This window comes from Mytilus trossulus, chromosome 14 (genome assembly GCF_036588685.1).
Source record: "Mytilus trossulus isolate FHL-02 chromosome 14, PNRI_Mtr1.1.1.hap1, whole genome shotgun sequence".
Classification (NCBI taxonomy): Eukaryota; Metazoa; Mollusca; class Bivalvia; order Mytilida; family Mytilidae; genus Mytilus; species Mytilus trossulus.
Genome location: NC_086386.1, coordinates 11,179,755 through 11,301,650, shown reverse-complemented (window position 1 = coordinate 11,301,650; position 121,896 = coordinate 11,179,755). Strand labels below are relative to the sequence as shown.

The 121,896-nt window shown below is 32.1% G+C and overlaps 5 protein-coding genes across 6 annotated transcripts; 4 read left to right on the top strand and 1 right to left on the bottom strand.

Moving 5' to 3' along the window:
• Positions 1–4,497: 4,497 nt before the first annotated feature.
• On the bottom strand, positions 4,498–58,422 carry LOC134697473 (vascular endothelial growth factor receptor 1-like). Its single transcript, XM_063559754.1, has 26 exons — positions 58,116–58,422; positions 46,386–46,558; positions 44,160–44,340; positions 43,180–43,473; positions 41,238–41,377; positions 40,204–40,230; positions 38,248–38,271; positions 33,795–33,981; positions 33,425–33,587; positions 32,770–32,891; positions 29,169–29,504; positions 28,659–28,842; positions 28,008–28,150; positions 27,297–27,495; positions 24,678–24,778; positions 23,677–23,810; positions 23,088–23,217; positions 22,026–22,130; positions 21,365–21,484; positions 20,181–20,461; positions 19,805–19,927; positions 19,247–19,317; positions 17,982–18,022; positions 17,435–17,534; positions 16,509–16,614; positions 4,498–11,412 (listed from the first exon to the last, which is right to left on the bottom strand). Exons 1-26 carry the CDS (start codon positions 58,189–58,191, stop codon positions 10,813–10,815), a joined length of 4,161 nt encoding a protein of 1,386 aa, XP_063415824.1. The 5' UTR covers positions 58,192–58,422; the 3' UTR covers positions 4,498–10,812.
• A 195-nt stretch (positions 58,423–58,617) lies between these two features.
• LOC134695885 (proteasome maturation protein-like) lies at positions 58,618–69,600 on the top strand. Of its 2 annotated transcripts, none has more exons than XM_063557354.1 (6): positions 58,618–58,756; positions 65,133–65,224; positions 65,757–65,817; positions 66,454–66,555; positions 67,231–67,324; positions 69,467–69,600. In XM_063557354.1, the coding sequence occupies exons 1-6, from the start codon at positions 58,745–58,747 to the stop codon at positions 69,532–69,534; spliced, it is 429 nt and encodes a 142-aa protein (XP_063413424.1). In that variant the 5' UTR covers positions 58,618–58,744; the 3' UTR covers positions 69,535–69,600. The 2 variants fall into 2 exon arrangements, with proteins under 2 accessions (XP_063413424.1, XP_063413425.1); XM_063557355.1 differs by lacking the exon at positions 58,618–58,756 and adding an exon at positions 63,160–63,197.
• Positions 69,601–82,154: 12,554 nt separating this feature from the next.
• On the top strand, positions 82,155–91,352 carry LOC134695884 (uncharacterized). The gene is made up of 6 exons (XM_063557353.1): positions 82,155–82,781; positions 83,822–83,968; positions 84,497–84,629; positions 86,795–86,974; positions 87,778–87,975; positions 90,386–91,352. Exons 1-5 carry the CDS (start codon positions 82,216–82,218, stop codon positions 87,973–87,975), a joined length of 1,224 nt encoding a protein of 407 aa, XP_063413423.1. The 5' UTR covers positions 82,155–82,215; the 3' UTR covers positions 90,386–91,352.
• A 6,788-nt stretch (positions 91,353–98,140) lies between these two features.
• On the top strand, positions 98,141–99,007 carry LOC134697472 (toll-like receptor 4). Its single transcript, XM_063559753.1, has one exon. It carries the CDS (start codon positions 98,141–98,143, stop codon positions 99,005–99,007), a length of 867 nt encoding a protein of 288 aa, XP_063415823.1.
• A 13,728-nt stretch (positions 99,008–112,735) lies between these two features.
• LOC134697471 (toll-like receptor 4) lies at positions 112,736–114,985 on the top strand. Its single transcript, XM_063559751.1, has 2 exons — positions 112,736–113,927; positions 114,582–114,985. Exons 1-2 carry the CDS (start codon positions 112,736–112,738, stop codon positions 114,983–114,985), a joined length of 1,596 nt encoding a protein of 531 aa, XP_063415821.1.
• The last annotated feature ends 6,911 nt before the right edge of the window (positions 114,986–121,896 follow it).

Sequence of the window (121,896 nt, the reverse complement as noted above, 5' to 3'; positions counted from 1 at the left end):
TTGAATTGCTAGTTCATGATAGCTTATAAGATCATGGTGGCCGTGGACTGTTTTCTGCTGTCTGGTTGAATTGCTAGTACATGATAGCTTATAAGATCATGGTGGCCGTGGTCTGTTTTCTGCTGTCTGGTTGAATTGCTAGTTCATGATAGCTTATAAGATCATGGTGGTCGTGGACTGTTTTCTGCTGTCTGGTTGAATTGCTAGTTCATGATAGCTTATAAGATCATGGTGGCCGTGGTCTGTTTTCTGCTATCTGGTTGAATTGCTAGTACATGATAGCTTATAAGATCATGGTGGCCGTGGTCTGTTTTCTGTTGTCTGGTTGAGTTGCTAGTACATGATAGCTTATAAGATCATGGTGGCCGTGGACTGTTTTCTGCTGTCTGGTTGAGTTGCTAGTACATGATAGCTTATAAGATCATGGTGGCCGTCGACTGTTTTCTGTTGTCTGGTTGAGTTGCTAGTACATGATAGCTTATAAGATCATGGTGGCCGTGGACTGTTTTCTGCTGTCTGGTTGAATTGCTAGTTCATGATAGCTTATAAGATCATGGTGACCGTGGACTGTTTTCTGCTGTCTGGTTGAATTGCTAGTTCATGATAGCTTATAAGATCATGGTGGTCGTCGACTGTTTTCTGCTGTCTGGTTGAGTTGCTAGTACATGATAGCTTATAAGATCATGGTGGCCGTGGACTGTTTTCTGCTGTCTGGTTGAATTGCTAGTTCATGATAGCTTATAAGATCATGGTGACCGTGGACTGTTTTCTGCTGTCTGGTTGAATTGCTAGTTCATGATAGCTTATAAGATCATGGTGGCCGTGGACTGTTTTCTGCTGTCTGGTTGAATTGCTAGTTCATGATAGCTTATAAGATCATGGTGGCCGTGGACTGTTTTCTGCTGTTTGGTTGAATTGCTAGTACATGATAGCTTATAAGATCATGGTGACCGTGGTCTGTTTTCTGCTGTCTGGTTGAATCGCTAGTACATGATAGCTTATGAGATCATGGTGGTCGTGGACTGTTTTCTGCTGTCTGGTTGAATCGCTAGTACATGATAGCTTATAAGATCATGGTAGCTGTGGACTGTTTTCTGCTGTCTGGTTGAGTTGCTAGTACATGATAGCTTATAAGATCATGGTGGCCGTGGTCTGTTTTCTGCTGTCTGGTTGAGTTGCTAGTACATGATAGCTTATAAGATCATGGTGGCCGTGGTCTGTTTTCTGCTGTCTGGTTGAGTTGCTAGTACATGATAGCTTATAAGATCATGGTGGCCGTGGACTGTTTTCTGCTGTCTGGTTGAGTTGCTAGTACATGATAGCTTATAAGATCATGGTGGCCGTGGTCTGTTTTCTGCTGTCTGGTTGAATTGCTAGTACATGATAGCTTATAAGATCATGGTAGCTGTGGACTGTTTTCTGCTATCTTGAAGAATTGCTAGTACATGATAGCTTATAAGATCATGGTGGCCGTAGACTGTTTTCTGCTATCTGGTTGAATTGCTAGTACATGATAGCTTATAAGATTATGGTGGCCGTGGACTGTTTTCTGCTATCTTGAAGAATTGCTAGTACATGATAGCTTATAAGATCATGGTAGCCGTGGACTGTTTTCTGCTGTCTGGTTGAATTGCTGGTACATGATAGCTTATAAGATCATGGTGGCCGTGGACCGTTTTCTGCTATCTTGAAGAATTGCTAGTACGTGATAGCTTATAAGATCATGGTAGCCGTGGACTGTTTTCTGCTATCTTGAAGAATTGCTTGTACATGATAGCTTATAAGATCATGGTAGCCGTGGACTGTTTTCTGCTGTCTGGTTACTTTGCTAGTACATGATAGCTTATAAGATCATTGTGGCCGTGGACTGTTTTCTGACATCTTGAAGAATTGCTAGTACATGATAGCTTATAAGATCAAGGTGGCCGTAGACTGTTTTGTGTTGTCTGGTTGAATTGTTAGTACATGATAGCTTATAAGATCATGGTGGCCGTCGACTGTTTTCTGCTGTTTGGTTGAGTTGTTAGTACATGATAGCTTATAAGATCAAGGTGGCCGTGGACTGTTCTCTGCTGTCTGGTTGAATTGCTGTCTCTTTTCGTTTCCTTATTCTATCAAGACAATTATTGCGTAACTTTTGTACATCAATGATTGATGAATTGATTGATTGGTGATAAATGGTAAATGCCATGGCCACTTTCAACAATATTGGCTAATTTGTTTTTTATTGGTGGAGAAAGCTGAAAACCACCTAAATTCGGAAGGAAAATTGGCAACCCTTGTCAGTTAAAAAAGGGGCGAGCTTTGACAGGCTAGTGGTAAGTTAGTTGATACAACGCAAAGGCAAAAATTCATATGACGCGGAAAAGACAAATGAATCGACAGAAAACAACATAGAAACAAAAGACTAAGCATCGAAACGCTATGATTTCAGGTGTTCTGAAAGATGTTGCAATCCAGGTAAAAAAAGACGGGGGTGATGTTATGAAAATTGGAATATATCTGTGGTCGTCTGTAACACATATATTCCTTATTGGTCAACAAACTTGAGATGGACTCAGAAACTGTGTCAAAATATTCTGCAATACATGCGTATTTTCAATATATTGAATACAAGATCCTCTCGTGGTGATTAAGACCAAACTATTGATCAAACAAATTCTACAACGAACGTTTGCGAACTCATTTACAGAAGAATAACATAAGTTAAGCCAAACACGGACAAGGAATTAGATTTCTACAGGAGAAAAAAACTTATTGGAAATGATTCGATGTTTTATAACAGCAGGTTCAGAATTAATTTCTCTTTTTTTTTCTGATATCTTCTTTGATAGTGCTCTTATTTTCAAGGACCTAGATCATATTTTACAACAAAAGCTTGGTGATACTTGAAATAAGAGACAATATAAAAAAAGAGTAGTTATCTAGAAGTTCTTGACTAAACTACAGACTCCTGACTATGAACAGATGCATAAAAGTGCTGCGGGTCGAACGATGCAATAAGCACCAACCTTCACCCTAACCTAAAACCTAAGTTCAACATATCAACATATAAAGACGCACTATAAAATGTTAATTAAAATTTAAAAAACAATCAAAAAAGCATGTAAACAAAAACAAGCATACGAATAATGTTTGATCTGACACAAAATAAATTCAATATAAAACGAATGTGTCTTTATAAAAGACAATATAGGTAGTTATAAAAAAGTCTGCTTGTTTTGATACATTAACGTTGCTGTGCGTGTCTTCGTCTATATACTGCACTCAATCCCTTCTTCGGTGGTTGTCGTTTGCTAATGTGGTTTTTATAAGTGTTTCTTGGGTTTTTTTCATAGATTAGACCGTTGGTTTTCCATTTTGAATAGTTTCATTTTGGTGCCCTTTACATGTTGCTGTTCTCTGTGAGTCAAGACTCCGAATTGAAGGCCATACTTACACCTATAATTTTTCATTTTTTATATATTGTCCCTTATATGGAGAGTTGGTCTCATTGGCACTCTTATCAAGACTATGAATCAACAAATAAAGGTCATCACTCAAGAAATTTTACGATCGCCATCATGAGCTGATTGGTCATTATGACAAAACTGTGTTAGAAATCATATCAGATATTCTTCTTCAGTCATAATAACCTTCCATCATTACCGAATAGAACAAAGAAATAACACGACGGGTGCCGTATACGGTGCAGGAAATGCTTTCCCTTCCGGAGCACCTGATTTCCCACCTGGTTTTTAGTGGAGTTCGTGTTGTTTCTTATTGGTTATTTATTACTGATGATGTAAATGTCTTTTGGTTTTATGAGTCTTTGTTTACTCCTTGGTTATGATTGTTATTGTTTTATCACATCCTTCTTATTTGTTTAATGTGATTAGGATTATTATTTGTTTTTAGAACTCAAGTCGGTAAGACTTTACAGATATGTCTATGTTAAACTGTACATATATTATCATGATATCCTTGGTGGTAGATTGCTGCTCACAAGAAAACATTTAAATTAAGAGTTCGAAATGCAGAAGTTGAAATCATATAGCTTAGCAAATTATATTTATAATCCCATTTCCTTTCCACGAATGTGTAGACTTGTTACCAGGTTTGTTTCAACATGGACAACATGACAGGTGCCACATGTGGAACAGGATCTGCTTACCCTTCCAGAGCACCCGAGATAGCACCTAGTTTTTGGTGGGTTTTGTGTGGCTTAGTCTTAGTTTTTATGTTGCATTTTATGTACTTTAGTTTGTCTATATGTCTTTATCTTTTTTAGCCATGATGTTGTCAGTTTATTTTCGATTTTGGAGTTTGAATGTCCCTTTAGTGTTTTTCCTCCCTCTTTTACTAATGAAAACTACAGAAATTGGTTTCCACAAATAATAATGCATATAATAACAAAGTAAAATAATACACTCTATTTTTGTATCAATGTTTTATTAATTTTATCTTTATAAATATTTTATATAAATCATACCATAAAAATCATACTTAACAGTATAAATACAATCAGACACATAAAATTTTATGTCCCTAATACAATAACTCATTATGGTAGTTACAAAACAAATAATATTGTTGAAAAGTTAGCGTCATATTGTTCAGTTGAGAATATTTGTACAATGATAAAATAAAAATATAGGTACTTCTTATGCTAAAATTTGAGTGACAATCGAATGATCTGTCATTCACAGATGGAATTATACACAGAAAACAAAATGGTGGTATTATTTTGTCACAAGTGTACAGATATTGACATATAAAGGGGTCATGTCTGTTCTTGTCACTATCACGCTTTATATTAATTAACTTCTTGAAAATAGTTTGTAGCAGTCAGCACTTCTTAGTTGACATAAATTAACAGTGATATGGTCATAATTATAAATTAATAAAACTATTTTTTTAAAATACTAAGGCTTTTCTACCTCAGGAATGGATAACCTTAACTGCATTTGGCAACATTTTGGGGAATTTTTAGTCATCAATGCTCCTCCTAAAAGTGTCACTGATGAGTCATTTGTATCCTAAAAGGCATGTCTTGCCTGAATACGAAATTTCAATCCTGGTATCTGTTATGAGTATATTTGCCTAACATCTACTTAACTTGCATAGATTTTCAACATACAATTCCATCAATTTTATTTGTCATTTTAAGATGCCCCTTTAATCAGTAAACTGAACATTATAAATGATGCCACTATATCTAAAAACATAATAAATATCTTAAATAAGCACTAAAATTTAAAGCTTGTTAAAAATAAAAGTCTGTCAACATGTAAAATGTAACTATTGGACCATTCTCATAAGAAAAGGTAAAAAGGCGCCATTAACACATAAAATATGTCATTTTTAAATAATAAACAATTAACAAAAAATAAAATACCAAAGCAAAAAGTTTTTTTCTTGACAATGCATATAAAGCAGGGAACAGAATGTCCTTTGATCTTCCTGTCCATATTGGAAAGGCTTGGTGCTTTTATTAAATCAGTTTGCAATATGATTTCACCTCTTCAAGCCAGTGTTCCTTGACAACTTTTCAAACAGACAGTCAATCATTAGAAATTGGAGTTTACAAAAGAATGTTTTTATTACAATGCACATGCTTTCTACTAACAAACTTTCACTTCACAGTGGCAGATTCAGAAATTTTCATAAGTTGGGGCCCACTGACTGACCAAAGAGGGGGCCAGCTCCAGTCATGCTTCCGTGATTCCCAATATAAGCAACCAAATTTTTTACCCAAAAGGGGGGCCGGGCCCCCTGCCCCCCTATATCCGCCTCTGCTTCAGCAATGAGCTACAACATTAAACAATTGATTGGTTTGAAGAGATGATCATTGTACTTAATTGGTTTACCAAAAGGACCAAGCCTTTCAAATATACATAGAATATGAAAACTTTTTTTGGAAGCAATTTCTTGATGAAAAAAAATACATGATCACAGAGCCATCTCGTTTATTCATATATAAAGTAAAAATCAAATAAAGTTGTTAAAATTTAAAAAAAAAATGTCATTACCTAGAAAATAGTTCCAGATTTGTGTATAGAGAAACAAATTGTACTACAAAGGTCATGTCTTATACTAAGAACATTAAATAATTATGCCATTATGAAGGATATGTTTATATAAATGTTGTATATATATAGGTTACTATGTTTGGGCAGTGCTTAGTGCTACAATGTACAGGTCTACTGACATAACACAAAATACTTATAAAATACTTAATGCTTTTAATCATTTACAAAAACAGTTATGTTACAATTTACAGGTCTACTGACATTACATAAAAAACTTATAATGCAACAAAATCATTTACAAAAACAGTTATGTCGCAAATTAAAAAGTATCATGAACTTCATGTATAAAATCAACATATTATAAATACAAAAATGAAACATAATTATTAATCAGATGTTAATATACAAATAACAAAAGGCACATACTATGAACGTGTATTACAGGTCAGTATAAACCAATCTACCATGCATGAAATAGTAAAACTCAAACAGTTCACCATCAATTAGTAAACTAAGTAATCATACATCTTTTGTATAAAAAACTCAGCAGAAAAAATGAATGTTTGTAAAACCATTTTTTAAGAATAATGCCATGAAAATATAATGTATGGCAAAATTGGCCATAACTAAAAGTCTTTAGGTTTGGAAGTATCAAGTAAATTTGAATCAAACTTTAACATTGTCATGATTTTTGTCTTTTTAAGTCTTTAAAAAAGATTAAAAAAAATATATTTAAACACTCAATTCATATGTACAGTGAATTTATTTTTCTTCTGGTAAGGATATGAGTTTGTTTAAATGTAATTGTTTCTTGTTTTTTTATATATATAAGACCGTTTGTTTTCCCATTAGAATGGTTTTAAACTAGTAACTTTAGGGCCCTTTATAGATTATTTATCACACTTCCCTATAGACTGATGTCCCATTCCCTCGTGTCGAACAAGCATGAGCTTTATTAATAATTGTATTGTAAAAATAGTAGGTTATCATGTCAGGAGATTCATTACAGCAAGCAATCTTGTAAGAAAAAACCCCAAAATTAAAACATTAATTTGCTCTTAAAACAAAAGAATTAAAACAATATACTAGCAAAGTGACCACTGTCACACATGAATAAAATATTTGGTAAATAGCATGAGGTTAACATGGTTTACAAATTATTTCAAAACAAACCTTACATTCATGAGCATTGTCTTTACTTTATCTACTCTAAACATGACCAGCACACTTCTATTTCTGATATAAATAGAATTTTAATGAACAAAGTCAAATGTTTTAAAACATAAGTCTTATAGTTTGTGACAACTGAAATTGTCTTAAACCAGTAGAAATTTCATATGCCTCAGCAACCTATTTTAAGTTGCTACTCTAACTAACTTAGAACATGTTTGTTTTGCTAGTTTGAAGACCAGTTGAATGCATATGTGTCCTTCAATCTGTGTCATTAAAATTCAAGCACTGGGTCCTTAGGAAAATGGAATGTGTTTTATAATCAAAGTGATGGATATCACTCATGGAAAGATTAGAACAGTAGTTTGAATTATTTCATATTAAGGTAAAGGGGGGGGAATGAACATTTATAGAGCACTATTCCTGAAAATTGCATTTACAGCAGGTCTTTAGAAGGAAACTTGCTTTTCCAGTATGAGGATAAAATGAGCTCAAATTAAATAATATGAGTCTCTAAATTTGCACAAATGCAGTTTATATCTAATCGAAATTATGTTGCCAGTTCAGAACATGTTTAAAAAAAACAAAAAAATGCAAAAATTCTTCCAGTAAATGTTATCATCTATCCTTGTAAGACATAAATTTAGCTAAAAGCTTTAAAGTGCCAACAAATATAATCTAAAAGTGTTGTTTTGGGACATTTTTTAAGTTGATACAGAGGTTATATGGCATTGAAAATTAAAAGTTTTAATGTGCCTTTTGATCACATTTTTAAGTATTTTTCAACACAGGGCATTTTCAATTTTATTTTTCAACATAAACCAATTAAAAAACTTATTTTATTGAAATGTGGATTCTTTCTTGATTGCAAAAATATACATTTACTTCAAATAAAAATTCAAATGACTAAAATAGACATAATGATTGATGGGAAACAAACTAATAAACAATGGTTTGTTATAATTAAAAGTTTATAAATTTAAAAACTGTTTCAAGCCAATTCCTGATAAAAAGGTGAACTAATCTAACTTGTTATAGGACATACTTGAATACCTTTTATATATTCATATTTATATTCATATTTCATTTTTTTAAGATCTTGTTAATCCATTTTAATCATTTATCTTTCAGATATAATTTACAGAATCACTTTATGTAATGTAGATCAAAAGTAATTGGCAATAAATAAATCTATCATCCTTATAAATATCAAACATCTAATATACACATTTGTGTATTCAATTATGAGGTCAAATACTTGTGTATTAAGAATTAGATGCATATTGGAGTGGTCTGTATAATTATGTAAGACTGAGATTGATAGGTAATGTGGTCAATTTGATTGGCAGTTTAGGAGGTGGGGCATTGTAATTAAAGGTCCAACTTGTCTCTGATTGTTTAGTGATAATGACAGTTGTCAATCATACTAGTGGAATCAATACCCACTCACCTAATCAAAATGTTTTTAAAAAAGCCTGCACATCAACACACCTTAATTACATACATTCTTGAATGATCTGCTCCAATAATATACCCAGTGTTTTTCAGTTTATTTGTGTATTATGTGCACATTCAAGAGAACCATAGGGAACTATATTTTAGTGTGAATACATTTAGTAACAGTAGCTAACCTGTCCTGTTGTTAGGGAGGGTGGTGCCTAAGTAAAGATTTAGAACAAGTTCTAATCTTTCCAAAAAGTACAATGAGAAGTGATCAGACACATTTCAAACATTTTGAATGAAATACACAGAATTCCAATTGCTTCATATCAAAAGATGTCTGAAGTCAGAAGTTATAAAACATTTTTCTGTATCTACTGTATATAGGTTATGAACAATAATGATTTGCTTTAGGAAATGCAATCTGAGAACTGTAACAAATTCTAATATTATAAAGTGACTAGGGATATATAGAAATACTTTAGGTTTTTGTTTGATTTTCATCAACTGACTAGACATTAAATCAAAAGATCCTCTAACTACAAATGTATGCATTATTTTATGTGGATAGTGGGATTTCCTATAGAGAAAACACAAGCTAATGTGCAAGACCCTCAAGGGTTATAATAGCCATTAAACACCCTGTACATGCTGTAGGAGAAGCTATTACAAGATTCATTTTTCTCTCTTGCTCTCACTCTCTTTCTCTCTATCTTTTCTCTTCATTATTTGTGTACCTTTATTTATACAATGTTATATAGATCAATATGTCTGAACAACCAGTTACTATTAATAATGCCTTGTACACATAACAACTGGCAAGAATGGACAACATTAGAAGCCTTAGGGTATAGAAATAACAATTTATCAATGAATTTGGTTAATTTGATTAAAAATGGTAGTAAAATAATTCAGCAGATCCCATTTTGGTTCTCTTCTGGTCGCACATCCTGCTGTCAGCATAAAATGAATATCATATAATCATGATAATGTGCCTTTGAAACGACTTATCTAACACTGCAATCTGCTTTCCTACTTTCATTATGTAATGAGATGAGGTTTAAGATATAAAGACAATTATAGCAAGGGTGGTCAGCATTTGCATCATTTTAAACACAATATGGTTAAAGGTGCTTACAGTGTTGAGCATTTTGTATCAACATTTAACAAATAAACAAAAAAACATGGTAACAAACAAACAAGTACAAAATATTCTTTAAACTAACAATTCTAATTAAGAAGCACTTTGTATCTCTCTTCCTCCTGCACTTAGGGTAACCACCATGTATACTGTACAATTTGAATGGTTACACAAATCTAAAATACATTTTACCTACATATACACTAACCATGAACACATAAACTTTATCATATCAAATGGTCCTCAAATATTATTATGGCACATCTTTAATAATTTTCCTAAGAATCCAATCACTTAACAAACACTGTATATAAAACCCTGACCCATTATTACTGACTTTTTTCGTGTAAAATAAAACTAAGAGATATCCTAATGTTTTACTGAAACAAGTCTTAAATGATAGTATCAAAATATGTTTCAATAAATAATTGACCCATAATCCAAATATAGTTAAAGTAACTTTCCTTGCACTGATGAACAAATATATGCCATGAAATATATACAAATGTCACATAGTTTATTGCACAAATTTGTTTTAAATTAACTTTAAATTCAGAAATTATTGAGAGGTTTTTATTATTTCTATGTATAGAAGTGGTGACAGTCAAAATATTAAGAACTCTCATTCTGATCTCTGATACATACATTTTCCAGAATTCATACTAACAAATCTTGCCTTTATTCTTTTCTTAAAAAAATAGCAATAGTAAATGCAATAATTTATGAATTTACAGTTACTTGTCTTTGGATAATTTTTATGATTTATACTTATTCTTCATCAATGTCAATATACATCTATATTATGTTAATACTATTGAGATTTATAAAGGTATAAATTCAGGTCAAATACTTATTAACACGACTTAATTCACAAAAACTGGGTTAATGGCATTACTGACTTATCAACAGACCCTGATTTATCTCCCCTTATTTACATATTATCTCCCCTTACTGCACTATCTTCTACAACTGTGGAATATGTGAGTGGTGGTTGATCTTCAGCAAGGCCCTGATTTATCTCCCTTTATTTACACAGATTCTATCCCTTTATTACACCAGAGTTTCACTATCTTCTACAACAGTGGAATATGTGGGTGGTGGTTGATCTTCAGCATGGCGATAGTCTGTAGAGAAATTATTTGATTTGTTCTTTTTGTTCCCATTTTTTTTAACGAACCCACCATCGGGCCCTGACTTCGGTATCAAATATCCATCATCTCCAGTATCAGGGGGTGAGGTTCCAGGTACACATGTACTAGAATGTCCACTATCTGTGTCATCGTTTCTATGAACGTCTGCTGAAGTATTGATATTTAGAGGAGATTGCTCACGTTTATTTGCTTTACGTAATATAACATTGTCACTATCATCCCCTCCTGTCAATGGTTCAAGTTCAAGGTCACTAGATTTCTCCTTACGCCATTGTTTTTGGTTGAGATATCGACTTCTGTCTTTATCATCCTCTTCTTCCACAAACTTAATTTGATCAGTGGGAGGGGGTGGAGCTTGCTCCATTTTAGTATAGTCTGAGGTTTCCCCATTCATTTTCAGATAGCCATCATATCCACACGCTCCTTTTTTTGTATCATCTTCTGCCTTGTCTGAATCCAGCATTTTGAAGTAATTGGATGAATTCAAATCCAAGTAATACTGAAAATATAAATTAAGATAGATATAAGAAGATGTGGTGTGAGTGCCATAAGGTTTAAACTTCAAAATATTATTATATCTATCTTTAATACTGTGGATTCATTATTATTCATTGGATACCAATTATCATGGATTTTGTGGGTACATTTAAAAAAGAAGATGTGGCATGATTGCCAATGAGACAACTATCCACAAGACTAGAATGACACAGATATTAACAACAATAGGTCACCGTTTTACATGCATATGGAAACTACTTATTTAAATGTACAACAAATTGCAAATTTGATGTATGATTAAATGCAGACTATTTGAAAACCAAGAAAGCAGATATCTAAGAAAATGTTAGTTTTCCTAAATCCCCGAGAATTGAACCCATGAAAAAACTCAATCCATAGCAGCTGTTTAAAATCAAAACAAAAAATCAGAAGAAAGATGTAAATAGGAGAGATGTCTAGAAAGCCATGAGAAAACCAATCAGAAAATTGATGATTTATTTCCCTTTAATGTAAGTGACAGTTTTACTATAAATAAATGTAATTGAGATAAAATATGGGAAATATGCACGTTAGAGATCTGAAAAATAAATGATGGAAATAAAGAAATCAAAAACTTTTGAAACGATATCAAAACAGAATACTTATAATTAAAATCTTCCCTGCTCCCTAGAACTTAAAATAGAGAAATGCATAATTATTTCAAATACAAAGTTAAAGAAGACTTATGAATAAGACTATAATGCCTCGTTCACACATACATTTAATTTGAATTGAATTTGAATCGAATGGGAATCAAATTAGTTAGTTGCGTTCAAACACTCTTCTTTTTTTAAATTTGAATTGGCTTAATCGCAATATCAAATTTGCATTTGAAATGCGTTTTTGTTAATACAAATTAAAGTAAACGTCATTCGTACAATAAAGGAATTTGTGGTGCATTGTAATTCGAAATTAGAATTTACATTTGAATGTAAAATGTTTCGAATGCAATTCTAATTAGTTAATGCCAATCATATTCAAATGAAGTGTGAATGCAGCATTATAAACAACGTTTTTGGAGGATTCTTGATTTGATCAAGATATGATTTACTTTTGCAAGCTTACTTCTGTTCTCATTTCTACTGAACAGTGCTAGGGGTAAATGAGTGGGCATGACTTCCAATGGATAAGCTAAAGTAAGATCAAACAGGTTTTGATGCATGTTGAAAGGGTTATTCTTAGCTTAGAAGTTTTCCCTTTCAAATCAGATGAGCCATGTATGCAGCTGTGGTAATCTTCATAACAATACTTTTTTTGATAATTGTTGGTCCACCCTTTTGTTATGCATAAATTACCCTGCCTTAAAGTTGTTCCATCATTGAAACATCATACAAAAAAGTCAACAAAGTCAATGTTTTTACTATAATAAGCATAAGATGTAAATGGTCTAGGAGAATTTGCTGTTGCGTCAACTTGATCAAAAAAAAAATTTGAATACTTGGTCAACTTGATACTGCTTTCAGCAGACAAGAAAAGATAAGTTAGAGACTGGGATGCAACTTCTTCACAAGTCGCTCAAGAGTAAGAGCCAGAAATATGTCAAATAATTTCTTTTAAAATGTGTAAGAAACTTATCAGTTATGCTTTTAAAGTTTACATTGACAGGCATAGGCAAAATAATAAGCATAAAATTTAAATATTTAGCCACAAAAGCATGAAAGCATAATAAGCACACACTCTACCAGATAACTAATTGATAATAATCATATTTAATTCTTTATATGTAAATTACTAATTATTGCATTAAGTACAACTTTTCAGCTTAATTAGGCATAATAAAAGAATAACTGTTGACTTTATTATACTGCATATGTAGAAACAGAAGCATAAAATGTACAACTTAAAATAAACCTATACTTCATCAGCTACAAAACTAAATTAATGATTTCAAATGAAATATGCAAGGAAAGATGAAAAGATGAAAATTATGTGATCCTGAAATTTCTTACCACTGGTGAGTATGGTGATGGGAAATCAAACTATACTATTATTTTGTTTAGTTTTGCATTTTTAAGACAAATTTTCTGCTCCATTTTCCTATTTCAAATTTCTGTTGAACACTACTGTGAAAGTACTTTTATTCGTGGGGTTCCAATTTTCGTGGTTTTCGTGGATGACTCTATCCACGAATTTAAGTGTCCAACGAAATGAAACAACCATTGTCCAAATCAAGACAAGAAAGATCCGCATGTAGGTTTGACTACTGGTATGATCGAAAGAATGTATTGAATAACGCCAAATAGCAGTCACAGAACTACACCTGCGTGCAAGATTATACTCATGAAATCTTGAATAATCTAAACTGTACAACTTTTGATCTTTTAATTCTCATAAAATATATTTTTGACGATGAAAGTCAGATTTCCGGTATTGGTATGCTAGTATGATAAAGTGTTCATTTTATATCCTCATAGTTTTCGTACACATGGGAAATAATAATTTCATGCTGGGCTTGATTATGATTAAAATCATTTGACAATTTAAGATATGTTTATAACATTTGTTAATGTTGCTGGTTTTTTTAGGTGACATGTTTATGGCCTAATTAACACTTTGATGGTATTTAATCTGTTGATCACTTTATCTTGGGTTAATTAGTGTTGTCACTAGGATTTACACGGGTCAATGTTTACTTTGCAATCTCCTTAAATCCAGACTATTTGTAACCTTCGTGTCTAAAGGCTTTAATTTTTTCAATTTTTTTTTAAGAAAACTAAAATCCACGAATTTAAAAACCCACGAACATGTAAATATTGCTCAAACCACGAAAATTGATACCCACGAATTAAAGTACTTTCACAGTATTTACCAACATCATTGTGAGTAAAGCTCATGACATTGCATCACTGCATATATGAAGTAGGAGTTTTTTGCTTTCCAACATTAACTGACCCTGGTAGATAGATGTTAGACATAAATTTATCTTATTTTATTACTATTTATCCCATTCCATACCCATAGTATCAAAAAAAATAATCAACCTGTGGTTGCCAATGAACCTTTATCAGCTCAATAACTGAATCAAAATGCTCTGAAAGGGTAGAAATTGCCAACTTTGAGGAATGAGGTATGCGCTTAAAGAGAGTTTTGGTTATCAAAAATGAAAAATTATTTGATAATCATTAACGGAACAGATGATTGTTACTGTTGGATTTCAAATTTATCAATTAAATCATCAAGGCTGGGACTATAAGTATAAAAATCGATAATTTTACTATCTTAATTGGATAAATCTAATAATCCATTGGTACCAATGTTAGAAAACAATGTATACACCTGACCAAGATAGATAATTAGTAATATATTTGTTAATTCAGAAAAACCTTATCAAAATACCACAAATGTTGCTGCTTAACATGAAAATGATAGCAAGATGTATAATGATATATGTCGTGAGAATGAAAGATGTATAATGATATATGTCGTGAGAATGAAAGTTGTATAATGATATATGTAGTGAGAATGAAAGATGTATAATGATATATGTAGTGAGAATGAAAGATGTATCATGATATATGTAGTGAGAATGAAAGATGTATAATGATATATGTCATGAGAATGAAAGATGTATAATGATATATGTAGTGAGAATGAAAGATGTATAATGATATATGTAGTGAGAATGAAAGATGTATAATGATATATGTAGTGAGAATGAAAGATGTATAATGATATATGTCGTGAGAATGAAAGTTGTATAATGATATATGTCATGAGAATGAAAGATGTATAATGATATATGACGTGAGAATGAAAGATGTATAATGATATATGTCATGAGAATGAAAGATGTATAATGATATATGACGTGAGAATGAAAGATGTATAATGATATATGTCATGAGAATGAAAGATGTATAATGATATATGTCGTGAGAATGAAAGATGTTTAATGATATATGTCATGAGAATGAAAGATGTATAATAATATATGTCGTGAGAATGAAAGATGTATAATGATATATGTCATGAGAATGAAAGATGTATAATGATATATGTCATGAGAATGAAAGATAAAATAATAGACTGAGTGATAATGAAATGAAGGATAGAAATATGAACCATTGACTATGTGAAAAGGTAGGGCTGTAATTAAATCCTGTATTTTCTTTCATAAAAAAGATTGATAATTTCTCAAAATTTTAGTGTTTCAACAATAATTACATAAATATACCATTCTAATGCTTTAACATAAGCACTCCATAGAAAATACCAGATTTTGTATTACAGCCATTAATATGCAGTATAATAAATCTTATATAGACCAACTACCATGTAACACTCTTAACTCACCGAGCCCCTCTGTTAGGAAAAGAAATAATTTACAATATTTATTTGTTTTACAAAATTGACTTCATGTTACAAAAATATTCCTTTATTCTCATACCAGAATAAGACTTACATGTATTTTCCTTATATTTTCATCATTTTAAAGAAATAGATAAAATCAAAATATATGCCTGTCCTAATCAACAAGTTATGATAAGTTGGATGAGAATGCAAGAACCCTTGACAAAATTGGGTCACCTATTTTAAAACTGCAGAAACATAGTAGATTTAAGCAATTAACTAAAAGTAATTTTCTAGTTTTTATTCCTGCTTCATTTATATTTATAAAAAACAAATTGTATAAAATTGAGTATGGAAACGGGGAATTTGTCAAAGAGACATGCATATTTTAAATGTAGTTTGATTAAATTACAAATCCTATGTCCACACTTAGCTTACATCAACCAGACAGTGCTATGTTCTATTTTCTGTTTTAGAGACACTTTGGATCCTTCTTTTTTGTCAGATTATTTCACTTTCTTTTGTCAGATCATTTCGCTTTATCAAAAACTCATTTGCTGACGAAATAACTACTATATTAGAAAGTAGATGATAATTTTAACAGAAAAGTGTATGCAAATGGTGGACACGCCAGTGTATTGTAATTAGATTGACACTTAATGATAACAATTATATGAAGCACATTGTTCAAAATATCAAAATGTTATCACACTTTATTTCTGAAAATTGTAAAAGTGTTGACTTTGTGATTATATGAATAAAGTATACCTGTTTAACATTAGCCTCTAAGAAATCTCCCATTAGACAGGCTAACTGTGTAAACGTTGGTCTCTCATCTGGTTCTGTTCGCCATGTTGCTTTCATCACTTTATACCTACATACCAATAATAATGATGGAGACTTCAATTGGAAAGAAATTATTTAGTAAACAGTTGCGGATCCAGAAATTTTCATAAGTGGGGGCCCACTGTCTGACTTAAGAGGGGGCCCGCTCCAGTCACGCTTCAGTGATTCCCTATATAAGCAACCAAATGTTTTCCCAAAAGGGGGGCCCAGCCCTCTGCCCCCCCTAAATCCGCCTCTGGTAAAGTTGGCAAATCAAATATTAAAGAAAGAAGAAATGGCTCAATCAGAAACTATAGATGTATAGTATTACTTTGAGCCTCTCTCTAGCAACCATGTTTTCAAACTGATAAGAACCTATCATGTCTATGTATTTAAAGATTCATCTATTCATCAATCCTGCCAAACACATTTCACTTTTGCCTAGTGGTTATATAAAAGATAAAATAATGTTATTTTCAATATTTCATGGGATTAATAAGCTATAAATGTTGTTATGTTTGCACCAATCAACATTAAATGAGGACATTTTAATGAATGCCTTTCAAATATGAATCCTGCTCAGAGTCAAAGCATTTCCCCTGGTAGTTTTAGAGAAATATTTTCAAAATTGACCAAAAAGAATCAATATTAAATCCTGTAGGAAAATTTTCAATCAGGAATCTAAAAATGTATTATTATCTTATCAAATATGTGAGAAGCTTTAGAATAATAGTGCTAGTTTCACATTTAAATCATTGTTAAGGCCTTTTGTAGCTGACTAATAAGTATGTGTTTTGCTCATTGTTAAAGCTTGTACCATGACCTATGTTTTTTAACTTCTTTTTTTTTTTGAGAGAGAGAGAACTTACATTTCATCTGATGAATGATCTGGTTTCTCCATAAAGTAACCATCCTTCAGCAGGTTGATAAATTTTTCGTTGATTTCAATGCCTGGGTAAGGTGTACCACCTATCAAATAATATAATAATTGCAATTTACATGATCAGATTCTGAATAAATATGATGTTTACTAAAGATTGAACAAGTCTTTTTTCAACATTACTTTTAGGTGTTTTATGACTGGTGGACAAACTTCTTAAAGATTGTCCTTTTTCTACATTCCTTTCAGCTTTTCAATGACTGGAGGACAAACATCTTAATTTCAGGGAAATATAATTTAAAGCTTAATTCTGATTTCATAATGATTTTTTTTCATCAAGTCCATTTCGTTTTTTTATATCGGCTCTTTTCAGATTCCAAAATCTAATCACGAATTTACATTCAACAGATATTGTTTCTCTTTATGAAAGTTGTGTATTTTTTAAATAAATAGAAGGAAACTCTCATATATGAAGCAGAACAGAAGAATTGAACAATTAACATTTCCCATGTGATTAACATGTGATCAGGACTTACCTAAAGAAAACATTTCCCATAAAAACACACCATATGACCATCTGAAAGAAAATTAAAAATCAAATATATGATCAAGTAATATGAAAATGACATGATGCTTTGAAACTAAGATAAAAATCTAAAATTCATTTGTAAACAAGAGTGCACACACTGAAATGTCTCGCCTTCTTTACTAATCATTGATATTATGTTGATAGTCCTAAGTATAAAGCTTTATTACAACTGTCACATAAACTTAACAGTAACCAAGATGGCTAAACATAGACCAATGAACCATGAAAATGAGGTCAAGGTCAAATGAACCATGCCAGGGAGACATGTACAGCTAACAATGCTTCTATACATTAAATATAGTTGACCTATTACTTATAGTTTAAGAAAAATAGACCAAACACAAAAACTTAACTATAACCACTGAACCATGAAAATGAGGTCAAGGTCAAATGGCATCTGCCCGCTAGACATGTACACCTTACAATCATTCCATACAACAAATATAGTAGACCTATTGCATTAAGTGTAAGAAAAACAGACCAAAACACAAAAACTTAACTATAACCACTGAACCATGAAAATGAGGTCAGGTTAGATGACACCTGCCAGTTGGACATGTACACCTTACTGTCCTTCCATACACCAAATATACTAGCCCTATTGCTTATAGTATCTGAGATATGGACTTGACCACCAAAACTTAACCTTGTTCACTGATCTATAAAATGAGGTCGAGGTCAAGTGAAAACTGTCTGACGGGCATGAGGACCTTGCAAGGTACGCATATACCAAATATAGTTATCCTTTTACTTATAATAAGAGAGAATTCCACATTACAAAAACTCTGAACTTTTTTTTCAAGTAGTCACTGAACCATGAAAATGAGGTCAAGGACATTGGACATGTGACTGACTGAAACTTCATAACATGAGGCATCTATATACAAAGTATGAAGCATCCAGGTCTTCCAGCTTCTAAAATATTAAACTTTTAAGAAGTGATCTAACGCCGGCCCCGGATCACTATCCCTATGTCGAGCTTTCTGCAACAAAAGTTGCAAGCTCGACAAAAATCAAATTTTGGTTGCTTTCTTATCAAATACATGTATATATCATTATTATTTTACTTAAAATATTACGTACACCAAGAAACCAATTAATGACAAATACAGTGCAAAGATTAAATTATTTTCCCACTGAATTAATTTCATATCTATACACAGATAGTTAGCTTATATATTAATCTATTTATAACTTTGACAGATTACTTACACATCACTTTGTGTGGTGTAGACTTGATGTGTAAGAGATTCTATTGCCATCCACTTCACTGGTACTGGACCCTAAAATGTGTACAAAATTGTTGCCGTAAACACATTGGAGATTTCTACTGTTTTTAGAAAACACTCAAACATTATTTTACAAGAGCAATTTTCTGAGAGATAAAGGATTCATTTTGATATCAAACACAGTCTTGTTCTAAATATCATTTGAATACAATTCAGATTGTAACATTTCTTGAAATTCAGAACATTGTTTAAAAAGGATTTAAGGATGTCAAAATTTCTCTTTAAGCCATATGAAAATATAAGGGGATCATTGGATTCATGTCCACAGTCAAAATCACTATGCTTGAGTGAAGCATGATAAAACAAAAAAAATGTATGAATTTGCAGCGTAACAACATAATCATATTTTTGTTTATGCCTTTTTTGCTGTAAATATTAATTTATACAATGTACTGAAAAAGAAACAAAAGAACAAAGAATAAATAAAATAAAGATAAAGTGCATATTTTTTGGTGATTAATAATCTGCCTTTTAAACTTACATCTCCCTTTTTATGATACTCAGGATTTGTGTAACAATCTTTAGCAAGACCAAAATCACAGATCTTCACAACATTATCTTGTGCTAACAGGACATTTCTAGCTGCTAAATCTCTGTGAATATACTGAAATAAAGAAAAAACAAGCAATGATTGATCTGCATATCGGTAATTTTGGTTTTAATGTAATAAAAAAAGTCAGAAATTTTGTTAAATAATTTTTGCCCAATGGAAGATAATTTTTCTTTAAATCTATTTAAAAACTTATTGTTTTTCTTTTAATCTTATAATTTTGATTCAAGGCTATCTAATTGTTAAAGCTTAATTTCATAAATGGCAATATATGTTTGATAAGATCTTTCACATAAATTATCTGTACCTTTTTAGAAGCCAAGTATTCCATTCCTCTAGCGACTTGGAAAGCCCAACAAATGAGATTTTTGGTGGTGAGAAGTGGACCATCTGTATCAGCCGAGTCCTCTAAAGGAGCTTTATTAACATAATATGGTGTTTTAGCAGAATCTCTAGCTGCCTCACGCCTCTTCATCTCAGCGGGATCAATATAATCTTCCATGGTGTCCTTAAATGTCTCTTTATATTTAATGAGGTAGTTACGCAGATTTCCAAAATGACAGTATTCAACAATCACCATTAATTCACCTAAAAATTGAGAAATGAAGAAGGTTCAACATTTTTATTTATGTCACTCAAGAATTCGAGCAAACTTGCTGGTGAGACAAAAATAACAAAAAAATATTTCTAAATATGGTCAGATCATATGTTTTTAGTATGTCATATGAATTTGTACAATGAATGCTTTTTCAACTGAAATTGTTAATAACAATGCATTCTTAATATCAGGAAAACCCATGAGACAAGGATATGTATTTTTGTTTGGTGTAAATAGTGATAACTAATAGATAACAAGACTCACAGAAACGTTACCTATTTTGCTTACCTGACATTTTTTAATATAAAATTGGTCCAATACAACAAAAATATACGAATTTTTTCAGTTGGTAATGAAATCTTATCTTACTTAGATATAGGAAGATGTGGTGTGAGTGCCAATGAGACTCATCCACTCTCCATCCAAATAACAATTTAAAAATAAATAAACCATTATAGGTCAACAACAAGCTATAAAGGGCCCCAAAATTACTAGTGTAAAACCATTACTGACCACTTTTGCTCAACAGAGTATAGAGTCAGTATATATTTATCCAATTTAATTTTAAGATCTGATAAAATGCTAAAACAGATTTACATTGTGATTTAGAGGCAACACTTACCGTAAAGGCTAAGAACTATATAACACTAGTTAACTAATTCGTAGAATAATGTTTGCTGATCATTTTTGCTTTTATTTGCTGTTAAAAGTTTTATTCTAATTTCTTTTATAATTGTGATGACGTAAGTCAAAAACACTGGATTTAATAAAAATTATTCTTTAACTCTAACGATGCCTTGGTGATCAATAAGTTCATCAATAGCAGTGATCTGCCTGTCAACAACACAATGACATAAAAAACAACAGTGATACATGTTATGTATTATACTTACCATATCTTATTTCCTTGGTCACGGCACCCAATAAATTAACAATATTGAGATGTTGACCGAGATGAATTAATATCTTTAGCTCTGATAGTAAAGCCATCATCTGCTCTTTATCTGTGCAATCTAACAACATAAAAAGAAGCAAAAATGTTAGTCATACATTTATTGAATACCAAACACTGTGTTTTTTTTTTTGTTTTTTTTTTTTTTATCTTAATCTTATATAATATAAACTTCCTATTTTATTAATTTAATAGGCAAATCATTCCAAAGTTTAGTTAATATCTTGCAACTAGGGACTTTGATTCACATGAAAGAATTTCCCTGCAATGCTGAGTTTAATTTTATTTTACTCAAATATAATGTTTAGGTGTTCCCTTTGAATGTTTCTTTGTTATCCTACAGTTAATAGGAATAGGTATAAAAGTCATTTTCTAAAAGTACCAAAATAATGCAAAACTTTTTGATTTTTAGAATTGTACCGGACTAATAAATGACTGAAATTAAAATTGGAACATAAATACTGTTTAAAGGTAGAAAAATATTCATTTTGCATGGTTCTCTATGAATGGAATACATTTCCTAATGCCACTATATCTTGAATATGACCAGTGTAAAAGAATAATCTAGAAATGAATAATGTTTTACACTTCCAATGACTTACCTTTAACCATTTTCACAGCTACTGTAGAGACATCTTCAGAATCCTGTATACCAATAGCTTCTGCTTTGATGACACGACCAAAGGCACCCTGACCTAATACCATACCTAAAACAATGCAAAGCAAGCTTTTCTTATTGTGGGCTAGTACTTCAAATGATAAACTAACAAACGACTCCTTACTTATAAACTTGGTTCTTAACCATGCTAACACTGTTTGATTTACTTTAGTTTCATAATACAATTCAATTATTATCATCAGCACTTAAATTTTTAAATTAAAATTTGTAATTTTCTTGCTGTTAATATGTGAAAATAATGTTTGAGAGCATTTGATGTCACTGCTATTTTTTCTTTTTTTTAAAAGTCCTATTATTCAAGTCTTAGGTATTTTTTGCTGTGTTGTATTTTCATATTCTCACCGTTTGGTTTTATTTTTTATGTAATAATTTCTGTGGAGTCAATTGTTTTTGTATATTCTTCGATAATGTGTTGGTTCTTTTACTTCTTTTTTCGTGTTAGCTTTACTTGTGTAAGCCATAAAATAGAAACAAACAAAGAAAGCTATTTTCTAAGTAACAAAGAGCATAACTCTAGTAAGTAATTGACCTACCACCAAAATTCAAATCCTGTCTGCAAGGATTTATCTTAAAATCAACAAAGATCTTATCATTGTGTATGAGCTTCCAAAAATTCGGATGAGGAAAACTGAAGTAAGAGTGTGGAAACAAAAATGGGACAAAGGAATGGACAGAAAGGCAGATAGTCAACTGTAACACTTAATTTCCTCTTTGCCTAGCTAGGAGGGGGGCATACATATATAGTTCTACTGTTGGCTGTATATCCCTTGTTTTGCATGTTAGCAAATAAACAGACTGCTTATATAGCTGCTTATGCAGAATGGGCTTGCTCATTGTTGATGGCTGCACAGTGACCCATAGTTGTTAATTTCTGTGTCATTTTGTCTCTTGTGGAGAAACTTGTCTCATTGATAATCATACCACATCTTCTACTATATATGCATTAGATTGTGAAATAGCAATTTGAAAGATTCTGAAAGTTTACCTTGTCTGAGCCTCTTTTTTGGGAACTCCCATTTTGGATCATAGGGTAAACAGGATGTTTGTTCATCAATAGGAATATCAGGGTTATAATCTCCACTTGGATGTATCAATGTTTTCTCTAGTTCTTTATGCTAAAAAAACAAAAGCAATAAAATACAATTAGAATATAGAAAATGTCCTTTTTATTTGTTATCCTACTACAAATATTTTGCCTTATGAATTAAAAAATAACACTAAATCAAGACACTTTTACATTATGACTGCTTCACAGTAATTAATTAATAAAAGAAATGTGTACAGATAAGAATTTCACACAATCATTACTATATTCACACCTCAATTCAAAGCTGCTTGAGATCATATTACTTCAGTATGTTAAAAGGAAAAGTCAGTTACTTAATAAATATAGATTCTATCATTGCATGGATTTGCATGAAAAGGTTATCTGTCAATTATAACAGGTCCTCAGATCTTACAGGAATGACAAACATTTCTAACAGAGCAAAGTGGCAGAACTGATTTCAATGAGTCTGGGGTACAAAATTAAAATCCTGGTATCTATGCATTCTTTATTCTAACTCATGACTCACCAGTGCTGCTGCTTTACGTCTGTACAGTATACACATCAATATGACTATGATTACTATTATTATTGTTGCTACGACAACCACTCCCACAATTATTTCCGTTTCGTGTCTTTTTTGAAGTCCTTTATTCAGCTCACCTACAATAAATGACAATCAGTATTCTAGGATCATCTCTTGGTCATCAAGATATTCTGAACAAGGTTAAAATAACATGACTGTGTTATCATTGTTATCTGCCATAAAATTACATAATTTGAAATCAGGTTAAAAGGTATCTTGTCTTGTCTATTGTTTTGTTATGCCTGCTATATAAAGTAAGGGAGGCATTCAAAATAGAATATTACAAATTTAAGACATGTTTTAAAAGTGTTTTTTGGGGCCAATTAAAATATTCTAGTGACAAACAAAAAAATCTTTTTGAACAATGTTTCAATTAGGGGTAGCACAGCCCCCTAATCTATATTCAAATTGTGACCTGGTTCAATTAAGGCACTTGAATTACTACAAAAAGACCTAAATGCTCTAAAAAATTTACATATATAGACAGATAGTAACTTATGTAGATTGAGTTTAAGTCATTCCAATTGATATTTAATAGTGTGTCTTTCTATACTGTGATGTTATACTACTGTTTAAGAAAAGGGAGAAGGTTGGCACCATTAAAACATTTAATCCTGCTGCAATTGTTTGCACCTGTCCTTGCCTTGCACAAAAGTCAGAAATCTGATGTTCAGTGATTGTCTTCTGTTTATGTGGTTCATATTAAGTGTTTTATCATTTTTTATATAGATTAGACTGTTGGTTTTCCCATTTGAATGGTTTTACACTAGTAAATTGTAGGGTCCTTTATAGCTTACTCTTCTGTGTGAGCCTAGGCTCCAAGTTGAAGGCCGTACCTTGACCTATATATAATGGTTCACTTTTATATTGGCACTCATACCACATTTTCCTATATCTATTAAGCCTTTGTCATTTTTCATTTTGTCCTTAACATAGTAACATACCAACAGATAAAGTCCAGTTACTGTATGCCACGCCCCCTCGGTTTGTTGCTTCACATGTATAAACACCTCTGTGGATCTTAGAAGTTTCATTAATGTGCAAACTGAAATAACAAACATAATTATATACATGTATTAGAAAATTACCACAATTTCAACATTACAACAGTACAAACTGAAATAACAAACATAATAATATACATGTATTAGAAAATTACCACAATTTCAACATTACAACAGTACAAACTGAAATAACAAACATAATAAGATACATGTATTAGAAAATTACCACAGTTGCAACATTTCAACAATACAAACTGAATTATTCAGTAAATTAACAACAGGATGGAAGCCATCACAGTGGGCCCTTCAAATTATGTAAAATAAAAGAACCACATATGCACGCATGAACTTGATGTTCAGTGGTTGTCGTTTGTTTCTTGTTTTTTTTATATAGATTAGACTTGGTTTTCTGGTTTGAATGGTTTTACACTAGTAATTTTGGGGCCCTTAATAGCTTGCTGTTTGGTGTGAGCCAATGCTCCAGATTTAAGGTCGTACTTTGACATATAATGGTTTAATTTTTAAAATTGTTACTTGGATGGAGAGTTGTCTTGTTGGCACTCATACCACATTTTTTTTATATCTATAAGTAGAACTAAGATGTTCACCAAGACTTTGTCTGTACAGTTTTCTTTCTTTTACAAGACACAACTTCTAGTAGTAATAAGTAATCATGCAACTTTTCATAACCAAATTAAATTTAACATGGAGTGTGAAAGTTAATAAGTAGAAATGTCGAAACTTACCACATGTAATTTTAAAGTTGAAGTTGTTCGTGTGTATCAATAAAACATATAAATTAATCCAGCTTCAACGGTTTTCATCAATAAGGTTAAAGGTCAACGATCATAAAGTTTTATCTTTAGAAACAAAACCGGACAAAACTGTACACTTTCCGTAATCATGAAACAATATAGTTTGTAAAATGTATGTAATAACCATGAACTGTAAAACTAACAAACTATGATTTTATATATGAATTCACTGAACAAATTCCCTGGTTATCCAGTGACTTATTCACAGGGATACTCGGCCAACTGCTGTAGGTCGAGTAATTTGTTACAACAGCAAAGAAAAGTGCAATAAAGACATTATTTTATTAAAAAAAAAAAAAAAAAAAAATAAGTAGAAATGTTACTGTTATCAAAATATGGAAAAAATGGAGAAAAACAAATAATTTTGCTTCAGATTTAATCTCTAAATTAGATATCAAACTTCTGCCATTCTTAATATTATATGATGGTTTGACAAAGTTATTGATGTTAAAAATAGCTATAACCTACAAAGTGTAAAGTGTGTCAACTGACAAACTGAGTTCTTATATTTGTAACGTGAAGAATCGAAGGAAAATAAAAAAAAAAAATTGTTGAGAAAACTGTCTGTTTCTGTGTATAAAATTTCATAAAATTCTGTGCATGAAGGTTTGATTAATTCGATTATGTCTGAGAAAAATATTAACAACCTAAGTCAAGAACATGTAACTTTAGGTAAAGAGTTACAAATGTGCAGTTCATTAACAGATTTGATAACAAATTAATTATTTATATGTGCTTCCATAGAATCCAATTAATGATTGTAAGTTTATGTAGAAGACTTACATATGTATTCCTCTACAAAATAACTACAAGAAAATATGATTTTAAGCAAGCATTCATCATTCTCAAAGGAGTAGGGGAAATAAGGCCCTTATTTGGCCCAGAAATAAGTGCAAATTTTAAACTTATCATACATATTCTTAAATTACTGAAAACTTGTCTAAAGTATAAGGTACTAAAAAAAACAAAACAAATTTGATATCGATAAAGTTACCATGGCAACAAATCATAATCTAATTTGCATATTTTGTTAAATTTCGTGATTTTCCTTGTTTATTCATTAAATTTGAAGTATATTTTAGACTGCAAAAGTATGTGCGCACCCAAGAAACAACTTTATATTTGGTGAGATAATGACAATAGTTATAATAAAGCTTGAGTTAAATTATTTTGTTGTTTCTCCCCAGCGCAGGATGTTTCCACAACGGAAATAAAGTCAGAAAACTGCATAAATTCTGTATTTTTCATTGTGTTTGTGAAAACAGTACATATTATGACGTAATTGTGACGTCATCAGATACAAATCTTAATGTTTTTCATTTATATTTCTTGACCCTATGCAGTTCTAAACATTATGTGTGAATTTGAAATAGTTATCAAACATTTCATTTTCTTAGGCCAAAACTAGGGCTAAATGCCCCTACTCCTTTGTCATCCATAAAATGTATTCTTACATAATCAATACGGTTAAATATCTCATCATTGTGATGTTTATACTGTCAAATGTATTGTAACATAATATACATTATAACATTTCTATCTGGCAGCTGCCAACTTTTAAAGTTCAAAATTTAATTGGCATACTTAAAAAAAACAAAAAAAAACTAGGGGAGCATGAAAGCTAGCAGATTATTTTAACACTAATTGTCAAACAAGTTATGCGACAAAATAAAAACAATAAAAAACTAAAATGAAACATATAAAACTTTAACCCGTCCTAAAACATAATCTAACTTGTACAAACCTCTTATTGTTGTGTGTGAAGTAGATCCCTAACGTATTGTTGTCATCGTCTATTAACTTGTTGTCTTTAAACCATCGGTAGGTTGGTTTGGGTACCCCTACCATTTCACAATCGGCCACTTTGTAAGATATGCCTTCATTGATACTGATTCTTGTATCTTGTTCATGTGATCCTCCAGCTAAATGTGGTTTTATGATCCCTGTTGAAGAAAAATATAGAAATTGTTGATTTTACTTTTCCTATTTCTCCATAGTAAATTTCCACAAATAAGACAACAGGATTTATTCAAAGTGTTTAGAATATGATTGTCTGTTTGAATAGTTTCTTTAAAGATTTCCAATCACCTTACATTTATTATTACTCATTAGTGACTACTTTACACAAGTTCAACTGTTTACTGTAAACTCACAATAGTTATGTGCATTTATTATTGTGTTTTTCTACGAAAGTACAAATATGCCAGTTTAATTATTGTTTTATCGAAAAATTTGCAAATAGATTTATGGTTCATGCAGTTATCAAAATGTCAGTTCTTGTTATTATGATACTCATTCAGTCACCATTTTGGAATAATTAAAAATTTTACAATAATTTCTAAATTTACAGTATTATACCTGTCTAATCCAAAACACCAGTAATTAAGAATGTCTTACTCATAGTGTCCATCCAATTCTACTTTTAAAAATATAAAATGCAAATAGAATACAATACCTCTAACTGTAATCTTTTTTTCTGTTCTATCTGGTTCTATACTACTACTGCTATTGGGTTTCATACCCAGACAAACATAGGAACCAGTATCTGATAGTTGGACTGAATGAATAACCAGCTGAACAGTCAGGGAAAATGCAGATCTGAAATCAAAAGAAAAATCATCATTAATCTAAAATTTAGCTTAAGTCTTTAAGGTTTTGTGTATGTCTGTAATAACAAAACATCGAGAAACACACCATAGGCCAGCAACACTCACACTGATTTCAGTTTGGGACAAAAATCAGCTGTTTTAAATTAAATTTCATTAATACTCCCTCTCCGTAATTTTTCCCATGGCCACTCAGCACCTTCCCTTTAGAAATTCAAATTTTGCAACTTTAACAAAAAAATAAAATAGAATAGTGAAAACATAATTTAGGAGTAATACTTTATGAGGTAAATATTACTTCTGTTTACCTCCCTATAATATAATTATCACTTTGGTTTACCTCCCTATAATATAATTATCACTTCTGTTTACCTCCCTATAATATAATTATCACTTCTGTTTATCTCCCTGTAATATAATTATCCCTTCTATTTACCTCCCTATAATATAATTATCACTTCTGTTTACCTCCCTATAATATAATTATCCCTTCTATTTACCTCCCTATAGTTACGGTGGTCCTGTTCCCATTTTCTATTGGTTGCAGTGTATCTGATCCATCCTCCCGGTACAATACATTAACTATATTATACTCCCACAAGGTGGCGTAGCAGGTAATTGTAATTTTGTCTTCCTCTATTGGTGTGACGTAGGACACATGTAAGAATAAACCTTCCTCCATTTCTATAATATACATTATGGTAATTAACATCTGTTCACCTGTACAATGTTTGATCATACAAAATATATAATATTTTATCAACCACTCACTTAACATGGTAAAGAAGTGATGATGCCACAAAATGCATGAATAATGTTCACTACAACAAAAGTTTTTGACAGAAATGGAATGAAAAGAAAAACATGCATACAGAGTTTCAAGTTGTTGTGACCCAAACTAGTGCTTACTGCATTAAACTGAGCTTTACCTTACTTAATAGAGGGATAGACTGACAGATGCACAGACTAGAAAACAAAATAGTTTGCCATATACATTTGTATACTCTTACCACTTATCTTGACTATTTCGTTTGCAGATGTTGTATTGCCAACTTCATTTTTAGCTTTGCACCTAAACACTCCAGTCTGAGAAGCATACAACATTAATTGGAAACCACTCCCTTCCTGAGCCTCGTACTCCACCTTCAGATTGGAATCAGACAGTTTTTTCCATTGTTGTCTGCTATTGTCATTACACAGATTGATGCCACATGGTGAGAATTCCATCCATATATCACCAAAGTCTACTGGTGGTACTGATTCTGTGTTACATGTTATGGTATAGAGTTTGTTGAGTATGTAGTAATCTCCTAGCTTAGTGGACTTTATCTGTACTAAAGGTTTATCTGTCAATAAATACATATTGTAATAAATAGATTTAGTTTTACTACAATTGGCTTACTGCTGCTGGTGGTACTGTGAATTCATTATTATTCATTCAATACTAATTTCTTGGGTTTTGTGGGTGCAAGTGAACCACAGATACAAATGTTCAACGACAAAATTTCTAAAGGTTTTGTATGCAGAGATTGACAAAACCATGCAGTGATCTGGAAGGATTTTTTCTCAATGGGCCCAGGGCCCCCCAAAATTAAATTCAATGGGCCATTTAAAAAAATGATGGGCCATGTTGTCAAATGAGTGGGCCATATGAATTGACTACAGTAAAAAAAAAAAGGTGTATAAATCAGCCAAGAGGTGGTATTACTTGCCTTTATGATTCTAATTTTAAAATATATTGGTTATTGTTTCTTGTGATTTTATTAATTTCAATTTCAATGAATATACAATATTTTGTTCCAAACCGGACAATATTTAAGATAATCTTTGTTTACAATGTTAAAACTGATACTATTGCCTTGTTCATGTTTATGATTTTTTACATTAAATTTGGGTCTTCGTCAATACCATACTTATTTCAGATGATCCGTATTAGAGGACATTTCTGACATTTCCTCGGCTCTGCACTTCTTGTATTATTATTACTTCATCATGATGACAAGAATAACAGTAGAGAGTATCATTCATTGATAGAACAACAATTCGCTGAAGGCATGTTTACAAAATGTCAAAACGAGCCAAAGAACAAAAATTGACAAGGACAACATTACGCGCCTTTTATGGAGACAAAAACTATACTCCTAAAAAGGCTTTGTCATTGGGGCTTTCAAGCTAAAATATAGCTAACTTAAAAGATAAGAGACAAAACTCGTCTGTACAAGCCAAATTTCAAATTTAAAGTTGTTTATAAAAAAATATATCATGAATGATCAGGTATGAATGATGGTTAATTACGTTTTTTGGGTAATCAGTCATACCACATGGTTCTATCATAACCATAGGAAAACACCTGAGACGCCCCAAAAATATATAGGTGCTCCTATCATTGGAGGAACATCACACAGTTGTGTACACATACATGGCGGCACAGAACACAATGACGATCTGAAATCCAAAACGTTTCCAAATGAAGTGAAAAATATTGTGCGCCACGTGGGCGCTTACATTGGTCACTCTATGCGCCATTCCTGGTCGATATGCGCTACAGGCACAGGGCCCACATCCTTCCTGATCACTGGCCATGAAATCAAATACTGTAAATTCAGAAATTAATGCGAGGTTTTCATTATTGCGAAAAATGCGACTGAGTTGTGAATGCAATAATTTAAAATCGCGTTTTGAAATATTTGATATGAATTTCACAGGATTTTTCTCAAAATCGTAAAAATTAAAATCGCATTTAAGTCTAAAATGACAAAATCGCAATAATAAATGCACGCAATAATTTCTGAATTTTCAGTACCCATGAAAATGCAAGATTTACTCAATCCATGGAAATTAATACCCACGAAAATAAATGAATTCACAGAATACTATCACAAGGCCATAGTTTTCTATGACAGTTGATGTCTTACACTAAATCCATTGGATGTTGGATATGTACTGATTGATATCTTAGACATAGATACATAATTTTTTTGTTTGTATTGGTTTTGAAATAGCTGTCAGTAACTGCAGGACTCTCACTATGTACTATGTGTATTTAGTGTTGTTTTTTGTGCTTTGTATTGATTTGATGAGCTATGCCTGTTTCAACTGGTTAAGTTTGTTCTGATGTACACTGTACTGTTACAACACTGTCACAAGTTAGTGGGAGGGTTTGGAGCCAGCAAACACGTCCCATCTGGCACATTCTGCATGTGCCTGTCCCAAGTCAGGAACCTGTATTTCAATAGTTGTCATTTGTAGCTGCAGATAATATTTGTTTCTGTGAAAATAAGTTGATCTACACTTCTTATAATAAAAAATACATGTAGATATAAAATAAGAAGACCTGTCATGGTTGCCAATAAGACAACTTTCCACCGGAGACAAAAGGACATACATTTAAGCAAACACAGGTCACCAAATAAACAATACTTACTGCTACAATGATCATCACCCATACCTCATAGTAAGATATTTTATTTTTGTTTTTCATCTAAATTGTTGCTGGATGATTTTCAACATTGTTTAATTGTGAGCTAAGCTTTTATACATTAACTTAACACAGATACATGTATTATCTCTGTAACCTAATCAATTTTCATCAAGCTGGAATCCACATTCATGAGAACTGCTTTGGTCACTCTCTTTGCAAGGGACCCAAGAGGTTTAAACTGTGCAGCTAAAATCAAAGATGGTCTCAAGAGAACTATAAATGTGTCCTTTTGTCTCTGGTGGAGAGTTGTCTCATTGGCAATTATACCACATCTTATTTTCTTATTCAAATGATCATTTACATTGAACTGTCAGTTCAATATCTTTAGATGTTACAAGGATATTTTGAGATGGTCCCTGGTGAACTTACATTTAAGAAAGAACTCTTTATCTTCAGTTGATACAAGGGTACTTTGAGATTGTCCATAAAGTTCATCAGATCACTTACATTTAACAGTTATTTCTACATCTTCATATGACACAGGGATGTTGTGAGATGGTCCCTAGACAACTACAATTTAACTATCAGTTCTATATCTTTAGATGATATGAGTTTTTTTTTTTAAATGGTACCTACAGAACTACTAACTATCACTTACTTTTAACAATAAGTTATCTTTAGATGATATAAGGGCATTTTGAGATGGTCCCTAGAGTACATATGATCACTTACATTTAACAATGAGTTCTATATCTTTAGATGATACAATGGTATTTTGAGATGGTCCCTAGAGTTCATCAGATCACTTACATTTAACAGTTATTTCTACATCTTCATATGACACAGGGATGTTGTGAGATGGTCCCTAGATAACTACAATTTAACTATCAGTTCTATATCTTTAGATGATATGAGTTTTTTTTTTAAATGGTACCTAGAGAACTACTAACTATCACTTACTTTTAACAATAATATATCTTTAGATGATATAAGGGCATTTTGAGATGGTCCCTAGAGTACATATGATCACTTACATTTAACAATGAGTTCTATATCTTTAGATGATACAATGGTATTTTGAGATGGTCCCTAGAGTACATATGATCACTTACATTTAACAACCAGTTCAATCTCTTTAGATGATACAAGTGTATTTTGAGATGGTCCCTAGAGTACATATGATCACTTACATTTAACAATGAGTTCTATATCTTTAGATGAACTGAGGGTATTTTGAGCTGTAACTGTGTATGTACCAGACATCTGTTTTGTTACTTTCCTTACAGTATAAGCTGTTGCTCTCAAGGTAGTTCTGGAAATGTGTGAATATGATTTATTAGTACTACATAGATATACAGTGTCATTATTTTTAAAATTCAGAAAGAGAAAATCATACTAGACACTGTAAAGAGCCTGTATCACTCATCAGTAAAACTAAGAATAATGTTGACTCTATCTGAATACCAGTATTTTGAAATATACCATCTTATCTTGTAGGGGATCATAACCATTGCCTGTTGGTTGTTAATATTGAAATTGGTCCTCATATAAACTGCCAAGGATAACCTTCAGCCAGGTGAGATTATAACAAGAATATGTGTGTGTCCAGTGAACCACAAAATCTGGGTCAAAGCTCTATATTTGCATAGAAGTATTTCATCAATAGGTTAAATCATAATTAAATTGTCAACTAAGGTTTAAAGTTGATGTGAAAAAAACTACAGTTATATATCCTAACTTTTAACCTTGACAGAATAATGACTGAACAGACAGATAGACAATAGATAGGAACACACTGTAGTTCTGCATGAAAACAACTATACATTATATATTGATTTGACATACGTAACATCCACATCTCCTTCCAAAGTCTGAAGCTGTCTACCCTCATGCCACCATGTTATATTAGGGTCAGGATATCCACTATATTCTGCTCTCAAGGTCACCTGTTGACCTTCAACTCCATACACTTTTAATGAGGTAGGTACTAATGAAATGAAATCTGCAGCTGTGAAAGAAAAAGAGTGTTTAAATAACTTATAAATAGGATTCAGATACATATCATTTTAAAATCAGAATTTTTGTTTTTTTATCAGTGTGAATAATGTGACTGGGCAAGTATCCCAATAATATGAACATTTTTCTAATTTCAGCTTCAAGGAAATTTGAAAATGTGATAAGAGAATTTTATGGGAAAAAAGTTAAAAACACCTACCAATAACATTTATAATAGTGCTAACATTATTAGATTTCCCATCATGTGTCAGAACTTTACACATGTATACACCTTCGTCACTCTTCTTAGCTTTTATCACTGTTAGGTTGCTGTACAGAACATCAAAGTCATAAGTTCCTGAGGAAACTTCTCGCAATGGATCTGTATAATGTACTCGATCTGATCTCTGAAATATGGAATCAAACATTTATAAAACTTACAAACAGCTTTGTTCCAAGAAATTGTTCAATTCAAACTACTAAGAATTCCTTTATTTTCTTAGGTATCAATTTTCATGGATAGATTTTTGGTCAATTTTTTTTTTAGATATTAGAGCAACCTTGTGTAAAAAATTGTATTTTGATGAACATTTAAATTACTGGGTCACCTTAGCCACAAAGTCCATTGGTGTCCTATGAATAATAAATCCAGTTTGGGAAAACAAAACATTTTCTCAGGGTCTGTCTCTATGACATAATCAACAACATGAAGACAAACATGTTAGCCCTGAATAAGAATGGACTAGAAAGAATTTAAATAAATGTATACCAGACTTAAAAATGTTGCTATATGCTGGAATGACTTGGACTGTTTTCTCAGGTTTGTTGTACATGTATTTAGTTTAACATTGATTAATAATAAAAATGTTATATGTTTGTCTGTTATCTGCTCTTTGGTCAGGTTGCTGTCTCTTTGACATATATTTCCAATTTCTATAAAATAACTGTTTTGTTTGGCCTTAACTAGTGTCAACTATAATATTAAGATCATGTAACCGACTTCAAACATCTTAATGGGATGTTATCTGAACAGGAAATCGGTCGTTAACAAACCCCCAACTACTAATCATACAGACTAGGTTTCCTCCCCTGATTAATGTGAATATTTTTAATCTTTCTTATCAAATTTTACATCAACATTTGCAGTTGATCATTAATTGAGTTTTTCAAAAGTCATATTGTATCTATTGTCTACTCATACAAATTGGTCAAGTCTTAAGGGAAATGCCAACGACTAGCTTGATGGACATTTCCAATTAATAAAAGAATATGGAGAATTTTTTCTGATAATCCATACATGTTAAAAATGATATCACTAATGTTATTGAAGAACTGGCAAAATCCCAAGATAGCAATGATGTCTAAATATCTTTTATAATTTCAATATCATTTGATCATTCTTTATAACCATGGTAAAACACACACCTTATAAAAAATACAATTAATTATCCTTACATAACAGGTTCATTACACAGATAAAAGTGAGAAATCTGAGTGTTAAGATAATCAAAGATTATCTCTGCTTTCAGTAAATAGTTGTCTACAAAAATATCTCAGAGTAAACAATTTCAGGTTGTTTGTCTCCTCTTCTAACTATTGATTTGCAGACTTTATGTCTTTATTTGTGCTTCTTCTAATTTGTGTATGAGTTAACAAGCAATGTCGTTATATTATACATAAAGAATATATTGAACTGAACATAATGAAAGTTTACCTGATTAGTCAAATAACTACTATAGAAAATTGGTAAAACTAAACAAATAAGTGAAACAACTAAGTCTCAAATATTTGACTGCATGATCACCTATCTGAGAAGAATGCCTCTTCAACAATGAAGAACATGTCATGATCATTAGCTCACAGAGGATACCCTGAGCTATAAGTGATCGGACTGATAGAAATGGAACTTTTCAGTCCTCATCGCAGACAAGCTTGAGCCTTGAAAACTTTAGTAAACCCGAGGTTGATGAATGATCTTGGATAGGATTTTTATTCATCATTTCTTTAGTTCATTTTTAACTTTCATAGATTCAAGGGGGATTTCTATCAACATGATCAATGGAATAGATGTCATTTATCTATTGTTGAGAAAAAATATATACCCTCCTCAAGTTTGCTTTTGCTGATGAGTTGCTGTCTCATTGAAACAAACCCTGCTTTCTGTTTTTACATGGTTTAATGAGAGCATTTAAGCATTGAATATTCAACTTGATTTTCATTTGTGATCGTTGATGGATGCAAATATACATCTAACATGTCTAAGTATAGTTTAACAGACAATATTCAATCAGTTTTTTTCTACTCATATTTCTGTCCAAATTAAATTATAACGATAGACTGAATCTGTATAACTGACTTATGAGAAGAATAATAAAGTAACATTGATTTATATCTGATGCAGTGCAGCTCTAAAAATAAGTATACCACAGATGATTGTTGCTACATGTTATAATGATTGTATTCAAACAAAGCTGATCATTAGGCAGAGTAAACTTGATATTTCCTATTTATTTATATTTTAAGCATTTCATAAATGCATGACATATACATATATACTTTTATTGAAGCTCATTATACTTTTCTGCCAATTTTGCCATGTGTTTTTTTGTTTTTTTTGTTAACAATAATTGCATCATTTGTTTCCTTCACTATGATTGGTTCATTCTAGTTTCAAGTCCAAGTTTCAAGAACTAATTTATAACGGTGTGTCATTATAAAATAGAATCATACAGAAATTTAACTAAGTTTTCTTGGTGAAAAAAACCAACTCTGATACAGTGACAATACACCTTCATTGAATCAGCATTGTGATCCGCTCTAAACCTAGAGAGTTCTAATTCACTAGACAAATCATTAACAAAGCTTTAAATTAATCATAATAAAAACATAAATAAGTCAAATAATTATTACTATGAGATACAAGTTCCATCCCTACACTAAGCTTCTAGTTGTATGTGATGAAGCATGCCTTATAGATGACATGTTATGAATGTTAAGTGTTAAATGATGATGACGAGGGTAAATTAGGTCTTAATTGATGGCTAAATAATAATATAATGGTGACAACTGTTATTGATGATCAGGACTGCTGAAACTTAACACTGATTAAACTATTATTTGTAAATAAAATGTCCTAATTACTCTTGTTGTTAACAATATTTTCAACTGTTAGTCTGTTTCTATCACACGGACAGTACACCAATGCCTTTATCATATATAATTCTCAAATTTGCTCATATGCACAGAATTTGAGATAAAATTGACAAAAAATTAAGAAATAATTCATGGGGGCTTGAATATATCGTTATTTTACCACGGGTTTGCCCTTTATGACAAATATTTTACCCTGAGCAATAGCATGGGGTAAATTATTGGCATAAAGGGACAACCCGTGGTAAAATCTAGATATATTCAAGCCCCCATGAATTATTTTGATTCTAATAGGACAAATACGGCAATTTTTTTGGATCGATGCGCTCTAGGTGGAGGCCATTATTTGCCGTTCCCATAAATTAACACACTTTTAGATTGGCGTATAAGAAGGGAGCAAACAGAATAAGTGACATGCTCAAACTATTCACAAAACTCATTTAGATAGATTTGGATGAATTTTAATGATAACTTACTTATATGTCTTCTATGTATATGAAAAAATGGGCTTATACCACATTTAAGCATCGTTTATTTACGTTTCCTTGTTGTGATGATTTTCGGTATCAAAAGCGTGTATTTTCCCTTAAAATGCGTAAATTATATTGTCATCATTCTATGACGTCGGGTACTTCATTCATAAAAAAAAATGACGTGGGAGTACAATCAGAACAGCCAATCTAATATATACATATTTTACCACGGGTGTGTACTCAAAGCGTTTGAAGGACGTCATGTTAGAATGTACAATAGACACCATGCCCTGCTCATATTCTATTAACTTTCCATGATTGTTGAGTTCTAAATTTTAAGTCAACTAGTAGACTGACTGGCATAAAAAAAAGTTAAAGATCTCTTATTCTTTTAGTGTAAAAGTAAAACTTTGTGTAAAAAATACTGTTTATCCTAGCTGTGCATATAAACAAACCTCTAATTAATATCAGGATAAATCTATTGTATCTTAAGATGATGGATAACAAGTTGGGCCACCCAAGTAACTGTAAGATCAGAAATGTTTTGTTGTTTTCATAATTGCCAAAAATTGCAACTGAAAATGTTTTGCCAAATTTTTTTTTTTAAAAATGAGGAAATTTTGAAATCATTTTTTATATGCAATAATTAATCTAGCATTTTTGTTCATGGTTCATCAATTGCTACAACAAAAGCACAAACAAAAATATCTTAATTAACCAAAAAATTTAATACAGTTTTAATATCAGTTAATGACTAAACTACTACACACACATTCAGTCTTCAAAGGATGATTGTTCTCAACTCCTTGGAAATACCATTAGATTTATAAAACAAAAAAAATAACAATTTTTTTTTTTATTAACAAATACACTACAAAAAATACTCTTTCTTCTAGCAACTTACTACCTACATTGGATTTGTAACCAAGCAGGAACTAAAAATGGAATAGATGTTAAAAATGTCATGCCATTATAACTTGGCAAACTTTAGTCTGACATGCTTGATGTGATGTTAGTGCAATGATAAGAACAACATGCAGTGACTCTTACCCCACTATCCACTGGTCTCTCAAGCTAGAAACAGGGGAGATAATAATATCAATGCAACAGTATTCATATGTATAAGGCGGTCTGGGGAAATAACTACTCACAGAATATTTCATATACCTGCTTTACCTTTTACAATATTCAAAATATAAGCCTGCTTGACTGTATGAAAACTGATTCCAATACATTTTTTGACACCTGTGGCAAGATTTAAGTCCTGTATATAATGTGAAAGTACAAATACTTTTGTTCCTAATTTTTATTACTTTTAGTTGGATGGAAATCTGTTCATTTCGTGGTATTTTAAAATAAAACAATATGAAAGTTTAATATCTTGTAAAAAAAGGTGAGAATTTTATTAATATATTTTTAATACCATGATAAAGTCTGGACATTTTAGTAAATATTCTAAAACACTCTTTAAACTTAACGTTATACATGTAAGATATAACTATAAATATTAAAATAGTTATGATAGTTGATATATTTGATCAAAAATGGATTTTTTATAAAGTTTTTGGCAAAATTAAATCTGAACAATTTTTTGTCCTAAGTCATAAGATAAAATAAGATATTTCACTCAAAGTCTCAAACCGTCATCCATTTAAAGGTAAAACTGTTGCTCTTATTTTAATCTTAATTGAAAAATCTCAAAATGAGACTCAATTGCATTTTTTCTGAAATAGAAGAAAGGAGTAGGTCTGGTAAGGACCGATTTTGGCCTCAAATTTCAGGTTCATCTGACAAAAGATTTTGACCACTTTTTAAACACTTAAGTGTCTATTTCATTGGAATCAATTAGTTTATGTGAAGGATTTGAACTGTTTTAGTCATTAAAAACGATCCAATACAAGCTCAAATATGAAAAATCAACCAAATATACCGAAATATGTCACTTTTCTGATGGTTTTTGTCAAAAATGAAAGTGGCCGCATCCGTGTTCATCCTTAACCTTTATATATGTTATGAATTATCATAAAATACAACATCCATTCCAATATTAAGTATGAACACGAATGTGGCCACTTTCGTTTTACACGAAAACCGTCTAAAATTTAACTAAAATGCTAGAATTTTGAAGAATTCAATAATTTAGCATGACTTTAAGGTGCCAGTACCCGATATATGTTCATTGTATAGTCAAAAATAGCCCATATTTATGTAACAGAAGCACTCTACTGTTAAAAAAATGACTAAAAGTTTACATTTTATCAATTTTATAAAACTGCTACATTTTGAGGCCAAAAAGGGCTCTTACCAGACCTACTCCTTTGAAGATTTGTAGTCTTTGTAAATATCTAATTAAAGTTGCAGTTTATTTCATTGTTTCAGTTGCCCACACTACATCCTTTGTTAGGTGGCATCTTGTTAGAAAACTCAAATTAAACAGAGATTTTACTTTAAATTTAATTTTAAGATATCTTAAATTTGATGAAACGAAATAATTTTGCAACATTTAAAAGTAATTCCTCAAGAATTCTTCTTTCTGAATAAGAAATCAAGACAATTTTCCTGCCAAAAATAATCTTAATAAATATATATATCTTTATATTTAACACAATTTTGATGTTTTGTTTGTTATGGTTTGATAAATGGTGTTATTTTGATTTCTGTAGCAAACAGAATAAATAAAAATAGCCTACAAAATTAGTTGAACAGACAAATTGTTAAACAAACAAAAAGTCACAAAACAAAAACATTTTGATAGCAAATAATCAACAAAGTTGCAACATAAATTAACAATAATATGTTTTATCCAAAATATCAAAAGAATTATCAAAATAGTTGGAGTTACCAATAATCTAGGGCACCTAACGTGAAAAAAACCCCAACAAAAACAAAAAGAGTTAAAGCAAACTAAACAAACACAATTCCCTTCTACAATTGATATAAGCAGAAGAGAAAAATTTGCATATCAACAATAAAATGGTGTTCATCCAATCAAGCAGTTTTACATACCTCTAATTCAATAGAATTACTGGAGTTCTACAAGAAATTTATACATCAGTAAAACGTTAAATAAAGCATGCACCAACACCTTCGGAAAAGGGAGATAACTCATGCTTCAGAATTATATGAAAGGGAGATAACTTGACATATCATTGGTAAAAGGTCAATTTGATCAACTGTAATGAAGGAGAATGATATTAGTTTCTTTAAACAGGTGAAACTTTAAATTTGAAATGGAACTAAGCAGGACATGCTAGTGATAAAGTGATCAAACACAAATCAGAAGGAAATATATACTGGTAAGTTCTGTGTCCAACAATCTGACTGACTATCACCCAATCTCTGCAACCTTGCAACAAAACTCAAATTAAAATACCTTTAAATAAATATTAGCTTCTCTTGTTAAACTTGGTATATGTTTTTTTTTTATCCAAAGTAATAATTTGTCACAATTATACTCAAGATATAAAATTGAAAATATTGAAACAAATGGGATAGGGATAAGTAAATATGTAATTCCCTGGAGGGTTTTTGAAAAAAATCTTCTTATGTGTTAATTATGAGGATTATATAAAACTTTATGAAAACAACCAGTTATACCTAAAGCTAATTTACCCAAGGGCTGGTACCCCTAAAGCTGATTTACTCAAGGGCTGGTACCCCTAAAGCTGATTTACCCAAGGTTTGGTACCATTAAAGCTGATTTACCCAAGGTCTGATACCACTAAAGCTGATTTACCCAAGGTCTGGTACCACTAAAGCTGATTAACCCAAGGTATGGTTTCCCTAAAGCTGATTTACCCAAGGTGTGGTACCCCTAAAGCTGATTTACCCAAGGTCTGGTACCCCTAAAGCTGATTTACCCAAGGTATGGTATCCCTAAAGCTGATTTACCCAAGGTATGGTATCCCTAAAGCTGGGGAAACCTACTAAGTTTAAAGTGACTTAATTATTCCTAAAAATTGTCAAACTTTATGATAACAGTGAGGAGTAAAATATTTCTAAACACGTCATTGATTGTAAGATGAGGGTTATGTCCTTACCTCATTAGATGAATATGACCAGTTCATGAATACGGCAGCTCCTCGGTCAATATATGTCCTGCACTGGATTTCAAATTCTTCGCCTATCTTTACTGTAGTTTTAGGTGCGAGTAAGGCTGGCTGGGGTGCTGATGTTTGTCCTAAGAGTTGTTAATAATAAGAGCTTAATATTTGCAGAAAGTCCTTAAATTTAATCACCTAAAGTCTACACTCTTTAAAAAATGAGCTTTACAATAAAAAACACTTTTAATTTATAAGTTGGTGTGTCTGATAGCACAAGTTGAATTGAACATTTCATTGCAGAAGGAAACATAAAGCTTTTTCAATATAATATAAACATAATAAAGTGACAACAATTACATAATACCAGACCTCCAGATTAGAATTCACAAATTAAGGTTATTACCCCTCCATTTTTTATTTTATTGCGTGAATTAGTTTTTTAATTGCATTATTAATTCCAGTTCACCCCTCAAGCAATATAAAATTGGGTTTTTCACCACCAAGCTCCTTAATGTAATGGTTTTTTTATTTACATGATATTGAATGTGTGTGTTCACTCATCAACTAAAATGAAATATAAACTATCATACTCTTGAAAATGTTGAACTAAAAATAAACAATGTTTTTGTCTAATTTTATTTACAAAAATCTGGATTTACTTGTCCCTTTTTAGAACTTTTGGTTTCCGATGCGGACTTCATATAAGTAATTTAAGGCATGCAAACACGCCTGGACTTCCATTGCACTTCCCTGTGCGTTCAAGCAACGATTCCTGACAGCACAAGTTGAGTCTTGTTATCATCATAATTTTCTCAAAAAAACCTCAAACATGCTTCTATTCAATAATTTTATTGGAAATTTACTTTTGTTTTAATTCAATGCTAATTGAGTGTTATACTTAATACCGAGAAGTACGGAAAAAATTATGACGCCATGGCTAATGCTAATTGGATAAAAGACAGAGAAGATAGAAATGTTTTCATCACCAAGTGTACCTTTAAGCAACGGATTGTAACAAAGGACCCTTTCAACGCTCTATTTTTAAAAGGAAAGGACATTTCAGATTTTCAATATTACATAAATAGATTTACGCGACAACTATGTAATAGATAAGGGTAAACAACGCTCACGATCGTGTAAAGAACTCATGGTTTCGACAAATTATTGGGGTTTCCTTTGCATGAATTGGGTTTAAGAACACAGCAATGGGCACTTGCATTGGGTTTTCAATTATTTTTATTGCGTGATCATGCAAATACTCAGCTTATCTAGAGCTCTGTTATACAGAACAACAACAAAATAAAGTCATAGCCTTGCACAGTCCTTCAACTTTTTTTCAATTAAAATTTGTGATTGAATTTAGCTTCTATGTAGCATTCAGAAATTTATACAATTTTTTTGGCTTAGTGTTTTACCTAGCTAGCAAAAGAAACACCAATTTCAACCAATGAGATGTGGTAGATTAGAAAATTTAATATTTTTTATTCATTGTAAATATTAATCAAAGAGCTTGAAAGCTCTGAGGGAAAATGTGATCATTTGTTTCCATTGATTCCAAGTATTCTTTCCCAAAAATTATTTAATTGCACATGTATTTGTTATTCTTGGAAATTCAATTGCAATCAAATATAGTGTCAAATATTTGTATGTATCAGACTAAAAAAATAAACAAATCTGTTCTTTTTATGATTTTATGGGTCATATGACTTTCTTATTGTTTGTTTTATACCAGGGTGTCACTGATGAGTCTTATGAGGCTAAATTACACACACAAAATAACAATCTGGTACCTTTGATTTTTTTTATTCCAGCTATTGCTGCTGTTAGTGTCATCCTAGGATAAAGGATCATCAATTAATGTCAAGAAGACAGAACAATGATGATGCCCAAATGTCATTTACAAAATATAATATCAGGTAAATTTATTCTTATTACTTACTAAGATACCTTAGAACCATAATTAGTGAGTCTTTGTTCCCATCTTTGGATGTTGCTTCACATTCAAATTGTCCATCAAAGAACTGGTTGGGGTAGAGCAGTATAAAACCAAGTCTTGGGTCATAAGACACAGCTGTACTGTCACCGACCTCAACCTCATTATTTCCAGCAGTATTTATCAGTTTGACAGTCGTGGATGGATCTGTTACCCGACAAGGTAAATATGCCTTTCTATAATGGTATATAGCCAAAAACAGAAATGGTGTCCATGTTGGTGCAAATAAATTATTTGGATCTACAATGTACAAGCAAGATATAATGAGTCAATATGTACAATTGGTATCAGTACAAGTATTGCCGTTTTATTCCCCTTACATTATGATCATATGAGTTTACTGGAATCATTGTTGAAAAATTCTACAAGTAAATGCCAGTATCGATTAGTTGAAATTTGAATGCAGAAGACCATCAAATTTTTTTCTAAGTTAAGGGTTAACATAATAACAGCTATATGATTAATTGCAACTGCAGTCTAATGTTGTGGATGTATAAATACCCTGCTACGTCTGGTCTCAGTTTTTGTTGGATTTCTGCTTTTTAACGATATGACGATTTACACCTTTTCCAACTGAATTTTATAATTTGGTCTTATGTTTTGTTGTTACACCACTGTCCCACATTAGGAGAGGGTTTGCTTGTTCCATTTAATTCAAGTTGAAAACTTCAAACTACTTACAACTTCAGAGTAAAATAAATTTCCTGAGTCACCAAGTACTTTAATATTTAAGAAATCTAAAGGCATTCTCTATAACATCCATTGGTATCGATCAAAGCCTTATTCACTGAACTACATTTTTATTTGATGGTACCCTATCATTCAGAAGTGATCTTTATTACAAAATAAGGGAAAAGTTTAAATCAGTAGTGAACATTTTCCGTTTCATTTACTCTAAATTCATAATTTTCTCTGTATATATTTACCACTAATATAGATGTAAACTTTTGTCCCAAGATTTTCATTATCTACATAGAAACATTCATATTGTCCTGTGTACGTGAAATCTGGATTGAATACATGATAAAAAGCTCCAAAGTTCCTGACAGTTTGGTTTTCACTAAGTTCAACCTTTGTTATATTCAAGGATACAAAGTTAGGTTCCTCCTACAAAAAACAAATAAATTTAATTCATTATTACAGCAGTGGTTTTTATAGCTGTAATATAAAACAAAGCCTTTATATTTTGTTTAAGATACTGTGTGTCTAACTCAAAGCAAACTGCACACTTTCAGAATGCTCTGAGCTATCTTGTGGCTTGCATGTTGCAAGCAAGCATCATTTTTATTATTGCAAGATGCTAGCTGCATGCAGCTACTAAGGTGATTGCTGCACTTTCTGTAAGCAACTAGCATGCATGCAAGGTTAACATTATATCCATTACAAGCTTGTGGCAAAAACAAACCTTTTAATGTTTGATTTGCAAGATGCCTGTACGTGCCAACCCGGTAGATGATGATGATTTGTTTTGCATGTATGCATAAGCAAACTGCAAGCAACTCAATGGTTGCAGGAAGGTATCATAGGGATAACATAACATATCGACTTGTCAAAATAACTGATAAAATTGAGAATGGAAATGGGGAATGTGTCAAAGCGACAACAACCCAACAAAAGAATAGAAAACTGCCAAGGTCATCAATAGATCACACAGGGAGAGTCTGAGGCAGGATTTAGCTGGCTTGAAAACAAAATGTGTACTAGTTCAGGGAAAATGGATGTCATAAAAATTAAATAACCTAATTTTATACAGCCTACTATAATGAGTCTTTGTTGAAAACCTAAGCACAGAGTCAAAAAAAAATTGTTTTAATATTTCATTAAAAGGAACAAATTATTCTCTGTCCTGCTTGGACAAGAGAAAATTATGCATTGGATTTGATTACTTCACTTCTGTTTTTGAAATGTATTTGTAAATAGTTGCAATGTTTAAACATTCATACAAGAAAACAAACAGCCTGATCAGAACAATACATCCCGAAACTAACAAGCCTCCAAGGGAATATTAGAAATATGTAAAATTATAATTGCTGAAAAAAAACTTGGTCTATGACAAAAGCTCTATCATAACATTGTTTTTTTCTTCTTTTAATATTGAAGGTTGTACTTGTAATTGTTTACATCTACTTCCCTGAAAGCAGATCTTTGTCTTGTTTGTATTCATACTTTATCTTGTTATTTTTATGATGATAATTACAGTTAAGAGTATGATCAAATAGATAGTTGTAATTTTAACATAAAAACATACTTTTGAAAATTACACAAGGCACTCAACATGCTCAATCAATTTTTGTTTCAACTTGATTTTACACTTACTGCTTAAGACATAACAGAAAGTAAAGAGAATAAGTTGCATCTAAAAGAATGGTGGCAATTAGTCTGTTACTTTCTATTCTCCTGAGAGACTTTAATAGAAGTAGCAAATTTTGCAGTATTTTAACCCTTGCAAAAATTATTACAGATCGATTTAAAGCATTGACACAATAAAAACCCAAAAACTAGCACTTTTAATTGAATTTTTTGTACATGTACATGTATGTAACATTTTGCTCAATAAATAATCAAAAATGTGTGTGCAATTTTCAACAATGATAATAATAAATTTTATACATGCAAACTTTACAGTACAAATGTATGTTATGTGTACCGGTAAACTTATTCTGTGTAGTAAAACTAATTAATTTAATCGGTTTCCAATCAGTTCCAAACTACTTAAAGTCATTTCCTGTCTTAGTTGACATCATTTTACACAAGCTTGAACTTTTCGTATTAATTGCTGTTTATGGATTAAAAAATGTACTTTGTCATCTGATGAGGGCTAGTCTTTTTGAACTTTGAATTTTAGAAATACTTACCTTTTTAATCTCTCTGGCAAAACTTTAAAGAATTATCACGATTAGTGGTCTGCAATACTCAATGCTCTTCAACTTCGTAATTTATTTGTTTTTTTGTTGTTTTTTAACCTTTTTTTTAGATTTGAGCATCACTGATGAGTCTTTTGTAGACAAAGCGTGCATCTGGCACAAACACACAAAAATTTAATCCTGGTATAGATCTATATATGATGAATTTATTTTCTATCTGAACGTCACATGAAACTGATAAAAATTGTGGTCTTTTTTCATTTAAATGTTAATATGCAAAATACTTACATTTTTCTTATTTCTACGTAAAACTCTTAGTCTTGGAGGATATGCACCATGACATTCTATCGTAAAACTTTGTCCTGTGGGTATCACATAATCTCCTGATTTGGTCCCATTATAACTGGTGGTGCCATCTGTAGGTCGTACTTTAACATACGGTAAAGGGTTGTCTATTGCAGCTATAAAATAGAGCAACATTAAAAATATCAAATAACTAAGTTTCTGTCAAAGGGTTATATATCAATTAATGAAATGAGATGTATGCTTCAATGAGGCAGTATCTCAACCACATACACATGTATATAAGAAAATTGAGAGATTACCATACAGTCTTCAAACTGGTTTTCACACACTATGTCAAGCACTAATTTATTGTCAAGATTTATAATAAACAATCATTGATCTCCCATGACCTTTTCTGAGCACGAAAATGATCAATAATTTACTTTTTCTGTAAACGTTATAACTGGTTCACTAAGACAGTTTCGGTTGAAAAGGCTGCTTGACAACAACTCATAGCTGAGAGTTGAACAACCAACAAGAAAAAGAGTAACTGCAAAAATACTGATGTGACAAAAATATACACCAACATGGCATGGTCAACCATACAATTTGAAAAAGTTTTAAATTCTTTCCAACATTACTTATCATGGTTTCACATACTATATAGCTATAGGCATGTCAGGTGGCTAAAACAATACATTAGCACTTGTAGTAAACCAAAAACAGCTCATGATGTTATTTGACAATAACCCTACAATGGCTAACTTGCTTCCATTCTATCCTGATCTAATAAACTTATCTCTCTAATTTTTCTGATCAGGTATAGAAAGATTTATATGCTATTAGTCTCTCAGATAAATCCTTGATGATTCCTTACTTCAAACAAAGTAGTAAAACATATGGTTATTTAGATAGTTAAATTATGATGATCTTGTCAGATTCATTAAAGTGATGATTTACTTCACAGCAGCTGGCACTTTCAAGACATTATAATAATAGATAACAGTAGGAAAGTAATTGTCCTAACAACATTTGCTGCCTAATGGATACAATCAGGTGCTGGAATTTCGTCCATCAAATTATTTAATTAAACAAAAATGTATTTTTTTGATATGATGAAATTGACTACGCTGGACTGCTTCATTTGATATTAAGGAAAACTTGAATTTTAGCATGTTGAAACTGTTTGTATAAACACAGAAAGTAAGCTACCCCATAACTAATAATGAATCCAGGTAGTATGGCAGATAGATCTATAGATGTCATTGCTTATTGTGTTGGTGGGTTGTTGTCTCATTGACAGAACACATCTCTTTTTTTCTCAGACAAAACAATAATAGTCATTACTCCTGCCGGCTCTAACCAATTATAACTGCTTTTTGACCTTTTAATAGGTTTTAATAAGTTGATACTGGTATATATAGAAGATGCTTTATTTCCATAAAATGGGCTCACAAGGAGCATAATATAATATCATTGTAATATAATATTCTTTTACAAATATAATAAACAACACAAGTTACAAACACAAATAAGAAACAACAGTTATCACATATTAGTATATATATAAAACCTTTGTCTCAGGCACACCTCTGGAAAGTAACAAAAAAGAATACTGCGAGTAGTCTAAATATATCTAGCTGAACTGCAAGAGGCACCTAGGGACGGTGCTATATGGCATGGAGGGTGCATATTAAAATGTGTTTCGGGGCATTAATGATATGGTAAGATATTGTAAGAAGTTGCACATAAATGGTATGTCATCCTCGTGCCTGGTGCAGAGGAGTCAGTACTATTTAAAGTGACACAACTGCAAGAGGCACCAAGGGACAATGCTAATTGACATGCCAAAGTGCACAAATTACAAAAAAGATAAAATATTACCAGTTTAATAAAAAAAATAATAATATCGCAAACAAGAAGGTAATAGAACTTGTACGATGTGTCCTGTACCCCACCATGCCAACCTTGTGCCTAGTGCAGAAAGCCTGATTAAATATTTATCTTTAAAGTTATATTTTATCTTCATCAATTAACTCACAGATATCAAGATTCTCTACATTAAGAAGCCATATCAGTTTTTGACTAGGAATCAAATGCTTAAAGTTTGGGCATAGTAAGTCAATAGTGGAATTCAAATAATTTCTCTTATCTTGTGATGATGTACATGAGAATAAAAAATGTTTTTCATCATCAATTTCATTTGAGGTGCACCTGAGACATATTCTGTCTTGTCGGAGAGTACCCTGATAGCGACCTTGTTCAATTCTTAGTCTGTGAGAAGAAATATATATATATATAGGTAGATGAATAATGGATGCCTGATTAAACTAATTCTTAATAAAAAACACTTTCTAAGAGATCTTGTATATATTCATTAGAGGAATAACAGGAACAAATATTTCCTCAATCATAATACAAAAACGGCTGAATTACATGTTTAATAATTTGAAAAAAATATCTGCATGTTAACGTTGTATTCGAATGTATTTTAACCAAATCTATAAAATTACCGGTATTTTAAATTAGCTATACCTTTCTGATGGATAAAAGAACATTTTAAGAATACAACAGATATTTGTTACTACTCAAAACTACATTTATTACAATTCTGCCAGTCATCAAAGAGATAGATTTCAAGTCTAAAGACAATTACACATGTTACATGTACATTAAAGTGAAGACAAGTGCAATCACAGTTTTTTTGTCAGACATAAAAAACAGGTACAGCCTTCAATATTGTGATTCGTTGTACCTGTGTGTAGATCTAGAGGAAGTGTTTAACATCTCCATTATTTGCATGTACATGTATTGTATTATTGATATCAAATACTATAACTGCATTGACCTTCTCATTTATCAGATCATATAAGGATTGAAGATCATTGAAGTTGGTGGGGGAGGGGTGTATAAGATGAGCATCAGTGTAACAGTTTCTACCACTTTATCCCACTTTGTATCACTTAATTTAGATAATTACTTTACATGTATATTTATTAGTAACTGCGACTTCTCTTATATTGGTGCTTTGAGTCTTTTTGTTTTTATGCAGTTTTTTGTTTTTGTTTGGGTGCTTTAATTTGTACCAATCTATTGATTTAAGCCTTTTCAACTGATTTTTAAAGTCCATGTATTTGTTATGCTGTTAAATGTATACCACTGTTTTTTGTTGGTGGGACAGTGGATTTGTAAAACATGTTTAACCCTGCCACATTTTTTATATACATTTGTACCTTTCTGTGTTCTGGAGCTTCATGTAATTTAGTGGTTGTCGACTCATTGGTTCATATCTTTTGTCAACTTATAGATTTTAAATAAAAATGTTTTTTTATTTTATTGAAATAATTTTTTTTGTACTTGAATGGTCTAGACAATTTCTCAAGTACTTTGAGCACAATTAGTATAAAACCTGCCAATTCAAAGTCATGATTCTTATAACATTAGAATAAAACATACATGTAAATGGATCCCTTTATAAATGAGCTTTAAGGGCAATTAATGCAGATTAAGTATCAACTTAAGAACTTTCAATTTCAGTATCATTTACATTAGTAATCTGATATTACTTTATATACTTTTTGTAGATTAATTACATACTACATATGTACATTGTACTACATGTATATATGTAATGTTTTATGTAGATTATAAATTTGACCAAGAAAATCTATCATCTACCTACTTCTTCCAAAAAAAGGTTTCATGTTGAAAATGAAGGAAAAATCTATATGATATTCCTGGGGTCATATGCATTAAGGTATAAGCTATATAAACCAGATTCACTTGTACTTTAAGTTAATTTGCCTAAAAAAAGTGCACTTCTTTAAACTTGATAATAAAGAAAACCCAACCTTAATGAGTATCATACAAAAATATCACACATTATACATAAATGATGATGATACATACAAAGTATATAAAAAACAAACTGAACTGATTAAGAACAGGGTGAATCAATACATTTTTTCAGAAAGAGCAACCATTATATCATGTATATCCAGGATATCATTTCCAAATGTATATGTCTTAAACCTAACATTGAAATATGATACAGTTTGTTTTGGATCAATTTTATAAACTCAACATTTAATCATTTCAGGAGCACTGACTGATGTGGTTTTTTTTTTCAATTGAAGTATTTTGAAATTATCTTTTTTAGAAATTAATCATGTTACATTATTACCAGCATGATCATCAGTAACTGGTTTCAACAACAGCCTGACTAGAAACTTGTGTTTTATGATCTCTCTTTAAATATAGGTCATATGTGCTTCTGCCAGAAAAATTTATACTGCTGGGTAAAAATGGCACAATGAAAATCGTTGTACAAGCTATATCGATAGGGAAATGACAATTCTGCATTTATATCTACAATGGTTCTAATGTAAGTAAATCGCAAAAGGTCATGAATGTCAATGAAGCAAATGATCATGAAGGGTAATTATAACAACCCATGAGTGTTTATATGTGGATAAATGAAAACATTATGTTATTCATAGAATATGTTACATCTTCAGACAAATATCCTTGGTATTTTAATTACAAAATAGTTAACTGTATCTATGGAAACTTAAAAAAAAACACATCTGAAAATAGTTTGTAGGTTTACAGGATCATGCCTGTGTAATCAGTGGAAGATTCAACATCAGACATAATAAGCTGATACTTAATTTGCTAAAATGGTAAAATAAAAAATTAACAAGGGTGAGCTCAGCTACTCAAAATCTTTATTTTCCAGGTGGTTTGATTTTTTTTGTGTTCAGATATATGCATGAAGGCTAAATCTAAACATCAGATACTTGGGGTGAAGGGTGTGGGGTGTGGGGGTATTATGTGTTACCATATAATTTTCATTGTGGGTTAGGATAACTGATTTCTTTCTGATGAATGTTTAATTATGCAAACAAAAACATGAAAAACAGTTGTTTAAAGATTTTCAAAAGTCTCTTTAGAATACGTCAATCTCTTATACTGTAATTTTAATTTGGTACAAATGAAATGCTATATTTTGGCCAGTCAAAATATGGTTTGTGGCACAAATGAAAGATTTGTTTGTGCGCAATGGGCACAAAAAGCAAAACACTGAATAATTAAAATGATTTAATTCTACATCTGGATGTACTTTTCATGTGACAATGTGTAAACAGGATATTAATGCATTCTCTGAAAATCTAACTTTTATAAGAAATAAAATAAGGATGAGACTTTACAATGGGGATTTATTTAAACTGTGTTTAAAAGTTATCACAAGTTACTAATAATGTGGTTTTAAAGTATATCTAAAAAGTTTTTGTTTAGCCATGAGAAACCTTTTGGGATGATCACTAATGTTTATAAAAAATATGTTTTTTTCTCAGGTGTGCACTTTTAGAACACCTCCCCACCATTTTACAGTAAGCTAGCTGTTGTTAAAAAATATTTTTATGTTGCATAACAACATCTTCATTGGCCTGTTTCTGGTTTCCATCAAATATTTATATTTATACATAAACTGATACCTTACAAATCTACACATGTTACTGATTTGAAGTAAACATCATTCACCTATTTATATGCAAACTTTATTTTGTTATTATCTTGTATAAAAACACAGAATTAACCACTGTAAACTATACAGATATACCTCTTAGAATTACATATTAAAACAAATCAAAGATATCTTGTGTTGATGATGACTTGTAAAATACAAATAAGTTTACTTAACGGACTGGAGTGCATGCTTCTCTTATTGTTGTTTAAGCAGCAAGTGGACAACTCAATTGCTCTGAATTTCTCAGAGAAGGGGGCTGGGGCCAGCCCCCGCCTTTTGAAGGAAAAATTTGGTTGATTATATAGAGAATCACTGAAACAAGACTGCAAAAAAAATTCATACATGTTATAATTTGTATGTACAATGTACAAAATTATGGACCCCCAAGACATTAAAAATGTTACCATTTGAAATAGTCTCTAAAATTACAATACATGTACTTAAATTTATAAACATTTGAGTTTGAAAAATCAGACATGTGAATGAATTGTGAATAATAAATTGTCCATGTGATAATTAAGACTGTGATTGATGTGTACCTGTATGTTACTACAATGTAACTAGACCATGTGGATTTATATTTGTCACATTCATCATGTTTATCATTGAGAAATACAATTGCTATGTGTAATGTCACTATTGTAAATGTAACTAATCCAATGTTATGCAAATCAATCAAATATCGCTGTGTATTCTGAAGAATAAATTTCAAAAAAATAAATTTAACACACATAACTTCAGAAATTTATAAATCAGATATTAAACTCTTTAAACATGCTAAAAGGTGAAATCAAAGCTGAAATGTGGTTAATGTATTTTATCATCCATATGTAAATAAATACTACATGTACTTGTTAAATAGACAGTACATTGTATCTTAGTCTTCACAGCTTATGATGAAAATAAGATGGAAATAAAATGTACTGCATAATGGATAGAACTAAAATTCAGTCACAATAAAATATTTAATGGTGATCATGAAGAATATCATATTCAAGATAAAACTTTTAAGAAGTTGTTAGAAACAAAAAATGTGTCCATAGTACATGGATGCCTACTCACACTATCATTTTCTATGTTTGGTGGACTGTGAAATTTGGGTAATAAACTGTTATCACAGAGATATGTCTCGCCTTTTTGCAATTTTGGTTATGAAAATGTTGAAATCAAAATAGCAATACCTTAACATCTTACACAAGTTATGCAAATATTCAAAGTCAATGAACCATGACTGAGTTACATGGTTAAACAATCTCCATGTAAATCAGATGTGTCAATGCAAATACAACTGCATACCACATACCATTGACTTATTATTATAAAAATCACAAAGTAATACATGTAAAGTAAGCAAACCATTCAAAGTCAATAGACCATGACTGAGGGGGGGCGAAGCCAAAAAATCTCCATGGCAATGAGATGTGGCAATAGATATACATCTGCATACCAATTATCATTGACGTACATTTTTTTTACCACAAGTGGATCTCCATAAACTGACCTAATCACAAACTAATACATGTAAAGTAAGCAAACCAAGTCAATAGACCATGACTGAGGGGGCGGAGCCAAATAATCTCAATGGCAATGAGATGTGGCAATGGTAATACATCTGCATACCAATTATCATTGACATACCACTAGTGGTTCCCCATAAAACTGAGCTAATCACAAACTAATACATTGTTGACGCAGTCGCCGTCGCCGACGCTGGAAACAGCATACCTATGTCTCGCTTTTTGACTCCTTCAAGGCAAGACAAAAACTCTAATTTGGAATTAAAATTAAAAAGATCATATCATAAGGCACATGTGTACTAGGTTTCAAGTTGATTGGACTTCAATTCATCAAAAACTATCTTGACCAAAAACTTTAACCTGAACAGACGGACGGAAGGACAGACTGACGAACAGACCAGAATACATAATGCCCTCTACTATCGTAGGTGGGGCATAAAAAGAAATTTCAAGAGTTGAGACACAGGAACATGCTATCACTTTATACATGATATAGCTAGAACTACCTTCAAAATGTGTTTAAACAGGATAAATCAATCAGAATTTTGTTTGGTATAGAGCAAAACCTTACATGCTAACTCACAGTGAAATCAGAAAGCACAAAAGTGCATGTACAAAATGTATGTTTGAATACTTTGCTCAAGCAACGCACATTTATATGTTCTACATTTAAGTTTGGAAAACATACATTTATTTTTCTGTTGTGAACTTTATAACACAATTAATATAATTTATTGGTTAAATTGTAACTCCTTAATTTTAACTCATTGTAACTAGGACATGTAGGACATTTAAATCTATCAAGTTAGTAGTATGATTGTCCTGTTTTTGCTTTGAAAAATAAATTCATAGTGATTTTAAGGTCAAAAGTAAAGTTGAGTATTTTATTGTTCCCTATTGATATAAGATAAGATAAGATAAGATATTTTTATTTCCAATTATGGGCCCCAAAGGGCATAAACATTACAACATCAATAATTTTTTTAAATGACCATTGATTATAGAGAAATCTCCAGATCACTTCAATCAACAACTTTTAACTATCACAATATATGTCAATATGTAGGTATTGGGTTTTATAATATTGACTTTTTTCTGATGATTAATACATAGATTGTTAATATCTATTTTTAGAATGGTCATCTTGTTTGTCATGTATAAAGATTACTCAATCTGAGTTGCAATGTGTAATAATACTGCAAGAGTCATAATCAAAAGAAAAATGTAACAGAGAGGGCTGACCCAACATAGAGGACTTAAAAGTTTGACTATAGCTTAATCAAAGAAGTTAATTCAAATAAAGGACTGAATAAATAAATAGATGGACACCTGTATTCACTCTTATTTTTTTGTATCCCATCCTCCTAAATAATTTCACATATACCATGTATACAAACAATTAAAATTCCATACATGTACAAATTTTCTAACATGCACAATGCAAATTGTATACATGCAAGTAAAAGGGAAAGAGGTTGAAGGCAAAATTCATAATTTTATGGCTATTCTCATGTTTATATATAGTTATAATGTACCTCAACATTCATTTCAAATTTCCACATGAGGTCTTTATAGTTTTTCAGTAATATTGATATGGTAATTAAAATAATGAAAGAGAAAATGAGACAACATATGACATTTAAAAAATATAAATTCGGGCTCAGAGAAACTGAATAACATCTTCTGAACATGAAACCATTGTTATTTGATATATTCAAATGTACACACTGCTTCAGCCAGTCTCCTGTTTGTGGATAATGATGTCACAGGTATCTATTACTATCGAGTAACCCCCACCCCCAGTTTAACAACTAAGAAAAATACACAGGTATAAATAAAGTGGTTCATTGCATAGTCTTGTCTTGTTTTATGTGATTTTTTCAAACTTTAGGGACCAAAAAAAAAAACTCCTTTTTTTACAACATCAACAATAGAGAACTATTGCAATGCCTACAATGGGAATATATAAATATTCTCTCACATCTTGCACAGGGAATGCTTATAACAGTTATACATGTTATAAGGATACTCATATAGTCATTAATATATATATGTATAGGATATAAAATTGAGAATGGAAATGGGGAATGTGCCAAAGAGACAACAACCGGACCAAATAAAAAACAACAGCAGAAGGTCACCAACAGGTCTTCAATGTAGTGAAAAATTCCTGCACCCAGAGGCGTCCTTCAGCTGGCCCCTAAACAAATATATACTAGTCCAGTGATAATGAACGCCATACTATTTTCCATATTATACACAAGAAACTAAAATTAAAATAATACAAGACTAACAAAGGCCAGAGGCTCCTGACTTGGGACAGGCGCAAAAATGCGGCGGGGTTAAACATGTTTGTGATATCTCAACCCTCCCCATTATACCTCTAACCAATGTAGAAAAGTAAAGTATCATAGCACACCTCAATTCTGTTAATGGAAACAAAATACACTGCATGTTACTTGCCTGGGGAGACAATATTTTAAAGTATTTAATCTTTAAACATTGTTAAATATGTATCTATACCGTACCAGAATTTAATAATGATGTAATCATCGATCTGACACACATTTTTACCTACAGGGAATTGAAAATCAAATTGACAAAATTACATATATTTGATGGCTAGTAATATAATTTCCCCATTATAATGTGATCAAAGCCTCTTCATTGTTAAAGGAAATAGCTCATTGACCAGCCAGTAATACTTTATATAAATACATGTAAAAATATCTAGGATAAACCTAGTTAAATCTCTAAAGGAAATGCTTTCACTCTGACACTTCAGAACAAAGTCATTCAATGTACTTAAAGGGGTTTAACATACTATCATTGACTGTAAAGTCTCTTATTAATTTATGTGCAAAGAATATTTGATTGGCAGCAGAGCCAATATTCAAAGAACTATTTTCATGTTTTGCATTTGCAAAATCCATTCTTTGGCAACTATCTGTACATGTAAATCATTGAGTATAAATTAAAAAAATTAAATAAAACATTTATTTTGTACCTTCTCTACATGCATATACATGTATTTGCAATTAGCCAATTGAGAGATACATGTACCCTTGTATCTTCATACAGAATATAATTACAAGTACTATGCATGTTTTGCACAGTCATCATGGTCATAGCAGTAAAGTACTAGAAAAGTCATGTGCATGAGAAATGTAAAGTTAATGTATTGGTTAACGTTGTAAAGTAAATGTATTGGTTGTAAAGTAAAGTTCAATAGGTTTCATAATTCTCTGTGGTTCTACCTCAGTTCTCATGATCAGTATTAGACAAAAGATGTGTATGTACATGTATCTATGTATACATGTATGTCAAAAAATAATCATGATCATGTGATATACATTGTTCATGTATACATGTAGGTAAAATATACAAATGTATATACATTTGTACATGAAAACTTGGCGAACGACATTTCTTACTTGAAAAAATTGTGTCTAATCCATTTGTCCTTATGCATGTATATTGAACAATTAAATATGTAAACTATAATTGTTTTGTGGTTAAATTTCACTTTTAAACTGGACATTTAAAAAGATATATTGTTACATGTATCACATCTTCCTATATCTACATATACACAAATATCTGTATATTTCTCAGGTTTACGGTGGTTTTGGTTAGACTTACTTTGACTAAAGGCACACAATGTAGTGTAAACTTATATATTACAGATATATACTATATATGTACATGTATGTCAAGCTACATGTTTGTCTAGACAAATTGTGAATGAAATTACGAAATAAGGACCTACAATCAATACAACAGTTTATTATAAGGGTAAAAATTCACTTGTTACATTTGGGTATGTATGTGTCTTATTCTAATTTTATATATATAATTAGCAATCTCTATAAACCAATTGCAACCTTTCATAGGAAACTATCCTCTTGTTGGCCTGCAGCCAGAGGGAACATATTTTTATTTCATGACTTGTAAAATAAAAACACATAAGATGTACACAAATGTATGTTTGCTACATAAATTTTATTCTAAACATGGCCTTTCAGAAAGAAATTGTGAAAAAGGACACTACATGAACGTATACCATTCAATGAAAAGCATGCACTTTGAATAGTAACTTACATTATGTACATATCAAAAGGCTACATGTAAGTGTTTCCATTTAAATTTGACTTTAGATATACATGTATAATGAAGATACAATGTACATGTACAATGTATAAGAAGATGTGGTACAATGTTTGAGTGCCAATGAGACATTTCTCCCTTATAGTCCATTAAAGTCACAATGTGTATTTAAGTAAACCATTGAAAGTCAAAGTTCAGTCTCCAACATGGAGCCTTGGCTGACACTGAACAGCAAACTACAAAAAAATCTATAAAGGGCCACGAAATGACTAGTATAAAACCATTCAAACAGGAAAACCACCAGTCTAATCAATAAAAAAAACCGAGAATCAAAAACAATTATGTCAAGTAACAAATTATGAACCACAATGTTCAACAAAAGATTTACATTGACTATAAGGTTTCTGACTTCCACACAGCTGCAAACAAATGCAGTTGATTTAAACGTTTCAATAGGTACGTACCAACCTTCACCCTTACCTGAAACAATTCAAACCATAGAAAGATGCACTATAAATTAACTGCACATATATATACATTGCACATGCACTTGGAAGAATAACTTATTGTTAAACTTACGATTCTGAAAGGTATCTACTGATATTATCCAAAAAATCACCAAACAGCATACATGTTTTGAAGGTGTATAATCCATTTCCAGGTAAAAAAAATGTTCAGGTGCTTTAAACTTTTTCTGTTAAGTGCTAATTTCCATATCCATGAACATATAATCAAAAGATAATGTACAATTTATATTCAAATACACACTTATTCCATATTTAAAAAAACAGACTCAGTGAGATTTATGTGTCATTTTCACTTTCTATTTATCAACGTCTTTCTCATCAAACAGATCAAAGGAGTTCCTTTGGCTAATCCAATTATCTCCCCAAAATCAGAAAAGCTCAGTTGATAATTATTCCCACAAAAATATTACAGAAAGCGTAAATATATTCAACTGAATCATCCAGAACGTTAAATCATTTTTTTTAAAGCATTATTTCTTTGATATGTAGTTTACGGGTAGTATCAAAAATGTTTGAAGAAAATACAAATTTAAAAGCTTGCAGGAGGTAAAAATATCAGCCTCTGAGTAAAGGGGTTCCCCGTTCCCAGTGTCTTCGGACTTTTCGGTGTTCGAGTACGATAAAGCTCGTAACTGGGGAAAGCCCACTTAATGCGCAAGACAGGTAGTTTGATTTACAAACATGGCGAACTTGGTAAGAAACCTGACTTGCAATTTTGATAGAATGATTTCAAAGCGGCTTGCGCTTATAAATCCTCTTTTACTTTATGAGAATAGTCAAATTTATTGTTTCCTGACTCTGAAACCAACATAAATTATTCTCACTTTCACCCAAGTAGTTGTTTCCGTGTTAAACGCGAATAAAATTATTTTTGTGACCCTTTCTTTTGAAGCTTTCGAGACGTTTCGGCCACACAACCAGTTCGACCACATGTAATTTTGTTCACAGGACTAGTTCGACCACAGTAGTAAAGGCAAAAGTTGGTGTGTAAATAACATGAGTTTGAAATCCTATCAATAAGGGAATAAAAATATACCAAACTCGACTATCATACATGTAGTCTACAATGAATAATTGTATAATTTACAGTTCAAGATTACTCTGAAGTCCAACAGCTGTTTTGCCAGACAAGCTGGGGCTGTCATGGCTGTGGGACATCAGAGCTCATCCCATATCAAAAAGTGGATATTTGCCCACCCAAAATAGATGTGCTGCTTCGTCGCTTCTGGAGCTGACCGAGGGCCTTGGAATTGGGTACAAGTCAAATCGGCACCCATAGAAAAAGTCAAATCTGCACCTGGTTAAATCGGCATCTAGTCAAATTGGCACCCATTTATAGTCAATTCGGCATCCAATAATATTTGATATGGGACTGGGACTATTATGCTAAGTTAGTAATTTAAGTATACTAGCATAATAGTCCCAGATATATATATGTTAATAATTCCAAAAAAGTATAAGTTCGATCATGATCTATTTTGATGGTTGGATTTTATCATGCATAAGAATCCATGACAAGTTGCCCCACTGGCAAGTCGCCCCACTGGCAAGTCGCCCCACTTAAAAAAAAAACGCCCCAACCTGGATTACCAAATTGCCCCACTTGTGAAATGTGTTAATGTTACTCCTGAAAACTCTCCCCACTGAATGGAAAACAATAATATCTAGATTAATATATTATTAACCAGGATGAATGTAGTATTGCCAACTCGCCCCACTTATCAGACCTGCCAACTATCCAGATTTTCGCGGTATCATCCTGATTTTTACCCCTCAACACGAATCCCGATATCAGGATCGTAAAATTAGTCAAAATCCCGATTTTCAACAAATATACCCGAAAAAATTATTGTTTATAACTGATTTTGAAGTTTTTCTGATCAATTTTAAAAAATCAAACATTTTACCTGGGGACATATTATGACAAGTTAATGACCCTACACTAATCAACAGTCACAACAGGTGTCATAATTAGTGGTTGTATGTAATCAGATAACCTAATGGGTCGTAACAGTCCTCAAAAATAATTTGTACACATGTATACACAAATTTAGTTAAACAGCCTTTCAATTTTAATCAATGACAATTTATCATACAAGCACAATTTGCAACATTTGCCGTCGTTCCACAGCAAAATCATAATTAATTGAAAGATGAGAACTGTAATGAACTCTCTAGAAAACATCGTTTATCTAGAAATCTGTTTTATTTTTGAAAACTGACATCGTGTGTCTGTTGATTTAAAATAGACGCCATTTTGTATACACTTCTTCTGTGTTACTATATAAGCCTCCGTCGGTAAGAGCACCTCTGAATACAAAGAAAGATAACTCAAATTTTATCCATTTTCTTATTGATACTGGACCATGAGTAAGCCTGACTAAATAAAAATCTGTCTTCATCCTTCTTACTTTAGGACATGTAGTTTTAGGTGTTTTGAGTCAAAGTTCATAGATGAGAAGGTCTTTGGAGGGAGGAAATGGGGGGTGGGGGTGTCTCTACTTTGAATCCTTTATTTTTAATGCCATTTTCTCATTTATTTTGTCAATTTTATCATTTAATAGTACAAAAATCATGCAAATAAAAGAAACCAAGGCCTACAAGCTCATCATTAGTATATTTAAAGAAAAAGAAGAGAACTTAGACTATTTTAGGAGTAAAAAACAATACTCACAGAAAAGTCGCTAAAATTGTAACTCTTAAAGTTCTTGTCGCGTGCTAAATCCCCCATGGACATTTTCAAAAGTTGGCAGGTCTGACTTATGGAAAAAGATGTTATCCCGTTGTATATAAGTTAAATTTCGTGAATATTACTCTTGCCAACTCGCCCCACTTATGGAACAAGATGCTATCCCATTGAAAACTTTATAGAAACTTCTTATATTATTCCTTTGTTATAATATAGCAGTTAGAAGTGAGTATTAATATTTCGGTAACGTGAATGTCAACTGTGTTATGCAAATAAATAATCTTGAAAAAATACAGTTATTCTTCAACAATACGAAAATTATTTTTAGAATTATAATCTCAGAATATAAATAATAGTAATTAAATAAATTTTCCATTTGTTTGTATTATGTGTAGATAAGTTTTCATTTGAGTGGGGCGAGTTTTTATTTTTAATTTTATATTAATCTAAATATTACCGTTTTCCATTTAGTGGGGCGAGTTGGCAGGAGTAATATTAAACATGATTTAACCAATTTCACATGTGGGGCGATTTTTTAAAAAGTGGGGCACTTTTTTTAAAGTGGGGCGACTTGCCAGTGGGGCGACTTGTCCTGCTTCCATGCATAACATGTTAAAAAGCATCAAGCAGTAAAAATACAAAAGTTAATCATTTAAAGTTTTCTCAACATTATGTGACTGATGTTTTGATAAATTTTCTTTTTAATTAATTAATAACTTTAATCAAGTACATAGTGAAAACACGATGTAACACCAGCTTTTGTTTTGCATATTTCTGTCATATTTTCACAACTATATGATACAATCTAATAGTGAGAATTGATACAAAAACATTATTAGACCACATAAAGACTTTTTATGGATATATGCATGTGGACTGTATCAGGAGAAAATTAAAATTAGAATTTAAACCATTCAGTTATCCTCATTTCCATTGTGAGGATAAGGATGATAGCACAAAATGTTAGGTTCAAGTATATAAATTTGAATTTAAAGACTGAACCAGAACATTTTTGATGTTAAACTTGTATCACCTGGTGTAAGAAAATGTGTGTCAAAAAACTTAAAACTTGTACAAAAAACCTGTACAAATTACAATTTGTACAAAGTTACATCTTGTACACAACATAATATATATTAAACAAATTTTAACATGGGTGCTGATTTGACTACACCAAGTGGCGATCTAACCAGGTGCCAATTTGACTATACTGGGTGCCGATTTGACCAAGTGCCAAATTAACCAGGTGTCGATTTGACTAAAATTCATTGGAATTATATAAATCAGGCATAAATCTCTTCATTTTTAGCTCACCTGGCCCAAAGGGCCAAGTGAGCTTTTCTCATCACTTGGCGTCCGTCGTCTGTCATCGTTAACTTTTACAAAAATCTTCTCCTCTGAAACTGCTAGGCCAAAGTAAAGCAAACTTGGCCACAATCATCATTGGGTTAATTAGTTTAATAAATGTGTCCGACAACCCGGCCAACCATCCAAGATGGCTGCCATGGCTAAAAATAGAACATAGGGGTAAAATGCAGTTTTTGGCTTATAACTCAAAAACCAAAGCATTTAGAGCAAATCTGACATGGGGTAAAATTGTTCATCAGGTCAAGATCTATCTGCCCTGAAATTTTCAGACAATTCAAACAACACATTGTTAGGTTGCTGCCCCTGAATTGGTAATTTTAAGGAAGTTTTGCTGTTTTTGGTTAATATGTTGAATATTGTTATAGATAGAGATAAACTGTAAACAGCAATAATGTTCAGCAAAGTAAGATTTACAAATAAGTCAACTTGACCGAAATGGTCAGTTGACCCCTTTAGGAGTTATTGCCCTTTATAGTCAATTTTTAACCATTTTTCGTAGATCTTAGTAAACTTTTAGAAAAATCTTCTCCCTTGAAACTACTGGGCCAAATTTAACCAAACTTGGCCACAATCATCATTGGGGTATTTAGTTTAAAAATGTGTCCGATGACCACCTGGCCAACCATTCAAAATGGCCGCCATGGCTAAAAATAGAACATAGGGGTAAAATGCAGTTTTGGCTTATAACTGAAAAACCAAAGCATTTAGAGCAAATCTGACATGGAGTAAATTTGTTATTCAGGTCAAGATCTATCTGCCCTGAAATTTTTCAAATGAATCGGACAACCCGTTATTAGGTTGCTGCCCTTGAATTGGTAATTTTAAGGAAATTTTGCTGTTTTTGGTTAATATCTTGAATATTATTATAGATAGAGATAAACTGTTAACAGCAATATTGTTCAGCTGAGTAAGATTTACAATTAGGTCAATATGACCAAAATGGTCAATTGACCTACTAAGGAGTTATTGCCCTTTATAGTCAATTTTTAACAATTTTCTTTAATTTTCCACTGAAACTAACTGGACGTAGTTCATTACAGATACAGATAATTGTAAGCAGCAAGAATGTTTAGTAAAGTAAGATCTACAAACACATCACTATCACCAAAACACAATTTTGTCATGAATCCATCTGTATCCTTTGTTTAATATTCGCATAGACCAAGGTGAGCGACACAGGCTCTTTAGAGCCTTTAGTTCATTTATCTATTCATTTATGTAAGTTTCACCTACCTGCCAACCTTCACTTTTCTATATTTTAACAGTTTTCACAGAGACCTGTTGGTTTGTCTTAGTTATTCTGAGTCAGAAACCTATTATTTGTCAAATGTTTAATTACAAATGTAACAATCCAAAGTCAGACCTGTATCAATAGATATAGGAAGATGTGGTGTGAGTGTCAATGAGACAACTCTCCATCCAAGTAACAATTTAAAAAGTAAACCATTAAAGGTTAAAGTACAGCCTTCAACACAGAGCCTTGGCTCACACCGAACAACAAGATAATGTCTGCAATAAAAATTTGTATGTTACATAATTAAAGAAACTTTTATCCTCTGACCTCTGGTAATTTTTAACATTATGAAAGTATATTTAATTGAAAAAATAATGAAAACACAAACTAAATTTATCTTAGTGTATGCAATCCAGCAAGGTCACTGTAGGTACACAAATCTGCTTTGTTTAAGTGATGCAGTAATTCTCTACTGATTCATTGAGGGTCAAATTTTCAAATAGGACAGTACAGCCATGCCCACTGTGTATTTATAATTGGCTGCAAATATAAACATAATAAACATTAAAGATACTACATACATGACAAACATTTTATAATTTTTTTAAACTAGGACAAGAAGATGTCCACTTGCTTAAGTTAATAGATTTGTAATATGTTAGAAAACTGATAACATTAATTATTGAACTTTGGATTATTTTAAACAGAAGCATGATTTCCTTATTGACTTTAGTACTTATTATATATGTGACCTTTAACATGACACCAAAGTCAAGTGACTTGAGATTCTAAAAGTAAATATTTTGTTACAATCATGATAATTAATAACAGGAAATTGTCTCGTCATCCATACATGCCATAAGGGTATTTATAATCAATTATTTCAAGTGAATTTTCTAAAACCAGTGAACTCTAGAAGTTTGCAAATTTAAATTTAGGTTAAAGTTAAAAAATGCCTATTTCTTCTATCGTTGTCATGATTGTAAAAAAGTTAATTTAGACCAACAAATGTTTTCTATTTCTTAATTTAGTCAGAGTCAATTTAGCATGTCGATGATGATCATAATTTATTTATGTAAATTTATGTATGTTCACAAGATCAAATTAAATTGAAAATCTGGTTATATTCATAAAAAACACGAAAAAGGGATGAAGAAAATCTAATCTACCAAAAATTGCTACTACCTGAATCCTACAATTTTGCAAGAAATTATATATATTTATTTTCCAACCAGAATTTTTTTTCTGAGAAGGGGAATAGGGTGTTACTGTTTTTCATGATTTTGAAAAACAGTGAGGCCAAAAAAAAATATATGTCTGTTTCCTGTTTCCCAACCGACCCTGACTCAAACCCCAGACCCAAGATCTTTTTATTCAAATCCCGAAAAAATTGTTTCCGGTCCAGAAAAATTTGTTTCCGGTCCGATCCAGATCCGTATCTTGCTATGCATTGCCCAAACAATAAAATGTCTGCTCCCAGCACAAATGTGCTACAATTAAGGTTTAAAAAATGTCAGCACTGGGAGGATTATCCAATTAAAACTTTTTTAAAGGGATTAAATCATTTTGGGGTACAGGACCCTAACCAAACATGACATTTAACCGACTGGAAATCTGACAGGAAGTGCCCAAAAAAAAATCCTGACCTTCTGACCCTGATTTATTTGCCCTGGCAGCAGGAAACAGACATATATTTTTTTTTGGCCTGGGCCAAATAAATAAAAAGCAAAAGCCAATTATTGTACAACTATACTTTAATATTATGTTGTTTTTTGTAGAATTATCCCTCCATGAGACCTGCAGTCAGAGGAGAACACACTGTTGATATTCCAGAAGACCAATATGGAGTTCCTAATGTCATGCTCCATGGGTAAAGGGAGTTTATGTTATATACTTTAATATAAATGTAAAAAATCTTTACCATGTGTATTAAAGAAGATGTTTGAGTATAACCAAAGGAGACAGAAACTCATCAAACCCCAAACCAAAAAGAAATAAAATATCATAATTGCAAAATACAAGTATATCATGTATATATACATGTATGATCAGGTTGTTGTCTCTTTGACACATTTCCCATTTCCATTTTCAATTTTATGTGTATCTATGTCATTCCTATAAGGCTATTATACATTTACATACATGTAAGTTTAAACCACATACTTTGAATGTTCTTTAATGGGAAAGGTCATTGTTATAATGTATGTTAATGATTTACCATCAATATATATCAGCACTGAGTCTTCATTCCCTTAAATTTTTTATTTCAATTTTCTATTTTATTACCAACCTTGCATCACTAGGATTCTTCTTCGACATAAGAGACGATAAATAAGAAGTTGGAATTAAGATTTTAGTTTTATGGATATAATCATCTTTAATAAATAATTCCTTCCTTTCAGTTTACAACCAGGAAGAAAATTAGAGAGAGCAGTTCACCCCTTAGAATATTCAGAAAAACATGTATGTATGCTTACTATTGAATCTTTCTTTGAAAAGTATTTTGCTTTCAAGAATAGCCTAGCTTATAATATATATATAGTGTTAAAGCTAAAGATGGCAACAACTATAGGACAATAAGCAAGACAGACACCAACCAACAACAACCACTATATTACGAGCTACTGAAGTACATGCTTTCGGTCAACATGGAACAGTGGTGTAACAGCAAAATATAAAAACAAACTATTAAATTCAAACTTAAAAGTCTTATTGCATTAGACAAAATCTAAGCATTCAAAAAAAGAATTTCTGCTGAAATTTATGGCTGTGTTCAATTTTCAGACTGGCACATGAATTTAATAAGTCTTAAAGAGTAAGCAGAGTTTATACATCAATTTTCAACTAAAAAAAACTTTTTTACTAATATGCCTATGTTTTATATTTTTATTTTAAACAATGAGAAAAGTCAACCAATATCATTATCTCAACTGAAGCATTATTGTGTAATCAGTCAGCGTATTATGATTATTCAGTGAAATAAAACGCTGTTTACATGTATATGGGATTTCAGCTTTACTTGATTGAAAACAATTTTATCTAAATAATTATAGAACAGCTCCTTGATATCAGTTTTTATTATGGTTTTATTAATTTCAGTGGGACGAGAACAAGAGAACAATGGACTTTTCCATGTTACGTAATACACAGGGATTACATGCACCACTCAAACTACAGATGGAGATTCATACAGCCAAACATGTACGTACTATCAACTCATACTGCAGAGTATTCAATCATCAAAGTTTTACTGATGGAATTTATAAGCAAGTAGAAGTAAATTTTGACATAAATAGCATGCTTCTAATCTTTAAACAATAGATTGATGTTATATCTGCTGAACAGATCTATTTTACAATAAAATCATGCATTTGCTGGAGTTGATTCAATTATTGTGAAAAGTATTTGACCTAGACCTTTCACATACTGGTACATAATTTTACTTGAAAATTAAGACTTTGCATCAATTCTTACAATACACAATAGAAATTAGAATAGTATTGAAGTATTGTTGTTTTTCTTAATAAATGTATGCTTTGCCTTATTTTTCCATACAGTTTTAAATTAAGGTATTAAGTGGCAATCATGAGGTGTGATATTAGAATAGAGAAGGAAAAGGGAATTGTGTCAAAGAGCATAAAACAGCCTCAGGCCACTAATAGGTCTTCAACACAGCGTAAAATTCCTATAACTGTAGGCAAGATACAGCTGGTTCCTTAACAATAATGTAGAATAGTATGGCAAACTGGTTTAACTGCTATATTTATAACTCAGTTACCCAGGTTCCCTTACAACCTATTCAAAAGTCATATGAAGTATATTATATTGAGGTTTTATTAAATATTTGTTTGTTCAATGATTATCTTATTTTAACAGTTTGGTCGTCTGCCATGCTTAGCAAGTTCCAATACCATGTTAGATACCCTTACTGGACGAGATGATCTCATCAACTTTGATGACATATTTAATAGTAAGTATATATAGACACAAAATTTAATTAACAGTGATTAGGGCCAGGAAATTTGTTTCAATTATGAAACTGTTAAATTAGTAGTGTTGCTTTATAAGATTGGTTTTTTTTTCAAATATTTCTATCTAGTGTAATTGAACTGATACTCAATATTGGTCTTTGTTTTTCAACAAATAGCAAAACTCATATCGGACACTAAGCTCTAAAAGGCCCTTGCATACATGTAATCAAATGTAAAACAAGAAAAGTAATGGCCAGATACGTTCATAAGTTCAAAAGTTTTTGTTAAAAAATTTCATGCCAATAATAAAAAAGGCTTAATTTGGGGGTCAAAATGGACCAGATAAATAGAAAATTATCTCCAAATTTATTTTTGATCAAATGTAGGTCAGTAGAGTAATAGGAAACAATACACTTTTATTACCTAAATTGAGTAATAAAGATCAACTGTTGACAACAGATATAATGGCACATAAGCTTATATAATACTGTGTTAATTTCTCCAGTGATACCAATCACTATATTCAAATGATAAATGTGCTAGAAATATTCAATATAACAACTTAAAACAGAGTTGTGGAGGAACAATTTAAAAAATTACAACAGAGAAAATCCTTCTCGGGCTAAAAAACAAAACAACCAACAATCTGACTACAAAACACTATACTAAAACATTATGGCTTTTAATATAGCCTCAAATAATTTTTGTTTGAACTAGATGCTCTATGCTATTATTATGTTGTTAAATCAGTATAGTTGGTGTATGTATAATAGAAGTACTTAAGGAAGGAAGTACTCTACAATGTACTTACTGATTAGTGATTGACTATAATTAGTACTATCTGAAACAGGCATGTCTAAAGGTAGGAGTGGATGTGGGTAGGGATTAACATTTATATAGATAATTACAAGAATATGTGAGAAAGATCATAATCTTCTGTGAACCAGATAAGTAGTAATGAGTTATTTCCCTTGAAACAAGGATGAGAAGATTTTTGTCACAGAATTGTGACATAGCTATCGTACATTCCACTGTTGACAGCTTCATTATTTATGTTCAATTTGTGGTTAATGAAACTTCAATAACTTTTTCTCATCTTCAAAGAATTGGCTGAAACTTCGAAAAAACTTTTTTTTATGGTTGAAAGAGAAAGAAACAAAGCAAAATTTTCGATAGTGTGTTATTTTTCAATTTTTCTGTATTTTAATGATAAATACACTTTATATTTTATTTAAGAAATAATTCATGGAAGCTGTAGATTCCATGAATTATTTTGATTCTAATAGGACAAATACAATCATTAAAAAAACTGAAGTGAGGGTGGGTATGCTGTGTGTGAGGCTTTTCTTTTTTACTCAATGTTAGATAAAGCTCGAACATTCTAATAAATCCATAGCTTGCATAAATTATTTTGTGAAAAAAATCTGTTTCATTCTCAAAACCAACAATTGCCATTTTGATTTACATGTTTTTCTTGTAATCTACTGTCAAATCCAAAGTTGACATTTTGTAACTAAGGAGCCGCCATGTTGACTTGCTGAAATCAGTAAATACACAAAAAATGCAATAGAATAGAAAATTAAACAAGACCTACCATTAGTATCAATTTTAATACAATAGCAAACGACATTTAAATGGTTCACGTAACAGAATACTTTCAACTCTAGCGTTTTCATTTGTATGACGTCATGTTTTGAAATGACTTTAATACATGTTGCGCCAAAAACATAAATAAACTTTCACGGATTTTATTTTATTTTTATTTTGTTGGTTTCTCTGAGCTCTTGTGCATTACTTCTTTTTATTATGCATCCGAATAAGAATTAAAGTGATTCTTTTGTCTTTTTTATTTGCAATTTAAAAAAATTAAAATCGGCAAAGGGTTTGCAAATGGTTTTCAATACATGTTGATTTACGTGGGAAGTATATATACAATATTTGACAAAGTTTAAAAAAGTATCACCCCTGTTTGCTGCTTGTAGTCTTTATATTAGAGTCCAAATTGATTGTGTTGGTCAAGCTAGTATTATATCATGCACTATGGTATAAGCTAGCAGGCTGGTAATGCTAGTCAAATAGACAGCTGACTTGACTTTTATCAAAATGTTTGACTTATTTGTAAACATATCTTTTTCTTTTAGGTCCTTATGAATCAGAAATGGTTGGAGATGCTCATTTGTTGCTGGAGAAGAGACAAGGAATGTTATAAAGTTTATCATAGACATTGTCACACTGTACTGTTCTGTATTATCTCAATAAATATGTCATAAAACAATATGACTATTTTTATACCCCCGCTTTAAAAAAAGGGGGGGGGGTATACTGTTTTACCTCTGTCCGTCAGTCCGTCCGTCAGTCAGTCCGTCCCATGAATATTTTTTGTCACATTTTTCTCAGGAACTACAATACAAGGATTTCTGAAATTTGGTTTCGGGGTTTATCTAAGTCAGCTATACCTTGTGATGCATTTTCAGATTGATCACTTGACAACTTCCTGTTTACCGAACACTTGTATGATTTTACACATGATAGCCAAGTTGAAAATTTTCGTCACACTTTTCTCAGGAACTACAATACAAGGATTTCTGAAATTTGGTTTCAGGATTTATATAAGTCAGCTATACCGTGTGATGTGTTGTCAGATTCATCACTCGACAACTTCCTGTTTGCCCAACACTTGCATATTTTTACACTATTTATTTTTTCGTCGCATTTTTCTCAGGAACCACAATACAAAGATTTCTGAAATTTGGTTTCAGGGTTTATCTAAGTCAGCTATACCGTGTGATGCATTTTCAGATTGATCACTTGACAATTTCCTGTTTACCGATCACTTGTATGATTTTACACATGATAGCCAAGTTGAAAATTTTCATCACACTTTTCTCAAGAACTACAATACAAGGATTTCTGAAATTTGGTTTCAAGATTAACATAAGTCAGCTATACCGTGTGATGCGTTTTCAGATTCATCACTCAACAACATCCTGTTTACCGAACACTTGCACATTTTTACACTATTTATTTTTTCGTCGCATTTTTCTCAGGAACTACAATACAAGGATTTCTGAAATTTGGTTTCAGGGTTTATCTAAGTCAGCTATACCGTGTGATGCATTTTCAGATTGATCACTTGACAACTTCCTGTTTACCGAACACTTATATGATTTAACACATGATAGCCAAGTTGAAAATTTTCGTCACACTTTTCTCAGGAACTACAATACAAGGATTTCTGAAATTTGGTTTCAGGATTTATATAAGTCAGCTATACCGTGTGATGTTATTTCAGATTCATCACTCGACAACTTCCTGTTTACCGAACACTTGCATATTTTTACACTATTTATTTTTTCGTGGCATTTTTCTCAGGAACTACAATACAAGGATTTTTGAAATTTGGTTTCAGGGTTTATCTAAGTCAGCTATACCGTGTGATGAGTTTTCAGATTGATCACTTGACAACTTCCTGTTTACCGAACACTTGTATGATTTTACACATGATAGCCAAGTTGAAAATTTTCATCACACTTTTCTCAAGAACTACAATACAAGGATTTCTGAAATTTGGTTTCAGGATTTATATAAGTCAGCTATAAAGTGTGATGTGTTTTCAGATTCATCACTCGACAACTTCCTGTTTACCGAACACTTGCATATTTTTACAATATTTATTTTTTCATCGCATTATTCTCAGGAACTACAATACAAGGATTTCTGAAATTTGGTTTCAGGGTTTATCTAAGTCAGCTATACCGTGTGATGCATTTTCAGATTGATCACTTGACAACTTCCTGTTTACCGAAAAATTGTATGATTTTACACATGATAGCCAAGTTGAAAATTTTCGTAACACTTTTCTCAGGAACTACAATACAAGGATTTCTGAAATTTGGTTTCAGGGTTTATATAAGTCAGCTATACCATGTGATGCGTTTTCAGATTGATCACTTGACAACTTCCTGTTAATGAACACTTGTATGATTTTACACATGATAGCCAAGTTGAAAATTTTCGTCACACTTTTCTCAGGAACTACAATACAAGGATTTCTGAAATTTGGTTTCAGGATTTATATAAGTCAGCTATACCGTGTGATGCATTTTCAGATTCATCACTCGACAACTTCCTGTTTACCGAACACTTGCATATTTTTACACTATTTATTTTTTCGTCGCATTTTTCTCAGGAACTACAATACAAGGATTTTTGAAATTTGGTTTCAGGGTTTATCTAAGTCAGCTATACCGTGTGATGCGTTTTCAGATTGATCACTTGACAACTTCCTGTTAACTGAACACTTGTATGATTTTACACATGATAGCCAAGTTGAAAATTTTCATCACACTTTTCTCAAGAACTACAATACAAGGATTTCTGAAATTTGGTTTCAGGATTTATATAAGTCAGCTATAACGTGTGATGTGTTTTCAGATTCATCACTCGACAACTTCCTGTTTACCGAACACTTGCATATTTTTACAATATTTATTTTTTCATCGCATTTTTCTCAGGAACTACAATACATGGATTTCTGAAATTTGGTTTCAGGGTTTATCTAAGTCAGCTATACCGTGTGATGCATTTTCAGATTGATCACTTGACAACTTCCTGTTTACCGAAAAATTGTATGATTTTACACATGATAGCCAAGTTGAAAATTTTCGTAACACTTTTCTCAGGAACTACAATACAAGGATTTCTGAAATTTGGTTTCAGGATTTATATAAGTCAGCTATACCGTGTGATGCGTTCAGATTGATCACTTGATAACTTCCTGTTAACCGAACACTTGTATGATTTTACACATGATAGCCAAGTTGAAAATTTTCGTCACTTTTTTCTCAGGAACTACAATACAAGGATTTCTGAAATTTGGTTTCAGGATTTATATAAGTCAGCTATACCGTGTGATGCGTTTTCAGATTCATCACTCGACAACTTCCTGTTTACCGAACACTTGCATATTTTTACAATATTTATTTTTTCATCGCATTTTTCTCAGGAACTACAATACAAGGATTTCTGAAATTTGGTTTCAGGGTTTATCTAAGTCAGCTATACCGTGTGATGCATTTTCAGATTGATCACTTGACAACTTCCTGTTTACCGAAAAATTGTATGATTTTACACATGATAGCCAAGTTGAAAATTTTCGTAACACTTTTCTCAGGAACTACAATACAAGGATTTCTGAAATTTGGTTTCAGGATTTATATAAGTCAGCTATACCGTGTGATGCGTTCAGATTGATCACTTGACAACTTCCTGTTAACCGAACACTTGTATGATTTTACACATGATAGCCAAGTTGAAAATTTTCGTCACTTTTTTCTCAGGAACTACAATACAAGGATTTCTGAAATTTGGTTTCAGGATTTATATAAGTCAGCTATACCGTGTGATGCGTTTTCAGATTCATCACTCAACAACTTCCTGTTTACCGAACACTTGCATATTTTTACACTATTTATTTTTTCGTCGCATTTTTCTCAGGAACTACAATACAAGGATTTTTGAAATTTGGTTTCAGGGTTTATCTAAGTCAGCTATACCGTGTGATGCGTTTTCAGATTGATCACTTGACAACTTCCTGTTAACCGAACACTTGTATGATTTTACACATGATAGCCAAGTTGAAAATTTTCATCACACTTTTCTCAAGAACTACAATACAAGGATTTCTGAAATTTGGTTTCAGGATTTATATAAGTCAGCTATAACGTGTGATGTGTTTTCAGATTCATCACTCGACAACTTCCTGTTTACCGAACACTTGCATATTTTTACAATATTTATTTTTTCATCGCATTTTTCTCAGGAACTACAATACAAGGATTTCTGAAATTTGGGTACAGGGTTTATCTAAGTCAGCTATACCGTGTGATGCATTTTCAGATTGATCACTTGACAACTTCCCGTTTACCGAACACTTGTATTATTTTACACATGATAGCCAAGTTGAAAATTTTCGTAACACTTTTCTCAGGAACTACAATACAAGGATTTCTGAAATTTGGTTTCAGGATTTATATAAGTCAGCTATACCGTGTGATGCGTTTTCAGATTCATCACTCGACAACTTCCTGTTTACCGAACACTTGCATATTTTTACACTATTTATATTATCCAATTGGACTTCATATCATGGATCAGTGAACAAGGTGAAGTTTACAAGTTTTTGTGATAAGTGCACATATCAGATAATATAATCAATAGGTCTTCTGTATTTGGTATATGGAATGGTTATAAGGGTGTACACATCCAACTGGTAGGTGTCATCTGACCTTGACCTTATTTTCATGGTTCAGTGGTCAAAGTTTTTGAGTTTTGATCTTTTCTTTTTTTTCTGATACTGTTATGCAGTAGGTCAACTATATTTGATGTATGGAAATACATCATGATGTACATGTCAGTCTCATAGGTTTTATTTGACCTTAACCTCATTTTCATGGTTCAGTGGTCAATGTTAAGTTTTGATGGTTTAGTTTGTTTCTTAGATGTAATAAGCAATATATAGGTCAACTATATATAATGCATAGATTGATTGTAAAGTGTAAATGTCTGTATGACCTCATTTTCATGGTTCATTGGTCAATGTTAAGTTTTTATACTTTTAGTTTTCGCACTCCAACTTAAGTAAAAGTGAATTGAAATCTATGAAATTTTAACACAAGGTTTATGACCACAAATGGAAGGATTGCATTGTTTTTGGAAGTTTTGGTCCCAACATTTTAGGAATAAGGGACCAAAAAGGGCCCAAATAAGCATTTTCTTGGTTTTCCCACTCTTACTTTGGTTTAAGTAAATAGAAATCTATGAAATTTTGACACAAGGTTTATGACCATAAAAGTAAGGTTGGTATTGATTTTGGGAGTTAAGGTCCCAACAGTTTAAATTCGGGGCCAAAAAGGGACCCAAATAAGCATTTTGGTTTTCGCACCATAACTTTAGTATAAGTAAATAGAAATCTATGAAATTTAAACACAAGGTTTATGACCATAAAAGGAAGGCTGGGATTGATTTTGGGAGTTTTGGTCCCAACAGTTTAGGATGAAGGGACCCAAAGGGTCCAAAATTAAACTTCGTTTGATTTAAACAAAAATTGAATCCTTGGGGTTTTTTGATATGCTGAATCTAAAAATGTACTTAGATTTTTTATTATTGGCCCAGTTTTCAAGTTGGTCCAAATTGGGGTCCAAAATTAAACTTGGTTTGATTTCAACAAAATTTGAATAATTAGGGTTCTTTTATTTGCCAAATCTTATTGTGTATGCAGATTCTTAATTTTTGGTCCCATTTTCAAATTGGTCTACATTAAAGTCTAAAGGGTCCAAAATTTTTTTTTTTAGTATTATACAATAGCAAGAAATCTTCAATTGCAAGGTATTGTGCAATAGCAAGAAATTTTCAATTGCACAATATTGTGCAATAGCAAGAAATCTTCAATTGCACAGTATTGTGCAATAGCAAATATTTTCAATTGCACAGTATTGCGCAATAGCAAGAAATTTTCAATTGGAGTTATCTTTCTTTGTCCAGAATAGTAGTTGAATCAACTTAAATCATTGTTTTATACAATATACAATGTATACTCACTTTTACTACCAACTGATAAATTAAAACAATCTTTACCATTCAGTGATAACAAGCACTTTTTTTACAATTTAATATTTTATGATGTATTTAAATGAGTAGTTATTGTTGCAAACTCCATTAGAAATTTGACTTGAGATCAGTTTTGGAAAAGGGAAAGAGAGATGTGAAAAAAGGGGGAGGGCAATTTTTCTCATTTCAGATTTCATAAATGAAAAAAAATATCTTCAATCATTTTTTTGAGAAGATTAATATTCAACAGCATAGAGAATTGCACAAAGGCAAAACAAAAATTTTAAGTTCATTAGACCACATTCATTCTGTGTCAGAAACCTATGCTATGTTAACTATTTAATCACATTCCAAATTTAGAGCTGAATCCAGCTTGAATGTTGTGTCCATACTTGCTCCAACTGGATTCATTAGAGAATCACATCAAGCATTCATTACTTGGCACTGTTACTCAAAAACTAAAATAATTGAAGGATTTGTATTACTTCCAAGAGAAGATGTGTGAAGAAGAAAAAGAGAAACTTACCATACTGATGATTTGAAAAAGTGGATCACGAAATACTCAAATAAACAGGTGGATGATCATGAAGAAGTGGATCACGTGATACTCAAATAAACTGGTGGATGAGCTTGAGGAAAAGGATCAAAGAATCCTCAAATAAACTGGTGGATGAGCTTGAGGAAGTGGGTCACAGAATACTTGAATTAACTGGTGGATAAGCTTGATGAAATGGATCACTGTATACTAAAATAAACCCGGTGGATAATTGTGAGGAAGTGGATCACAGAATACTCAAATAAACTGGTGGATAAGCTTGATGAAGTGGATCACGGAATACTCAAATAAACTGATGGATAAGCCTGAGGAAGTGGATCACTGAATACTCAAATAAACTGGTGGATAAGCTTGGGGAAGTGGATCATGGAAAACTCAAATTAACTGGTGGATGAACTTGAGGACGTGGATCACAAAATACTCAAATTAACTGGTGGATGAACTTGAGGACGTGGATCACAAAATACTCAAAAAAACTTGTGGATGAGCTTGAGGACGTGAGTCACGGAATACTCAAATTATATGGTGGATGTGCTTGAGGAAGTGTCAAATTAACTGATGGATGAGCTTGAGAAAGTCGTCACAGAATACTCAAATAAACTGGTGGATCAGCTTGAGGAAGTGGATCACGGAATATTCAAATAAACTGGTGGGTAAGCTAGAGAACGTGGGTCATGGAATACTCAAGTTAACTGGTGGATAAGCTTGAGGAAGTGGATCACGGAATAAAAATAAATTGGTGGAAAAGCTTAAGGAAATGGATCACGGAATACTCAAGTAAACTGGTGAATAAGCTTGGGGAAGTGGAACATGGAATACTCAAATTAACAGGTGCATGAACTTGATGAAATGGATCACGGAATACTCAAATAAACTGCTAGATGAGCTGAAGGAAATGGATAACAGAATACTCAAAATAACTGGTGGATGAATTTGAGTAAGTGGATCACGGAATACTCAAGTAAACTGATGGATGAGCTTGAGGAAGTGGGTCACAGAATACTCAAATAATCTGGTGGATGAGCTTGAGGAAGTCAATCACGGAATACCCGAATAAACTGTAGGATGAGCGTGAGGAAGTTGATAACGGAATACTCTACTAAACTAGTGGATGAGCTTGAGTAAGTGGATCACGAAATACTAAAGTTAACTAGTGGATGAGCTTGAGGAAGTGGATCACGAAATACTATGATTAACTGGTGGATGAGCTTGAGGAAGTGGATCAGGGAACTCTCAAATAGACTGATGGATGAGCTTGAGAAAGTGAGTCACGAAATCATCAAATTAGCCGGTAGATCAACCTGATTAAGTGGATCATGGAATACTCCAATAAACTGGTGGATAGGGTTGAGGAAGTGGCTCACAGAATACTCAAATAAACTGGTGGATGAGCTTGAGGAAGTGAATAACGGAATACTCAAATTAATTCGTGGATGAGTTGGAGGAAGTGGATCACGAAATACTCAAATTAACTGGTGGATGACCATGAAGAAGTGGATCACGAAATACTCAAAAAAACTGGTGGATGAGCTTGAGGAAGTGGATCACGGAATACTCATAAACTGGTGGATGGGCTTGAGGAAGTGAGTCACGGAATCCTCAAATAAACTATTGGAGGAGCTTAAAGAAGTGGATCACGAAATACTCAAATAAACTTGTAGATAAGCGTGAGGAAGTGGATCACGGAATACTCAAATAAACTGGTGGATAATCTTGATGAAGTGGATCAAGGAATACTCGTATAAACTGACGGATAAGCCTTAGGAAAAGGAACATGGAATCCTCAAATAAACTGGTGGATGAGCTTGAGGAAGTGAGTCACGGAATCCTCAAATAAACTAGTGGAGGAGCTTGAGGAAGTGGATCACATAATACTCAAAAAAATTGGTGGATGAGCTTGAAGAAGTAGATCACGAAATACTCAAATAAACTGGTGGATGATTTTAGGAAATTGATCACGAAATACTCAAACAAACTGGTGGATGAGCCTGATGAAGCGGATCACGGAATACTCAAAGAAACTGGTGGATAAGCTTGAGGAGTGTCAAATTAACTGGTCGACGAGCTTGAGAAAGTGGATCACGGAAAAATCAAATAAACAGATGGATGAGCTTGAGGGAAAGGATCATGGAATCCTCAAATAAACTGGTGGATGAGCTTGAGGAAGTAGATCACGAAATACTCAAATAAATTGGTTGATAAGATTAAGGAAGTGGATCACTGAATACTTAAGTAAACTGGTGGATGAGCTTGAGGAAGTGGATCACAGAAAAATCAAATTAACTGGTGGATGAGCTTAAGGAAGTAGATCACGGAATACACAAATAAATTGATTGATAAGCTTAAGGAAGTGGATCACTGAATACTTAAGTAAACTGGTGGATGAGCTTGAGGAAGTGGATCACGGAAAAATCAAATTAACTGGTGGATGAGCTTGAGGAAGTAGATAATTGAATACACAAATAAGCTTGTGGATGACCTTGAAGAGGTGAATCACGGAATACTCTAATAAGCTGGTGGATGAGCTTGAGGGATGAGATCACGGAGTACCCATATAAACTGGTGGATAAGCTGAAGGAAATAGATAACAGAATACTCCAAAAAAACTGGTGGATAGTCTTGAGGAAGTGGATAAAAAATACTCAAATGAACTGGTAGATGAGCTTGAGGAAGTGGATCATGGAATACTCAAATAAACTGGTGGATAAGCTTCAGGAAATGGATAACGGAATACTCCAAAAAAAATGGTGGATAGACTTGAGGAAGTGGATAACAAAATACTCAAATAAATTGGTGGAGGAGCTAAAGGAAGTGGATCACGGAATACACTAATGAACTGGTAGATGAGCTCGAGGAAGTCGATCACGAAATACTCAAATTAACTGGTAGATAAGCTTGGGGAAGTGGATCACGAAATACTCTAATTAACTGGTGGATGAGCTTGAGGAAGTGGATCACGGAATTCTCAAATAAACTGGTGGATGAGCTTGAGGAAAAAGATCACGAAATACTCAAATAAACAGGTGGATAAACTTGATGAAGTGGATCATGGAATACTCTAATAAACTGGTGGATGAGCTTATCTCTGTGCAAGTAGAACTGGAAATGTTATGATTGTCAATGAGATACATAGCTTATACACCATGTATACCAATAGGAAATCAAGATTTTTCGCAGACGAAAGAATTATAAAATATTCAATAGATATGATATCTCAATATGGAATGGAAGTGAAAACTATTATTTAAAAACAAAAATGAAACTGGCTTTCTCTCCAGATATGCTTCTCCTAAAGAATTTAAAATGATTGAGAATTCTAATAAAAATATTTGTATTCTTAGTTTGGTCTAAATGAAGGTTAAAGCTTTCAGCCAAATGGAGAGTTAAGATGGAAACAAAAAGTTTATTGGCCTATTGATGTAGAGTGTACACAATTAGGAAGTATTGCAGTATTGAGTGAAAGTGGACAGCTTGTTATTTTTAGTTCTGATGGATATTTTTTGAAAGAGATTTACCTTTTAAAAGACAATCTTAGTTGACAATCTTAGTTGACAATCTTAGTTGCCCCCCCTCCCAAAGCATTTGCCATACAAATGATACAGAACTTGATGTTTTTAGTGGAGAAGAACTACATAGTGTACAGTTTTCTTTCGTTGTATGAAGAACACTTATTCCGACCAGTAATTTTAGTTGTTGATATATATATATACGAATCACCAATTTCATATTTCAAGAATACAGCTTAAATTGATAGCAATAAACCAGATGTTGCTTTTAATGCATTTTATTCATGATTATTTTTTCTGCGATTTTCCATTCAGTGGAGGTGCATTCAGCTCTGCATGTACTTTCAAATAAGATAAGTGCATTTTTGTGTAGGACTGCTTCAGCAGGTTGCAAGCCAGATATTGCGTAAATTGCTGGGTCAGCTACATCAAGATTACAATACACGATTCTTTATTTCCCCAACACCATAAAGATACAATGGTACAAAGAAGTTCATCAAAATTCATATAAAATAACAAAAACACACAGATGGACAAAAATACAAAGTTCATATGTTTGCTTTTTATTTAAGAATACTAAGTTCATAGGTGGTTTGCTTTTTATTTAAAAATAGAGGACTTGTAACAATTTCTGATCTTCAGGTCTTTAGTGTAACATTTTAGTATGAAGGGAGAGCCGCTGTATGTTGATGAGAACGGACGAGAAATTTTTGCAGAAAGAATCCATCAACATCACCCAAACTAGTTTTCTAAATTGTTTTCTTGGATGCATTTTATCATCCATAGCTTATATATAATTAATCTTTCAATTTCGGTCATTATTTTCTTGTTGAGCAAAACCTCTGCAGATATTTTCAGATTTGTTTGAGACATGTGCTCTTTCCATTTTGGGACCCGTTAGGCAATTCCGTTGAAAACTATCAAACTTATCATTGAAAGTCTTAGAGTTCTTGCTGTTTTCCTAATGGATCGGTAGTTTCTTTCCGAGATCCTTTTCAATGGATTTTCGGCTTTCCTCTACCATTGATACAGCAGGGTATTTGTAGGATAGTGTCGGTTTTGATTGTATTTTGTCCTATTTAACCGTTTCCTCGTTATTACGCGCTTAGACGTACATGTATTTTGCCACGGCATTCGTTGAACATCCGGGGTAACCCTGTTCCATTTTATTTGACACACAGATATTATAAAAAAGGATAAATGATAAATAGAAAATATACATCTACTACAATGTTTCACTTTTTACACGTTTGAGGACTGAGCGAATCCGGTGATTGTGTGAGTTCGTATGTTTTGTTTTATTATATCATATATCAAAACAGAAGATGTGGTAGTATTGTCAACAAGACAACTCTCCGCAAGAGACCAAAATAACACAGCAATTAACAATAATAGGTCACCGTACGCGACTTTCAACAATGAGCAAAGCCCATACCGCATAGTCAGCTTTAAAAGGTCACAAAAAGACAATGTAAAACAATTCTTCTTCTTTCTTTCTTCTTTAGGTTTCCAGTAGTCCTTCAATGATCTGAAGATTATTGACTGTTTGCGAAGCGTGGCCTATATTGATATTTACAAAAACAAAAATATTTGGAAATAAATTTGAGGTGCGTAATTTAATTTTTAAAATTGTGAGTAAAGCTTTGTACATAGACTAAAAATGAGTTAGATGGATTTGTGGAGAACAGCTGGTGTGAGCTAATCAATGAAAATGCCGACTGTGGCGATAGCGACTGTTTGCATTGGCAATAAGTTCCACTGATTGCATATTTGTATGTATCTTGTTTTGCTGAAATGTGTCTTAAAGTATAATTATGTTTTTTGCGGGTTTTACTGTCTGATGGTATGAGAATAGCAGATGGTATAGCTATGATTTGATGTACTATTTTGTAGAACATTATTAATCTTGTGTGTGTTCTTCTTTCCTGTAGAGTTGGCCAGTTTAGGGTGTTTATCATATCTGTCGGGCTACTGATGTTATGGTATCTGTTACAGACATATCTGGCATCTCGTCTCTTGAACATCTCGATTTTAGAGGTTTGTTCAACTGTGAGAGGGTCCCACACTGAACATGAATATTCCAGTTTAGGATGAACTAGTGGCAGATATACCTGAGTTTTGATGTTCTGACATAATGTTTTTAAGTTTCTTTTTAAGAAAGCCCAGAGATTTGTTGCCATTAGCTATGATGTTGTCTGTATGTTTGACCATTTTAGGTTTGCTTGAAGTGTAATGCCCAGATATTTAGCCGAAGGGACAAGTTCCAGTTTGTGATTCTTGAGGATATAGTCGTGTTTAAATAGTGTTTTCTTCTGTGAGACTGTAAGGACTGTGCATTTGTCTTGATGGGAAGCCATCAACCAGTATTGCTCCCACCTATCAGTTGCATCTAAATCTAACTGTGACAGGCATCACCGTACCTGACTTTGATATTTGATAGTTTTAATTGGTGATGATTGTCATCGGCAAACAGTCTGAGCTTACTTGATGATAGGTATTCTAGTAGGTCATTAATGTATACCAAGAATAATACTGGGCCCATAACTTTACCTTGAGGGACACCTGCGGTGTACCTGACAGGGGCTAGGTCAGATGACTTTACATCCAGGACAACATTCAAACGAGAGAACTAACGGCCTAATTTATGTAAAATAAAATGAACGAAAAACAAATATGTTATACATTAACAAACGACAACTACTGAATTACAGGTCCCTGACTTGGGACAGGCACATATATACAGAATGTGGCGGGGTTAAGTATTTTAGCGCAGGACCCCAAACCCTCTCCATAACTGCAGTGCCGGGGACAGCGGTATAACAGTACAACATAAAAACGAACTATAAAAATCTGTTGAAAAAGGCTTAACTCATCAGATGGACAAAAATATAAGTGGACGTGGACGGATACTTTTACAGCTATTTCAAAACCTCTCAGTAACAACTAATAAAAAAAACATGCATCTAAGACAAAATTATCAATTTTATGTTTTGGGGAAGGTTAACTTTTTGGTAATAAGACCCGTAACGGCCTGGCTGGGGAATTTGGTAGACAATGCTCTCACATTAATCTGTACCGATACAGGCTCCAAAAGTCATCCTTTACAAGCCACAACTCATTGTGGTGCTCCTTCCAAAGGAGGCTCATATGGAGACAAGAAGAAGAAGAAGTAAGAACAACAACACATTGATTTCCTTCCCCTTCCTTATATTCCCCTGACATGGCGTCCAACAAGCAGAATTCTTCGAGCACAACTGATCCAATCAATAAGAGAAAACGGAGACATTCTGACTCTGATTCAGAGCAAACACTTACAAGACAATCAGCGGGCAACAATTCTCCTCAAAGTTCGTCTCTGACTTCACCAAACACGAGTCCCATCGGCCTTATTCCAAAGGATACAAGAGACTGGACAGAAGAAACTATTTACAATAATCTGCAAATTAAAGACACACCAAGCCCATTTCCCATTGATGTTTTCAATACGGGATATGTTGACTCTTTTTTGAAAAACCATATAAAAATAAGAGATTACATGTTAAAGGTTAATACAGACGAAAGGCACAGATCAAAGCATGACTGCTATGCATTTGCACTTAACGATGCATTTGATGTAGACTGCAGTGTACTTAGTGATATAACAATTTCCAAAGCATGGCAGTTGACTGAAGAGTTCAAAAAACCATTTCAGGACTCGTGTTTTGTTAAGTGGCTGTTTGAATACAATATAAATAGAAAAAAAATAGAAAAAGACAAATTGAAGGACATGAGAAATATCTGCCAAAAGTAAGTGTGTTAAGTTCATGAAGGTAGTTTTAAGTATAGCAGTCCCAAAAGTTTCAACAGTTGTGCATAGCTGAGGATGTCATTACATTGCTTTGTAAATAATGAATACAAGTAAACCATGTGTATTTTTTTACTGATTCCTAGCAACAATTGGCCAAAGGCCAAAAAAACATAGGAGCCAAATTCCTAAAAATAAACATTTTATTTTTGTAGGTATAAGAAAATGTGGTGTGAGTGCCATTGAGACACTACTTAAAACCAAAGTCACATTTTATAAAAGTAAACCATTATAGGTCAAAGTACTGTTTTCAACACAGCCTTGCAAAATTGGCTCACACTGAACAGCAAGCTCTAAAGGACCACAACAAAATACTAGTGAAAAACTATTCAAACAGGAAAACTAACAATCTAAACTATATAAAAAAAACAAGAAACGAGAAACACTTTTAAACCACTGTCAACAAACAATTGCAACAACTACTGAACATCAGATTCCTGACTGATGAAAGCTGAGTGCAAAGAATTTCAGAAGGGTTTATTTTTTAATGGTACAAAACCTTCCAGTACGTTTTTCCATGATTCTTAATTTTTTTTTATTATTACTGTGTCCAGCACATTACTGTATCAAGCATATCAATGAGTCCAACATATTACTGAATCAATGCTTCCTGGAGGTACACTTATAAGAACTCTGTGGTCCTATCATGCATCTCTCTGCATAGCTTTTATTTAATAATCTATCTAATTTTTATTGAATCTTTACACCCTTATATGTCAAATGTATGTAAAAACAATTGTACAAATGATTTTGTAGGTGGTCTTTATTACCTGTTTTTGAAAGACATGGTGGAGTTTTCTGGCTCTTAATTTGACATATAAACACTATTCCCTATTTCCATTCATTAATCAAATTATAAATTGTTGATAATTTATAAACACGTACATGTACAAAGTAAACATTTGCTGTCTAGCAGTTTGAATGTGCAGATACAAAATAACATTGTATTAATTAGCACTTTTTTTTTTTTTTTTTTATGAAGCATATATCCAAGATTACAGCAATTTTGCAGTCAGCTTTTATTTATGGTGTCAGAGCATACACATAGGCAGAATTCTGATAACCCAACAGAGGCTATGTATCAAGAACTATTTGTGTCCTTTTTGAGGATATTTGGTGTTACTGTCTTGTAAGTATATACAATGTTCATGTTTATTTATATTCTTTTTATTACTGCAGTAATGATATCAACAAACAAAAAACCTATTTGGATGGATTTTGGTGCCAGTGGTTTTATTATACTATACATGTACACCCACTTTATATATATGTTTATACATGTACATGTATATAGCATTCATGGTATTTTTCTGTCCATTTGTCTAACATTTGTATCCATTACTCCTTTTAAACTGCTGAATGAAATTAGATGAACAACTACAGGTCACTGTACAGCCTTCAACAATGAGCAAAGCCCATACAGCATAGTCTGCTATAAAAGACCCTGAAATGACAAATGTAAAACAACTCAAATGAAAAAAACTAATACATGTAGCCTAATTTATGTACAAAAAGATGAACAAAAAACAAATATATATATATAACCCATCAAGAAACAACAACAACTGAAGTATAGGCTCCTGACTTAGAACATCAGCTAATATTATTCTTTATTGAAAGACTATGTATACAGTGTATCTACATTTTCATTATAAAGAAATGTTCCAAATCTACCTGCCTATCATCTGACAATTGGTGACAGGATAGTAACTTCAACACCTGATGCTGTTGTTTGTAGCTTTGTTAGGAATGGAGAAGAAGTAGAGAAGAAAGTTATTGCTGTTGTAGAGGTAAATTATGTAGCATATATGATACCATATAGCAGGTTATTTTTGGGGAGTGTAAATTTTTGCTTATTTTCGCAGATAGAACAAAATAACCAAAATAAATCAGTGGGTCCACTTCAATACTTAATTCATAAGGGTTGCTGCTGGGGTTCTGTAGCTTGCTTACACTCTTTTCACATAATTGAGATTAAAAAAAATCATACATTGCATAGGTAAATATGTTACCTTTTCCCATATTGGTTGAATACAGTATTTTTGTGTTTTTACTTTTTTGTAATGTAAAATTTGAATACCAAAATGATCAATTAAAAGCCAGGTTTTCAAAGAAAAAAAATACGAAAAGTAATGTGAACTTTATTGACCTTATTGTATATTTCTGATAGTTTTTCTGCCTTATTCACATATTTTCAAGCTTGAAAAGATGACTTATTCCAGCAGCATGTCCTATCATCTAAACGAAAATCTGTACTAGTTCAAAGATAATGGTCGTCATACTAAACTCCAAAATATACAAAAGAAACTACAATTAATATCATACAAGACTATAGCTAACAAAGGCCTGAGGCTCTTAACATGGGACAAGTTCAAAAATCATTGATCATAAGTACTTTGTAAGTAGCATATGATGTAAGACAAAAGATAAGCTAGGTTTTTGGGTAATTACTCAATTGAACTGACTGAAAACGCTTTTAAAAACCCCAAACATAGGTTGAAAACAATGCCAATGTGAAATGTACACTCTTCTCATATATGTTATGATGGTATGATACTAAACCCCTAACGGGAAGGATTGTGTCTGATGTTCATATGATGAAATCATTATAGATTATCGTTGATTATCTCAACGAGATTGATTTTCTCGCTTGAGCTGGTACAGCGAAAGTGAGAAAAGCTATCAAGTTGAGATGACCAATGATAATCTGTTTATTGCTATTTTACCTATGACGACTTTGTCAATTTCGTTAGCAACACCACGTGACCTCCTTAGTTTTTAGCGATAATCATGATAATTTTTCTATCTCAAGCGAGAAGCGTGATATGAAAATGATCACAAAAAAATATCAAAGGAAAAATGCACAAAATAGCGATAATAATCTTTAAGTCAGTTTAATTGAAGTCTGGAGCTGGCATGTCAGTTAACTGCTAGTAGTCTGTTGTTATTTATGTATTATTGTCATTTTGTTTATTTTTTTTGGTTACATCTTCTGACATCAGACTCGGACTTCTCTTGAACTGAATTTTAATGTGTGTATTATTATGCGTTTACTTTTCTACATTGGCTAGAGGTATAGGGGGAGGGTTGAGATCTCGCAAACATGTTTAACCCCGCCGCATTTTTGCACCTGTCCCAAATCAGAATCCTCTGGCCTTTGTTAATCTTGTATTATTTTAATTTTAGTTCCTTGTGTACAATTTGGAAATTAGTATGGCATTCATTATCACTGAACTAGTATATATTTGTTTAGGGGCCAGCTGAAGGAGGCCTCCGGGTGCAGGAATTTCTCGCTACATTGAAGACTTGTTGGTGACCTTCTGCTGTTGTTTTTTTCTATGGTTGGGTTGTTGTTTCTTTGACACATTCCCCATTTCCATTCTCAAGTTGACCTTTTCATAAATTCAATAAGTTTCAACTAAACTTGTGAAGAATAATGCATGGATTAGGCTTTTAATAGAAATGATAATCACAGATGAAATTTACTCAATAGATTGATTCTTATCAGGAACTCATGACTTTGTTTGTTCAGGTCTCTATTCTATTTTATGGAGTGGCTATGCATGAATAGAGAAATAAACAAAATTAAGTTTTATGTATATTATTCTTTAATGATTTACTTCAACTGTTCAAATTAAAAATATCAATTATTTACCACTTCTCCGCAATGTTACTTCTTAATTAAGTACACGTATGAACTGTTTTAGATTCTTTTTCATGATGGATTTAGTTGTGAGGATTTATTAATATCTGGCATTTAGGATGAATACTGTAAATTCAGACATTATTGCAAGGTTTTATTATTGCGAAAAATATTTTTTATGAATTAAACAGGATTTTTTCTCAACATCGTAAAAATTAAAATTGCATTTAAGTCTAGATTGACAAAATCGCAATAATTAATGCACAAAATAATTTCTGAATTTACAGTATGCTATATCCATCTATTTAAAAGGTAAAGAAAGAGTACACCAGACCATCAAATCTGGAAAGGCAGACGAGAAATTGTGACAGGAAGAAGTCAGTTATTGATTCTGGATTAAAAGGCCAGCATACTGGAGATATGTTAGCAGTTATTCCTTCATCTGTATTTGGTCCTAATGGAATATATGGAATCATAGTACAGGGGACAATGGTAGGGATTCTTATTATAAACAATGTCAAATAGATAACATCCGGAACAAGAAGAGTAAACAAAAAACCCAAGGCCATTCATGTGCCTTCTATGAACAGTCAAGGGACCACACTGTGTCAGTTTATCAAATTTTAGTGCAGTTTTCTCAGCCTCTTTGAATCACAGCAGCTTTATATTTGATAGCAAGCTTCAGGATACAATACAAATAAACGATATTAAGTTTCCACAATTTAGATATGTCACCTGTGTATTATTTTGTCTGACTTTATAATGAAATATTTTAGGGTTATGCTTTGTGAGCATTTGCTTACACTTAATCTTGTTATTTCAACTGCACACACATTTGGTTAACTTTTCCAAGTTGTCCCAGCAATAAAAAAAAATACTTTTAAAACATCAACCAATTTATGAATTTTAACTGTAGGATATAAAAACAAAAGAAATCCAAATTCACCAAAAAGTTAGAATTAAAATGGTTATACATGTGTATTATTAGTTGAATTAGACCACATGAATTAATAAGTGCCTTAGTGACTAAATATTAAGCAGCAATTATATGCATATTTATGTACAAAACTGAGAATCATACTTAGATGTCCCTATATTGTTCTTTTTTGGTGGAACTCAAAGTTCTAGATCAGGTTGTATTCAACCTGACATATTTCACAATACAGCAAACTTTATGAAACTATTTAAGAAAGTAATATTACAAGTTGGAAATCTTATAATCAGTACAAAGTATACACAACAAATGACAGATGAAATCTCTACAATCTGATCAAGCGTATCCTGTTTATTTGCAGGTCACATTTGTATCCCTAGCAACAAGTCAAGAATATTGTAATAACCTTCAAGAAGGGAACATGAAGAATTGTGATGCTACAATAAAGTACAGTACTCCAGTTAATATGCTGTCTACTGAAGGTAGATACGAACTTGTCAGAACCTTCCTTGGAATGTCAACTTTACTGGATTGTATGACACAGGATATAAAGAATTAGGTATAAATTGTTTGTACTTGTCAGAACCTTCCTTGGAATGTCTACTTTACTTGATTGTATGACACAGGAAATAGTGAATTAGGTATAAATTGTTTGTATTAGTTTCCTCTTCAACTGTCAAACATTAAACTTAGTTTAAGAAGTATAATTATGTTCTATTCAACTTTGTTTTTTAGGATAATCCCCCTTAGTGGACCAATCCATGACAAAACCATGTGTGTAGCTATGTTTACGTCAAAACGTCCGGGCATACACTTGAATTTGGCAAAAGAAATTAAATCTTTTCATCTAAATTAAATTAAAAGAATAAAATCAGAGTACGTCAACCTTCTTAGTTTTACTTCAAGGGCTTGTAATTAGATGGAGGTTCTGCTTCAATGCGAACAAGTCATGCGTAATGCAATTTTCCTTGAACCCACGAGAAGTTCGAGTAACATACGACTGTCATATTGCGAAAAGTGTTCTTCCGGTAGCCGAAGAATACACTCACTTAGGCATTGCGCTAAATTCCAAATTCAGATCGACAAAAAGAACATCAAATGCATGTAGAAAAGGCAAGAACTCTTATTTTGCGCTCAACGGTGTTTGCAACAAGTCAACACATCCATGTGTTCTACTTAAACTGTTTAAATCTATAGTGTTACCTACTGTTCTGTATGGTTGTGAAATGTGGACTAGTTTAAAGTCAAACGACATTGCTGCGTTAAATCGTTTTCAGCACTTTATGGTCAAGCAAATTTTGGACTTGAAAACGTCTACGAGATCAGATATGTGCCAAAGTATACTTGGACTTCATACTATTACCTCGTCTATAGAGACTAAGAAGTTATATTTCTTGCAAAAACTGTGTAGTCTTCATGACAACTTCCTAACGAAGAAAATATTTCGTGTGCGTCTGTTTACCTATTTTATTGACAATGAACGCAATCATCATCGATTCATTCCTGATATTATGAACATTTTGTATAAATATAGCCTTCATTCTTATATGCTTGACTTTTTGCGAGAGGGAGTTTTTCCAACGAAGCAATCTTGGAAAGCTATAGTGCAAACTGACGAATGGACTCGGCGTTTACATAACTATAATAACTTTTCTCGCTTTAGAATTATTCACCTATCGGTTAGAGTTCCAGACTTCTGGAAAAGTTCTAAATCATCCAGAGAAATCGTAAACTCCTATTATATTACTTAACTGCTAACCGACATTCCAAATACCACTGGAGGTACATGCGAACTATGTAACACTCAGTTTTTAGATGTATATGTACATGCATGTTGTAGCTGTAGCGGAACTCATTTAATCAGAGATATGTGGTGGGAGTTTATAATTGAAAAATTCCCATTGCATTTATTTGTGGAACTTTATTCATACGAAGATGAAGAGTTATATTGCATTCTTTTGGGGAAGCACATAACAACAAACAATATAGACACCGAAAGTTTTTATAATCTTTGTCATGTGCATGTTGCACACTGTGTCGCTGCATATAGTAGATTAAGGAGAACAACGATTCGTTAATGTGCCAGTGCATGAACCGTCGTTAGTGAGAGCAATTTTTGTCAAAATTTTCTTCAGTTATATAAATAAGCACAGAACTTTATTTTGTTATGTACATATTGTCATATTATATTGTGTTATTATCATGTTTTGAAAACTTTTGTAATTTGATCTGTTTACATATATGATTGTTCATTGAATCTCTTAATAGAGGAAATAAAGATATGAATGAATGAATGAATATTGTAACATCCATTATTATGTTTATCTCTGAGTCTGCACTAAGTATAGATATATCTAGAATTTTCACATGGTGTTGTTTACAAAGTGAAAGATGCAAGTGATATTAGGATATGTATAGAACATACCTTTGTAGCAATGTCACTTCATATCAAATTAGATTACCTGTAAAAGAGCATCATTACATTTTTCTCAATCCTGTTTCATATCAATATTTTATCATTGGTATATAGATAAACATATCAAATAAACTCATCATAGATACCAGGACTAAATTTTAAATATACGTCAGATGTGCGTTTCTTCTACAAAAGTGGACAAAGGGACAATTCAATATCTAAATTAAAATCCTCACACTTGTTCATTTCATCTTTCTATAATACTATATAATCAGAAATTATTGTAAGCATTTTATAATTGTGATTTGGTCATTTTATTTTCTAAAATATATTACTAAATGAATTAAGAAATATTAAAATTAATTGATGTTAATTTGTATTGATCAATGAAGATGGTTTGAATGGAAAATTAAACATGTGTTAGGTTGATAGTATAATTTTTCTTCAGTGTACCTTTACAATCCTTATATACTGTCACCTATTAAAAAAAATATATATTTAAACACACATACATTTAAACATGTATGCTTATTCCTTCACATTCTATTTTTAGGATGAAATGGATAAAGGACTAAAAAAGAAAGTAGAGGAAGACAAGATAGAACAAACACCAACTTCCCTCATAGATCCACCTATTGACCCTGATGAACCTACATACAGCTATCAAGTTTCTTATGGAGAAATGATTGGATCTGACAATGTGCTCTGTGTTGTAGAATGATTCCATTTTAACTGTGTTGGACTTGTGAATATGCCAAAAGGAAAATGGTTTTGTTCAAATTATTGAGGCGAGACAAGTAAAAATGATGAGAGAAGATTTGCTAAATCTTAGTGCAATACTTATAATGAATTATTTTTATGTTAAGCGACACCAAATGGCTTACATAAATGGATTTAGTATTGTAAGTTGATATTTGCTGAAAACTGTAACAGTTATGTAAAGAACAAGGTAGCAAAAAGAATGAAGGGTATAGATATTGTAAAGTACAAACAGTACTGTGAAAGAAATGTATAATATAAAAACATACTGCAAGTCATCAAAAAGTATATCAATAATTATGGGTTGCAATTGATAAGGAGTTCAGTATATAAGCTTATTGATTTTTTCTTTTCTAACAGGGACAGAGATTATTAAAGATAAAGTTGTCATTTTTTGTGTGGCAAATATGCTCGGAGTAATGCTTTTTAAACTTAATTTCAACTCAAGAAAACTTGATGTAAAGTAAGATTTATCATTAGCATGATTAGAGAAAAATAAATCTTGCCTTTGATTTATTTTGTATTTGGGACATTCATCCTGACCATATACATGTACCAAAGACAAATAGAGAAAACTAATTTAGACATGGATAAAAAAACTATATGGGTCAATTTAGCATACATGTTATTGTAAATCTACAGTGATGATAAGATCACATACGTTTATACGTTAATTTCATTAATGAATTGTAAATAAATGTATATAAAGTTTATGTATAAAGATTAATATCAAACATTTTTCACTTAATTTTAATGCCCCATTTATGTGCGTAATGTTTTTTTTAATTTATCCGCATTATGTTTTCTGGTCTGTGTGTCCATCTGTTTGTCTGTCTGTTCCTCAGTCAGTCTGTCCTGTTTAAGGTTAAAGTTTTGGTTAAAGTTTTTGGTTGAGGTTGTTTTTGAAGAAGTTGAAGTCCGATCAATTTGAAACTTAGCAAACATGTTCCCTATGATATGGTCTTTCTAATTTTAATGCCAAATGAGAGCTTTTATCCCATTTCATGGTCCGCTGAACATAGAAAATGAAAGTACGGATGGGGCATCTGTGTAATTTGGACAAATTCTTGTTTATATATATAAATGTTTAAATATTAACTTAAATTGCAAAACTAATGTACATGTAAATATCAATCGCAAACATTGTAGGTACTTGCTACCAATGCCTTGCATTTACTTTATAATAGAAATGAGAAGGCATTGGTGGCTAAGTGGTCCAAGTAGTTTAATTACTGTATCACTAAATTACTGTATCACTAGCCTGTCAACATTGAGGTTGTGAGTTCAAATACTGACACTGCAAGTGACAGGTGCATTCAAATATTTTCTTAATTGACTAGGATTGTCATTGTTCCTACCCAAGTTTGTTAGTTCTCTTTAGTTTCCTCCACATTACAAAATAACAACTGTAAAAACTAAATAGTGGTAAACATGTTAAAAGGGGCGCTTAACACTAATCAGTCATCAACAACTTTGTCAAACTTCATGAAATTTTATAAAATTTGGACAGAAGCTTGTTTATGACAGAAAATGCAGAATCCAGAGCAAAATTAAAAAAAAAAAAATTTCCTTATTTTACGGATAAATGAACAGGTTTCTTTCAATTTATCAGCCAGCGAAGAAACTCCAGACAGTCACAGTATGGGGAACATTGGTATTATTATCAGATGACAGCATTGGATGCGGTGTAAACTACTTGTATCATGTGTATAAGGTTTTACATTTCAGTAGGTAAAAGGACTGGATGCTTCATATTTTGTATGCTTATACCTTATGTTAAGAAGTTTCTGTCTGTCACATGGTTCAGTGATTGATTAAAAGAAAATTTCAGTTTTTTGTAATGTGAATTTCTCTCTTATTATGAGTAATAGGATAACTTTATTTGGTATGTGAGTTCTTTCAAGTAGATATATAAGATGCTGTATGAGTGCCAATGAGACAACTCTCCATCCAAGTCACAATTTGTAAAAGTAAACCATTATAAGTCAAAGTACAGTCTTCAACACAAAGCCTTGGCTCACATCGAACAGCAAGCTAAAAAGGGACTCCCAAACGACTAGTGTAAAACCATTAAAACAGGAAAACAAATGTCATATGACAAAGGTTAGAAACAAGTATTTGAAACTCTGATTAAACAAGGTGCAAATGTAAACGAATCGCTTATGTATGCTTGCAAAGTAGGTTGATATGCAGTCATTGATAGTCTCTTATAAAATGGCACTGATATTTGTTTTGAAGATGACGATGGGTGGACACCATTAATGTGGGCTACTTATAAATTTATAATAGATATTTCGAGATGGTTATAAAAAAGAAGATGTGGTATGATTGCCAATGAGACAACTATCCACAAAAGACCAAAATGACACAAATATTAACAACTATAGGTCACCATAAGACCTTCAACAATGAGCAAAGCCCATACCGCATAGTCAGCTATACTTATTAGTTAGTTATTAAAGAGAGCTGAATAAAGATCTGTTAACTGGTTTAAATACTTTAACTGTAAACATACACATTGCCATTCACTTCCAAAGAAAGCAGAGAGACATGGCTATCATTATATCGTCAAAGTACTGAAATCTCATGGAGCTACCTATACTGAACAAGAATCAAAAAGTGTCTTGCAATATGAGAACTCATTGAATATTGATCTTTCTAATATTGCACCATAGAAGAGGAATACGCACATTTACTCTTCTTACCTTTTTGAAGGATTTAAAAATAAACTTTAAAAGTGATTCAAAGGACGAATCAAAACAATTCTTCTGTCTGTCTTACGTAAATGGTAAACAATATATTTTTGACAATTGATTATTTTTGGTTGTATGTCCAACACCCAATGTAGTACATTATCAACGATATTGATATTATCATAATCAACACTTAAGCCGTTCATCTACTTAACCAGTTTCCCGGGTTTATCTATATTAGTCAATATCAACATGTGCATTTTATGTATTTGTATTAACAATTATTTCTTTGATTATATTTTTGATAATGTTGATATCGACGTTTAAAGTTTAAAGTTTCCTTGTAAATAAATTCACCATAGATACCAGAACTAAACATTTATATTTACGGAAGACACGTGTTTCGTCTACAAAAGACTCGTCATTGACGCTCGAATAAAAAATGTTATAAAGGCCACTATCGACATTTATATGTTCCCTTGTAATGTTTCTTGTATTCATAACTTTGTATTCATATCAAACAAGTGTCAATATCAACAATAATGATTCAAAATCACAAGTTTATGTTAATTTTTTTCTCTTAATATACTTACTTTGCAAACTTTTTATGCAAATGTAGATTTTACACAGTTCATATATATCGCATCATCATTATATGAATTTTCCTTCTAAATTTTATGTATTTGAAACGTGTTTCCTTTATCTTGATTTGTTTCATTTGTATCCATTTTCTTGCAAGTGTTTTGTCAAGGAATACATATGCAGTTGCAGCATTACAGTTTCGCATAGCTCTTTAACTAATATGTATGCTAAACACAAAAATTTATAACTTCAAAATTGATCATTTAATATATACTTTAAAGCTGAAGCATATAGTGCTTATGCGTTGTTAAAGCATTGATTTAAAAGTAATAACACATTTTCCTTACGAAGTTACCGACAAAAATTACAGGCTACTCATAAAGATATTGTTGAGAAGAAGGTAAATCACAAAAATATTAAATTCTGAGGAAAATTCATCACGGCGAGTTCTTAATCAAGTGGCAAAACATAAAGTCCAAACACATCAAACTAATTGAAAACAGTCATGTGTCTGAATTGGCAAAAACATGTTTTAAATGTAGAAAATGGTGGAGAAAAAGCTGTTTATATAGCTAGCTTAACCTCTTACTTGTATAACAGTCGCATACAATTCCATTATATTGATTACGATGCGTGAACAAAACAAACCGATATAATAAGTAAAAATGTCAAAATTGGGGTACAGCAGTCATCATTGTGTTATGATCTTAATTACTATAAAAATATGTAACAAAGAACAAAAAAATGCCAAGTAGACAAAGCACATTATCATAAAAATAAAAGACAAGAATAGTAACATTAACAAAATCACAATGACTAGATGTATTAGTACAGAACCACGTCATGTGTACCAAAGAAACACAAAAAGAATATAGACAAAGTACATTATCAAAAATGAAAGACAAGAATACACAAATGATCTCAGAACAATAATTCAATGATGGGATGTACAAGTACAGAGTCACGTCAAATGGATATCACCAAACACAGACTAAACAGTTAATGTTATATTCATAATGGCAAATAAAAGAATACTATGATACGTTATTAAAATGATAATCAACGTCAGTACCCAGAAGCTATATTTCAAGACAATCGTTAATTATTTATGAAGATGATACAGAATATTTATCAACAAGGTCTTGGTAACACAGTGTTGACTTCTGTATCCCTTTTGTGACTATTTTCCTATTATACGTCTGTTTTGTTCACGCATCGTTCTCAATATAACATAATTTGATTCGACTTTCATACAAGTAAGGTTCGATTCACCGCTATAAAACCAGGTTCAAACCACCATTTTTCTACATTTCAAGTCAAGAATATGACAGTTGTTGTCCATTCGTTTGACGTGTTTTGCCATTTGATTAGGGACTTTTCGTTTTAAATTTTTCTCGAAGTTTTTGTGAGTTTACTTTTTGGTACTTTCCAATGTTTAGAAAAAGGACGGGACGTTCTTTGACATACCCCTGATTCATCAACTTTATGCTCAGTCACTGGTGACGTTTAAGTCTTAGTAGGAGCTGCAAGCTCTTGAATACTGAATAAATTGGGAAATGTATAGCCCACATGCATTTGAAGTTGGTATATTGCTACAAAGATGGGGGAAATTAATGATTTAAAATTTTAAATCGTCTCTTTGTCATAGATTCTAGTATTGAGATTATGTATGGCAAAACACCCTTCACAAAGTTCATGATAATTTCAAAATATATCAAGTATTAACAGTAGAAAAGGTAATGACGATATGGTGTGGTCCAATAGACCACTTTCGAGTTCATCCGTCACCGGCAAAAACTCGTCAATTATACACGCCTTTATGACGTCATTTACCAGATAGAGGGGCTCGCCTGTATCCCTGCACTCTTTACTAATCTATATAAACAAAACGAGAAACGAGAAACACGTATATATTACATAAACAAACGACAACTACTGTAAATCAGATTCCTGATTTAGGACAGGTGCAAACATTTGCAGCGGGATTAAACGTTTCAATGGATCCAAACCTTCTCCCTTTTTCTGAAACAATAGCATCTCAAGCCAATATTTGAAATAAATATTTATTTATGTTGTTAAAAAAAAATGACAAAAAAAAATAAAATAACAATAAAAATTTGTCATCTGCTAAACTGTCGTGTTGTTTTTAAAACATTTATGAAAACATTTCATTTCCTTACACGTTTAGGAAGTCACAATTTCAGGGAAACAACAATTTTGTACCATTTCTGAATTTCACAATACTGTAAACCAACTTATTTTCGCGGATACTTTATTTCGTGTTTTACCCTTTCTTGACCACTTCGCGGCTATTTAATTTCGCGATTTTCTGATTTACTTGATGAGGTTTAATAAAGAAAGATACAAGGTTTACCTATTCGCGACGATTTATATTCGCGTAATTTTTTTACTCGCGAAAGTCGCGAAAATAAATCGCTCGCGAAAATAAGTTGGTTTACAGTATACGTTGCTTATGTCTTAATTTGTAACGACACATTAATCTCTTTGTTTATTTTGTAGATGAATTATCTCAACGCTATATGTTTTGCTATCCTTTGCAATATACGAATACACTATACATTTTTAATGTTCATCAAACGAAAATTGTATCTGCATTAAAACAATGTTCGGTTTTCTAGCAGACTGTTCAGGACTGGGACTTACTACTTCACCGTGGTTTACAGAAAGAGTGATCTCTGTTAATTTAAGCAAAAACTCACTACAAAATGTACCACAGCAGGGCAGGCCACCCTCGAAATTGATGTATTTAGATCTTTCGGAAAACAAGATTCTGAAGTTTGGCATACATGGAGCCTTGCCGTTTTCCAACACAAAAAGTTTGTTGAGTCTTAATTTATCTCATAATAGAATTTCGTTGGATACAGATACATATTTCAAAGGTATTTTTACGAACTTAAAAGAGTTACAAAATCTAGATGTTTCTCATAATATCTTCGGGAATCTAAGTTATTATTGTCCCGATGAAGTGTTTCAGGAGCTTGAATCGTAACAAAGTTTAAGTATTGACAGTGTTTTAAACGTCTCATTCGGGAAAGGATTTCTTGCGCTACGCCAGTTGACACATTTTAAGCTTACAGAATTAACCTCAAGGATAACAATACCTAACAATTATTTCCTTTATCTTCCAAATTTGATTTTTCTTGATATGTCTTCACAATGGGACAGACATGTTTCAGGATTCGTTGGACTTGAACATATTGAAAGTGGAACATTTAGGAGGCTTTCTCGTTTAGAGGTCTTAGATATATCTTATAATCGTAAACTAGGACTGTGTGGGTTTAAAAATGTAACCCATGATTTACCTTTTACATCGATTAAGGTGTTCAAAGCTCAATATTTGGCCTGCGAAAGAAGTGGCAGTACCTGGTTGTTTAACAATGACATAAAACCTTTATCTAATACCAAACTTGAAGAGTTAAACATCGATGGAAATAACTTGGATAAAACGGAAAACACTGCTATAACTTTAATTCCGAGATCCTTACGCCACCTCAGTGCTACGGACAACAGATGGATAGTTGCACAATACTGAGGTCAATACTCATACTTTGAATTACTTCTAATTTAACAAATGTAAAGACAATTGATTTAAGCTTTCAAAATAGACACCAGATGTCACAGTCTGTAAATATGTCATATTGCGATCATCCGGATTCAGTTATTGAAATAGTTTGCTTATGTGAAAGGTTTCCGTATAACGTAGAAACAAACCATTTACCATTTCAATCAGAAAGGCCGCATAATTTGAAAGCTGTTAACAAAAAGGAAAATAATTTAAGTACCATTCATTCTTGTGTACCATATTTCTATCCTTCATTTCAACTTGTTATCGTACCACCTAATACAGAGGAAATTATTATGGAAAGTGCCCGAGTCGGATATTCTATTACACCATTATATATAAGCACATTGTCAGTTAAGAAATTAATTTTACGGAATAATCAGTTATACTCCTTCATTGGGCCTATGTGTAACTTAACACATCTGCAACTTTTAGACCTGTCCGGAAATAGGCTGATGGTTCTACATATGTATTTGGAGCTTTACATAGTCTTCAACATTTGGCACTTGACAATAACATTCTCGGAAGCTCGGAAATTATTTTTGAAAAGCAAACGAATTTAGTATTTTTAAACATTTCATCGAACAGAATTTCTACTTTGTTCAAAGACTTTTTTTGGCTATCTTCAAATCTAAAGCACATATATTTAGATAACAACTTATTAGTAGATTGGAATGTGACAATATAACGCATGAAAGACCTTGAAATTCTGGACATTAACTGGAATCAAATAATGTACTTATCACCAAATGGAATGCAGCATTTAGAGAAATCGTTTGCAAAAAACGTTTCAATTAATATGCTGAACAATCCCCTGCATTGTTCGTGTGATTCTGTAATCTTTTTACAATGGATACCAAAACATAAAAATCATTTCAAATATTTTGATAATTACACATGCAGTAATAAAGGTAGTGATTTTGAGATAAGTAAGACAAATCTTCTTTTGAAGAAAGACTGTGCCTCCTATATGGAAGTGATAGTGCTCTCAGTTATTTTTATAATAGCTTTCATAGCTGTTGTTGGTACATCGATGATTAACCGCTTTCGGTGGAAGCTGCGATATTGGTACTATGTTATGAAAGGAGCGTACGGATATAATCGTGTTGAAACTGATGATCACTACCAATTTGACGCATTTGTGTCATACGCAGACAGAGATCAACACTTTCCTAAGGATGAGATGGTAGACTACCTGGAAAAACAAAGAGTTTTCCGGTTATGTATACATCACAGAGAATTAATTGCAGGATGTGGAATAGCAGAAACTATCACGAATGCTATCCACAACAGCAGAAAAGTTGTCTGCGTACTTTCGGAGGATTTTCTGAAATCCGAATGGTGCATGTATGAATTTAATATTGCTTTGACAGAAAGTAAAGTCTCCAGACAAGGTCAGAACATGATAATCATGCTCCGATTAGGTCGGATGGATATGAAGAATATCCCCACTGAGATTATGTACATTTTAAAAGAGGATACTTATATAGAATATCCCGAGAACGAAGATGATAGAGATATATTCTGGGAAGATTTTGCTGGATCTTTAAACTTATAGACTATTAGATAATGGGAAAACAACATTTTAATAATTCATTTCATCATTATTTCAACTATATATAAACTATACCTAAAGTGATCAAACACACATTGTCATTTAACAGATAAACTAATACTACATGTACAATGGCATGTTGAATTTTGTTTTGTCATTATATGGTGATATTATCGTGTTGCCTTTGTATGGAAATGAAATAAGATACAGCTACAAAAATTATTTGCAGATGAAATACCGGTGAACAAATGTTTGAAATTTTTATATAAAATGTGAAAGTTTATAAGTAATAAATATATTGTGATTCTTAATCGACGTTGTAGACTATCATCAGCTGTGACTGTAACTGCTTATCTTTAAAGTATTTGTTTATATGTAATTTTCTATTAGATAAAAAATAAATAAAATAGATAACATATATATGAATAAACTCATCATAAATAGCAGGATCGAAATTTTATATTTGCACCAGACGCGTGTTTCGTCTATAAAAGACTCACGAGAACGCTTAAATACAAAATGTAAACAAAAGCCGAGGAATTCACAACGTAATGGTCCAATCAAATGGAAAAACGAAAAGTTCAATGAATAAAAAAATAGGTAACACCTTTTATACTGCTGAAGTGGTACATGTACGGCGGCATTTTACGCAGGTGTTAACAGTAGTTATCAAAGGTACCAGGATTATAATTTAGTACGCCAGACGCGCGTTTCGTCTACATAAAACTCGTCAGTGACGGTCATATCAAAATATTTATAAAGCCAAACAAGTGAAAAGTTGAAGAGCATTGAGGATCCAAAATTTCCAAAAATTGTGCCAAATACGGCTAAGGTTATCTATGCCTGGAATAAGAAAATCCTTAGTTTTTCGAAAAATTCAACTTTTTGTAAACAGGAAACAATGGTGGATTAAAGCTCTTTTTATAGATAGTCAAACAAAGAATCACAAACAGGCATATAGACAAAGCACATAAGCCAAAAGTTAAGAAACAAATACAAACATTTAACATAACACAATGACTGGAATTCTAAATACAGCCATGTCATATGTAGCAAAAAAAAAAGGAAAAAAAAGGCATAAAGATAAAGCACATAAGCAAAAAAGGAAGACAAGTCAACAAAAAATTACCATAGCACAATAACACAATGACGGGATGTATAAGTAATATGCCACGTCAAATCGAATCCATCAGAGATACCAGAGGAAAATTCAAACTCATAGATCAAAAATAAAATGACAACGCCATGGCTAAAAATGAAAAAGACAAACAGAAAACAAAACCCAAGAGTACACAAGACATAATATAACAAACTAAATACTAAGCAACACGAGTCAACAAAAAACTGGGGGTGATTCAAGTGCTCCAGAAGGGTAAAAAGATTCTGCTAAAAGCAATATTCAAAAAGACAATTAAAAAATATTTTATATCTCTGGAAAGTAAGTTTTCACGTTTGAACTTTTTTACATTTGTCGTGTCGGGGCCTTTTATAGCTGACTTTGCGGTATGATATTTGCTTATTGTTGAAGGTCGAACGGTGAAATGTAATCATACCACATCTTTTACTTTTTTCCACATACCTTGTTATTACTTAAGATAATAAACAACGTCAGTACAAATAATATATACTTCAAGACGTGTATTATTTGTGAGGTTGATGCTGGTGACGTTTTACAAAGTCTGAGTAGGAGCTGCAAGCTCTTGATGACCGAACAAGTTTGGAAATGTATATCCCACATGAAGGTGAAGTTGGTATATTGCTACTAAGGTGAGGAAAGTCTATAATTTCTAAATTTCTAAAATAGCTTGGGGATATATAAATTGAACCCAATCCAAAAAGTTTGCATTATTATTAAAAGGAAAGAACCTCATCAATATGTATGAATGTGAAGTAAATAATCTGGCTTCTTTAAACTTCTTGTTTTGCACAAATGCATATGAAAGTAGAAAAAGGTCTACAAGAAGAGGCTCACAGTTCGTTCCCATATATGGTGCTAATAAGAACCTCTTGCATACTGATCATTCGTTCCCCCAGCATGGTTAACCTTTTTGATCACTATTAACAAAATATGACGAATTGTTTTCCAAATATAATTAATTTATAGCGTTTGCTACCATTTTATGTTGATAGCATACAAACCAATGTACAACACTACTTTGCATTCAAATATTTAACGTTTCATATAACTACAAAATGAGCATAGTTCTTTTATAAGATAACATCAACAATAGTAAACCGCAGTTCTAGTAATAAATCCCGGATCACAAACCAAAACCGAAAGAAACACATCAACTTTTAGAGGAAAAACAACGAAATAGCTAAACAATAAACTGCTACAAAACGCCAACATACACAGAAACGGGATATTTGTTAGCAACTGTCATAGTCCTGACATTGCACAGATCATTCTATGAAAACAATAGTGGTTTAAACCTGGTTTTATGGCCATTCAAACCTCCCGATTGTATGGCAATGTTTAAAACTATCACTGAAATGACAACACTACGCGACAGGAAACAACATAAAAAACGTCAACAAACAAAGCACATATACACTTACAAATAAATAACACAACAACACATTACAACCGAAGAATAAGAACAAACATGTTTCATTTACAACAGCACATGCACAACACACCACGAATATTGATTTATTTTAGTGATCTATACATAATCTTGAAATCTGACAGTGTATAATCCATGTTTTACTTTCAAGAAACAAGTTGGTAAAGATATAAATCACATGCAGCGGAAAAGCAGTGGAAAATAATATTGAAGCAAATTATGAAACAGTGATTAAACATCAAATTTTCAGAAAAAAACCCATTTTGTTACTCTTCCATGCTATTCATTCTTAAGATTATTTTTTGATGTACTTGCAATGAATGTTATTGTAGTATACAAAAAGAGAAAAATAAAAAATTTAGATCTTCATCTTGTTTTATTAAAGGAACAAATCAATTTTGATGAGCAAACCATGTATCTAAATGGTCAACAAATATCCGATAGTTACACATCTCTATTAAATCCGATAGGCTGTTTACACAGAATCTAATGTACCCTAACAGCTCTCGTATCTCATGAAGTCATTATTAGGGTAGGTAAACTACACTCCTTTAAGAAAAGACTAGTCCGACAGATAACCAATCTATCTGTCAGTAGGATTAGGCTTATTCGAATGGAGGGTTGTACACCTTGACTTATAATGACTTCATGGTTCGGCTAGCAAGCTATCTAACCAAAGATGTTACCTTTAGCTACACATTCAATGAACTCGTCTGTAAGACTGGAAATAAAGACAACAGTAGTATACCGCTGTTCAAAACTCATAAATCCATGGACAAAAAACAAAAACGGGGTAACAAACAAAAACTGAGAAAAACGCATTAAATATAAGAGGAGAACAACGACACAACACTAAAATGTAACACACACAGAAACGGACCAAGCATCAGACAAAATCCAACGAGAATAACAAAAATAATATCAAAACCAATACATGAATTTAGGATAGACAAGTACCGTGACACGTCTTATCGCAATGTGAATTTACACTAAAAAATACCCTATTTTGTAATAGAGCGACATTCAAGTTCACCAGAAGGAGAGAATATACAAGAAGACATGTCCTCCTACCTGGAACGTTACCTTCAGACTGAACTCCTTTATGATGTGTACTGGAAATAAATAAAATACAACGAGTTTTGATTTTGTTGCCTTTTGTTGGCTGTTGTTCGTGTGTTTCTTTGTCAATTGTGTTCTCCAATTTATTTATATTGTAGTCCTGTGGTGTTGTGTTGTCATTTTGATGTTATATTTCCAATGGTTATACAAGAGGTTGGTTTTACATGCCACAAAACCAGGTTCAACCCACCATTTCCTCTAAAAATGTCCTGTACCAAGTAAGGAATATGACCGTTGTAATATTATAGTTCGTTTCTGTGTGTGTTACATTTTAACGTTGCGTCGTTTGTTTTCTAGTTATTCATATCTGAGTATAAAGTCTTGTTAATTATGTTTTGATTTCACATACGGAAGACGCAGATAAAGTGGTATTAATAAATAAAAAACATATATATTAATAAGATCTTACTTAAGACTTTAACCATATCAATTGACCACAAAAGATGCCTTTTTGGCATTTAATGTGTCTTTAAGTGATTTATAAAGGCAAAATATCAAAAAAAGCTAAAATAGCTGTCGAACAGCTTAACCTGAAGCGTAGCAAAATCAGAACAAGAATTTAGATGTATATATATATATATTTATATATAAAACCATAATAAATAATCAACATGTTACAACATACAAAAAGAATGGAAACTGGGAATGTGTAAGAGAGACAACAATTTACCCAATCTAAATGTACAGAACAACCCAAGATCACCAATATTTGCTATCAATACATAATTACCTTGTTAATAGTTTTTCAGTTTCTAGTATTTTTTAAATTAGCATCACTGTATGCACTCAAATGTTAACATTGTAACTTATTGTTAAAAAAATAAACAAATATGTACCTAACATAGAAGCTAATTAAAACCTTGAAAAAATGCGCAGCTTGGTACTTAAGGGGGCTCGCAGGTATAAATCAACAAAAAAAAGTTCTATAGGATTTCGTTATATTTTTCTATAGATTTACTTCCTCCTCTATTTAATAGAACTAGATGCTCTAAAGATCCTGTGTCGCTCACCTTGGTCTATGTGAATATTAAAGAAAGGACGCAGATGTATTCATGACAAAATTGTGTTTGGTGATGTGTTTGTACATCTTAATTTATTCGGACCAGGTGAGCTAGAAATTAAATAAAAAATAGGGTCATTGTTCATTTAAGCTCACAATGTGCCTCCGAAAGAAGCTAACATTTGTGTTAAGGTTCTTTTGTTCTGTTGAACTAATAAGAGAAAAAGATTTTAAAAATTTCGAATTATTTAAGATCTTTTTTTCACATTATTTCAAATATTTAAAGCTATGTTTCTTGCAAGGGATCGAATTGAGGATTTTAACCAGTGTTGTTAGACCGTTTCAGGAAACTTTCCCTCTTCGCTTGTATGGCATACCTATAGTTCAAATTTTCTTAAAAGATGTCTATAGTTTGTACGTCCAAAATCATTGCTGGTTAAAAATTTGTGATAAAAAATTCTTTGGAGTTCAGAAATCACAGTTTTTTAAATAATAATTTGTAGTAGAATTATAAATAAAATTGTTAACCATCAAATCTAATATGCTATTCCAATTTGATTTCCTTTTTTAAAAACTATCTGTTGGCTGCCATATGTGACCTAATGATTTTTAATAATTAAATCGTAATGATATTTTAAAAAGTGACTATAAAATCAAAGCGGAACGGGTTTTCCCATCGTTCTTACGATATTCATTTTTACTCTAGTGAATCTGTTTTTGCACCTGCATTGTTCAAAATACCTGATGTAATCGTACGTTACCTATACAGATCATAGGATGTACAAGGTAAAGCTGTCTTTCTTATTAATTGTAAATAGTAAATATTTTTCAGATGATATTTTGAAGCATTTCCTTCGAACTAACATTATTAGATTCGACTAGAAGGAAGACTTTCGAATGTATTTTATGAGATTCCCCATAAATTGTAGATTTTGTTGTTGTATATGCTTTTATATTAAACCTGCAGTCAAATAATCTATGTCAATGGCTGTAACGAATCATTACGCTGGTATTTTATTTGGCATCATGTATGTATGCTTTGCCTAAAGTTTGTTACCAATTTGACTCTACAAGAATAAGGTTTTTGATATTTTGACTATAAGTGAATGTATCGGCGTCTCTAGCTTGATCTCCAAATAATCATATGGTATTACAGGGTCAACAGATAAATACAATGGTCACATTATTCATATTTGTATAGTTCAGCGGCTGTTATAAGTTTTAATTCCCGGAGGGTATCACCCATCCAGTAGTCAGCACTCCGTACTGACATAAATTATCAATGATATGGTTATAATTATAAATTAAATGTTAACTAAACGTTAGATTTTTAAAATATACTAAGGCTTTTCTACCTCAAGGATAGATTACCCTAGCTGTAATTAGCAAATTTTTTAGGAATTTTGGTCCTCAATACTCTCCAACCTCGTACTTTTTTGGCTTTTAAACTTTATTGGATTCGAGCGTCACCGATGAGTCTTTTGTAGACGAAACGCGCAAAATATAAAATTCAATCCTGTTATCTATGATGAGTTTATTTACACTTCCACATCCGATATTGTTTAAAGTATAAAAAATGTCATTTAATAATATAACTTAGTGAAATGATTCATCTAGTTAATAGTCAGTAAATTGCAGTTAACACTCGGTAAATAAACTCATCATAGATACGAGGATTGGAATTTTAAACTTACGCTAGACGCGCGTTTGGTCTTCAAAAGCGAAACAGTCATCATTAGTACTGTAAAAAGATGTGCTCGATTAAAATCCATTGATTTGCTTCAAAAAGTTTTCTTTTGTTTTCACGTTTTTATTCTTTAATTATTTGTTAGTATGACATATTTTATTTGTTCATTAATTAATGAGTTTTGGAGAAGACGTTGTTTAACTCTTGTCTAATCCATTTGTCATTTTGAATGATAAAATATGTTCAAACTAACAGTCATCAGTGACGCTCGAATTAAAAAAAGTTGAAAAGGTAAAAAAAAGTATGAAGTTAAAGAGCATTGACGACCAAAAATTCCAAAAAAAATTGCCAGATACATTTTTACTACAGTCATTTGAAATACGGGTTTTACGTACTATGTTTAGAAATCAGTCTGTTATGCCGAAACTACATTCCATTCTTCAGTATAGAATATTCCATAAGGGATCTCAATGATACGCAGTGAACTCTTCGTAAAATATAACAAATACTTTATAAAGTTTTTTGTGAGTCAGGTTGTCAATTTTGATTCACGAAAAGTATCATTTACTGAGATTTAGTAGCAATTGAAAAGTTTGTACTCATACCACATCTTCTTGTATGTATTAATTATTGTTTCCGTCTAGTTTCTTACTTGTGAGTTATGTGTGGGTTGCTAGCCATATATTCCTTTAATCTATCATAAATGTTTAATTTTCATACAGTTGTACAAAACTTGGTCACACCCTCCGTTTTGTTAAAGTGTTCATTGATGCGTTTTAATGATTGACAATTTTCCTTTCCGGTATGTCGATCTGTTTTCTTTTTTTGCGCTGATATACTTTTTAAGTGGGTTTTAATTGTATAACTTATATAACTTGAATTTCATTTTTTTAAATATAAGAAACACATATGATTGTGTTTATAGAAAAAAAGACTGCATCAATTTAACTTGTGATTTTAATGTTCATCAAGGAAAATTTCACGGCTGTTATTTTGCATGTTTTACGCATGATAGAACTACCAATGACGTGTTCCAACAACTTTAAAGTGACAGATCACACATACCATTAAACAAACAGATTTTGTTAAACCAAAATGCAAAAAATATTCAGCAAAAGTTGTTGTATGTGTAAAACCCCATGATATATACACAATGAGAGGAATATAGATTCTTCAATACTCTTGTGTGATCAGTTTTATATTTCAATACATGATGCGTGAATTTTGACATCCATACCTGTTCTATCACCCGGAACAAATGTATTTCTTCTTTTCAAACTTTCTCTATTGAAGTATTATCGTTTTGCATGAGTCTAAATTTACATAATAAAATGTTGATACAATGTTGAAACACCTGCTACAGCTTAATGAGAGGAAAAGGTAAAAAAAAAAACTTAAACGAAAGGAAAATAACGGTTATATTTCTGACTTACATTTCCTTATGAAAAAAATTGTCAATTAAACCTAGTTTTATAGCTAGCTAAACGTCTCGCTTGTATGACAGTCGCATAGAATTCCATTATTTTGACCACACTTTTGACGACAACAAATATATATTGAGTGCTCAAAAAAATGTTTAAACCCGTCACATTGTTTATCTGCCCATCCCGAACCATGAACCTGTACTTCATATACTGCTGTTGGTTGTTAGTTGCTGTTTGTAATATTTATATATTGTTTGTCGTTTTGTCATATATCAGGACGTCGTTTATCTTTTACAAAAATTATTGTATTATTCAGTCGCACTTCCATGCATCCTCAATCTGTCGATACCTGTATTATGTCATTGCACAAGGTCATGGATTTTCTCTGACTGTTCATGACATCTTCACACTAGATCGATCTGATGTTGGATGTGTACTGATTGATAATGTAGTCCTAAATGCAAATTTTTATTATTAGTTGTTTTTGGCTTTGTAGATATGATGTACAAGTTCCCGACTTTCATTCTGTGTTTTTGTTAGAATTATACATCTGATGAGTTATTATAAAAAAGGAGATAATTGCCAATGACATGACCCTCCCCATGATACCACATGACTGAAATTAACAACTGTAGGTCACCGTACAACCTGCAGCAGTGTGCAAAGCCCATACCGCAATGCATAGTCAGCTATAACAGGCCCCGAAATGACGAATGTAAAACAACTCAATCGGCAAAACCAACGGCCTAATATATGTACAAAAATGAACGAAAAACAAGAACATACATATATAATGTGTCAGGGTTAAACATGTTAGCGGGATCCGAACCCTCCCCTAACCTGGGATAGTGATGTAACCATACAACAGCAGAACGAACTATTTAAAAAAACGCTGTTGAAAAGGCTTAATTCTTCAGATGGATACAAACAGAAATACTACACAGAGTTTACTGATTGTGTTTTTTCACGATTCTCAAACTCGAATTGTGAATGATGCACCCATAGAAGGATACGCCCACTATGTCGATACACTCTCCTTTTGAATTATTTGCGATCTATTCAGATTTTTTTGTTACCTTCAGTTGTACATCTTGCAATATTATTAAAACATTTAACTTTTCTGCACTTAACACAATCATTCCTCATTCCAAACTAAACGACAAACTGAAAGATTTGGTTTTGCTTTGTGTCATAAAAAAGAATGGCCAACGTAGATACAAGTATCTTGTCTTGGGAGGGATACATCCTACTTTGTAAAGGATCACTCTGATTCAAACAAAATATACTCTGAATCTGACATTATCAAAATGCTTGATTTCTTTATTGACAACATATTTGTTACGTTTGAATGATGTGTTTTTCAACAGGCTGTCTGCATTCCAAAGGAAACCAATTGTGGCCCTTTCCTTGTCGACTTGCAATATCCTTTAACTCTACTTTCTGCTACAAAGATCATGTTTTCTCACTAAATTATTCAAAATGAAGGTGACTATGTTGAACGCATCTATTCTAACGAACTTGAGATAAAGGATACATTAGATACAGTCAAGTCGGCCTTATATCTTGACTTAAATCTCTAAATTGACAATGAGAGTCGGTTGAAAACAAAACTAAACGACACAAGAGATGATTTCAGCTATCCAATCGTGAACTTTCCGTTTCTAAGTAGCAACATTTAAGTGGCACCTGCATACGAAGTATATATATATCTCCCAATGAATACGATACTTTCGTGCTTGTATTTCAAATTATGATTTTGTTAATAGAGGGTTGCTGCTCACAAGGAAGCTATTAAACTAAGAATTCTAAATGTTGAAGTTGAAATCATTTCTTTGTAAATTTTTACTGACGTCATCATGAGTTGGGTGACCGTTATGAAATTACCGTTTCACAGATGATATCGGATATGTTCCTTACGTCGTAATAACAATCATCTTCCCTTTCATAAATGTGACCTACCACATTAAATTATTTACCAGGTTTGTTATAACATGAGCACACAATGTGGAGTAGGATCTGGTTACCCTTTCGAAGCACCTGAGATCACCCTCAGTATTTGATGGGGTTCGTGTTGCTTAGTCTTTAGTTTTTTATGTTGTGTCATGTTTGCTATTATTTGTCTGTTTATCTTTTTTCAGTTAAGCCATAGCGTTGTCAGTTTACCTTCGACCTATGAGTTTGACTATGCCTCTGGTATATGTTGCCTCTCTTTTATATGAATTAAAAGGATTTAAACATCGGTAAACTGTTGTTTCCTTTTTTTAAAGGGCTCAAAAGTTCATACTGCATGAAAATAAAGGATTTTTTTATTGGGTAGATAATCTGCAAAAAATGTTCTATCTCATGACAAAAATATGTATCTCATGCTGTTTCATTTGGCCATTTATATTATTTTCATCATTGGATGGATACCTATTGGCTATCCTCATGAACATTTAGAGGTATCCATTAGCTAGTACGTCGATAAATAAACTCATCAAAGATATCAGAATTGACATTTTATATTAACGCCAGACGCGCGTTTCGTCTACAAAAGACTCGACACTCGATATTGGCATGAACATACAGATACTCTGTAACCAAATACTTAAAGTTTGAGGACAATCTCAATAACATATTATTCATCCGTCCGAAATAAATAAAACAAGTATGTAACAAATGTCATGATTTACTGATTAAGTGTACACTATTTTAGTTCAGTACCTGCTAGAATAATCGTATTTTCATCAATTGAAAAATCATAAGCAACTCATACCCGAAGCACCAAATCAAATATTTCTGACGTTCTGACGTTCCACGACGACAACATGTTTACTTTTCTCAATGCGGTCTCCTTTCAAAGCAACATATTTTTTTTTTATCTTTTTACTCAGTCATCAAATATTTTCTCAAACTGAGCTGTTTTTATTTTTAAGATTATGTTCACTACTTCCTGTCTAAGTTCAGATAAATCCTCGAAACCTTTGTCTACGGAGAGCAGATTATATATGCGGGGATACCGCAAAATCCATTGGCGCTAAGTCAGGGCTGTACGGAGGATGTTTCAGACATTTGAATCCAAGTTAATCAATTTCTAGTTTTTTAATGAAGTGTGGGCCGGTGCATTGTCTTGCTATGTTTCTCAGACTGTTTTTAGAGGTTGTGTGTTTCTGTTGGCGTCTTTCCGATGTTTACACAAAACTTGATAACTGCTCGCTGCTTCATCTTTTCCGTAAACGTTCGTTTTTCAGTGATGCCGAATCTGGATTCAATGCTTCAAATTGAGAGTTCGCCGCCATTTCGAATTTTTGACCGTTCAAATTTATCAAGTGCAATGTCAAGACTATTGCCGACGTCACAATGCAAGTGCCATATATTTTTGGCGGATTTTGAAACTAAAAATAACAAAAATATAAAAGCACCGACTTGCATGTTATGTGATATTTTCGACGTGCTCCGGGTCCTTATAGCTTATGTTTATATATAGTAAGTGTTATTACTTCGCATTCAAAATTGGACAAATATTGATATAACCGAACTAGGATATAGTAGAGGATTACAAATATGCAAAAATAATTCCCCTGAAATGCTAATTTACAGCAGACTATAGCTTGTCCACGAACTTTACGGACAGCCCTCGTATATTGTTACAAAATAATTGAAATCGTGTTTGATTCACACAAACGTCTCCCTTATGCAAAGCTGTGATATGATGTCCGACATTGACTATATTTTTTCCCTTTTTGGATTATGAGCTCCTCAGTTTGTTTAAAAGGTTTGAATTTAAAAATGTGTTCGCATTGAACGTAACATAAGAGAAATTTATTGCAAACATGTTTATCTGGTACAGCGAAATTATTCCGTCAATGTCATAAGACTTTTGCAGAATACTGTATTTCTAACTGACAAGATTTCATATTTTGATTTTTGTGTTTCTTTCTTTGCCTTCATAACGTTTTATTAATCCTTTGTGAATCGATTATAATGTAGAGACACTACAGACTAGATATGCTGTATCCATTGACCTAACTTATTAAACTGTTTGAAGCAAGTTTACTATGGGGTAAAATATACATAAAGGTTAACATTCGTTATAAAGATTTAGCTACATTTGTATTAAAGGCACTTCACAATAAGAAATACACTATTGAATAGCGGTTCACACGATCATATAAATATGAGCTTTTAATAATTGTAATAAATCAGATACATTAAAGCCAAAACCTGAAAGATGATATTGTTCAATTAAAACTTCAAAATAGAATATCAAAAATTCAATTGATCTTATAATTGAGCAAGTTTATGTCATGCCAAGAGTATCTATATTTGTTGAGTTGTTTATTTGATAAGGACTGGGTGTTTCACTTTGCTATTTATTGTGAACGGTGATCCACTTACGAGTTGATTAAGTGTAGTGGGAGAATTAAAAATATGATTACTACATAAGTTATCATACTGAATTCAAAAACTCCTTAACATAATAGTTATCAAAGGTACCAGGATTATAATTTAGTTCGCCAGACGAGCGTTTCGTCTACATAAGACTAAGAAGTGACGCTCATATCAAAATATTTATAAAGCCAAACAAGTACAAAGTTGAAGAACATTGAACAGTATCGATCAAAATTTTCATCTTGAGCTATTTTCTTTTTTTTTTAGATAAATTGTATCAACATTAGGACGCAAAACTGTAAAAATCTTATTTGGAAAGCGCAGGTCAGTTTTTACATTAACATTAATTTAAGAAATACATTGCATCTGTTTGGCTTTCTCAGCCAAAGAAACTATAATACCTGTTATACAAGTGGTAAGTTTAAAGCCAGTTTATCCCACCATCAGACAATATACGTACAAAGTCAAGGAAATGACATTTGGTTTTCTTTTGTTCCGTTAGTTGATATATTTAAACGTTTGATGTTATCAGTATTTATTGACTTCTACATATTATTTAATTTACTTTGTATTTTTGTATTTTTATTTAAACCTGTTTTTTTACGAAATAGCTGATTATGTGCAAAATGCAATTGTGTTTGAAGTCATGTTAACCACGAGTAGTATGTGGTAGGTTAGATGCTCTCAATGGAATTGATTTTTGTAAATGCGTTGAAACTGAGTAATATTTGTTTAAATCATCATTAGTCGTAGTGATGTGACATAATAACGAACTTTGTCGATAGTTAACGCCATTGGAGTGATCCCTCCATTGTATAATCTCCCGCCTTCGATTTTGATGCATTTTAAAACATATTTGAGACTGACCGAATAATGTTGATATCTCCGTTAACTGTAATTGGTAATATAGCCTGTGCTTCTCAATTACGGTTTCCCTAGAACCAAGTTCATGCAAGTAATATCAAGTGATCAAGTTGCTGATATGGACATCTGTCATTAGACATTTTTCAAATATTATATATATATAGTATGAATTATTCTCATATAACAGTTGTTTACAATGAGACAGCGATCAAACAAGATAATTAGAATAGAAAAATAATTATGATATGCATAATGAAAAGTGTTCGTATTCTCATATAATACTATTATTTTATTTTGTAGATGAGATATCTTAAAGTAGTAGTTTTCGTCATTATCTGCAATATACGAATTATTTGTGCAGTCAAATGTTTATCATTTGCAAACTGTACATGCATCAACACAACATTAGGATTTCTATCAGATTGTTCTGGGCTAGGACTTACGTCGGTGCCCTGGTTTACAGATAGTGTTATATCAGTCAACTTAAGCAACAATTTCCTAAAACAGCTACCTCAAGACGACAGACTACCCTCGAAATTGAAAAATTTAGATCTTTCGTTTAACAAGATTCAGAATTTTAATTCAGATGGCCCCTTCCCGTTTACCACCACAAATCAACTGATGACCCTTAATTTGTCTTACAATAATATTTTGTTAGTTAGGGATATATATGTCGATGGTGTATTCCGGAACTTAGGAATGTTGCAGCATTTGGATGTTTCTTATAATTCATTTGATAACAGAAGTTATTATTGTCCTGATGAAGTGTTTAAAGAGCTTAAATCGATCCAAAGTCTGCATATTGACGCTGTTGTAAATGTGTCATTCGGAAAGGAATTTTCTAGACTCCATAAATTGACAAACCTGAAGTTAACTGGATTATCTGCACGGAAAACAGTACATAATGACTTTTTTCGTCATCTCCCCAACTTGAAATTTATTGATATGTCTTCACAGTGGGACAGAAATGTTTCAATGTTTTCTGGACTAAAAAGTATTGAAAGGGGAACATTTAGAAGACTTCCTTACTTGGAGGTCTTGGATATATCCTACCATCGTCGGATAGGATTGTGTGGCTTTACAAATGTCACTCATGATCTTCCCTTTACGTCGATTAAAGTGCTCAAAGCTCAATATCTTGGATGTGAACGAGGTGGTAGTACCTGGTTGTTTAACAATGACATAAAACCTTTATTGAATACCAAACTGCAAGAATTATATGTCGATGGGAACAATTTAGATAAAACAGAACTCGATGCTACAACTTTCATTCCTAAGTCATTGCGTTACCTAAGTGCTACAGACAACAGATGGATAGTTGCGAAATATGCATACTTTAACACACTGCATCATTTAACAAATATCAAGAAAATTGATTTGAGCTTTCAAAACAGACACCAGATGTCACAGTCTTTACACTCTTGGCAATGCGTTGAACCATCTTCAGTTGCCGAAATATCTTGCTTATGTAAAAGATTTCCATATACAGAAAATGTTAACCATTTAACATTTGAACTAAACAGTCTACAATCTAATCTACTGACCATGAGCAAAAACGAAAATAAAACTAATTATTTCACAACAATCCATTCTTGTGTACCATATTTCTATCCTTCATTTCAACTTGTAATCGTACCACCTAATACAGAGGAAATTATTGTAGAAAGTGCTCGAGTCGGATATTCTATTCCACCTGTATATATTAGCACGTCTACAGTTAAGAAATTAAATTTACGAAATAATCAGATATACTCCTTTACTGGGCCTTTGTGTAACTTTACAAATCTGCAATACCTTGACCTTTCTGGAAATAGGGCAACTGATATTTCTTCATATATATTTGGAGCTTTATCAAGTCTTCAACATTTGGCGCTTGATAATAACATTCTCGGTAATTCGAAAATCTTCAGCACATATCATTCAACAGCAATTTTTGAAAACCAAACTCACTTAATGTTCTTAAATATGTCATCGAACAGGCTGTCAATTCTGTTCAAAAACTTTTTTTGGCGTTCGACGAAGCTTAAACATATATATTTAGATCATAACTTATTGGTAGAATGGAATGTAACAATAGAGCATATGCATGACCTTGAAATTATTGACATTAGCTGGAATCAAATCTTGTACTTATCATCAAATGGAATGCAATTATTGGAGAAATCTTTTAAAACAAACGTCTCAATCAATATGCTGAACAATCCACTTCAGTGTTCATGTGATTCTTTGAACTTTTTTAAATGGATACACAAACACAGAAATCATTTTCTACATTTTAAAAACTACACATGCAATTACAAAGGGGGTGATTATACGATAGGTAAGACAAACCTTCTTTTGAAGAAAGACTGTGCCTCCTTTATTGAACTGATAGTGCTCTCGGTTATTTTCATAATAACGTTTATAGCTATCGTGTGTACATCATTGATTTACCGCTTCCGCTGGAAGCTGCGATATTGGTACTATGTTATGAAGGGAGCGTACGGATACCATCGTCTTGAAACAGATGATCATTATCAATTTGATGCTTTTGTGTCATACGCAGACAGCGATCGACATTTTACAAAGGATAAGATGGTGGACTATCTAGAAAAACAAAGAGATTTCCGTTTATGTATACATCATAGAGATTTTATTGCAGGATGTGGAATAGCAGAAAATATCACAAATGCTATCCACAACAGCAGAAAATTTGTCTGCGTACTTTCAGAGGATTTCATGTTATCCGAATGGTGCATGTATGAGTTTAATATTGCATTGACAGAAAGTACAGTCTCAAGACAATGTCAGAATATGATAATTATGCTCCGATTAGGACGGATGGATATGAAGAATATCCCCACTGAGATTATGTACATATTAAAAGAGGATACTTATATAGAATACCCCGAGAACGAAAACGATAGAGGAATGTTCTGGGAAGATATGGCTGAATCATTAGTTTCGTAAGCTATGAGAAATCAATACATTATGAAGTTCGTTAGCGATTATTCAGACAAGATAAAATATATCAAAACAGATCTGACAAACACAGTACTGTTATGAATTGATGAAGCGGAAGTATGCCAAAAACGTCTCGTCCTTTTCCCATAAAAGTTCCATAAATAATACCAGTTGGTGTTGAAGTATAGATAATTGGTACGGACGTTGTTGATCATCTAAATAAAGTGTCATGGTATCCTCTTTTTGTTCTCATAAATATTACTTTTTCTGTTTAAGTCTGTTTTTGGTGAGTTGACTTTGTACTTATACGTCACTTTAATGTGTTATTGTGTCTCTTTGCCCATGTGTGTTTTTGACACATATGACTTGGCCCTGTACTTAAGCGTTCCGCCATTGGGTTTTTGTTCTATGATATTTTTTGTATTCTTGTCTTTATTTTTGCATAAGTTTTTTGTCGATGTGTCTTTTTGTTTTTCTTTCATATATACACGTATGACGTGCCTCTGTATTTATACATCCTATCGTTGTGTTATTGTGCTATGGTGTAGTTAAGTATTTTTGTGTTCTTATTTTTTTCATTTTTGCTTACATGTCTACATGCCTTTAAATACTTATTTCTTTCATTTCTGTTTGTTTATATAATGATTAAAGTTATAACACAATGTTGACAGATGTACCCTCATTTGAGACCTTTTTACCCATTATGTCTTGTTTTATTGTTCATACATCGTAAATTCGTTGTCATTTTAATGGATGCGACTTAGATTTTATACTAATTCAATTTGGTTTTAAAGCATAATTTAACTGCTGTCGAAATTTAATAAAAAATGTTCTTTTTTATTTTATGTTTTTAAATGTTAATCCTTCTGAGTATATATTAGTGTCTAAGGAATACCATAATTCATCAATGCTCAAATGAATGAGTGAACACAAAGCCTTATACATTTTGTTAGGGTCATAATAGCTTTATTTCCCTTCCTATCTATATAAGATCTCAACAAATTCATAAAAAAAAAACTTTGACAGACGGAGTGACTGTGGCTAAGTTTTTAGTTTTCTTTGTTATGGTTTGTCTCCTCTTGTTTTTTTCCGTTTGATCACTTTATTTTCGACTCATAAGTTTGAATGTTCCTTCGGTATCTTTTGCCTCGGTGTAAGTAGTGTTTTTAACGACATAAGACTTATCACAGAATATATATGTAAACTTATGCATAGATTCTGCATATTCGTTCGGAGTTTCTAAGAACCGCAACCACTTATTCTTCTTTACGGTAACTTCCTCCTGATAATAAGGAGCGCATCATGTAAGGATTTAAAACAGTAATTGCGTATATAAACGGGCACAATAATGTTAATCATCAATGAGGCTTATATTCCACGAGAAGACAATGGCGATGAATGGAGAGTTGTGTCATTGGCACTCACACCACAACTTCCTTTATCTGTGAAATCCATTTAAAAATATTTCACTTTTAAATGCACAGATCATACTAAAAAGTTTCATCCTCCATCATACTAGCGGTTTTTGTTTGGGTTCTCAAGGTTGCTTATGAAGTAATTTGTCAATTTATTTTTATCTGTTCGTGATGTTTTTGTCTTTTGTTAGTGTTTTTTTTTTTTTTTTTTTTTTTTATCTATACCATTTTTTGTATGAACAAAAACGACATAAGAAGTTTTTATTTAGAACAGTCATCTACAAGATCATTCATTTTCTTTTTTCTTATGCTTATATAAGTTATATAGTCCAACAAAAATAAATAAAAAAATTCAATAAAATTATAAAATAACATGGCAAATACCAAAATAATTATTAAAATGCATGTATGTTCTTTCGAATACTGATTATAACTTGACACTCAATTCATACAAACATTGTGTTTAGTATCGATTCAGGTCAAGAACTCTGTATTTTTCAATATATGATGTTACACCAAAGGCTACACAATATACATCGCACATACAACAGTAATAAATTCATTTTGAAAACCAAAAAAACCAACGAAATCCTCTTGTAGACTTTCAAATATGCACGAAAACTTATTGTTTATGTATCGTTATTTTAAAATTTAATTGGCTATTTATAAGATCGTCATATAGTCAGCAAAATTTGAACTGAACAATGAAAGTAGCTGATTTGATCTTCATAGTATTACGTTACGTTCAAGAATTATACTAGTCTCTCTTCATTCTTCGTGAGAATTTTATATTTAAATAGATATACGAAGATGTGGTGTTAGTGCCAATGAGGCAACTCTCCATACAAGTCGTTAATTGTAAAAGTAAACAATTATCGGTCTAAGTACGGAGCCTTGACTCACACCGAACAGTAAGTTTTAAAGGGCACCAAAATAAATATTGTAAACCCTTCAAACGGAAAAACAAAATAACATTGAGAATGGAAATGGGGAATGTATCAAAGAGACAACAACCTGATCATAAAAAAAACAACAGCAGAAGGTCACCAACAGGTCTTGAATGTAACGAGAAATTCCCGCAACCCGGAGGCGTCCTTCGGCTGACCCCTAAACAAATATATACTAGTTAAGTGATAATGAACGCCATACTAGTTTCCAAATTGTACACAAGAAACTAAAATTAAAATAATACAAGAATAACAAAGACTCCTGACTTTGGACAGGCGCAAAACTGAGAAGGGGTTAAACATGTTTATGAGATCTCAACCCTCCCCCTATACCTCTAGCCAATGAAGAAAAGTAAACGCATAACAATACGTACAATTCAATTCAAGAGAAGTCCGAGTCTGATGTCAGAAGATGAAACCAAAGAAAATAAACAAAATGACAATTATACATAAATAACAACAGACTACTAGCAGTTAACTGACATGCCAGCTCCAGACTTCAATTAAACTGATTGAAAGATTATGATTTCATCATTTGAATATCAGGCACGATCCTTCCCGTTTTGGTTTAGTATCATATCATCATAACCTATAAGAGAAGAACATAACCCGTGTCATGCCAACAACTGGTTTTGGAATAAATGTGTTTAGTTCCGACGCAAAGACCCTATAAGCGAATCAATATTAACGCCAAAATATGCAATCTTTAATGACCTGACAACAGTATCGTAACTATATCCCTTCTTAATAAGTATATTTAAAGATTTTGTTAGTTTCTGCGGTGAATACTGACATTTTTGTGCTTTATAAAGAATATTTCCATAAAAAAAAGGATGTGAAATACATAAACGTATAAGAAGTCTGCATGTTGAGCTATATTTACGAATGATGTCCTTATACCGATGATAAAATTTAGTGAATGTTTTGACTAGTTTGTGATATCGAAAATACTGGTGTATACAAAATCATCTCTTTTATCATAAATTTTAGTATTAAGCTTTCCGGTAGTTATAGATATCAAGATCGAGGAAAGGCAGTGGTCATTGTTAGTATTAGCTTTATCTAATGTAAGTTCAACAGGATAAATTTCTTTAGTATACATACTGAAAAGACCTTATCTATATCAAAAACGAGAAACAAGAAATTTTCATTAACCACATTAACAAACGACAAGCACTGAACATTAGGTTCCTGACTTAGGATAGCTGCAAACAAATGCAGCGGGTTGAAATTTTTTAAAGGTACCATCATTCACCCTTACCTGAAACAGTAGTGTAACATCACAACATGGAAAAACACACTATTAAATTTTAATTAAAATGGCTTAACTCAATCAAAAGACATATTAACACAAACAAGTGAATATACACTGAACGAATAAATTTGATCTATGACACAATATAGATACAACATCAATAAAATAAGAGGTGAGATGTCTTACCATTTCAGCGAGTCATAGCCTTGAACAAATGCCGCCAAAACGAATAATGTACACAGGTAAATGACGTATGAGACGTGCTAATACAAAAATGTATAACGAGAAAATGTCGAGTTTTCATACCATTTTGAGTGTTAATAAAAACAATAATCAATTAAAAACCAATTGTTCAGAGAACAATTGAAGGTCTTTCCATCAAAACAATGTATTTTGATATGAAAAGTTGTGAAACTAAGTTTAAAATGTCATTTCAATCGTCAAATAATAGCTCCTAGTAAGCTGATTCCAAAAATATATTGTTTCCATACATTTTTTTTTAAATAAGGGAGATAATTTGTTACTTCCGGTTTGAAAAATGTTACTTCCGATTATATTTGAATATTTACTTGACACTTATTCCAAAAATATCTGGTTCTATATACTTTTATATTAATAAAGTACAAAAAAATAGCGACTTCCGGTTTACAAAAGGTCACTTCCGGTTGTTTTTTTAAAGGTTAAATGGTTTGATACCTTTTTCTAAAAGTTGTTTATCTTTATCATGTAGACATATAGAATAAAAGCAAAGGTCAAAATCTAGAACATCAAATTAAGCTATGACCTTGAGATCAATTTCAAGGTCATAAACCAAGGACCTCAAATCAAAAGACCATAGGTCTTAATTATATTTAGTTAATGAGTTATATCACCAAACGCGTATTTTTAAATACAAGAGGGGAGAAAACTCCCTTTTACATTCAACGTACGCTTGCAATCAAAATTTACATCTTACGACATGTCGCAACTAACAATTTAGTAAAAATAATTTGTTGATATCTTATACAGTCTTTGGATATAAGTGAAAATAAGCCAAATTCAAATATAAGAATATGACCTTGACCTTTGACCTTGACCTAATTTTCATTTTTTGGGACCAAGGACCTCAAATCAAAAGATCCTAGGTCTCTATCACTTATGATTTATAAGATAGAAATTCATATCACTTATATCAGATGCATAAGGGGAAATAACTCTCATATGGAGCGGTCATATCGCTTCGGTCAAAATAGGACAAATCATGCCAAGGATATAACGAGCAATTTTGTAAAATAAATTTGTCATAATCTTTTACGGTTGCGAAGGAGATGCGATAACAAGGAAAACAGTGTTTGGGGAGATAACTCCTACAAAGAAAAGTATTCGTTTACGCAGGGTAAATTTCAAAAGCGCATAAACTGTTCGATATCATATACAAAATATCTAAGCGACATATTGCGAAACAAATGTTTATCGCAAGAACAAAATTAGGCGAAAGAAAAAAAAAATAATCAGAAGAAAAACAAAAGGTCTTTCCACAGAAAAGTGGAAAGACCTAATAAAGGCTTAAGCTATATATATGATAAGATGAGGTTTGATTGCCAATGAGACAACTGTTCACAAGAGACAAACTGACGCAAAATTGGTAAAACTGTTGGTCACCGTACCGCCTTCAACAATAATCAAAGCCCATATTGCATATTCAGCTATACAAATCCTTAAAATGGCAAATGTAAATCATTTCAAACCAGAAAACTTATTAATTTAAAAAAAAAATAAATGAAACAAACATTATAAGTAAAACAGCAGCAGACGGCAACCACTTAATTGCTGGCTCATAACAAAGGACAGGTACATACATACATAATGTTGCGCGGTTTAACATGGAAGCGGGATTCCAATCATATTAATTTCTGTATTTGAATTAAAGTTGATGTTAAGACAGATCAAAGCCCGAAATCAGTTTTACAAATCATATATCAATATAAACAGTCTATGTACTTGATAAACATAAGAACTGAACATAGACACTTATCGTACAATTGATAGCTGTGAACTAGTGTGAGTTGTCATCATATTTTATGTATTGAAACCTGATCGTTAACGAACTTGACATCTCAACAGCGGTAAATTGACCTTTGTCTAATGTTGAAGGAGGAGCACTCATGGTTCTAATTGGAATGCCGACAGTGTGTTGACAAGCACGTCCTCCAAAATCATATTGATAATGACCTATACGATTGACAAGCACAAACGCTTGTCTATATCAACCAACTAGACGACTGGAAAATAACTGTCGTATTCTTGTACAAGTACACACATTTTTCCGACGAAATTATCAGATTAAACTTGGTTTAATACCCGGCATATCTCGTTCTAATATGTAATTGATATATAGTCACATACATTTACAAAACTGTAAAAGCAATCCGAAAAGACAAAATTGGGCAAACATACGTTTAATTAGAAACGAGATTTTAGCTTCTTAATTATAACATATCTAACTACTAGTAACTGTATGCTGTATTCATTGTTGTTATGCACTGTAATATTGGCCATTGCCAATTATTGTAATCGGTTTGTGCCATTAAAATATTTGTATTTGTATTTGTATTTATAAAAGAATAGATTATTTTATTTAAACGAACAATTAAACATATTTCAAAGACGAAAACAAAAGTGTTCGTATTAAGGTTAATAAAGATAATGGTAGTATACCGCTGTTTAAAAGTCATATATCGATTGAGAGAAATTAATCAGGATAAACTAACAGAAGTTAACCCGTCAACTAACAGAAAAAAAACAACGAAAGAAGAATCTTTGAAGTTAAACAAAAGCAAACGCCAAAATATACATAGAAATAGACTATTTAATAACAACTGTAAAATATAGAATAGATTTAAAATTGAAAACAAGCGTTCGAAGCTCCCCTATAACCTGACCTGCATCAGAAACGCGAAACAAAGAAAGCTAAAGCAATTTACACAAATGACAGGCCACGTTAAGATTTTAACACAACAGGGACATATCAATGCAAAAAGAAATACAACGTCATCACGTAGAATTCAAGCTCACATTATATCATGAGTAAAGTGTTATCAAAAGTATTAAGCTTTCAATTTGATACACAAGACACGCATTTCGTCAACAGATAACTCATAAGTGACGCTCGGGTGAAGTCGACACAGAATATTTATCTATATAATAGGTCTAGGTATCTTCCAAAGATCTTATGTGTCAAAGGAGGATTCGTTCTTTTACAATATCTTGGCTCATAATTTTGATTCTTAAATACTGCGGACGCGCGAACGTTTTAACTGA

Excerpts from the sequence above, each read along its gene's own strand:
- LOC134697473 (XM_063559754.1), bottom strand. The coding sequence starts at position 58,191 with ATGGATTATACACCTTCAAAACATGTATGCTGTTTGGTGATTTTTTGG. Across the intron at positions 44,341-46,385 it reads TACGTAGAAATAAGAAAAAT|GAGGAACCTAACTTTGTATC; the intron begins GTAAGTATTTTG and ends TGTTTTTTGTAG. Across the intron at positions 22,131-23,087 it reads AAAAAAGAGGCTCAGACAAG|GTATGGTATTAGGTCAGGGT; the intron begins GTAAACTTTCAG and ends GCATTGTTTTAG.
- LOC134695884 (XM_063557353.1), top strand. The coding sequence starts at position 82,216 with ATGGCGTCCAACAAGCAGAATTCTTCGAGCACAACTGATCCAATCAAT. Across the intron at positions 82,782-83,821 it reads ATGAGAAATATCTGCCAAAA|CATATATCCAAGATTACAGC; the intron begins GTAAGTGTGTTA and ends TTTTTTATGAAG. Across the intron at positions 86,975-87,777 it reads TCATAGTACAGGGGACAATG|GTCACATTTGTATCCCTAGC; the intron begins GTAGGGATTCTT and ends GTTTATTTGCAG.
- LOC134697472 (XM_063559753.1), top strand. The coding sequence starts at position 98,141 with ATGAAAGACCTTGAAATTCTGGACATTAACTGGAATCAAATAATGTAC.
- LOC134697471 (XM_063559751.1), top strand. The coding sequence starts at position 112,736 with ATGTTGCAGCATTTGGATGTTTCTTATAATTCATTTGATAACAGAAGT. Across the intron at positions 113,928-114,581 it reads GCTTGATAATAACATTCTCG|ACAGCGATCGACATTTTACA; the intron begins GTAATTCGAAAA and ends TGTCATACGCAG.
- LOC134695885 (XM_063557354.1), top strand. Across the intron at positions 65,225-65,756 it reads CCTAATGTCATGCTCCATGG|TTTACAACCAGGAAGAAAAT; the intron begins GTAAAGGGAGTT and ends CCTTCCTTTCAG. Across the intron at positions 66,556-67,230 it reads AGATTCATACAGCCAAACAT|TTTGGTCGTCTGCCATGCTT; the intron begins GTACGTACTATC and ends TTATTTTAACAG.